The 114,328-nt window shown below is 48.9% G+C and overlaps 7 protein-coding genes and 1 long non-coding RNA gene across 11 annotated transcripts; 5 read left to right on the top strand and 3 right to left on the bottom strand.

The window, feature by feature from the left end:
* Positions 1-13,249: 13,249 nt before the first annotated feature.
* Positions 13,250-25,983, bottom strand: LOC124515909 (uncharacterized). The gene is made up of 3 exons (XR_006962923.1): positions 25,832-25,983; positions 20,379-20,429; positions 13,250-13,486 (listed from the first exon to the last, which is right to left on the bottom strand). It is a non-coding gene; the product is annotated as an uncharacterized LOC124515909 (long non-coding RNA).
* Positions 25,126-38,536, top strand: PDIK1L (PDLIM1 interacting kinase 1 like). Of its 4 annotated transcripts, none has more exons than XM_047084986.1 (3): positions 25,126-25,241; positions 27,955-28,256; positions 34,429-38,536. In XM_047084986.1, exons 2-3 carry the CDS (start codon positions 27,972-27,974, stop codon positions 35,167-35,169), a joined length of 1,026 nt encoding a protein of 341 aa, XP_046940942.1. In that variant the 5' UTR covers positions 25,126-25,241; positions 27,955-27,971; the 3' UTR covers positions 35,170-38,536. The 4 variants fall into 4 exon arrangements, with proteins under 4 accessions (XP_046940942.1, XP_046940939.1, XP_046940940.1 ...); XM_047084983.1 differs by lacking the exon at positions 25,126-25,241 and adding an exon at positions 25,657-25,739; XM_047084984.1 differs by lacking the exon at positions 25,126-25,241 and adding an exon at positions 26,477-26,733.
* Positions 38,537-57,449: 18,913 nt separating this feature from the next.
* Positions 57,450-60,415, top strand: FAM110D (family with sequence similarity 110 member D). Its single transcript, XM_047083335.1, has 2 exons — positions 57,450-57,508; positions 59,494-60,415. The coding sequence occupies exons 1-2, from the start codon at positions 57,450-57,452 to the stop codon at positions 60,413-60,415; spliced, it is 981 nt and encodes a 326-aa protein (XP_046939291.1).
* A 1,535-nt stretch (positions 60,416-61,950) lies between these two features.
* Positions 61,951-65,193, bottom strand: CUNH1orf232 (chromosome unknown C1orf232 homolog). Its single transcript, XM_047083517.1, has 4 exons — positions 65,110-65,193; positions 63,910-63,993; positions 63,702-63,799; positions 61,951-62,251 (listed from the first exon to the last, which is right to left on the bottom strand). Exons 1-4 carry the CDS (start codon positions 65,191-65,193, stop codon positions 61,951-61,953), a joined length of 567 nt encoding a protein of 188 aa, XP_046939473.1.
* A 1,418-nt stretch (positions 65,194-66,611) lies between these two features.
* On the top strand, positions 66,612-67,529 carry ZNF593 (zinc finger protein 593). Its single transcript, XM_047084279.1, has 3 exons — positions 66,612-66,882; positions 67,078-67,140; positions 67,235-67,529. Exons 1-3 carry the CDS (start codon positions 66,683-66,685, stop codon positions 67,374-67,376), a joined length of 405 nt encoding a protein of 134 aa, XP_046940235.1. The 5' UTR covers positions 66,612-66,682; the 3' UTR covers positions 67,377-67,529.
* A 265-nt stretch (positions 67,530-67,794) lies between these two features.
* ZNF593OS (ZNF593 opposite strand) lies at positions 67,795-68,310 on the bottom strand. The gene is made up of 2 exons (XM_047082376.1): positions 68,266-68,310; positions 67,795-67,985 (listed from the first exon to the last, which is right to left on the bottom strand). Exons 1-2 carry the CDS (start codon positions 68,308-68,310, stop codon positions 67,842-67,844), a joined length of 189 nt encoding a protein of 62 aa, XP_046938332.1. The 3' UTR covers positions 67,795-67,841.
* A 4,157-nt stretch (positions 68,311-72,467) lies between these two features.
* CNKSR1 (connector enhancer of kinase suppressor of Ras 1) lies at positions 72,468-82,617 on the top strand. The gene is made up of 21 exons (XM_047082375.1): positions 72,468-72,693; positions 75,054-75,211; positions 75,318-75,499; positions 76,053-76,137; positions 76,553-76,594; positions 76,675-76,779; positions 77,316-77,375; positions 77,477-77,545; positions 77,845-77,946; positions 78,031-78,101; positions 78,181-78,254; positions 78,404-78,510; positions 78,588-78,618; positions 79,211-79,383; positions 80,280-80,353; positions 80,496-80,567; positions 80,997-81,070; positions 81,217-81,278; positions 81,361-81,460; positions 81,555-81,736; positions 81,994-82,617. Exons 1-21 carry the CDS (start codon positions 72,468-72,470, stop codon positions 82,261-82,263), a joined length of 2,319 nt encoding a protein of 772 aa, XP_046938331.1. The 3' UTR covers positions 82,264-82,617.
* Positions 82,618-83,401: 784 nt separating this feature from the next.
* Positions 83,402-97,881, top strand: CATSPER4 (cation channel sperm associated 4). The gene is made up of 11 exons (XM_047082874.1): positions 83,402-83,470; positions 83,594-83,668; positions 84,146-84,289; positions 88,233-88,334; positions 92,985-93,082; positions 93,237-93,357; positions 93,568-93,701; positions 94,968-95,142; positions 96,132-96,343; positions 96,659-96,824; positions 97,756-97,881. Exons 1-11 carry the CDS (start codon positions 83,402-83,404, stop codon positions 97,807-97,809), a joined length of 1,350 nt encoding a protein of 449 aa, XP_046938830.1. The 3' UTR covers positions 97,810-97,881.
* The last annotated feature ends 16,447 nt before the right edge of the window (positions 97,882-114,328 follow it).

Raw genomic sequence — 114,328 nt, 5'->3', positions numbered from 1 at the left:
GCATTTCTAACCGATAAGGATTTTCTTGGTACATAATCACAATGCCATCATCACATCTAACAAAAATAACAAGAATTTCTTAATATTATCTAGTTTCCAAACCATCTTCCGAGGATGCTGATTGTCACAAATGTCTTTTTACAGTTAGTTTTACAAATGAGATCCAAATAAGGTCTTCCACATGATAATTCACTGTTTTCATCTCATCAATGGCTTTTAATCTATAGCAATTGCCTTCTCCGCCATTCTTCTGTGCCATTGATTTGTCAGAGAATGATTCAGGGTATTATGATCCTCATTTTGACATATCAGAAACTAAGGTTCAGAGAAGTTAAGTAACTTGCAGAACATCACCCAGCTAAGAGACAGACTTCATCTGGGACTGCCCCCAAAGTCTGTTACTAGTGGGAGGAGCTTAGTACCCAAGGGGGTCCCAGCTGGGTAGGGGTTGGCAAAGCAGCAGGGGCAATGGTCTGGACCTGACAATAAAAAGAGGTGATGGGAAGTAATAATAATTATTACACTATATTTTAAATTTTATTTTTAATTTTTTTAAATTTACATCCAACGTAGCATACAGTGCAACAATGATCTCAGGAGCAGATTCCTTAATGCCCCTTCCCCATTTAGCCCATCCCCCCTCCCACAACCCCTCCAGTAACCCTCAGTTTGTTCTCCATATTTATGAGTCTCTTGTATTTGGTCCCCCTCCCTGTTTTTATATTATTTTTGTTTTCCTTCCCTTATGTTCATCTGTTTTGTCTCTTAAAGTCCTGAGATGAGTGAAGTCCTATGGTTTTTGTCTTTCTCTGACTGACTAATTTCACTTAGCATAATACCCTCCAGTTCCATCCACGTAGTTGCAAATGGCAAGATTTCATTCTTTTTGATTGCCAAGTAATACTCCATTGTATATATATACCACATCTTCTTTATCCATTCATCCATTGATGGACATTTGGGCTCTTTCCATACTTTGGCTATTATTGATAGTGCGGGTATAAACATGGGGGTGCATGTGTCCCTTCAAAACAGCGCACCTGTATCCCTTGGATAAATGCCTAGTAGTGCAATTGCTGGGTCATAGGGTAGTTCTCTTTTCAGTTTTTTGAGTAACCTCCATACTGTTTTCCAGAGTGGCTGCACCAGCTTGTGTTCTCAATTATTACACTATTTTTGATTGATATACTGCTTGCAAGAGTCTGGGCATCTACTAAAAGCTTCATGGTACTATTTCATTCAGTCCTCACAACAACCATGAGTAGGTCATACTTATCCCCATTTTACAGATGAGGAAACTGAGGCACAGATTGATTATGGAGTTTCCCTAAGTCCCACAGTTAGTGTACGCAGAGCTGAAAGGACGATTTAACCCCAAAGTCTGTGCTGTTTTTGACTGTCACTAGAGAGGGAACTTTCTGGAAACCTGAGATTTTGAGACCTCTTGGTTGGAGGAGAAAACTGCCAGAGACCAGCAATGTGATGCCCGGCCAGCCACACCCACCTTCAGTTTCTTGTTTGCCAAATCGATCAACCATTAAGAAATGATCCCCGAGGGTCCCCATGTCCTCAGTGGCCTGGTTCTCAGAGGAAGACTTCCAGGGGTGGGTGACTGGTGGACACAGGCCTGGGGGTGGCGATGCTGGAGAGGAAGCAATCCTCCGTTTCCCCTTTCATTTCTGCATAGCTTGGGCTTGCTTAAACGTTTCCTTGGTACACCATGGATCCCTTCCATGCATGTACTGTTCTTGCCCTGGCCCCTATGACTGTCCCAGAGGGTGGGTCTGCCCTGCCTCTTCCTCTGGATTTCCCCGGGAGCCTCTGTGGTGCCTGAACACCCTCAGAAGTCGGGGGTGGGGGTGGGGGTGGGGGATGAAGACTGTTTTTCTTACAGCTTGAGCTCTCTGTCACATGCTTCAGTGTCATCCTCAACAAAGAGTCATCCCAAATCACAGGATCAAACTTATAGGTCCTTTATCCAGAAGCTAAAGACCAAACAGTTGGCAGAGGCAGATCAGTGGGATCTGGGGTTGTGATGCAACGAACCAGGTGCCAGGGTAAAGCCCACATGCCATGGAAGAAGAGCAGAGTGTTTTCAGGATCTCACCACTCAGGGGCGGGAGCCCCACAGGCCTCTTCCTGTTGTTTCCAGGTCCAGATAGCCATTGTGGGCAGCTATAAGGGCTCTGGGGAGTGGGTGGCCTTTAGAGAAATAGACTGCCCTCGGGATATGGATACCAATAGGGTCTGGAGGGGGCTCTGCATTGATGATCCCAAAATAAAATACTGAAAGGGCTTTATAAACTGTAAGATGCAATGGCCCCTTATTAGAAGGCAGAGCAACAACAAAGGGGCTGCCCAGGCACCAGTGGATCTGGGTTCTGGTTCAGGCTCTTCTATATCAGCTCCGATACCTACGGTGGGTTATACGACCTCTGTGTCTCAGTTTGCTCATGTTGAAAATGAAAGTTGGGTTGAGTAACGATAGCTCTGGGTCTTTCAACCCCAAGAGTCTAGGATTTGGGGTGACTGTCTGCCCCCAACACTCTAGGCCTTGCTGAAAATTGATGGCACAGAGATAGGAGTCCCTATGCCCAGCATATGGCACATACTTGGCACGTGACAGACACTTGAAAAACACCGTGGCTAAGATTTTCACAGTCAAGGGAATAACACTGGCTGGCATTTACTGAACAGTTACTATGAATAACCCCATGGTCTGTGTATTCTTTATGGCTACACAACAGGTTTTCCCAAAACTTAGCAGCTTAAAACAATAGTAAACATTGATTATCTCATATAGTTTTCTGTGGGTCAGGAATTCAGGAGCAGCTAAGCAGAGTGGTTCCAGCTCAGTGCCTCTAAGGAGGTTGCAGTAAAGATGTTGGCTGGGGCTGCAGTGCAGCTTATATCTTAAGACTTGACTGGAGCTGGAGGATCCACTTCCAAGATGGCCGACCCACATGGTCGGCAAGTTGGTGGGCAGCCTCAGTTCCTTAGCACGTGTACCTCTCCACAGGGTTGCTTGAGTATCCTCAGAGCATGGTGGCTGATTTCCCCCAGATGGAGTGATCCAACAGAGTGAAGGTTCTCTAATGACCTAGCCTCAGACACGACACAATATTATTTCCACCATACTCTATTGGTCACACAGACCAACCATGATATAGTGTGGGAGGGGACCACAGATGGGCATGAATACCAGGAGGCAAGAAACTTTGACAGCTATCTTGAACAGCTATCACGGTCTGTTCTAAGTGTTTTATAGCTATTAATTTCTTTATTAATTCATGAGGTTGACACTCCTATCATCCCCATTTTATAGATAAGGAAATTGGGTCCCACAGAGATTAGGTAACTTGCCTAAGGTTACACCTCTAGGAAATGGCTTGGGGCATTGTTTGTGTCTCTCCAAAATCATATATCAAAGTACTAAACACCAGTGTGATCATATTTGGTGATGGGGCCTTTGGGAGGTAAGGACTAGTGGCCTTAGAGACACAAAAGAGCCTGCTCTCGCTCTCTCTCTCTTCTCACACACATGCACTGAGGGAAGGCCATGTGAACATACAGCGAGATGGCAGCCATCTACAAGCCAAGAGAAGAGGCCTCAGAATGGAGCCCACCTTGCCTGTGCCTTCGTCTAGGTTTCCCAGCCTCCAGAGCCGTGAGAAATAAATTTCTGGTGTTTAAGCCACCCAGCCTGTGGTATTTTGTTATGGCAGCCTGAGCAGAGGAAGACAGGACTTGAACTCAGAGAGGCGGGCTGCTTACCCTTGCTCTCAAACTTGCCCTCCCTCTACGGCCCAGTTAACACTGGCCCTGGGCTGTGCAGAGAGACTCCCCTGACAGTGGGGTCCAGATGGCATTTGGAAGGCTTGCAGCAAACTCAAGGTTCCCGGGGGCTCAGTGCTGACCCGAATGTTCAGGTACTTGTACTCCAGAGAGACGGTCTTGGGGGCCACCTGCCCACCCCACCTGGCCTGCTGCTCTCCCCCCACCAGCCTGAACCTGGGGTTTGCCACACACACCCTCAGGACGATCCACATCATAAACAGTAAGCAGGAGGAAAACAAACTATATTTAAACTGGCAGTTGCTCCATAAACAAAGCTAAAAGACAAGTGACCGTTGGGAACAGTAGAAACACACGTAAAGACCAAGTGTCAATACCCATAATACGTTAAAGTTTTAAAAATAAGCAAAGGATACAAAAAGGCAATGCATAAGAGTATAAATGACAATGCCCCCTCGCCCGAAACAAAAACAAGCAAGAGGCTTCTCCTCACTAATTTTCAAAATCTCATTAAAACCACAATAACATCTAACTTTCCCCCTACCAGATTGGCAAAACTATTAAAAATTAATAATATACAACTTTGGTGAAAGTGTAGGGCAATAGACACTGCCACTACCCTTGACCTTGGGGCGGGGGTACGATTTTACAAAATCAAACTGTAAAGTATTTATACATGTGACTCAGCAGTTCTATTCTGAGGCATCTATCTTATCAAAATCCTAGAAAGATAATGACAGAAAGATATATTTAGCCAACTAGAGACAGTTAAATAGATAATCAGATCCATAGATCCATTTAAATACAAGGATGTTTTTTGCAGTATTGTTTGTAGTGGCAAAACTTTGGAAACGACTCCAATGTCCACCAATGGAACGAACAAATAAATCGTTGTGTGGTCACACCGTGAATGCTATACAGCAGTGAGAATGAACAAATATTGCCACGGGCAACAACATAGATGAATCTCAAAGAATGTTGAACAAAAGAGTACGTACATGATTCTGTCTTTATAAAGTTCAAAAAAGCCCTAACTAATCTGAGCTGTTAGAAATCAAGAGAGTGCTGCCCTTGGTGCAGGGGCCGGAAGGGGTCACAAGCCAGACTCTGGAGCACTGGTCATGATCTGGCTCTTGATCTCAGTTTGAGCTATTCAGGTACACTCCCTTTGTGAGGGTGCTTTGAACTGTATCCTTGTGAATTGTGCACTTTTCTGAATGTATGTTATACTTCAAGGAAAAGTTTACTTAAAAATAAAACAAAGCATACCCCAATAAGAATTCTGACTGCCCATGCATAAAGTACATATATACATAAGTATTTCTCTAATTTTAAAAAATGACCTTGAGCTTTCTATATTGAATACCAGTATCAAAAGATGTCGGCAATATATTGTTAGCCACAAGCAGAAAGACAGACGTCGTTTGTATGTAATCTGATTCTTTTCTGTTAAGATTATATCTATGTTTATGTAAAGAAGCGTAGAAATCAGAAATGTTGCACAGGCATAGAAAATGGCTGGAAAGAAATCCCACTTTTTAAAAAGTCACTGTTCCTATGGATTAAGTCTCAAAGAGCTGGGGCTTCTTGCTGAGGTCCAGCAGGAAACCTGAGCTGCAACTGAGGAAGCTGGGCCGTCACCTCTGTCAGAGCTGGGCCCTGGCCAACAGGCCAGAGGGGACTTAGGAGTAGGGTTTCTGGAAGCACTGTGAGAGGTGAGCAGCCTAGGACCCCTGGAACACCCAGGTCAAGGCCTTAGGGAGTACATTTAGAGGTCATGGGCCCTAGTGGTAGCGGGGGAGGGGAAGAAAGAAGGGGACCTGATTTAATCATCACTGCCCTATGAAGCATGTGTGATGATCTCCATTTCTAGATCAGGACGCCAAGGTTAAGTACCTTGCCTAAGGTCATACAGGTCGTAAGTGGAAGAGCCAGGCCTTGAACCCAAATCTGTCTGAACCTTGAGTTGGGTGCCCTGCACTGGGCTGGGGAGGGAGGGGCCCAAGACAGCAGAGAGGAGCGGGTTGCCTTCAGACTCAGACTCAGAAAGCCAGCCCACCGGTTTTTTGCAGGGGCCACCTATTAGGGGTTATAAATGCAGGTTCTGCCTAGTGCCTGCAGCCAAGCCACCCAACTGGGGTCAGCACTCAACCACTAAATATGGCCCCAGGGGCTGCTCTGTTAACTCAGCACTGAGACCTCCAGCTCTGGCTGCCAGCAGCCTGGAGCCCGGCACCATCCAAAACAGATCCCAAGAGTGAGAGCATGGTCTGTCCTCTGTGCCTCTGAGCACAGCCACCCCTTAACCTCCCAACGCCCCTTCTACTCCCTCATTCCTCTGCTCCTACTCTTGGGAAGGAACAAAGGGTGGGCAGTGGTGACTGGAAGAGTCTGGGTCCTGGATTCAAGTCCCTGAAGTTTGAGTCCAGTGTGACCTGCTTAATTGCCCTAAGTGGCTTAGAACAAGCCAAATTACTGATTGTTGAGGCTGGGGGCTAGGGTCCACAATCAGTGGTTGGGAGCCTACGACATACCAGTTTTATTCAGTCCTTATGACTATGAGAGGTAGGTATTAGTACTCCATTTTACAGATAAAGAAACAGAGGCTCAGAGGGGAAGTAATTGGCCTAAGGTCACCCACAGCTTTGGCTCTGGAACCAAGGAAGACCTAGATTTTTGAGGCTCGCCCCAATGATTGGCGGTCTTGGTCAAGTTACTTGACCTCTCTGAGCCTCAGTTGCCTCATCTATAAAGGTGATATTAAATTAACATCCAACCTGTAACGTTATTCTGAGGCTTTTTCAAAGTAATGTTAAAACTCTTAGCATGGTATCGGGTACGGAGAAGGTCCTTAGTTAACATTATTATGACAAATTCAATTATCTGACCAATGTGAGGCTTCACTTCCCAAGAGCAGTGGGGCTAGGGAAAATTTTTAACCTTTCCAGAGTAATCCAAGATGTCTTCCCGAGAGAAGTAACATTTCTGTCCCATTTTACCCTGAGACCGTAAGTTCACTGGGTGTGGGTGTGGTTGTGGGAGGGCTGGGTGTAGGGGTATTTGGGAGAAGGTGGAACAGCTGATGTTGCCTCAGTCTGATGTATGGGGGTCAGGTCAGGTCTAAACATGGGCAGGCCACCAGACCTCGTTCTCGGAGAATGTCCCAACAGCCCGCTTGGGCACCTTGGATGATAAACAAGTTGTCACCCTCCGAGCCCCAAGTGAACCTGATAAATCCTGGCAGAGCTGAGGGAAGAGTAGAGGCCCATCTATAAATACTCCATGACTCAGGCTCAGCGTCCTGTTGAAAGAGCTGCTTGTGTTTATGGCTCTGTTGCCGTGGGGAGGTCCTCCAGCACTAGGGATGAAGGTCTAGGCCACCCTGAGGTCTTAGACCACCGATTTTGCTCTGCTGGGGCAGTTGTGGGTCTGCAGCTTAGTGTCCGGTCCATTATGGGATTCAGGAAATCTCTCACCTCTGGGCCTTCTGCACTCAAGAAATGAAACATGTTGGTTCTCCCTGCTTTAGCCGGATGGGCTATGAGGCAGGATTGCCTGGTGGTTGGGCACACGGGTTTTTATGGTGCCAGAAAAATGTGGGCTCAAGTCCCAATTTCATCCCTGAACTTTGTGACTTTAGACCAGTCGCTTTACTTTTCTGAATCTGTTTCCTGAGCTATAAAATGGGGATAGCAATGGAAATACCTTCACAGGACTGTCATGAGGACAAGAAAAGAGTGTATGTAAGGCACTTAGCACGGTAACCAGCACGTAGTAAACCTTCAGTTAATAGTAGGTATTGTACTTACAAATTAAGCTATCTGTTTAAAATTCTTGGAAAAGGGGATACTTGGGGATTTGATTCCCCCAAAGAGATATTTAGGGAGTTGGTGGTTACCCCGACCTTTACCATCTCTCTGCTTCCCAAATATGAAGAGTCAAGGTATGAAGAAAACAAGATGGTTCCCAAGATTGGTAGGGAAAGGGCAAGGCACTGTCATTTATCAAATACCTACTGTGTGCCAGCTGCTGTCACTTACGTCATCATCTCATTTGACTCCCTAGCCACCATAAAACTAACTCCCTGTAAACCAAGCCCCAATGAGATATACTGAATGGCAGAGCTGAGATTTGAACCCATGTCTGCATGCCTCCAAAGTGCTTGTTGTGTGTGTGGCCCCCGGCATGAGACTACCTGGCTGCTTCCCTGGTCTAGGAAGGTGGCCAAAGCAGGGATAGAAGTGAGGGAATGAGGAAGGAAGAATCAAGGAGCTTGGCAACAGTCTGGGAGAGTGTAGAGAACTAGAAGGACAACTGGAGATAGAAAGCTGGTTGGGGAAGATGTGTAACTTTGAGGTGACTGCTTTGTGGGGTCAACCAGTAGACAAAATGAAACTGAACCTAGAAGAAAGATCAGACTGGGATGGAGACAAGAGTCCTTTCCTCGAGACTGTCTGAAATGACTTCTGAACTTACAACTCCTCCAGACCCTCTCGTGTCTGGCTTTGAATGTCCTCTCTGTAGCACCCACCTCAGGGCCTTTGCATGTGCTGGGTGCCCTGCGTGGAATAGTCTTCCCCTTCTCAACTAAGATGTTACCTCTCCAAAGAGGCCTTCCGTAGCACTCTATTTAAATAGGTCCCCATCGCATTGTTCCTGGACTCAGCACCTACTTCGTCCAACTATTTTTCAAAATCTATAATTGTTTTACTCAATTTCCTTGTCAATTGTCGTCCCCACCCCCAACCAATAAAGTACCTGTTCCATGAGTACCAGGATTGGATGGGCTTGTTCACTGCTGTATCCACAGCTCCCAACATACAGTAGGAGCCTAGCAAATATTTAGGGAATGAATGAATGACCCAGCCCTACCTACCTCCTCATATCCCCCTTTTTCTGATTCTCTGCTCCTTTGAAACTGGTTTCCCCATCACGCTCTCCTCATTCTCTTCTCCTATGTGCCCCTACTTGCAATGCCCTTTTACCTCTGCCCCTTCAAACATTGCCAAAGGCTCAGCTCCTACTGGACCTCCTCTGGGAAGCCCACTTACCCCTGGATCAATCGCCCTTGTGAAGTGAACAACCTGTACAACTATGCATGATGGCCCTACTCCAAGCACCACTACTTATATGTGACCTTGAGCAAAGTCACTTCAGCTCTCTAGGCATTTCCTGCCGTTAATTCTATCCTTGGGGTTTTATCTAAGGGAAATAATTCAAAAGCAGAGAAAAGCCAAAAATGCCCAAAGATGTACTCTGAAGCATTATTTAAAATAGAAGAAAAAAAATGTAGGGGTGCCTGGGTGGCTCAGTCGGTTGAGCATCCGACTCTTGATATCAGCTCGGGTCGTGGTTGGGCCCCACGTTGGGCTCCACACTGAGCATGGGGTTTGCTTGAGATTCTCTCTCCCTCTCTCTCTCTCCTCCTCCCCTGCTCTCTCTCTCAAAACAAATAAATAAATTAACTTAAAAAAAATAAAAGAAAATAGAAGAAAATTTTTCAACAACAAAAATGTTGCATGTTAACCACAATAAAAGCTACTGTTTGTTTACTGAGTGTTTGAACAGGCCAGGCAGCACGTGGGGGCATGAAGAGCTGTTGTTAAAAGCACGGGTCGCAGAGCTTCAGCTCTCTTGTGATCTTGAGCCAATGACTTACCTCTTTGACCCTCAGTTTCCCAATCTGTAAAATGGGGATGATGACGGCTCCTACCTCATTGGCTTTTTGCTGTTGTTAGGCAAACTTTCTATCGACTACAATCCAAATACAGAAAGGTATACAAATAAATGTGCAACTCAGTGGATTTTCACAGACACACACAAATATGGTCCTGTAATCTGGGCAGTTTTGAGGATCACATGAGACAACACCTGGGGAGTACTTAGGGTGCCAGTGATGAACGGCTAATGTCACTCATGCTGTATTTCATATGCATTGTGCTAAGCACTTGCCACGTATTATTTTTATTAAATCCTCACGGTAACTACCTTGTAGTGGCTACAAGGCAGGCACTGATATTACCCTCATTTCAAATAAGGAAACCTAGATTCGGAGAAGCTAAATATACTGGCCAACGTCACAAAGTTAATAAATGACAAAGGGGAGAGAGGAATCCAAAACCCTCCTCCCCAACCACTTGATTCCCCTGAAATAAACTAACAAGTCGACTAGTCAGTAAAAAAAAAAAAAAATTGGGTAGTCAATGACCAACTCAGAAAACTGTGGTCTTCTGAATTCTTGAGTCAATTAAATATTTATTGATAGGCTATGTGCCAGGCACTGTTGTAATCACTGGAGACACAGAGCAAGTGAGATCGAAAAGTCCCCTGGCCTCACAGAGCTTACATTCTCTGTTAGGAGAAGACAGACATGAAAATAAATAAAGATAATTTCTGAGAGTAATAAATACTATCAAGAGAAGAAAACAGGACAGTGGGATGGAGTGAGACTTACAGTCAGGGGGGCTGTTTCAAATAAGATATAAGCCCTGGTGGCTCAGTCGGTTAAGCATCCGACTTCAGCTCAGGTCATGATCTTGCGGTCCGTGGGTTCGAGCCCTGCATCGGGCTCTGTGCTGACCGCTCAGAGCCTGGAGCCTGCTTTGGATTCTGTGTCTCCCTCTCTGCCCCTCCCCTGCTCATGCTCCGTCTCTCTCTCTCAAAAATAAATATTAAGGGGCGCCTGGGTGGCGCAGTCGGTTAAGCGTCCGACTTCAGCCAGGTCACGATCTCACGGTCGGTGAGTTCGAGCCCCGCGTCGGGCTCTGGGCTGATGGCTCAGAGCCTGGAGCCTGTTTCCGATTCTGTGTCTCCCTCTCTCTCTGTCCCTCCCCCGTTCATGCTCTGTCTCTCTCTGTCCCCAAAATAAATAAACGTGGGGAAAAAAAAAATTAAAAAAAAAAAATAAAATAAATATTAAAAAAATTAAAAAATATATTAAGCAGCCATTCTCAAATATCATTTTGCAAACTAAAACCTGGGAAAGGGTAACATAAAAAAGAAGAAACCACGATGATCACTATGACAGTTTTGTGCACACCTCATCCCAGCCTTTGCTAGACGGACGGACAAAACTGTCAGAAAAGTGAAAAAGATTTATTGAGGTGGCATGATGATGAGGCCTTTTTAATTTCTTTTTTCCTTTATGAAAAATACCTGCTTTTGTCACCTGATGGTCTACCTAATTCGTTTAAAGTTAAGAAAAAAGAAGCAGCATTCCAGGAGTCTCACACAGACCAAAGAAGACAGTTCTCTGGTTACTGGGAAGGCTAAGCACATGAGAGGGATATATCATCTTAGCAAACATGCTGTGCGATCTCAAGCAAGTTACGCTCCTTCTCTGGGCCACAATACTGAACATGCGGACTGCCTGGTACATCTGACAAAAGTGGGGTCCCTCATAGATGAAGGAAGGCACTGGCAAAACCAAGCTACATGCTATTCATGTAACACATACTTATAAGAATACTTTTTTTTCAATCGCAAGGAAAAAAAAATGGAATCAGTAATAAAAATCAATCCAGAGAATGAGAAAACAAGCCATGGATGGGAGGAAATATTTGCAAAAGACATGTTTGATAAAGAACCGTGACCCAACGTCTGCAAAGAACGCTTAAAAGTCAACAATAAGAAAATGAACAACTCAATTACAACACGGACAGAAGATCTGAAGAGCTCACCAAAGAAGATATACGGATGGCAAATAAGCATATGAAAAGATGCTCAACATCATATGTCATTAGGGAATTGAAAATTAAAACAAAAATGAGATACCATGACACATCCATTAGAATGACCCAAATTCAAAACACTGACATCACCAAATGCTGGCAAGGATGTGGAGAAACAGGAACTCTCATTCATTCTGGGGGGAGGTAAAATGGCACAGCCACTTTGGAACCCAGTTTGGCAATTTCTTATAAAACTCAACATACTCTTACCAGAAGATACAGGAATCAGGTTCCTCAGTATGTGCCCAAATGAGTTGAAAACTTATGCCCACACAAAAACCTGCATGTAAATATTTATAGAGGCTTTACTCATAATTGCCAAAACTTGAAAGCAACCAAATGTCCTCCAGCAAGTGAATGGATAAATAAACTATGGTACAACCATACAGTGGAATATTATTCAGCACAAAGAGAGAGAGAGAGTGAGAGAGAGAGAGCAAGCTATCAAGCCACTCATAAAGACATGGAAGAAATTTAAAGGCATATTATATTACTAAGTGAAAGAAACCAATCTGAAAAGGCTATATATTATGTGATTCCAACCTTATGACATCCTGAAGAAGGCAATATGGAGACAGTAAAAAGTTCAGTGGTTTCCAGGGGTTTGGGGAAAGGGAGAGATGAATAAGTGAAGCATATGGAATTTTTAGGGCAGTAAAAATATTCTGTGTAATACTATAATGGTAGATACATGTCATATACATTTATAGAAACTCTTACATGCTAAGAGCGAACTGTAATGTGAGCTAAGGACTTTGGGTAATAATGACATGTCAAAGTGGGTTCATTGATTGTAAAAACGTGCCACACTGGTGCATCATGTTGATGGTGGCGGATATTGATGGGGGAGACAGGGGATATATGGGGACTGTCTGCACCTTCTGCTCAATTTTTCTGTGAATGTAAAACTGCTCTAAAAAAATAGGTTATTGGGGTGCCTGGGTGGCTCAGTCAGTTAAGCATCTGACTTCGGCTCAGGTCATGATATCACGGTTCATGAGTTCCAGCCCTGCGTCTTCAGGTTCTGTGCTGACAGCTCGGAGTCTGGAGCCTGCTTCAGATGCTGTGTCTCCCTCCCTCTCTATAATCCTCCCCCGTTCGCATTCTGTCTCTCTCTCTCTCTTTGTCTCTCTCTCTCTCTCTCACTTGAAATTAAATAATAAATATTGAAAACAATTTTAATAAATAAATAATTGTTTTTAAATAGGTTATTAGGGGTGCCTGGGTGGCTCAGTCATTTAAGCATCTGGCTCTCGATTTCGGCTCAGGTCATGATCTCACCATTAGTGGGACCAAGCCCCGCATCGGGCTCTGCTGACAGTGTGGCGCCTGTTTGGGATTCTCTCTCCCTCTCTCTGCCTCTACCCTGCTCACACTCTCTCTCTCTCTCTCTCTCTCTCTCTCTCTCTCTGTCTCTCTCTCTCAAAATAAATAAACATTAAAAAATTAAAAATAGGTTATTCATTTTTCAAAAATCAGTATAAGAGGGGTGCGTGGGTGGCTCAGTCGGTTGAGCGTCCGACTTCGGCTCAGGTCATGATCTCATGGTTCATGAGTTCGAGTCCTGCGTCGGGCTCTGTGCTGACGGCTCAGAGCCTGGAGCCTGCTTCGGATTCTGTGTCTCCCTCTCTCTGTGCCCCGTCCCCGCTCATACTCTGTCTCTCTCTCCCTCAAGAATAAATAAAACATTAAAAAAAATTTTTTTTTAAATCAGTATAAGAAAACAAAGAAACATTCATGGATAGAATTCTTAGCTCCGGTGGGGGACTGGGAAATTCCCGGAAGATCTTTGCTCCTTGAGGTCTGCCGCCGCTCATGCAGGAAGGAACAAGAAGTCACGTATAAGATGAAGAAACTGGGCTCCCAACAGCCTCTCTTCACCGCACACTTACTGCGCACTGAGCCCCGTGCTCCGCGTGAATCATTCCATTTGTTCTTTCCACAGCCGAGTGAAAATGTTTCTATGGTGCAAAAGGGTTGAAAATGATTATTCCCAGGGAACGGGAGGAAACTGAGGCTGGGGCGCGTCCATCTGCCCTGTCACCCAGCTGTGTATGGGAGGCTGTGCTCTAAGTCAGGAGGAGAGATTGGGAGCTCCGGGGGCTCTCTCCGCCCTCACTCCGTTCCACACTGCCATGAGCTGGTTTGTCTTTTCTGGAGGCCCAAGTGGGGGGCCCTGCTCACTCGGGACATTGGATTCCTGGAAGGACAGTGCTGTGCCCTCAGGGGACTGAGAGTCTGACTGCCTGCAGCGCAGCTCCAGGCAGGAATTTCACACCTTCCCAGACCCTAGACCACAGGTGGAGGGTGTCTGGGGGACAGGCCAAATCGGCCTGCGAGGCTGGGAAGGGTTGTTCCCACAGAGAAAGGGCTCCTTCTCCAGTCCTCAGCCACCTGTTCCCCAGACCCGCCCTCTCCACCTCTGTACCTCCTCTTTGGAACGCTAAATCTACGGACTGGTGGGGCTGGCTGGGTATTAATAGCTGGAGTCTGACGTTGGTGCTGATTAGAAAGGCATCCTGGCAGCCAAGCCCTCTGAATGCCTTTCAGCCCATCTCTCCAAGCCTCCCATGACCCTGAAGAGGATGAGGGTGGCAGGATGATGATGATGATGATGATGATGATGATGATGATGATAATGACATAGCAGTTACCCTGCTTTGAGGGCCACAGTGCCAAATGCATCACCCACACTGTTGTGTTCAATCCCTACCTGTACTGTTTAGTACCTCCACTTAATATACAGAGAAATTGAGGCTGGTGAGAGGTCAAGTAAGTTGCCCCAGGCCTCACAGCAGGGAGCAGCCGGGCAGGGACTCAAAACCGTCTGCCAACAGCAGCAAGCGCTCCTGTGGGTGACGGAGCCAAAGACGTGTGTCCTGCTCGAGTCCCGGTAAACACGGTGGCCCAGTCCCCTTAACCTCCAGGAGCAGAGCTGACTCGTACCGGGGATGGGAGGGGATGAGCTTCCAGGCAGGACAGGGCCTGTTCGTCCGAGGGGCAGGGCCAGAGCCAGCCTGGGAGAGGAGGTGCTCTCCCCGGGCTTCTGGTGTGGGGAGGCGGGTGACAGGGAAACCAGGCCTGTGATTACCCCTCTGCTCACCTCTTCTCTTGCGGTTCTGGTTCTCCCTCCCTCACACATCTCTTCACTCCTTTGAGGTGTCTGACTATTTGGGAGAGACAGTCAATCACAGGGACAGGAAAGCAAAGAGGCCCATTTGTCCCTGGGCTCGTAGTCACAAAGGCCTCAAATCTAGGCTCCTGGCATTAGCTTTCGAGGGGCGGCGTGGCACAGTGGTCGCTTAACCACTTACCGCCAGACTGCTGGGCCTCCCTTCCAGATCTGCCATTTAGGGTTGTGTAGCTTTGGTAAGGTTCTTGAACTGCTCTGTGCCTCTGTCCCCCTGTCTGTAAAACAGGGAGAAACTCCCACGTCCATAGGGTTGTTGTGAAAATCAACCGAGTTAATAAAAGTAAAGGGTACATTTCTGCAAGCTTAAAAAGCCTGGCACAGGGGCGCCTGGGTGGCTCAGTCGGTTAAGCGGCCGACTTCGGCTCAGGTCATGATCTCGCGGTCCATGAGTTCGAGCCCCGCGTCGGGCTCTGTGCTGACAGCTCGGAGCCTGGAGCCTGTTTCAGATTCTGTGTCTCCCTCTCTCTGACCCTCCCCTGTTCATGCTCTGTCTCTCCCTCTCTCAAAAATAAATAAAACGTTAAAAAAAAAAAAAAAAAAGCCTGGCACAGAATAAGCGCTCAATCAGTGTTACACTCCATCATCAGCTATTTCCAAGCGATGTTCCATGCAGAATAACAGAAGGGAAAGGAGACGTTCATCAAGGAAACTTTAAAAACTCCTCTCCCATACTGCACCATTCAACACAACCACATTTACTCCATTTCCTTCCGATTATTCTCCTGTCCATCATTTTTACAACTCGACAGTCACAGCGTACTGAAAAGCCGTGCAGCCTTGGGACTTGTTTTTCATTTAACGTGTTATCCCAAACGTTTTCTATAATCGTCGAATAGGATGGAACTGAGGGCCTGGTCCGTGCTGAGCGTGGCTCTGGGCTCTGGGCACACGGCCACCAGCGGGAACAGACAAAGCCATCCCCTCTAGGAGCTTACGTTCTAGTGGGCATTGCCTTCAGAACTCATTCTTTTCCATCGGGGTCTCATCACACAAACAGAGAACACAAACAGGAAGTGCCGAGTTCAAGGAATTTTTACATATGTACTCATCCACGTCACCATCACCCAGGTTAAGATCCAGAACATTTCCATCACCCCAGAAGACTCCTTCACCTTCCCCATCAATAACCACCCCACTTCCACAAAGATTAGTCTCACCTGTTTAAGAAGAGGACCTACTCTTTTGGGAATGCCTACTTTCTAATGGCTGCAGAATATCCCATCCTATCCATGTATCGTTGGACACATTTTTTGCTTTCAGTTTCTCACTGTTATCAATAATGCTACAGGGACTGTCGCATTTTCAATTACCTCCTTAGCCTAGACTCTCAGAAATGGGATTGATTTTTGAAAGGGTACTTAGTAAACATTGACAGGTTGCTTCCCTAGAATGTTGTAGGGTCCCACCAGCAGTGGGAGGAGCAAGCTACAACCACACAGCATAACCAGAGTGCAGCTCAGGCACCTGCCTTCTTGGCTAGAATCGCCTAGAATTTTAAGAATTCCCGGCATATAATATAGTGCGACAGAGGTCTGACGGGCATGAGAAAGGCTCACTAGGCAGCATCTCTCTTGGTCCTGAGTTTGGGGCTGAGCTTTACCACATCAGAACCATGACTTCTCGAAGCACACTGAAAGGGAATTCATCTTTCACCGATGGATTAACAAAAACCAAGCGGCAGAGGCAGATTCAATCACTAAAGCAGATATCAATCTAGGAATTTACCAAGATACATTGAACAGTCAGGGAAACAAGAATGTGCATACCGGCGTGCCCTCTCTCTGTTAGAAGGCCACAGGGAAAGCCAGCTTACGAGAAAGTTTCTCGGTGGCTCAGTCTGTGATCCCCAGAAGGTAGGGCTGGTGAGAAGGAGGCTCTGACATGTGAGGAGAGGACATCTTATCCTCAGCTCAGCGGACTCCCTCAGATCTGGGTCCTTAAGGAAAACTGAGGTCAGCCCCACACTCTTTGACAATTCCTCCTTCTCATGCCAAATTTCCAAACCCCAGACCCTGTACAATCTCCCACCTGCCCTTCAGTCTAATTGTCCCCTCTTTCCTGGTCACAGCCTCATCTACGCCACCACCCATCGCCTCTGGCCTAGACCTTTGCAGCCAACTTCTCTCTGTTCCTCCCGCCACCCTTGGTCCAACCTCCACCTGGCAGCTAAGTGATCTTTTGAACTGCAAATCTGATCATGTTTAAAATCTCTACTTAAACCCCGTCGGTGATGGAAGGATGAATGGGTAAGCAAAATGTGGTGTGTACATACAATGGAAGATTATTCAGCCTTAACACGAAGAAATGCTGACGTTTGATGCATGAATTGAAGGCATTATGCTAAGTGAAAGAAGGCAGACACAAAAGGACAAATACTCTTAAATATCATACAGTGCTTTTATGAGTTACCTGGAATAGGCAAGTTCATAGAGACAGAAAGTAGGATGGCAGTTGCCAGAGGCTGAGAAGGAGAGGGGATGGGGAGTTAGTGCTTAACGGGGACAGAGGTTCAGTTTCGGAAGAGTTCTGGAGATGGATGGTGATGGCTGTGCCACACTGTGAATGTACTTAACACTGAACTGTACCCTTAAAAATGATCAACTTTGGGGCACCTGGCTGGCTCATTCGGTGGAGCATGTGACTCTTGATCTCAGGGTCGTCAGTTCAAGCCCCATGCTGGATGTGGAGACTTACTTAAGGTTAAAAAAAAAAAAAAGTCAGCTTTATGTTATATATATTTTACCACAATTTTAAAAAACAACTTCGATGGGGGCGCCTGGGTGGCGCAGTCGGTTAAGCGTCCGACTTCAGCCAGGTCACGATCTCGCGGTCCGTGAGTTCGAGCCCCGCGTCGGGCTCTGGGCCGATGGCTCAGAGCCTGGAGCCTGTTTCCGATTCTGTGTCTCCCTCTCTCTCTGCCCCTCCCCCGTTCATGCTCTGTCTCTCTCTGTCCCAAAAATAAATAAAAACATTGAAAAAAAATTAAAAAAAAAACAAAAAAAAACCCAACTTCGATGACTCACTTTTATCTCAAGATCCATAACAGGGTCTACCGGACCCTGCAGGATCTGGCTCCTGCCTCATGTTGGACGTTTAGGGCTGATCAGCACACCTCTGCCCCCTTCAACTGGGATTGGGCCCTATTAAGAAACAGGAACAGGAACCCACAAACGTATGGCCAACTAATCTTCGACAAAGCAGGAAAGAATATCAGTGGAATAAAGACAGTCTCTTCAGCAAGTGGTGCTGGGAAAACTGGACAGCGACACACAGAAAAATGAACCTGGACCACTCTCTTACACCATACACAAAAAGAAACTCAAAATGGATGAAAGACCTAAACGTAAGACAGGAAGCCATCAAAATCCCAGAGGAGAAAGCAGGCAAAAACCTCTTTGACCTCAGCCACAGCAACTTCTTACTCCACACGTCTCCAGAGGCAAGGGAAACAAAAGCAAAAATGAACTATTGGGACTTCATCAAAATAAAAAGCTTCTGCACAGTGAAGGAAGCAATCAACAAAACCAAAAGGCAACCAATGGAATGGGAGAAGATATTTGCAAATGACATCTCAGATAAAGGGTTAGTATCCAAAATCTATAAAGAACTTAGCAAACGAGAGGCTTGAACTCACCAACCATGAGATCATAACTTGAGCTGAAGTCAGATGCTTAACCGACTAAGCCACCCAGGTGCCCCCTTGAATCTCAATTTAAATGTCGCTTCTTGTTTAAAGCTTTCCCTGACCTTGTATCCCTTTCACGTAAGAACAATTTCGGATCTCTCCTCTGGGCTCATGTAATCTCCTGTGGCACTAAATGACATTGTACTGTCTTTGGTTGTTTAGGCATCTGTCACCCCGGGTAGGCTATGAGGGCAGGGACCTTGTCTTCTTGTTCACTGCCTTTTCACCAGCATCTAGCATAATTTCTTGCACATAGTAGTTGCTCAGTAAATAGCTGTTGACTTATGGATGAATAAAGAGCCCACCATGTGCCAGGCACAGACTAACTCTTTGGGAGGAGTTTGTGAAGTGATATTTGCTAACTGCCCCCACCAGTAAATAAGCCCTATTCTCCAGGACACAGAGCTTGATCAAGGAAGGCCCACAATCCTTAGTGAGCCAATCAGATCCAAAGACTCAGGACTCAATCTCAGGACTGTTGTTGAGGAATGGAGTGGCTGACTTTCTCTTTCCTGCAGGGGCAAACTCCTGAGGCTGAACCCCTGGGACTGCTGCCTACCACCTGGGCCCATCAGAGAAGCCGGCCTTAAGATGTAGTCGGCAAAGTGGGAGGCAGCATACAGAAAGCTGAGTCTTTGGTGATATGTGAGCTGCTGGATCAAAGCTTTCCTGCAACTGGTATTCCCATCTCAGTTCCTCTCAGGCACACCTGCCAACTATTCCTTTTCAGTCAGTTTGATTGGGTTTCTGCCCTTGTAACATACAACTTCCAGAAAGGCCAGGGGCAGCCAAAGCTCCAACATCTTAGTATCCGCTGAGGAGCTGAATGAATCCTCAGTTTGAGATGCTCTTGGGACCTTGTCTTGTGGCCCTCCTCAACCATATTGGCTATCAGATGGGGACACCGCCTAGCAGCAGCTCTTGGCACCAAGGACAGGGGATGGGGAGGTTGGTCTTAACTACTAGCTGCTCCACTGTTCTCAGTCCTCACTGAAGAGACAACTAGGACCCATCCAAAGACAAAACAGCTGAAGTTGTGCCTGGCCCACGACCTTCTTGGTACCCTAAATCACTTGTTTGGGGGCTGGATCAGAAATAAGCATTTCAATCTGCTTGGTGGAGGTGTAGAACTAAAGAATCAGATGTCAGAGCTGGAAAGATCTGTAGAGATGAGCTGGTCCCCTCATTATGTATAATGAAGAAACTGAGGCACGGAACAGGGAGACTTGTTCAAGGTCACAAAGCATGTTAGTGCCAGAGCTGGCACTCTCCTTAAAGGAGTTTCTCCATCAGCCTCCCCCTGCAGAGATGTGGCTGGGAAGGAGAGGGGAGAGAACATAGATGGGGATTCTCCCTGCTATGGGGAGATAGGAGCTGTTCCCCAAACAGTCACTAGTAGGCCTGGTTAGTCGTCCTTAATAATTTAGTAGTATGTTGATAACACCTTGTGACTAGCCTAGGGTGAGATGAGTTCAGAGGGTACCATGTCTCTGATAAAGCATCAGTCATGCCTCCAGAATTTCTGCAGAGGAGGAATTTAGGGCCAGCAGCCTGGTGGGAAAGGAGACTGAGACTTGCCCTGAAGCTGCATTTGCATAGTTGGTCTACTGCTGTTACTGATTTCCACACTATTGACATTTTAAGCAGGATCATTCTTTGCAGTGGGTGACTCTCTTGTGCATTGTAGCAGCATCCTCGGTCTCTACCTACTGGATGTCAGCAGCACCCACCCTCCCAGTGTGATAACCAAAATGTCTCCAGACATTCTGCCAAATGGCCCTGAAAGGGCCACCTGACCCATTTGAGATCCATTGTATGATCTTAATTGTATGTTTAACTGGCTGAGAGGGCATGAGGAGATTCTTCTAAAAGAAGACAGGAGATAAAAATAGGAGCCACCCTCTCCTATAAGGAAAAAAAAAAAGTTATCAGAGGGCTGGTCAGCTCTAGGCAGAACTGTGAACTTTGACCTTACCATGCAAGCTTCCTTTCTTGACCATTTTCTTCTCTGTCATGGCTCCCATTCCTACGTAGAAAAAAAAAACAAAAACTATCCATGAAAAAATTAATATTTCTATCCATGCTAAAAGTGAGACAAGCAGGATACTATAGTTAAAATAGTTGAACTTCAAAACACAATCGTTATACTCTTAAGATGTGAGCGTTCCACTGTATGCAAACTATATCTCAAAAAATTAATTAAAAAACACATGGGCATTGTAGTCAGACCAGCGTTCAAGTCCCAGTTCAGATATTTCCTAGCTGTGTGATTCTGTCTTCTTAGAACCACTGCTTCCTCGGTTGTAAAAGTGTACTGTTTGCACAGTGCTGGCACAGGGAGGAATATGAATATTACCTATTTTATTTGCATTTATAGTACCTATTTATATTTATCTGTATTTTACAGGCAAAATTGCTCCCCAGTGATTTGCTTCCTATGGACCTATCGTAATTAGGGGCATCTCCACCTGCCTCTTTGCATGGGACCCCTTTGTTCAGATAGGAAAAATAAAGTCTGAAAACACAGCAATTTATAGGACTTGGACCTGGAGTCTTGGGTCCACCAATGACTTCCTAGGAACTTAAGTTACTGAGTTCCTCTGAGTCTCCCTTTTCTCAGCTTAGAAATGGTGTACTAATACTACTCATTTCCCAGGGTTCTTGTGAGATTTTACAACGTGGCTCTACACCCGTCTGGGAATTCAGACCTGCCTTAAAGGCTGGGGCACCAGCTGTACTAATAGAACCTGCCACAAGGGGGCAGGATTGCTACATCCAAGTTCCCACCTGTCTAAAACCGTCATTTAATTTTTTGAGCATAGTTGTCTAACTTGTTATAATGGGAAAATTCAGACATATACCAAAGTAGAATAGTGGACCCCATGTACCCAGCACCAGGTTTCAACAACTATCAACATTTTACCAATCTTCCTCCCTCTTTTTGTTTGCTATACTGCTTGTGGGGTTGTAAAGCATAGCCCAGACCTCATTACACTTTATCTGTAACACATCCATGTCCTATTCTAATTGAAAAAGGCTTTTATTTTCACAGGCACTATGCCATTATTGCACCTAACGAAAAAGGACAATAATTCCTTAATTTAATCTATCAGTCTATGTTCAAATTTCCCTGATTGTACCAAACATGTCTTTTGACAGTGGCTCGCTTGAATCAGGATCCAAATGAGGTTATTGCATTTGGCAAGTGTCTTGATTTTTATGCTTTAACGTTCTGTCTTCCTTTTGAAATTTCACACCATGAATTTGTTGCAAAAACCAGGTCACTTGTGTAGTAGAATGTCCCACATTTTGCGTTTGGGTGATTACGGCTGATTTGTCTATCTCCCTTATTTCTGGTAAACTGGTAATTAGATCTTGGCTTGATTAGACTTAGCTTCTTTTTTGCTTTTTAAGGCAACAATATTTCTTGGAGAGCGCTGAATCCCCCTCCTGGTGATGTTAAGTTTGATCACTGGGTTCAGGCACTGTCAGCCTAAGTTTTCCATTACAAAATTCCCCAACACCTTTTATCCAATTGTTTTAGCATCATTTCATGATCTTCACCCAGACTCATTACTTCACTAAGGTTTGCAAAATCATGATTTTCTAATCCTATCGTTTCTTTTGCATTTATTAGTCGGAATTCTTCTACCAAAAAAATAACTTTTACCTATTTGCCTACCTACAATATAACTGATCGAGGAATGACCAGAAAAAAAATGTTTGATTATTTCCCTTTATCAATGTTCACAGTAATTAGTTGACTCCCTATAAAACTCCATGGGTAACAAACATGCTGTTTTCCTTAAGTATCATTATTATTAACTAATGGATTTTTATATATTTTATGTGTTCTAACCTACTGAAGTCATTATTGTTCTTTTAATGCCGAAATTGTTCCATCTTTGGCCAGTGGGACCCCTTCATATCGGTTCCTCAGTCATCCTTACGTGACCCCAATAGTCTTTGATGGCTTCCTGGCTTCCAGGCATGAGATGATCCAGATCTGGAACCAGCCATTTATCTAAGGAGCCTTGATTCTCTTTGCTTACTTTTTAATTTTTTTGAAACTGGAAAATGGTATGTGGAGATCAAATCTGTGCATTAGGGGTGTTTGTTACTACTGGGTTCGTGATTGTTTCTAGGCCTTTTCAGCAGAGAGCTAGAAAAGACATTTTTTAAGAGGACAATATGTACTTTGTTCATTCTGCTATCTAACTCAGATCTAAAATTATCCTAGGCTTGTTTAATATTTTTAACTTTTTCTCATATGTTGAAATTCTTGATGCCTAATGACATTAACATGCTATTGGCTTTATCTTTAAATATCTATCATAGTTTCAAAATAGCAGTGTCAATATTACTACTAACAACCAGACTAGTAAGTGAAATTTAATATTTGTATGCAGTTCTAGTTGTCCTTCGACTATATCCCATTAGAGAAGTACAGTCAAAATACGTATAAAGCCACTTGAAATTATTTTCTCCATGTAGTTTTGCCACCAATCTGACATGTAATGGCTCATTTGCTCCCATCTGTTTTTTATTTTTGTGGAGTGTTTTATTCTCTTTACTTAACTTTGTTTTATAAATATGCAAAACATTTACAAGTTTCCCAAACAGTCACTGTATCATAAAGTACATTCACAGAAGTCTCATTTCCATCCCTGCCCTCTCCATCTCACAAAGGCAACCATTTTTAGAAGACTGGGGTTTATTCTTCCATTGTCTAACTTGTAAATATAAGCAATTAATGCATATATCACTCCATTACTTATACAGAAGATAGCATCTAAACACTATTATGCATTTTATTTCACTAACAATATATATCGACATCACTCCAGGTTAGTATGTTTATTGGTATATGTAAGAAGTCTTTCATGTATCTTTTTACAGCTGCCTAGCACTTTATCCTGTGCATGTACTATAATTTATTCAGCCAGTTCTTTATCGACATGTGAGCAGTTTCCAGTGTTTTGCTGTAAAAAATGCCATAATGAGTAATAGCCTTGTGCACACAGCTTTTTGTATTTTTGCCAATGTATCACTAGGACTGATTCTAAGAAGTTTAGGATTTGGCTTAGGATTGCTGGGTGAAATAGTAAATATATACGGAGAGTGGCTATGTGTTGCCAGATTTTCTTAATGAGTTACATTGTTTTGTCTCCTCACAAGCAATGTAGTACTATCCTCAGGTGTGTTTTGGTCCCATATCAGATAGAGGAGGCTTCAGAGACGAATCATAGATAGATAAGATTCCTGTCCCCAGGAACTCTCAGTCTAGTGAAAGTCCTATGGGCAAACAAATAATGTTGTAACTTAATAAGCCAGGCAGATCTACCCTGAAGCTAATGAAGCTTAAGCTTGAGTCCCCTATAGAGACACTTTCCAAGGTCTCAGCAGTGTGTTCATGGAGCCATTCTGTAATGTTTTTCCTGAAGAGATACCCCAAATTATTTAAACTTCAGCCTCCGTAACACGTTGATTTCACCTCACTGCCTATCTTTGGGGGTTCTGGGGATGGATTTCAAGTCTCAGTTCTGCAGTCAGCGTCAGATGAGGGATTCCTGTATTTACTGACACAACAAAAGGAAAAAGGCTCTTCTGACCAGAAGAGATACCCCTCTCCTGATTCTGATCAGTTACCCACACAGGTAATAAGGCCTTCCATAGTTTCCCTCTACTTTCAAGGGCAGAAACAGCCTTGGCTAGCGTCAGCATTCCCAGCAGACAGCTAAAGAATGGTAGATGGTACTTAAAACAAAAGTCTGAACCGATTACAGAGCCGGGTATTGTTGGGTTTGGGGCAGGGTTGGGGGGGGGGAGCGGGAGGCAGTTACACCAGGAGAGTGGGTATTCAAAGCAGGCACACACACCCCACAAAAACACACCATTTGGTCAAATAAGGCACAGGTCTGTTTCCTCACCTGTAAAAACAGGATGAGTAAGCCTGCCCTTGTGAGGTTTGGTCAGGATTAGTAAAGCCAATTTAAAGACCTAACCCAGTCCCAGACTCTCGGGAGAAGGTCCATAAATAGAAGACAGAAAATAAAATGGGTAAGTGGTTGATCCTTGAGATTGGTGACAGGGATGCTTTGCACATCGTGCCAATGCACCACTGGGAGGAGGAACAGCCACTTTATTGACAAATAGTAGATGCAGAATAAATTGGCAAAGAAGGAACGGACGTTTCTGGCGGATGCTTACTGATCTGTGTAACTAACTGAATAATGGATTGGTCCGAGCCTCTGAGTCGCTGACAGTCCCGGGCTGGCTGTCAGGCGACTGAGGGCCGGGATCTGACGGACCGCTGTCAGTCTGGCCGCGAGAGTACAGCCGTCTTCGCGGTCCATCCCGGCCCCGGCTGCCTCGGACCGCCGCCCGTCGCCGCTCGCGGGTTGGATCCGGACTCCACGCGGGGGCAGCCGCCGGGCAGGGCGCCAGGGGCCGGCACCGCCTCCCCTTCCTCTCGGCGCCGGGCAGGGCGCCCCCGACTCCCGGCGGCCGGGGCCCGGGAACAATGAGGCGCCGGGTTCTTTAAGGGAGATACCACCGCGCCGGCGGGGCAGGGGACGGCGTCCTCCCAGATGATCGCACCCAGTCCCGCGCCGCCGCCGCCTGGGCAACTGCACCGTCCGCAAACATGGCTCAGTGACTCTGACAAAAGGTGCAGCCTCCCTCCCGGCGGGGCGGACGCCAGGCCTCCCAGCTCGGGCCGCGCCTCCCCGCGGGCCCGCCGAAGAGCTCCGCGTCCCGCAGGCACCCCAGGCCCGAGCCGAAGAAGATGCACCAGGCGTTCCGCCCCAGCGACCCCCGCACACCTGCCCGCAGCTCGGTAGGTGGGAAGGGGGGCGGGGAGGGAGCGGGGAGGCCGCGCCGGGCGCGCGCACCCCCAGGCCCGGACCTGCTGCCGCAGACCATCCCAGGGGCCGCGGGCCGTGCGCGCCCGCTGCGGCTTTACAGATACCGAGTCCCGGCGTGCAGCGGCCTCCGCGTTCCCGGACCCGGCCACCCCTGCGGGGAGGGGCACTAGTGGTGCGTTCCGGGGCGCGCACACCTTCGGCGACTCCCGGCTCCTGAAAGCCTCGGGAGAGGGAGGAGGACGGCAGAGCGCGGGGCGCGCGCCCAATAAGGATGGCGCTCGGCGTCCCGGCTCGCGCTACGGAAAGCCGGAGGGGGGCGGGGCCGCACGGCGTAAGGGGGTGTGTCCGCGCGCACCACGGGGGCGCGCGCCGGTCTCTGACTGGAGGCCGCCGCGGCTGAGGCGCGAGCTGCCCGATAATGGCGGCCTGCAGAGCCCGTGAGAGGGAGAAGCGGCGGCGGCTACCCTGAGGTAATTCTGGCCCTTAAGGCCTGGCAGAGAGGCCCTGCTGCAGAGCCGAGAGCCCTGCATGCGCCTCCCTCCCCGGGAGGCCTGTCACAGACCTGTCAGCGGAGTCCTCCTAGGGAAGGCCTCCGGCCCGCACTCCTCAGGCCACCGGCCCCGGCTGCGGCCTCCCTTTCTGCCCCTGGCCTCCTGCCCAGGCTCTGGGCCTCAGCCGCCAGCCCCAGGAGTCAGGGCAGCTGCAGGACTGGCTCCTCGGGGTGAAGGGCCTCGGGAGGATCCCCTCCGGGTTTGGTCAGGACGCCGCCGAGGAGGGGGAGGGCCTGATCCTCGGCCAATGAGCGGGGCGCTGAGCCGCCGCGTCGGGCAACACCTCTGCCCAGGGCTGGCCCTTCCCGGGCCCGGCAGGTGTGGGGCCGGGCCGGCCGGCGGCCCGGCGCTGGGCTAGCAGGGCCGGCGCGAGGGTCCGGGAAGGGCCGGCCGGCCGCTCAGGTTCGCATCCAGGGATTTCATACACGCCCTCCCTCCCGCCTATTGGGGTGCCCTTTCGTGTGGGGGTACGGGCCAGCCTGCAGGCCACGAGCCACTTTGACACGGATAGTAATGGGCGATCCACGGAGAGCGGGAAAGAAAGGCTGCTGTGGACCTGGGGCACGGATTCCGTGGCAGGAAATCAGACACTAGGAAATGCAATAGGAATTTGAACGGGGGGGGGGGTTCCAGTTAGAGGAAGTGGGACGAAGAAGTAATCTCAGAAGCTTTCATTTTCTTTATTAAATCTTCCCTATGGACTTAGAGTAGCTGGACCCAGTTTTTCAGGGTCAAGAGTCAGTAGCTTCTTGTACCCCCCAAACTGTCCGCTATGAAGATTGCACGATCTCTTGCGCATCGTGGCCAGCTGCAAATGAGATTTGTTCCCGAAGCTCATGAGAATCTCAACATTTTTTGGAGAATGAGGTGGCATGCTTTTGACTTTCTTGATACAACTCACGAGCATTTCTGGGTAGGGCCTTTGCTTCTGCCTTTAAATGATTTTTCAAGTTGAAAGATCTCTGCCAGAGAGCCCCTTCATATGGAGGAGAAGGTTTTGGTGGCAAAAATGGTCTAGATCTAAATAGCTGTTGTCAAACTCAACAACAGAAAGGTAACCATATTCTAAGTAGCTTGTTTTATTTTATTTTATTAAGTTTATTTATTTTGAGAGAGTGCGAGCTTGAGTGGGAAAGGGACAGAGGGAGGGAGGGAGGGGGAGAGAGAGAGAGAAAGAGAAAGAGAATCTTTAGTAGGCTGCATATTCAGCACAGAGCCAGATGCAGGGCTCAATCCCAGGATTCTGGGATCATGACCTGAGCCAAAGTCAAGAATCTGTTGCTCAACCTATTCAGCCACCCAGGCGCTTGCTTTATTTTTAAAAGACCATTTTTCTCCACAAACTTTCTTTTCATTTATTTTGCAAGAAATGAGGAAATAACATAAAATTAAATTAAGGACATACACAGTTTGACAGTTTACTAAAAAAAAAAAAAAAAAAAAAAAAAAAAGAACAACTACATATTTTCAGTTCTATATGTAATGTGGTTCACTTTCAGTCCTGAAGCCCAAGCCAGGTGTTTGTATTTCTAACTGTGGGGGTTTTTTGTTTGTTTTGACATTTTTATGAACTTGTGTGTGTGTGTCAGCATTAAGGAGAAGCTGGAATTTTGTTTATCATTTTTACTTACTGATCAAGAAAAAACAAAATTTTTGGTTTGTTTTTAACAGTAATATTTTGAAGCAGTTTGTGTAAGAGGCAGTATAACGTAGTGGTTACAGTTATGAGGGTCAGAGCCAGATGACCTGGTTTCAAATCCCAGGTCCACCAGTTGGTAGCTGTTTGACCTTAGACATGTTGCTTAAACTGTGCTTTAGTTTTCTCATCTATAAAATGACCATAATAGTGTCTGCTTCAAAATATTGTTGTGAGGATTAAATGAATTTAATATTATAAAGTGCTTGGAACAGTTCCTGATACATGGTAAGTACTACCTAAGTGTTAGCTGATTTATTATTATTATTATTATTATTATTATTATTATTATTAAAATATTTAGATTTGCCTAAGTTATAACAGTTACCCTTCAAGCAGTACAAACAGTGAAACAGGTAACTAAATCATACATAAGAAGGTGTATAAGCCAGTAAGTATACTTAATTTCAACAGAGCAAACTTTGTTGATTTTTCCAGAAACTTTGACCTTGAAGATGGTGAGTAGCCAGCCAAAGTACGATCTAATACGGGAGGTAGGCCGAGGCAGTTACGGTGTTGTGTATGAAGCAGTCATCAGAAAGACCTCTGCACGGGTGGCAGTGAAGAAGATTCGATGCCATGCACCTGAAAATGTTGAATTAGCCCTGCGTGAGTTCTGGGCCCTAAGCAGTATCAAGAGCCAACATCCAAATGTGATTCACTTGGAGGAATGCATCTTACAAAAAGATGGGATGGTGCAAAAAATGTCCCATGGCTCTAATTCTTCCCTTTATTTACAGGTATGTGTGGTTGAATGGGAAATAGAAGTGACTTGAACATAGCATTGGTCAGCAAAAAGAGAAATAAAAGCGTCAGATAAACTTGTACTTTTAAATGCAGGTGTTTATATAGTGAGGAGTAGATAGGGGTCTGCCAAGAACTGAGTAGATGTTTGCTTTAAAACAAGGTTTTATTTAAACCTATGATGCAAATACCTAAAAATAACATAAGCCACCTGTTATGCCATGATACTTGCCAATCTGCATGGGAATGGGGCAATGTAGGAACTAGAGAAGTGATTGAGATCAGAGTCTAATAAATTCATTTATTTGAAATCAATCTTTTGGGGAACTGAAGACAGAAGAAATGAAAACTCCACAATCAATAGCAGTACCCATATAGATAATTGGGCATTTCTTTCTTTTTTTTTTTTTTTTTTCAACGTTTATTTATTTTTGGGACAGAGAGAGACAGAGCATGAACGGGGGAGGGGCAGAGAGAGAGGGAGACACAGAATCTGAAACAGGCTCCAGGCTCTGAGCCATCAGCCCAGGGCCCCACGCGGGGCTCGAACTCATGGACCGCGAGATCGTGACCTGAGCTGAAGTCGGACGCTTAACCGACTGCGCCACCCAGGCGCCCCGGGCATTTCTTTATAAATCAGTAGTTTGAACAAAAGCCTCTGCTGTTTTAGAGGGTTACGTGGTTTCTTAACCATGCAACTCCAGTTAATTTTCATGAGGTATGTGGCATAGTACTTGAATGTTATTAATAGTGCTAATAGCTAACGTTTGGGTTCCTACTCAGTTCTGTGCTCTGTGCTAAGTGCTTTAAAGGCAGTTGCTCAGAACAGTCTTGTGAAGGTGGTATTATTATTATCATTACAAATGAAGAAACTGAGGCTTAGAATAAATAATGAATTTATTAAAGTCACCTATCTAGCAAGTGACAGAATTGGAAGCTGAATATAGGAGACTATCTGACTGCTAAAACTTGTGTTCCCTTAACTTCCAAATTACTCTTGCCTCCAAATTACTTTTTTTGTAGACCTGGAGAAAGCATTAACATAGAAAAATAGAAAAGATTTGCTAGATTTTTTTTAGGTTGGCTTCTGACATAGATCAAAATCTCTAGGAGGCCCGTACTTGCTGCATAGAAAAGGTATTTAAAACATAGGTAGTTAAAGGCCAGACGAAAATTTCTTAAGTCTAGTCATTCTTGGAAAAAGAAATAACTTTCTATGAGTTATGTCTAAATTCAGAATTTACCATCAGGGTACAGAAGTATGATTTTAAAATAACAAAAGCTTTTGGACTAGGAACAACAAGGAAGACAAACACATTAATCTGTGTAATTAGAAACCTGCAGGTTTTGGGGCGCCTGGGTGGCGCAGTCGGTTAAGCGTCCGACTTCAGCCAGGCCACGATCTCGCGGTCCGTGAGTTCGAGCCCTGCGTCAGGCTCTGGGCTGATGGCTCGGAGCCTGGAGCCTGTTTCCGATTCTGTGTCTCCCTCTCTCTCTGCCCCTCCCCCGTTCATGCTCTGTCTCTCTCTGTCCCAAAAATAAATAAAAACGTTGAAAAAAAAAATTAAAAAAAAAAAAAAAAAGAAACCTACAGGTTTCATCATATGGTAAACAAATATCAATCTTGAGAACCTAATTTATATCGTAGTTTAGCATGCTCTGCCATGAAACCTCTTAAGGCAGTGACTATAAAGCCCAACTATTTAGCCTCTATTTGATTTATTATTTACATTTCTAAAAGTGCTTATTATGTCCATTGCACTGATAGGAAATATTAGAAACAGTCTTACCACATTCCCTCTTAAAAGTGAATAGGACCTTGCTGAACTTTGCGTTGAATTTTGGAGACCAAGATATATAATCTCTCTTGGACTACAGATACAAAGACGTTTAAATAAATGACTTATTGCTGATGGTATCCTTGATCCAGATCAAGCAACCTTCATAGTAACTAGGCATTAGGTGGTCTTTCAAGGCTTTAAGATGTAAAGTACTTCCAGACTTGATTCAGTGATTTTTTTTTTTTTTTAATCTAAAGCACCTTTTTATTTGTACTCTTACATCTTTGAAAGCTTGGTAGACCTGTGTTCGACTTGTAGCACTTTTGCTAGCTGTATGACCTTGGCTAAATAGCTCATGTCTTCCTAGCATCTGTATCTTCAGACATAAAATAGAAATAATAATTTTTACCTTCCATGGGAGTTGTCAAAATTAGAGATGATGCAGGTATAATATTTGGCACATAGGAAGTACTCAATAGTAGGTTATTGTTAAAATTGTCTTTTCTATGGATTTATTTAGTTCACCAGACATTGATCAACACATTTAGCAAATACCTTCTCTAAATTCACGTCTGATAAAAACAATTAAATCTATAATGTGACCACAGAGTCCCTATCCCTGGCTTTCTCCATTCTTTACACGAATTTTTGTTTTTTTCTGTGTTTTTCTAAGTATTTTCCTTGTTCTAAAAGATTAAACCAGTTCCTAGTAGCTAAAAACCTTACCTAGAAGAAAATGTAAAACAAATAATTAACAGAGGATGTAGTCTCACCGTAGGAACTTAGTGGCCAGTCTGTATAATTTATAATAAGTGTCATGAATGAGAGGTACAGGATGATATAGGAGCATATGATAGAGAAGCTGACATAATTCTGGGGTTCAGGAATTATGAACTTTCAACTAAGGGATACCTGGGTGGTTCAGTTGGTTAAGCCTCCGACTTCAGCTCGGGTCTTATCTCATGGTTTGTGGGTTCGAGTCACATGTCAGGCTTTACACTGACAGTGTGGAGCCTGCTTGGGATTCTCTCTCTCTCCTTCTCTCTCTGCCCCTCCCCCACTGTCTCTCAAATATATATACATACATACACACACACAGGAACTGTTTCAACTGAAACAGTGGAAACATGAAAGATAAAGAGGAGTTAGCCAGATGAGTGAGTGAGAAAACTTCACAGCCAGAAAGAACTGTATGTACAAATATCTTAAAGCAAAAAGTAAGTACAAAACATTCTAAGGAGTGAAAGAAGATAATAAGGCTATACTATACTGGGAGAGTTGTTTTAGATGAGACTGGAAATATCAGCAAGGTTAGAGGATCCCATAGCCCATGTTAAAGAGCTTAGATTGTATCCTAAGAGATCAGGGAAGCTATTGAAGGACTTGAGCCAAGAGACCCTATGGCTGATGACATCCTCTACACGTGGAAATAAGCAGATTGGGCACTGTACTTCTATAGCTCTCAACCAGTGACCCTCAAACTATAGCCCTCAGCTAGTTTTTATATGGCCCAGATGCTAAAAATAGTTTTTACTTTTTTTTTTTTAAGTTTGTTTATTCATTTTGAGAGAGAGAAAGAATGTGAGCGGGGGAGGTGCAGAGAGCTAGGGAGACAGAATCCCAAGCAGGCTCCGCTCTGCCAGCGCGGAGCCTCGCGTGGGTCTCAGTCCCACGAACTGTGAGATCATGATCTGAGCCGAAATCAAGTCAGGCACTGAATGGACGGAGCCACCAGGCACACCTAATTTTTCGTGGTTTTTTTTTTTTAAATGTTTATTTATTTTTGAAAGAAAGAGTGTGGGGAGGAGGGGCAGAGTGAGAGGGGGACAAAGAAGCTCCTCGCTGTCAGCAGAGAGCCCAGAGAGCCTGGTGCAAGGCTTGAACTCACAAACCATGAGATCATGACCTGAGCCAAAGTCAGACACTTAACTGACTGAGCCACCCAGGTGCCCCCAGTTTTTATATTTTTAAAGAGTTTTTAAGAAAAAGAAAAAAATGAAAATATGAAACAGAGACCTTATGTGGCTTATCAAGCCTAAAATATTTACTTATCTGGCCTTATTCTAAACCATTCTTTGAATGGACTTTGACCATTACTTATCTGGCCTTATTCTAAACCATTCTTTGAATGGTTTAGGACTCTGCATTGCTCAAAGCTATTTAGGAAGTTTGATTTTGAGAGTAAAGACAGAAGAGAGGAAATGAAGGAGTGATGATGCTGGTCTTTAATCTCAGCATATTTAGTAATAGTGCACTTGGTAAATAATTGTGTGATCTGTACCTTTCTAGACTGTTCTGGCTCACTGGCAAACACATACAACAAAGAAAATGCATGCCAAAGACATCTGCAGACAGTTGCAATTACAGCTGTTTGCCATTGGGGGAGATGGCATGAAAAGGTGCTCTTTGCTTCTGCCCTCCAAAATGACAAGAGGACGTACTAGTGGACTTAAACGTAAAATTAGCAGTTCATTCATTCTTTTAAATTTTTTTTTTAATATTTACTTATTTTTGAGAGAGAGACCGAATGCAAGTGGGTTAGGGGCAGAGAGAGAGGGAGACAGAATCTGAAGCAGGCTCCAGGCTCTGAGCTGTCAGCACAGAGCCCAACGTGGGGCTCGAACTCACAGGCCATGAGATAGTGACCTGAGCCAAAGTCGGAGGCTCAACCGACTGAGCCACCCAGGTGCCCCACCAGTTCATTCATTCTTTAACAACTCTTCATCTTCCCTATTGAGCTTCTATTCAGTGGGTTTGAAAAGGACACTATGGGACAAATGCTTTCAAAGCACTGTATCTATATTTTAGAATGACAATTCATATTCAGTGAAGTAATTAATATTCTTGAATTTAAGGTAATAGAGTTATAGTTAGATAATCATAACAAATGAAATAGCAATTTGTTCTAGGTTTTCAGCTTGTATAAAAGAAATCTACAAACTCAGATTTGAATTTTTATTTCAAAATGTAAATTTTTTTTATAAATTGGTTTTAGAAGCCTCCAGTGATTGCCAATGTATTTGGCGTTCTGCCTGTAGAAGTTCATGAAGCAATAATGTCAGTCTTTATTTTTATCAGTGGCTACAGGAAGGCTTTATTTCTGTAACAACTAGTGTTCCTTGATCATTTTTCTCTTAATATCACAGATTATTTGATAGTGTATGTCCAGTGAACATGAAAGTTATTTCAGGCCATTTAATTGAATAGAAATTCCTAATGGATGTTTATATCCCAGCTGGCAGTCTCCCAGATCTGGCTGCTGAAACTTTGACTTTTTTTTTAATGTTTATTTATTTCTGAGACAGAGCATGAGTGGGGGAGGGGCAGAGAGAGAGGGAGACACAGAATCCGATGCAGGCTCCAGGCTCTGAGCTGTCAGCACAGAGCCCGACACGGGGCTCAAACTCATGAACCATGAGATCATGGCCAGAGCCAAAGTCGGTTGCTCAACCAGCTGAGCCACCCAGGCGCCCCAAAAACTTTTGACTTTTTCATGAAGCTATTAGCTAGGTGGGTAGAGTTCAGCTCTATTAACACACACACAAAATGTATAGCCAGTTGGACACTTTTCAAAATAAAGCTATTGATTGAGTGATTGATTGATTGTAAGTTCTATACTCAATGTGGGGCTTGAACTCATGACCCTGAGATAAGGAGTCCTATGTTCTACCAACTAAGCCAGCTAGGCACCCCTAAAGCTATTTAATTAAAAAAAAATTTTTTTTTAATGTTTATTTTTTTGAGAGAGAGCATGAGCAGGGAAGGGGCAGAGAGAGAGGGAGACACAGAATCTGGAAGCAGGCTCCAGGCTCTGAACTGTCAGAACAGGGTCTGATGCGGAGCTCCAACTCACCCACCATGAGATCATGACCTGAGCCGAAGTCAGATGCTTAACCGACTGAGCCACCCAGGCACCCCAAGCCATTTTATTTTTAAATAAATTTTTATGTCTTGACTTAGAGATTTGGTGGTATTCATTAGGAGCAAAATGACAGTTTGAAGTACTGAAGTTTAAAATAAAATGCACATATAAAAGCACTGACCAAATAAAACATTCATGGAATTTCCACTTAAAATTGGGAGTCTCACTTAACCAGTCACTTATTTTCTATAGCTGAATTTTAATTTTTTTAATGTTTTTTATTTATTTTTGAGAGAGAGCGTGAGCAGGGAGAACAGAGGGAGAGGGGACACAGAATCCAAAGCAGGCTCCAGGCTCTGAGTTGTCAGCAAAGAGCCCGACGCAGGGCCCGAACCCACAAACTGTGAGATCATGACCTGAGTTGAAGTTGGACCCTTAACCGACTGAGCCACCCAGGTGCCCCTATAGCTGAATTTTATAAACTGTACAGATGATTGTAATCCATTTATTTTTTCCCTCTTATAGCTTGTAGAGACTTCATTAAAAGGAGAAATTGCCTTTGATCCCAGAAGCGCCTATTACTTGTGGTTTGTGATGGATTTTTGCGACGGCGGAGATATGAATGAGTATCTGTTGTCCAGGAAACCCAATCGTAAAACTAACACCAGCTTTATGCTTCAGCTGAGCAGTGCTCTGGCTTTCTTGCATAAAAACCAGATCATCCACCGAGATCTTAAGCCTGATAACATCCTGATTTCTCAAAGCAGGTTGGATACCAGTGACTTGGAACCCACACTGAAAGTGGCCGATTTTGGTCTCAGTAAAGTTTGTTCAGCCTCTGGGCAGAACCCAGAAGAACCTGTCAGTGTAAACAAGTGTTTCCTTTCCACAGCGTGTGGAACAGATTTCTACATGGCACCTGAAGTGTGGGAGGGACATTACACAGCAAAAGCTGACATCTTTGCTCTGGGGATTATCATCTGGGCAATGCTGGAAAGGATCACATTCATAGACACAGAGACAAAGAAGGAACTCTTAGGGAGTTATGTAAAACAAGGAACTGAGATTGTGCCCGTTGGAGAGGCGCTTCTGGAAAATCCCAAAATGGAACTTCTCATTCCTGTGAAGAAAAAGTCTATGAATGGGCGAATGAAACAACTGATTAAGGAAATGCTGGCTGCAAACCCTCAGGATCGCCCAGATGCTTTTGAACTAGAACTCAGATTAGTACAAATTGCATTTAAAGATAGCAGCTGGGAAACGTGACACATACATTGTTTGCAAATATCTCGGATGGTATGCTGCTTATGTTTTCACAGTGATGCAACAACATAATGTGGCTGAAAAAGAATATAAAAAGCTAAACTCCACCTTCTAAGGGTTTAGATTTTATTGTGGGGTGTTTTTTTTTCATTTTTCTTAAGTCCAAGCTGGCCATTTTGTTAGTATGTTTTAAGTGTGTATTACCAATGTGGGTGTACATTTTTTAAAATGATCATTGGAAGTTTGGCAGGAAAATTCTCTAAGAGCCAAGAGGAGAAGAAAGTCCAGTTTTCTGGAAATAAGTCTCTAAGTATTTTAGACATTCCTTGTCAGTATTAGGAATTTCCATGGAAGAAGAGGTTTGCATGCTGGTAATGCAACCTTTGAAGCTTTGTAAAGGAAACATATATGTATATATTTATGTATATGTAAGTATGTGAATGTGTGCATTTTGCATTCCATATGAAGAAAATGCCACTTCTGTTTAAATTATTTGATGTAGGTTTGGGTTTTGAGATTTGCTGGTGAAATCAGTGATGAAAAATAAAAGAACCTTCCCTCATCTTCCTACCCTGTCCTTCCCTCTAATGAAATCATACCACATTTTTTTATTTTTGTAATATTATACAGCTTTTTTTTAAGGCATCATTTTGGAGGGTCTAAAATTATCTAACTAAACATAAAATTAAGTGATCCAAAGCTGCTGAAGTATGTTTGAGCTCTCCAGTGCCCTATAGCTGCAGGAGTTGAATTAGCCATGCAATCATGTGGTGCCAGGTTGGCAAGGACCTTGATTCAATCACCTTCTTTAAGTAACCAAGCATTCAATTAACCAATTAAACCACTGCACTGGAACATGTCTGCACTTGAGCATCTGCAATCTGATATAAATCTGAACACAGGATTCCTCTGTTTCTGAAAACTTTGCTATATATGAACTGCCCTACTTGATATATTAATTTTTGATTTCAAGACTTTGTCTAAGCCTCAGCATAAAGTTGAAGAAATCAAAAGAAATCTACCCTCACATCGCCTGCCCTGATATGGTCTCTTGTGTAATCACTGGAATTCCTTTCATTTTAGCACTAATGCTATTTTCTCTTGTCTAATTTGACACAGTAATGATAGTGATATGGTTGTGTTAAATGTTGATCACCTTTTTCTAAAGTGGGAGATGATACCTATACAGTGTGACAAATGGATAAAATATTGTGGCATCAATTATATCTTTCAAGTAGAAACATTATTGATTTTATACAATCACACTTGGTATGGTCTATGTAAAAAACCAATAGACTGTTACTCTTCTTGAAGTTAGTTTGATTTTTAACCCTGTATGGTTGTCTCCAGTTTGTTTTCCTATATACATGCAGATAATTAAAATCTAAGGAAAGTTTTCCTAAAACAGAATATTAGCCTTTAAGGTTAGATAGACTTTAAGACCATTGTATCTAGGTTAGTCTTTATAAAGCACTAGAATCTTTGGTCAAAGTAAAAAAAAAGTATTAGAATACTGAAATTGTTAATAGTTTGCATAGTCTCCTCACTTTTTTTTTCTTGAGTTTTTTTTTTTAATTGAAGCATAGTTGGCACCCAATGTGTCTCCTCAGTTTTTTTGAACTTCTACAACTTTTGGAATTTTGCTAACATAATTTTTTCCTTAAAGTGTATTTGGGGACTAGAGAAGGTGAAAAAGCACAAAAAATTAGAGTATATAAAATTTCTGAACTATGTGTTACTTGATCTGGAAGTTTGAAATTTGGACTGAAAGGCTTTATTGAACTAAAGCCTTTTATTATTTTTTTTAATAAACCTTTTAAAATAAAAAAATATACTTTTAACATCACTTTCAAGCCAATAAATACAAGAAGCTTTTTGGAAATTAGAGGTGGAAATACACTGGAACCTCATGACCATTGACCCTCTGGATCACCAAATTACTGTAACACAGATCTGGCCAAGGGGATTGAGTTATTGGAAGTGAAAAGTATTCTAGTGTCACACCAGTAAGGTGGCACTTCAGCAGAGATTCATGATGATTCAGGTGATAGCATGCCGGTGCTTCATTTGCTCTTCAAATATCTATGTGCTTAGAGTCATGGTTCCCTAAGTACATAGTTTTGGTCTTGCTTCATTTAAAATAGCTAACAATTACCTATTTTGAAAGATTTCACCTGTGAAGTGGAAATCTTTCTTTCATTGGCAGCAAAGGTATGAGGTGATCAGGAGGTTTCTTCTGGAGTTTTCTCAGTCCTTGTATTCTAAAATAGCCTATGATACCAAGCAAAATGATAGTAAATTCTTTGTCTATTTGTTCTTTTGGTCAGGAGGTATTTATTAAGTACCTACTGTGAGCTCAGCACTAAAGGTCAGTTGATAAAATGACAGTTTAAAAATGGTATATAACCCTACAAGCCTTTTCCAGCCAGGAGTAAGAAATAAAAGGTTAGCGATACTTGGAAATTCCTGGATATTTGCTAGAGGAAAAACGAAAGCGAGAATTTGTGCACAGTGCCTTGCCCATAATAGGTACTCAATAAACAATTATTATTCCTCAGAGTCTCTTGCCATGGTTTATAGTGTTTTATGAAATTTGTCTTAATTGAAAAAAGACCAAATATTTCAAATAAGCTCATAGGCAGCTGTGGCCAGTTAAAATATGGGGTTGTACAGTTAGTTCCTAGAATGTTATTTTGCACTAGATGTCACTTAGAAAGATGGGGTTCCTGTAGATTTTTGGTGCTAAGGGATACTTTGTCATTATGATGAAGTAAGTGTTAAGTGTCAGATAAATAGCACACTGAATAGTTCTTTCTGCTGGTCTGTTTTTTCCTCTTTGTTGTTGTTGTTGTTTTTAATTGTAAAATGTTTATCAATCAAACTATTGTAGCAGCTACAAAATAATTCACCAGCATGACAAAATGGTCAAAAAATAAGTCATCAGCACTTCAAAAATGAAAGCAACTTTTGAAATTTTCTTTTAAAATTGTCAAATATATTTTATGAAGAATTTATAAAAGGGGGAAATGATTGTAATTTATTGTTCATGACTGTTTTTTTTTAAATAAAGTGAGTTTCAACAACAAAAAAAAACCCTGAAATTCTATATTGCTGATTTGGTGGCTCTGTATAGTTCTGTAGTGCTTTACTTCATGAACATAAAATAGAGGGTATAAAATTTGAAACAATGTCATTTTCAGCCTTATCTATTAAGTGAAACTTTCTGTAATAGAAGCTATTACTGAGGAAAAGATGATTGGATTATAGGAATTTCAGCATTTCAAGTTCTCTAAAATTTTAATGCTTACTATCTTGCTGTATTTGTCAGAAGAACTTATATTGCCTGAAATAAATGTTTTTTTTCCATTAATCTTTCTATCTCCTTAAGCTGAGGATGCATCCCAGACTCAGAATGAAGTACAGTAAATGTACCAAGAGGAAGTCATTTTTCAATCCATAACTTGAAACCATGGTTTCCTTTCTGTAAAGTCATCTGGCCCGCTTTTTTTCTTTTATAGGTTTTATTGTGTATGTCTTCTCCAGAATAAACAAAGTACTGAGGATACAGTGCACTTAGTGGCCCAATAGACCAGCAGAGGGAAAAACTGGAGGCAGAAAACATTAACGCTACATGTGATCCAGCGGCAAGTAGGAACTTAGGCATCAGGACTTGTGGCTGCTTCTGACTCTGCCACCTTCTCCTGGCATAACCTTTGTACACAGGCAAATTTTGCTTTCTGTTTTGAGACTAATTTTTTAATTAAATCTTAAGCTATAAATATTTGTATTTACTAGCTTGTTTGTAATCCCTTGCAGTTTACAAAGAGCCTTCACATGGTTTTTAACATATCTTTGCAGTGGGTTTTACTTAAAATAGGGGCTGGTTTCTTGATGAAGAAATTAATAGTAGTACACCAGTTAGTGAGGTAATGGTAAGGGTTTTAATGCCTAATCTCAGACTCCAGCTGGAGTTTTCTCTAATAACAAAGCTTTATCTTTCTCACTGAAAATGACCCCTGGTTGTTTTGGTCTTTAAATTTAAATGTTGCTCTCTTAGCCAACCAATCATAGATGTCCTCTAAAATGCAGTGTAATGATAGACAGTTGGTTTGTGGTTAGATAACAACTTGAGAAAACCTACCACACCTCTTGAGGGCACAGTGCTGTCTTGCGTCTTTTAAAGGCAGTACTTTCTCTTTTGTAATGATTTCTCATTGGTTAGAAGAGAATTGTAAAAAAAAAAAAAAAAAAAAAAAAGATGTCTTTGACTTCACTCTTTCGGTTCCTGTTCAGCCCTGGTATTTCAAGCTTAACTTGTTCTGAGCAGAATTAGGTAACTTGGTATTACTAAAGGCATCATGGCGTAGAGGCTGAAGCACAGGTTCACTGTAGCAGATCTCCTACCGAACACTTGCTTTTGCAAATACCTACATAATATGTGGCATTGGGCAAGTCACTTCATTCTGAGCCTTAGTTCCCTTATCTGTAAAACTGACATGATGTATTTACATTTCAGAATTTTTGTATGGGTCAGAGATAATACACATAAAGTGGCTGGCATAGTATCTGGTACATTAACTTCTCAAATCGTTGCCATTATTGTTAACTGGGTTCTGATTTTGACAATATGTTGAATGAATGAATGGGTTCCTGATAAGCCAGTCTTCAGCTGTGGCTTTGATTCTTCTCCCCTTTGGGATAACGTGATGAAGGCATTACTTTCCTCAGGAAAATGTTTGCCTGTAATTTCAGGGAAAACTTTGGGGATGATGGATACGTTCATGGGTTTCATACATAGAATTCACCAAACTATATACTTAAATTTATGCATTTTATTTTACATCAATTATACTTCAATAAAGCCATTTAAATTTTTAAAACACTGATGCCTAGGATCCATTTCATATTAATAAAATGAGAATTTCAGTGAGCAGGGCATGCACGTTAATATTTTTTAAGTATTAGTAATTCTAATGTGAAAACAGGTTAAAATAGTGCAATTGAAACAATACTGCTCAGACTGGGATAGGCAGAATAAGTCCTAGTGTTTTTTATTTATTTATTTTTTCAACGTTTATTTATTTTTTGGGGGACAGAGAGAGAGCATGAACGGGGGAGGGGCAGAGAGAGAGGGAGACACAGAATCGGAAACAGGCTCCAGGCTCTGAGCCATCAGCCCAGAGCCTGACGCGGGGCTCGAACCCACGGACTGCGAGATCGTGACCTGGCTGAAGTCGGACGCTTAACCGACTGCGCCACCCAGGCGCCCCAAGTCCTAGTGTTTTTTAGATTCGCTTACCTCCTCTACCAACCAACAGCACAGACCCGTTTCCGCACCCCATCCCAAACTCAAGTCCCTATCCTCACTCTCAGACTGTCTACCTCATAGTAGAACAGCAGCTGTGTTTCTGAGAAACAGAAGAGGTAATGCATTAAATCACTATCAGGTACGTTACTCAAGGGTGGGTATTCTTAAGCAGGAATCCAACAAAGGAATCCAGGATTGTCAGTGGACCCACTAGAATTGTAAGCAAAATTTTATGTGAATAAGCATTTTTTCATAAGAACAGTTCATAGCATAGCAAATTCTTCTTTTTATGTTTGTGTATTTTTGAGAGAGAAGAGGGGAGAGAGAGAACCAGAGAGGGGCAGAGAGAGACAGGGGGAGAGAGAAATCCCAAGCAGGCTCCACGCTGTCAGCACAGAGCCCAACGTGGGGCTCGAACTCATGAACCATGAGATCATGACCTGAGCCGAAATCAAGAGTCGGACACTTAACTGACTTGAGCCACCCAGGGCGCCCCTTAACAAAGGGGCACATAAGGAACTATTGCATGAGAACTTTGGGTGCAGGGAAAATGGAGTGGATATTGAAAGGAAAAGAATGGACACCAAAGAGATTGGAAAGCTGAGTCACAGATGAGCCCAGGGCAGGCTGGAGTTGACTGGTTGACAACCATTCTTGTCTAGGTCTACATGTCAGAACACTACTCTGTCTGCAGAGGCTCTGGTCCTTCTCCAGCTGGCTAACTAATGGGCCTGCTCCAGAGACCTGTCTTGGGCCATGCCTTTTCCAGTCTAGCAGGCAGGACTTCCGGAAGCTGGTGCAATCTGGTGGACCCTCAACCCCTCTGCTGTAATCATATCAAAAGCAGTGGTTCTCCTAGTCTTTCCCAAAAGAACGTCAGTGCCCGTGGGCTACAATGGGCTGTAGAGAAGAAAATGTTCTTTGAAGATAAATTACATGTTTACCTGGGCCCACCTTTCAGCCTAAGCCCAGTCCTTAGAGAAGAAACTTCCTGACTTCAGGATTTCTTTTAGACACATAGGACAAAAAGAATCAAATAGGATGGTATCATTGGCCTTCAGAATAATTCATTACTGTCAGTACTCGGGATAATTTCTACGAGCCCTTCCAGTTCTAAAATTTAATGATTCAATTCAACATGGAAAAGTACTAATGAAAGGGTTGTGAGATTTACAGAGGAAGGTCATGCACATCCCTGCCCTCCATTGAGAAAATAAAACATACAATGTATCACTATAAATTTCCTCCAAGACACCAAGAGATAGGAAGCATCATATTTCTTCATCCTCCTCAAACAGCCAAGATTAGAGGGAACTTCTCCAGAATTATCCCTAAGACTTGGAGAAAGGCCTCTGATCCTCATGCTGTCCACTAAGATGCTTATGGACCAAATCCCCACAGTCCAGCCCTATTTAAACACCGGAGCCGGAGTCACATTCCATCCAGTCAGAAATCTTGCTACCATGGGTCAGTTGGAGCTCAATTCTCACAGAATCAGCCACTGGTCCATCCCCTCGGTCTCAGGAGCTAGTTACTACCTTTGCTGAGGTGGGTAGGGTTGCTCATTGCTCTGTCTTTCAACGTCTTGAGCCATTTCGTTGCCCTTGAGACTTGAAACGCAAAGCACTTGTCTCTCCACTGGGACAAACGAAGCCCTAGATCTCAGTAGAGAGGGCGCTATCGCCCTCTTAAAATGGCAGCAGGAAAACTGCCGTTCCAGAAAATTAGCCCTACTATGTGCCAGGCAGTGTGTTAGGTACTTGTTTTTTTTTAAGCTTATTTATTTATCCTGAGAGAGACAGAGGGAGAGAGCGTGAAGTGGGGGAGGGGCACAGAGAGAGGGAGGCAGAGAATCCCAAGCAGACTCCAAGCTGTCAGCTCAGAGCCTGCCCCGGGGTCTGGAGCCCACCAACTGCGAGATTATGACCTGAGCCAAAATCAAGAGTCGGGCGTCCAACCGACGGAGCCACCCAGGCAACCCCGTTAGGTACTTTTTAAAACTATTTTATTTATGTACGTTAACTAACTGGAATTTAAATAAAAACTTGAAATTACAAAACAAACAAACAAACAAACAAAGTGACAATATTTGGTTTAAAAAACTAGGGGCGCCTGAGTGGCTCAGTTGGGCACCCAACTCTTGATTTTGGCTCAGGTCAGGATCTCTCAGTCTGTGGGTTCGAGCCCCACGTCAGGCTCTCGCTGACAGCGCGGAGCCTGCTTGGGATTGTCTCTCCCTCTGTCTCTGCCCCTTCCCCTGCTTGTGTTCTCCGTGTCTCTCTCTCTCTCAAAATAAATAATCAAATAACATTTTTAAAAATAAATAAAAAATTTTAAAGTGATAATAAAACTATTTTATTCACAAGAATCCTCTCCCAGTTTACAGATGAGCTATAGGGAACTAATAACAACCCACTACATAGGGGAGATTAGTAGTAACAGCTAAAACACACCTGCAGTTTAAAAAAATGTTTTTAAAAGTCTATTCACTTTTGAAAGAGAGAGAGAGAGACAGAGTGCAAGTGGAGGAGGGGGCAGAGAGAAAGAGAGACACAGAATCGGAAGCAGGCTCTAGGCTCTGAGCTGTCAGCACAGGGCCCAACGTGGGGCTCGAACTCATGAACCATGAGATCATGATCCGAGCTGAAGTCAGACACTCAACTGACCGAGCCACCCAGACGCCCCAACACCTGCAATTTTATGTGCCAGGCCCTACTTCACCTGTTCTACCTGCATTGACTCATAGAATCCCCCAACCCTGCAAAGTGCCTACTGTTCTTTGCCAGTTTACAGGTAAAGAAACAGAAGCCCAGAGAGGGTGGGTAACCTGCCGGAGGTCTACAGTTCTCTCAGGATCTGAGCCTAGGCTCTGAGGGCCCACAACGGTGGTCACTGCTTCTTCACTGCGCTGCGGCAAGTCACAAACTAAAGAGATCATGAAGATGCCAAGAAGGACTATTTCGGGGCACGTATGTCAGGAAAAAGAGAGTGGGTGAATACAATGTGATCAGATTATGAAAGGTCCTCAAAGACAAGCAGAGGAATACAAATTTGTGATCAGAGCTAAAAAAAAAAACAAAACTATTGTGTCTTTTTGTTCTAGCATTTGCTCTCATGCACAGGTTCAGAGCGCCTGGGTAGCTCAGTCGGTTAAGCATCAGACTTTGGCCCAGGTCACGATCTCAGGGCTTGAGAGTTTGAGCCCCTTGTAGGGTTCTGTGCCTACAGCTCAGAGCCTGGAGCCTGCTTCGGATTCTGTGTCTCCCTCTCTGCTCCTCCCCCACTCATGCTCTGTCTTTCTCTATCTCTCAAAAATAAATAAACGTTTAAAGAATTTTTTTTAATTCATAATTTTCAGGGCGCCTGGGTGGCTCAGTTGGTTAAGCATCCAACTTGATTTCAGCTCAGGTTATGATCTCACGGTCATGGGATCAAGTCCTGTGTTGGGCTCTGCACTGGGCATGGAGCTTGCTTAAGGTTCTCTCTTTCTCTGCCCCTCCTGCACACAAGCACTCTCTCTCTCTCTCTCTCTCAAAAAAAAAAAAAAAATTCACAATCTGCAAGCCAGCCCCTTTCTGAAATCCGAAGTCAAATCACATTACTTATGTAATCCTAAAATCCTTAAACAAAGAATTTAAAGTGGTGTGGGGGGGTAGTACCAGCACATTATTGACAGAAATAAATGCATATTGTCAATGTCAACACAGGCTTCAAATAATTCCTACAAATTTCTAGGGAAATGCAAGCTGCTCACAGTGAAAAATAACCAAACACACAAGGTAACAAGGCACCACGAGGGAGAACACACAGAACTGAGAGACGGTAGAAACAGACCTTCAAAGATATTGGGATCATCAGACACACAACATAAAATAACCTTGATATATTCAAAAACTAAAAGAGAAACTTGATATTATGTGGGAACTAGTAAACCTGAAAAAGAACCAAATACAATTTCTGAAAATGAAAAATATGCTAATTGAAACCGAGAACTCAGACAAATTATTAGGTTAGAATGGCCAACGTAACAATTGAAAAAATATTCAAAGGCATAGAACCTATAATTTCCAAATGAACAGAGGCAGGCAGTTGAGGGTCGATCCCAAAGATGTTTAAAAAAAAAAAAAAAGAGGGGGGGAGTACAAAAAATACAATGCCCATTAGAAGATGAGAAAAGTAAATAAAGATACATTAATCTCAATGAATGAGTTTAGAGATAAAGGATGTCAGACCAAATAAAAAAGCAAAATCCAATGATGTTCTGTTTACAAAAGGCAGATCTAAGCCCTCTTAGAAACTGATAGATCAAGGAAACAAATACCCAGTAAGAACATAGGAGATTTTAACCATTTAATTAATAAGTTCTGTAAGTTCCAGTCATCTATTTGTCTATCCCTGCTGTCAATACTCCACGGTACCCATTACTGCAGAATTAAGTAAATTACAAGCCAGCTTGTATACCATTCTTGGCACATAGCAAATGCTTAACAGATGTCAATTATAGTAGCACCAGAAACTCACTACGTGACTTTACAAAGTGTAGCCACTTCACCTCTGTGAACCTCAGTTACCTCTTCCAAAAAGTGGCCATATACAGGAGCCCCTGGGTGGCTCAGTCACTTAAGCATCCAGCTCTTGATTTCAGCTCAGCTCAGGTCATGATCTCACGTGCAGTTGAGTCCTGCCTTGGTTCTGGGCTGACAGCATAGACCCAGCTTGGGATTCTCTCTCTCCTTCTCTCTCTGTCCCTCCCCCGCTCACTCGCTCTCTCAAACTAAATAAACATTTTTTAAGTGACCATATAATAAATTATTTTCCAAGTTGCTTTGCAAGCCAAATGAGATAATGTATGTGAAGATATTTCATAAACTACAGGAAAAAAAAAAACAGAAATGAAGGAATTACTGCTCTTACCGGTTAACTGGCATTACAAAACACCAAGCGTCCAGGTAAACAACTATCAGAGTGGTCACCAGGGGGAACAGCAGCGCTAAGGAGGTCCAGGATGTGCAGAGAGATGCCTGGCAGCCGTGTGGACCCTGGGGCGATTGGAGGTTGGAAAAGAGAGTCCCAAGGTGAAGGCGAATCAGAAAGGCTCCTTGAAGGGTGAAGCCTGCCCTCTGGTGGATGAGCCTGGGATACTTTGCTCAAAGGCAAGGTGCCCTGTGCGTGTCCCTGGGAAACCTCTCCCCAGTCTGAGCCTCTACATCTCCTTGACTCAACCGACCTGCTTCCTGTAAACATTAGAGGGTAGAGGGGGATAATTTGGAAACAAAATTATCACTGTGGCCTGTGTCTCACGGTGCCAAGCTCACCTAATCTCAGTATTGCTGGGGGCAGTCTCTAAGAAGTGACCAACCGCAGGGGCACCTGGGTGGCTCAGTCAGTCAGGCATCTGACTTCGGCTCAGGTCATGATCTCACGGTCTGTGGGTTCCGGCCCCGCGTCGGGCTCTGTGTGGACAGCTCAGAGCCTGGAGTCTGCTTCAGATTCTGTGTCTCCCTCTCTCTCTGCCCCTCTCCTGCTCACACTCTTTCTGTCTCTCAGGAAATAAATACACATTAAAAAACAAAATTTTTTTTTAAGTGACTAACCACAGATGTCATGGAAGGGACTTGGCCTAGGCTCCCGACAAGCCATCTCTTTCAGATCACTAGGGCTGGCAAGGACGGCCACTCTACCTGTGGCTGAAACCTCAGGAGGCCGAGGGGGAACCGACCACTCAGGGTCTAGGCCCTTTATGGAGAAAATATTTACTCCCAGTCTCCCTGGAAGGCACTTAAAAAATTATCAAGGCTCTGAAACTAGTGGGTGCTTAATTATTTCAAACAGAGTAGAGCTAAATTTCAAATAGAGTAGAAAGACATGTTGGGGGAGCTGCTCAGAAGCCCCCTTCAGGTGGTCTCTGAGGGGGCTGGAGACAGCAAATTGTTGCTAGAGGCTGGGTGTGTTCCAAGAATAATACATTGCTGAGTTCTCCGAAAGCAGACCTCGAGACAGAGCTCAGGCAGAAGATGTTTATTCGGCAACAACCCCTATGAAAGAAGGAGCAGAAACCAGGCTCAGGCAGGGGAAGAAGTTGAACTGCGATGCAGGCTGGCGAAACCTCGCTCTGAGGTCCTGGCACAGAGCTCTGGCGTGAGCATCGCCAGTCAGTGTCCTGCATCGGGCTGGAATGGCCAGACCTTCACACCCCATCTCTTCCGGTCACCACGCACAGGTTGCCCTGGGAAGGGTATGACCTTGTGTGAGGGAGCTCTCAGCAGGTGAAGCCCACCCTAAAGGAGGCGACAGCTTCAGGCCGACTGCACTTGCCACAGATGGGCAGCAAGCCCTTTCTTGAAAGTTACTGTCGGGGCGCCTGGGTGGTCCAGTGGGTTAAGCTTTGACTCTTGGTTTCGGCTCAGGTCGGCATCTCACGGTTTCATGAGTTCCAGCCCTGCATCGGGCTCCGTGCTGACGGTGCAGAGCCTGCTTCAGATTCTCTCTCTCACCCTGTCTCTCTGCCCTCCCCCGCTCACGCTGTCTCTGTCTCTCTCAAAATAAACTTAAAATACAAAAAGAAAGAAAGTTGGGGTCTGCCACAGACCATCGTGGAGCTGCTTGAATCCACTTCCCCATAAACATTCGAAAGGCAGCTCCTTCAGGAGTCCACTGGCCAGGGAGTCCCAGGAGGAGAAACTCGCAAGAGGAATTTTAGTGGGACGAACTAGATCCCCCACTGCTGCAGATGGTCTCAGGGCCACAATGGAGACTCCTGATGTCCCTCCTCTTCTATCCGTTCTAGATCCGCCCGCACTGCCCCCCCCCCCCAGCTGCCACTTCTGCTGGCCTCAGTGGCTCACCTGGTGGGTGGCATGATCCAGACCCTCATCCTCAAGGAGCCTGAGCCCCTGGTCACCAGGGCCTTCTCAGGCCAGGGTTGCATTACGTGGTCATTTACAGTCACAACTGGGCCAGGGACCACCAAGAAGCACCCAGGTAGGTCACCTGGAATCGACTATCCCAATTATGGAACAGCAGCTTTATTCCTATTCATAAACAGGGTCAAACACCTCTGCCACGACAGTGACCCCTTTTCTTAACCATTGGTTCCTAGATACAAGAAGCTCAGAACACCCAGGAGGCAGACGGAGCTTATAATTCAATGCAAATCCTTTTGGCAAAAGAATTGCAAATCCTTTTGAGAATGAGGACCTCTCACCCCGCAGGGCCCAGAGTGGCAGGGCTGGGACGTAAAAGGTCTTCACTGGGTTATTAGAATAATAGCAAATGGGATCGCTCCTGCTTTCACCCCTTGGTTCCTGTTTTCTTCCTATGGGGACACAGTGTCACGTAAAAGTCTTTGAGTTGGTCAATGCTTTGGAATAAAATTGCCCATCAGTGTCATTGATGTGCCACTTGGGGCCAAAAGGCCAGATCTTTATACCCTCACCTTCCTCAATCACAAGTTGGGGGGCCACCCTAGGAAGGGCTTGTCCTTGAGTAAAGGGGCTCTCAGCAGCAGAGGCAGACCCTGAAGGAGGTGACAAGCACCGACAGTTGGCTGACCGCACAGCCCACAGGTGGGGACAGTAAGCCATTCCTTGAGGGCACATTATGAGGAAAGGACCCAGATTATCCACACACACCCACTGTTTGCTTTTTCCTTAGACTTGCTCTCCTCAGGGTCCCAGACAACCAAAATAGTTATAAGAATCACATCTAGACAGCTCACCTAGAGGAGGATAGAGACCATTTCTCCCTGGGTCTCCTTGAGAGCGGGAAAAGTTCCCTAGGCTCCTGCAGCAGACTTTCCCTCGAGTCTCACTGGCCAGAAGGGGAAATTGTATGGTTTTAGAAGGCCTTCTGGGACCTGAATTTTGCATCACTCGGTCCCAAGACCTACCCTCTCAAGGGACCCTCTCGAGCCCCCTCCACAGTCTCTCCAGGGTTTCTTCAAAATCCATCCATGAAACAAGTATCTTGAGCACCCACTGAGTGCAAGGCCTGATTCGAGGTACTCAGGATATATCAGTGAATAAAACAAAGGTCCCTTCCCTCACTGAACTTACACTCTAGGTGGGGGAGATATTTATGAACGTAAATAAGTAAATTATTTCGTATGTTAGAATGTGCTAAGTTAAAAAAAATAAGTAGATGCAAAGAGAAAGAGCAGAATAATATGTGTTGCAAATACTGCAGAAAGATGCTGGGGAATTATTAAATAAAATGGTCAGGGGAGATCTCACTGGGGTGAGAGCTGAACAAAGGCTTAAAACAAGCTGAAGGAGTCAGCAAAGCAGAGATCTAAAGAGAACGCATTCCAGGTAGTGGCTCAAAACCCTAAAGTAGACAAGGTCGTGTGGTCAAAGTATCTGGGGCAGAGTGGCTGAGAGGGAGGACAGCCAGAGATAAGGTGAGCTTACGTAAACCCTTGTGAGCCTTTGAGGATGTTGGCTTTCACTCGGGGAGGAGTCCTTTTCAGGAACTTGAGCAGAGAAGCTCTAAGGTAATTAACTTCCACTCGCAAAGGACTCATCTAGCAGCTGAGTGGGATGAGGTTAGACGGGAGCCTTACAGGCCACTGCAGCGATCCAGGCAAGAGAGGACAACTGTTTGGACCGGGGTGGTAGGAGTGCAGTGGGACAGAGGTGACATAAATCCAGATGTGTTGTGAAGATAGAGCCAACAGATGTTGCTGATGGATTAAATGTGGAATGTGATGGAAAGGCATGTGTCCAAGAGGGCTCCAAGGTTTTGGCCTGAGCAATTGGAAGGATGCTGAAATGGATCTGGGGTGATAAGAGATAGATCAGGAGGTTAGTTTTAGACATGTTCAATCCTGGGTTCCCAGATGTTAGCATCAATTCAAAGTCAATGTCTAGTAATTCCTGAAAGGTCTGAGTTTTCCCTTCCCCCTTCCTTGGAGAAAGACACACACTATACACTATGGCAGTGCTACAGGGTCCTCCCTTAAGGGACCTGGCCTCCTGTTCAATCAGGACATCAGCTCTGTGAACTGGCTTGGATCTGGACATAGGACACAAGGCTGAGATGCTCCACGGTGACAATTCACCTTTGGCTTCTGACCATAAGACTTGGAGGTGTTTCTGTTATATAAGTCAGTGGTATCAATTGAATAAGCTGCTCGTCTATTTCACTGCTAGGACACTCTGATCAAAGATCCCGGCAAGTCAAAACATGCTGGTGATCACTTTACCTGCAGTGAAAGCGTCTACCTTGAGTCTGGCAATTCAGCCCTGCCACTTGGCCTCTCCTCCTCCAGGACCCCATCACCCCTAATGAAATCAGGGGAGCCCATCTCAGTGATTCCTCTCCCAATATACCCCAACTGCAGAGCACATCCACCATAAAATTTTCCAAGGATCTTGGTGTTCTCACTTATGCTTATCTCAACACGGAGGTGAAGAACTACCCTCTGAGCCCTCTTGTGGGGGGGTGGGGTGGGTAGGGGGATGTACTCAGTGGGATTAGGGAACATATACAATTTCACATGATAAATCTTCTGCAACATTCCTATCTTCTTAGACATGAGACACATTCACCAGAGATATGCCGACATCTCAACCTCCCTAAATACACCTCATGTTTCAGTCAACTGAACAAGCAATATTAGAGCTACTTTCAGTTGCAAGAGATAACACGTCACATCTAGAATCCCTAGGAAGGTACTTCATATCGATAAAATCAGTCTGAGCCACTATTACAGTCTTTCCTTCTTTTTTTTTTTAATGTTTATTTTTGAAAGACAGCGTGAGCAGGGGAGGGGCAGAGAGAGAGTGGACAGAGGATCCAAAGCAGGCTCCATGCTGACAGCAAAGAGCCCGAATGCGGGGCTTGAACCCACGAACTGTGAGATCGTGACCGGAGCCAAAGTCGGATGCTTAACTGACTGAGCCACCCAGGCGCCCCTAGTCTTTCCATCTTGACTCCCCACCAGATCTATTAAATTAGGTTCTCCAAGGACAGAGGTCTGGCATCTGTCTTGTTAGCAAGCTCCCCAGGTAAATTTTATGTAGCCGACTGGAATCCACCAAGGAATAGCACTGGGGAGCCACTGATATAATCCACTTTCCTCCTTTTAATAGATCTGAATCTGACGCTCAAGAGAGAGCAACTTGCTCCAGACCAAGAGTGAGTTCATGTCAAAGTCAGGACCAGAACTTTGGTCTCCTGACTCCTTAATGAGAACTTCTGTTCTCTTGAGTCTGCTTCACAACAAACCTGGAAGCATTTGTTCAACATTCCTGAGAAATTAGTGCGGAGATGGGTTAGAATGGTAAGCTAACGAAGGCTTCTCATGTTCAATGCTGCAGGCACTCTGATGATGACCCTGGTTTTGGAGAGAATGATGTTTCCTTCCAGTTTATTTTGGACGTAGGTGACTGAAAAATCAACCCAGCAGGGTTAAGCCAAAGGCAAAGGTATTGGCTTCCCCAACTGTGAAGACCACGTAGAGGTTTGCTTCAGACATGATTAGATACAAAGGCCCCACTCATCAAGGTCCATTTTCACTGTCTCTGACTCTCAATACTGCTTCCTCTCTGCTGACGCAGTCTTCGGGCAGGCTGGACTCTCTGGGCTCTGTCTTCCCAGGTTCTTGCACAGCAAAGAGGAGAGAGATTTGTCTCAACAGTCTTGGCAAAATTCCCCTTGGCTGTAATTGAGTTACATGCCCATCTTTAAATGAAGAACTGGGGCCAGAGAAATGTGATAGGCTTTTTGACCCAAGCCTAGGTCAAGCAACCCACCCTGAGTCAAGTTTCTCCATTCTGAGAGCACAGGTGGCCAAGGTCAGGGTAGGGTGAGGGTAATTGCTGAGTGGCCAAAACCACAGACGTTCACGGTGCTGGAAATGATGGAGAAGCTGGCAATGACTGTGAAGAAGGTGACGATTATAAACCCGTGACAATATTAAGTGTTAGTTACGATGCTGTGATGATATTAGGGATGATGGGTGTAATACTCACTTTTTTGGGTATCTGCCCAGCTCTCAACCTCCACCTTTTCCAGGAATTACCCTCCTCACATACAGAAGGGTAGGTTCCCACCATTGGGTGTGTTCAGTGTGACACAACACCTTCCTGGCCACAGCTCTGTGCCACCCTTAGAACTGACTAGAGGGATCCCTGCTCTTCAAAGGGGTCCCGATATCAAAATCACCTTGGGGCACCTGGGTGGCTCAGTGGGTTAAGCATCTGACTTCAGCTCAGCTCATGATCTCATGGTTCGTGGATTGGAGTCCCCCATCAAGCTCTGTGCTGACAGCGCAGAGCCTGCTAGAGATTCTCTCTCTCCCTCTCTCTCTGCCCCTCCCCTGCTTGCTCACTCTCGAAAATAAATAAATAAACATTCTTAAAAATAAATGCAATAGTTCATCTCTAAATTTAAGTGTTGCTTTAAGATTTTTATGTTGGGGGCACCTGAGTTCAAGCCCCACATTGGATGTAGAGATTGCTTAAAATAAATAAAGTTGAGGGGCGCCTGGGTGGCTCAGTCGGTTAAGCGTCCGACTTCGGCTCAGGTCATGATCTCCCGGTCCGTGAGTTTGAGCCCCGCATCGGGCTCTGTGCTGACCTCTCAGAGCCTGGAGCCTGTTTCAGATTCTGTGTCTCCCTCTCTCTCTGACCCTCCCCCGTTCATGCTCTGTCTCTCTCTGTCTCAAAAATAAATAAACGTTAAAAAGAAAAATTAAAAAAAATAAATAAAGTTGAAAAAAATAAAAAAATAAATAAATGCTTGAGGGGCGCCTGGGTGGCTCAGTGGGTTAAGTGTCTGACTTTGGCTCAGGTCATGATTTCACAGTTCCTGAGTTCGAGCCCTGCGTTGTGCTCTGTGCTGACAGCTCAGAGCCTAGAGCCTGCTTTGGATTCTGTGTCTCCCTCTCTCTGTCTCTGTCCCTCCCCCGCTCATGCTCTCTCTCTCTCTCTCTCTCTCTCTCATGCGCAGTCTCGCTCTGTCTCTCTCTCTCTCTCTGCTCCTCACCCCCCCACCCTCTGTCTCTCTCAAAAAGAAATAAACATTAAAAATGTTTTTAAATAAATAAACATTAAAAACACTAAAATTTTTATGTTCAATTCTATTTCCTACTATATCAACAGATCAAACTTTCACCAAATAGTAATGTTAAAAAAACTAACAAGAAAACAACTGCAGAGAGGCTAGCAGGGCATTACTGCCAGTAGAACGCGAGTGATATGAAACTTTTTTTTTTTTTTTTTTTAGCAATCTCTACACCCAACCTGGGTCTAGAACTCATGACCCTGAGATTAAGAGTCACATGCTCTAATGACTGAACCAGCCAGGCACCCCTGAAGCTTTTCACTATAATAACATATTTAGTAACTTTGCTTAAATCAAGACAAGAAAAATAGATTTTACGGAATAAGGCTAGAAAAATTTGTGAATTACTCACATGTTTATTTTCTTACTCATACAGTATTGTTGGCCCTTGACCAAAATACCCATACGTGTGCAATAATAATTAAATTCAGTCATGTTTGATATTTTCATGGCTTTCTCTGTGTTAAAAAGAAACACCAAAACATATTTTTCAACTTGTCATTATGAATGCATATTTGTCAATGTTTGCAGGAGGATACATTTCTTGCCGCCGCGTTCCACGCGAACCCTGCCCCCGACTGCTCTCCCATGTGTGTGTTCCCTACTCGGCTAAGCGGAGACTGGATGGTTTGGGTTCTGTGCACTGGATCAAGAGGCGCCCTCGCTGAGGCCAGCGGAGGAAAGTGAGGGTGACCAGAGAAAGGCGTGGGGGCGGAGGAGGTGCCAGCAGGTGGGGAAGCGCTGCCACCCGGGGCTGCCCTCGTGCCCGCCCGAGCGTGCGTCCGGAAGACTCCGGGCTCCACCTCGAGGGAGAGCAGATCTGCCCAAGAGCCCGGGCCGCGGGTGCTGCCCTGTGGGTGCGAGTCCGCTCTGCAGGCCCGGCTCTGCCGCCTCCAAGCCGTGTGACCCTGGCCGAGTCACTTCTCCGCCTCTGCCCGCTCCCTCGCCGCACCCCCTAGGGTTTGGGAAGAAGCAGGTGTCGCAAGGAGCGCAGCGCCTCGCGCACAGCGGACAGTAAATGGAGTTGGTTTCCTTATTCTAATCCTGGGCTGGAAGCGCTGTGCGAGCGGACAGCCTCTCTTACTCACTGTGTTCACTGGCAACGCGAAGGGGCTCCACAAACAGCGTGTCATGACACCTTCCTCTCCGCGACCCCGCTGCCCTTCCCTCCCCCGGTGGGTGCTGGGCAACGGCTCTGCCCAGAGGCCGCACCCCTCGGAGGCAGAGTGGGAGCCAGGCTATTGTTGTGGCTGAGATTCTTTCCTAAACGGAAGGTCCCGAATTACAGGATAGCTGCTCTGATCTCCGTGGGGGCGCACATGGCGCAGGGGGCCCCTCCTGTGGTGCTGGGGCCTCACCGGCGCCTGCGCCGTGGGCCCCTCCTGCTGGCAGCTCCTGACCCCTCCCGGAGCCCTCTCCTCTGAGCCGCCTTTTCTCAGGACCCCCCACCACCTCACGCATCTCCTCCCTTCTCGGCACCTCATCTTGTCTCTCAGCCCTCCTGAGCCTCTCCCTCCGTCTGTCCCTCTCTCCCCCTCCTCCCTCTCTCTCCCTCTCCTCCCCTCCCCTCTCCACACCCCCTGCAGTCCCCTCCCTGACACCCTGGCTCCTGCTGTTTTGGGGTCTGTAGCTTTCACCATCCCTCCCCCAACACCCCCCTCCTCCAGACCCCACCAGACATCCCACCCCTGCCAGAAATCCCTTCCAGGCCCAGATACCCCCTCTTTGAAAAACGTACCCCTCCCCTCTTCTCTGGCAGAACACACGTCCTCCCCTCTCCCCTGCTTTGTTCATCTCGGTCACAGAAAGAAGCACTGCTCTGGCTGAAGTTGTGATCAGTCTGTCATGCCCCTGCCCCCAATCCACCCCTAAGCAGGCTGAGCTCCCTGAGGGCAGAAACCGGTCTGACCCTGCTGCTGACCCCACAGCGCAGAGCAGAGTTCAGAGTGATTTGTTGACAGCAGCTGAGACTGTGGGGTTAGAAACCATTTAGGCCGGAGGTGTCATTGCAGGGCAGGGGCTAAGAGGCAGATCCATCTAACATTTATGCGCACCTTGAGGCACCAGGGGCTTTCTCAGCTGCCACTTCTTTGTGCCACTCAAGACCTGGGTCTTCTCATTCCGATTTTACACAGAAGGAAACTCAGAGAGGTTGAGTTCTTGCTCCAGGCCACACAGCCAGTGAGCGGTTACACCAGGGTTAGAATCAAAGGCAGGGGCTGAGCTGTGTGTGGCTGTGGTGAGGGGCCTGTAGCTGGCTGCTAAGGGAGGTGACAGTGTGGGTCGGGGGCCTGAGGCTGGATCTGAAGGCCTCCCAGAGCCTTCTCATTATTCCCGACACTGACCAGAGCTGCTCCCCCAGCCTCCCCCCCCTCCCACTCTCTTCTCCGGAAGGAGCCAGTTCTGACTCAGCCCATTTCCAACTGATCATCAAGGTGATCCGGGAATGAGCTTGGAAATAGGAAGGAAATATCTCTCAGATTTGGCCTCCCACAGGCCCAGGGTCCTGCCTCTAGCACCGGAAGGAGCCACTTTAAGGATGTCCCTAGGGATCCATTACCAGAAAGACAGATGATCCGTTCATGGCAAGTGTGACCCAGAGACGGGGCGGGGGCAGGCAGCTGGAGCTCCACCTCATGATCTCCCCCTCCTCAGTCTCTCGCTGACTTGCAGGGCTCTCTTACCCAGAAGGCCAATCCAGTTTGACCTCTCCTCCATGAGCCTGCTCCGCCAGCACAGTAGAGGGTCTGTTTCCATTGGCATCCTGGGACAGGGTACTGTCACCCCTCAGACTGTGCGCTGGTGAGAGCAAGGCTACTTGACCATCCCCCACCTCGGACTCCAGAGCTGTGTCTCCCCCCTCTGACTGGGCGCTCCGAGGGCTGGGGCTGCCTCCTCCATCTGATGGAGTGCTCCCACAAGCAGAGTCCCTTCTAGTCACCCTCATCAGACCAGGGGCTGCCCCAGGGCAGCCCCTGCGTTCCACTCTGAATCCCTCATTCTGCAGTCCAGCATCTGTCCTAGAAAAGAGCTGAGAAGCCCACTCCCCACCCCACCCCACCTGCCCTTCCCAACCCGGATGCTCCTTTAAGACCAAAGGGATGGGGGTTGTCAGACACAACAGCCCCATCCTCCCCCTCCTTCACAGGCCAGGTTTCCTGCCATTGACAGCATCCCAGCTGGGCCCTGCCCAGCCTCCACGCTTAACCCCTTCACGACCAGATCTCAGCGCTATGGGCCAAGAACTCCAAACTGCATCTATAAAATTAGGAGAAAGAAAGTACCCATTTCACTGGGTTGTTTGGAGAATTAAACTTATTAGTCATGGCATGAAGCACACACAGAACAGTGTCCAGCATATATTAATCTCCCAGTAAAAGTTCTTTGCCTTGTGTGAGCTTGGATCAGTCATTTCACATCTCTGAGTCTCGGTATTCTCAACTGTCAAATGGGGGAACTAAAACCTACTACTCCCCAAAGATTGTCCGAGGGATGAACTGTGATCATGTAGATGAAAGCACTTCTCAAAGAGCCGTAATAATACAATATGGAACTATTGTGGACCAAAAAAACCCCAAAAAACAAAAAACTTCCTTTAACTAGGTGATAAAAATCTCTTACCAGCAAATGGGCCTCTGATTTTTTTCAGTCTCATTACCTTACTTTACAGACAGAGGGTACAGTGGAGAGTGGTTTTGGAGTTGGGTTTTGGCAAGATCCTGTTTCTTCATCCATCAAGTGGGATGGTCACGTCTGCTGGGGGGGGGGCACCCCCTAGGGTTTTTAGGATAGACAAAGGAGATCCAAGAGCACAGGTGTGAATGTGCTTTGCAGACACTGAAAGTTCTACAAGAGAGGGAAAGGGATTTGTGGAAAGTGGTCAGTTGAAGGAGGGCAGGGGCCCCTTGGCAGGGACATTGACTTTTTTGCTCTGGGTGCTGCAGTTTACTGGGGAGAAGGAAAGAGGTCTCCCGGCACCAAGCACTGCGGGGACAGGGCTCCCCCTTGAGACATGAGATGTCAGCTCTAGAAGTCCCTGGTGGGGCAAGGGAGAAAGGAGACCAAAGGACCCAGGCTTGGCCCCAGAATCCTTCCTTCACCACCTCTTCCCAGCCAATCTCATTGGCCATAAGAGGACCATGGGCAGAGGCACCTCCAATGGGCTCCAAGGTGGCTGTCTTCCCAAGACTTGCTGGGACAGGCTCACCCCGCACATCTGCGGCACCCATGCCCCCACCCTTAGGCTGCAGATTCCTGGCCTCACCCCTAGGGAGAGCAGGCTTGACACCATCCACACACCCCAATCAGGACAGGCCTAAACCTGCTACAGAGGAAACAGCACAGTCAGTTAGGACCCTGCTCTGCCTTCCCATTTAACCAAGAGGTTCTGCAAACGCCTAGCAGGGGGACTGGCCCCATATGAATAGAATGTCCCTACCCCAGGCCTCTGGAGGAAGCTAGGGAATCAGGAGACCTTATCTAGGGTCCTGGCAGTGTCCCAAGCTCACTGTGCTTCCATACAAATCACTTAACCTGTCAGGGCCTGTGTGGCCAGCTGTAAAATAAAGGAGCTGGACCTGGTCCAAGGGTCCTCTCCAGCACTGAGACTGTGACCAGGAAGGAGTTAACTGGAGACCAGGCTCCTGGTCAGGAAGGCAAGGGTTAATCTGGGGGGGGGGGTGGAGACTCTCTGGCCTTTTCCTGTGGAGAGTGAGGTTTGGCTGCTACCAAAGTTACTTCCAGTCCTTGCTGTCCCTCCTGGCCTCCTGTGGTCCTTCCCAGGGACCCCTGCATTCAGCCTCCATACTCAGAGGTGAGTGCATCCTGAGCCCAGGCTGGGGTGGGCAGGCACTCAGGGACCCTAGAGCTGGGAGGTTGACACGAAGCCAGCGAACAAATCCCCCAGCCCATGTCCAGAGCTGAAGCCACGAGCAAAGTTCAGACCACTAACCACAGGACTGGGAGAAGGTGGGCAAACGGACGGAGGGCACCCTAATGTCTGCCAGGCTTCTAGGGTGGAACATCTGTGGTCGAGCATCAGGGCCAACCCAGGAGGCAGGGAAGAGACGGCGGACGGCAGATTATTTTGGTCCCTGTGTTTAAGGACTTTTTATAGCCTTGCTCCTCTGGGCTGGGAAGAGGAGAAGGGGATGGGAGGATAACCATGAGGTCAGACAAGCACAGTGCCCTCCTGGGACCTTGGAATCTGACCCATTGCCTGGTGTTATTTCTTGAGAGCTGGGAGGGAGGACACTTCCAGGCTCTCCTTGCTGCCTGAGTTCCCAGCCACCAGCTACCTATGGACTGACTTACTAAACACTAGATAGGTGTGTGTGTGTGTGTGTGTGTGTGTGTGTGTGTGTGTGTGTGTATGAGAAAGAGAGAGAGAGAGAGACAGAGACAGAGAGACAGAGAGAGACAGAGACAGAGGCAGAGAGACACAGAGAGAGACAGAGACAGAGCCAGTAAAGCTGAACTGGCTATGCTGGGCTGGGGGGGTTTGGCAGGGTCTCTGTTCCAAGGCCTCTGGGGGCGGGGACCCTCCCTCTATCCCTGGCAAGTTCTGTTCTTTTGTTGCCTCTAGACTGGAGGTCAGGTCCCCTCAGCCCCCAGAACTTATGTCTCCCTTTCAACTGAATGGAGGATTCAGGGAGCAGGGGTGGCATGGGGTTTGCTGAGCCATGTGGGTGGCCCCCTCTGTTACTGCCAGCGGAACTGTCAGCTCTTGATTTACAACCGCTCCAGGTCCTCTTCCCCAGTGGCCGAGGGGAGGTGGCGGACAAGGGTCACAGGGTCTCAGGATGAGAAGAGGGCAGGGACCCCGAGGGCAGATTTCCGGGAATGCTGGCCGGTTATGGGGAAGAATTTGTGGAGGGAACTTTTGAGTGAGGCAAAGGGCCCACATCTCATGGAAACTGCTTGGTTTTATAGCAGCAGGAATAGAAGCAAAACACAAGAGGGAAGTTCTGATAGGCAAGGAGAGGCGCCAGCTGGACTAGTTCTGCAGTGCGAGGTTAGAGACCCGTCTCCTAACTCTCAGTAAGACCTGATTAAGCCCCTTGCTCTCTATCAGTTTCCTTCTCCGTGAAATGGAAACGCAGAGGTGATGTTTACAGTTGGGCACTGGGGAATTTCCTTGGCAGAGGTACAGAGGTGGCAGGTAGCTGGCTGATCTGACCTCGTGACCAGCTCTCTCTCCTTCCCCATGGCCCTGCTGGGACTGGGCAGGGCAGTTGGCTGCAATTACTGGAGGTTCCTACCCTGTAGTTATATCCCTGACCCCCAGTGCTTCAGGGAGGGAAGGGTGGGCCCCGCCAGAGCCAGCCTGTGGCTGGGGAGCCTTCTTGTCTAGGATTCAAAGTTGCTGGGTTGGGAAGAGGTATTTTTTCCGGTTGAGGCCACTTGCGGGAATTGAGCTGGGACCAGCCCCACTTCCTTTTCCAAGTGTCCTGCTTGCTGATGCTTGCTTGGCATGGCTCCGTGGCCAGATTAGGGCACCCTCAAAGGGGCATTAAAAAAAATTTTTTAATGTTTTTATTTATTATTTTTGAGACAGACAGACAGAGCATGAGCAGGGGAGGGGCAGAGAGAGAGGGAGACACAGAATCCAAAGCAGGCTCCAGGCTCTGAGCTGTTAGCACAGAGCCTGACGCGGGGCTCGAACGCACGGACTGTGAGATCACGACCCGAGCTGAAGTCAGCGCTTAACCGACTGAGCCACCCAGGTGCCCCAAAGGGGCATTTTTTCCTGGGCGGCCAGGGAGCCCCTGCTCAACCTCTTTGAGGGATAGGAGAGCAGGGGAAGAGGTGGCCTGAGCTTCTGCCCCCTGGACCCGGCACTGGTTGATTTGGATGGGGGAGGGGTGGCTGGCTGATCCTATTCCCAGGAATGCCTACAGGAGAGGTGCAGGGCCATCTACTCTTTCCCACTGACCATTCCTCCTTCCCTGTAGGTACCAGGGAGTCCCGACCAATTGCTCTTGGCTCCTCAACTGGCTTCCTCCCTCCAGTGGCTTATGGGGTACTATCCTGCCCAGCTCCGCTAAGATGATCCTGGCCTCTCCCTCCACCCCGTCCAGGGGACGGACCCCCAGCGCCGTGGAGAGGTTGGAGGCCGACAAAGCCAAGTATGTCAAGACACACCAAGTGATAGCACGACGTCAGGAGCCAGCCCTGCGTGGGGGTCCCGGACCGCTCTCCCCGCACCCCTACAATGAGTTGGGACCCCCTGGATCGCCCAGGACGCCCAGGCCCGCCCGCCGGAGCAGCGGCAGGCGGCTGCCAAGGCCTGACTCCCTCATCTTCTACCGCCAGAAGCGGGACTGCAAGGCTTCGGTGAACAAAGAGAACGCCAAGGGCCAGGGGCTGGTGCGGCGCCTCTTCCTGGGGGCCCCCCGCGACGCCACCTCGAGCAGTCCCGGCCCAACCGAGCGACCAGCGGCTCCTGGGGCTTGGGCCGCTCCCCAAGATGCCCCGGAAGCGTCAGGAAAGCGGGCGCTGTGCCCCACATGCTCACTGCCCTTGTCGGAGAAGGAGCGCTTCTTCAACTACTGCGGCCTGGAGCGCGCGCTGGTGGAGGTGCTGGGCGCTGAGCGCTTCTCTCCGCAGAGCTGGGGCGCCGACGCCAGCCCCCAGCCCGGGGCGCCGCCGCCGCCCGGCTCCGGGGACACCAGCGACTGGACGTCCAGCGACACGGATCGTCCGGACGGTGCTGGCGGCGGCGGGGGCGGCGGCGGCGGCGGCGGCTCGGAGGCCGCGGGCTCGGCGCGGGACGGGCGCCCCCCGGTGTCCGTGGTGGAGCGCAACGCGCGCGTCATCCAGTGGCTGTACGGCTGCCAGCGCGCCCGCGACCCGCCGCGCGAGTCCGAGGTGTGATTGCGGCCGCTCGGGAGCGGGCTTCCGGGAAGTCCGGGGTCCGGGCAGGGTTAAGGGGTGGGCGCGGGGCTGGACCCGGGCACCGGAAGGGACGCCCTGCCTCTGACGCGCCGGGTGCCGTGGGGCGAGACCTTCCCTCTGGATCTGGGCTTCCCCTTGTGAACCTTGTGAGGCTGGGACAAAATGATTCCCAAAGGCCCTTCCCAGCGCAGACGGCGGAGGGGGAGGGGGCAGCTATGTGGCCCCTGTGGAGGCCGGGTCTGGGGAGAGAGGTCTAGGGTGGGAGATCAGAGAATCTGCTGAATAAAACCACAATGTTATTTAAAGGAGTCGTGATGTTGGATTAGAGAGTCCATATTGAGGAAAGAGGCGGGGCGGACTTGCGTGGTTAGGTGCGTGGGTTTGGAGTGTGGGTTCCAGGCTCACTGCGTGACCCTAGGCAGACACTTAACCTCTCCGAATCACAGTTGCACCCCTCGGTGATCAAAGTATTTTTGAAAGGGTCCTCAAGCTCATGGCCAAGTGACTGGCGTATAGGAAATGTTCAATAAACGACAGCCGCTAAGACCGCTACTGAATTGGTAGTAACTCTATTATGATCATCTTCCCCACTGATCCTGACCTGAGTGAGGTCGGTCCAAACTAAAGCTGGGAGCCTGGAATAGCGCGTTTGGGGAGTTCTGGCGAGGGGTCTGCCCCAAAAACCTGGGATCCGCCGGCCAGGAAAGGCCGCCCGCATTCCTGGAGATTTGCTGCCCCCTTTTGGTTACTAGCTATGAATGGGCTGAGATGTGAAGAATCCAGAATTGAGGGCAGTAAAGGAAGGGACTCTTCAAATGAGGATTTTGCCAACCAGGAGCCTCACATCCTGCCACTGTCTTCCTTTCCGTCAGAGACACACAGGGTCCCCTGTTTGCCTCACACACGTCCACACGTCCAAGTCTTTGTTTACGGTCCATCCTCCCTTTGCCTGAGTTACCTTCCCCTTTTTTTCCACTCATCCTTCTAAGATTACATATATTCATTCTCCCTCAGAAATTCCTGAATTTCCCAATCGGCCTCATCTCCTCCGAGCTCCCAAGTACAGCCTTATTTTTATGCCTCAACTTGTCACTTTGTGTGGGACCCGCTGGTAGTTTGAGTTCTTTCCTTTGTCTCTGACCTTCCTTACCCGAGTACAGGGACTGTGCACATAAAAGGGCCACAGGCAACGTTTGTCGAATGAAAAGAGGCTGAACAGGGCGACGGGCCCTGTCCTCTGGGGCTCCAAAGCTTCCTGGAAAGTTGTAGTCTAAATGGGACACAACCTTTCCTGAAACCAGGACTGGCTGGTCATTTTCTCCCTGTACGTTTTTGGGGGGAGAGGGGGAGGACGCTTTGAGCTGGACCCCGCCTTGAGGTTGCCCACCCAGAAGCAGTCATCCCTGAGGTCCGGACAAAAGCACGCGGTCACACAGGGTGTCGGGTCAGGGTCAGGGCTTTTATGGGGGGGGAGGGGGCGAGGGGAAGAGCGGGCGCCTTGTTGGACCGGCCGGCTAGTCACCCTTGGGCGCAGCCTTCACCCTCATCTCGGCCAGTTTGTGGGTGAGGAAGCCCCATTTGAAGCCGGCCACGGTGTCGGCCTCCCCAGGCTCCGGGCGCTCGGCGGCCTCCTCCGCGGCCTCGTCCCCGGCTTCGGGGTCCCGCTCCCGGGTGGGTTCGGCGCCGCGCAGTATTGACGCCGCGGCCGCCTGCTGCTGCTGCCACCTGCTGGCGAACGTGTCCCAGAATCCGGACCCTCGCGGCTCCGCCTCCGCCGCGGCCACCGCCTGCGAGGGGGACTTCGCCGCCAGCGGGCTGCGGGAGAGGGACGGGTCAGGGGCCAGCCGAGAGGCGGGAGGAGAGGACGAAGAGGGGAGACGGGGTGCAGACGCTAAGAGTGGGGCCGGGGAAGCCAGGGTGAGGTCAGATGACGGGGGGGGGGGGGGGGACGTGCCGGGAGACTGGACGCAGGTCAGGACCTGGAGGCCAGGGGAGGGTTCAGAGGCACTGGGAAAGGAGGCCGGAGTGGGACAGGGTCAGGGGATTAGGGGAGGGGTCTGAGAAGAGGGGGCCGAGACCAAGATCCCTGGGGAGAGAGTAGGGGTCGGGGGTTTAGGGAAGGAACTCGGGGGAGAGGGGCAAGGCCGGAGAAGGGAAGCCTGAGGCGCCGGGTCCGGAAAGCTGTGGGAGGGGACCGGAGAGAGTGGCGGGGCCCAGCGGTGCTAGCGGGAGGAGTGAGACCCCCGCGCAGGTCCCCATCCGGGGGAAGGGGCGAGGTCAGACTCTTCGAGAAAGGGTCTTTGAAGCCGGGGTTGCAGCGCTGGGGAAAGAGGCAGGGCGGGGGCGGGGGCAGGGGCAATGTTCTGGGGTGGAGGGAAAGGGGGACTAGGAAAATGAGGGAACCCTGGAGAGAAGGACAGGTGAGGAGACCCAGAGGAATGAGAAACGCCTAGATCAGAGGCTTAGCCGGGAGGAGGACTGGGGAGGTGGCATGGAGGGGAAGGGCAGTCAAGGAACGGTGATGAGGCTTGAGGTGGGAGCCTCAGGGCTAAGGAAGGGTCCTTGGAGCTCTGGGAGGGACAAGAGATGAGCGCCAGGGGACAGAAAGGAAACCCCGGAGCTGGAGAGATGGGTGGGTCAGGGGGACTGGAAGGGAGAAAGGAATAAGAGAATGTCAGAGGAAGGAGGCAGGACTGGGCTGAAGGAAAGGGCAGGGAGGCAGTGTGTGCCAAAATAGAGCTAGGAGAAAGGAGCTGGCCCGGGTACCATCCCCTAATCCCCAGCAAGACAGCGGTCCCTAGACTAGCCTGCCTCAGGTCTTCAGGAGCCTGGCTGCAAATATAGACCCCAGGCCTCATCCTGCATCTGCTGAATCAGAATCTTTGAAGGAGGGTCTGGCAGAAATTCCCTAGGAGGATGAGGGTATTGGGAACCACTGATCTGGACCACCCTCAGTTCCAAGCGCCTAAAGTTTCTGTCTTCTGTTCCCTGATTGTAGGGAGATGACCCCTCCCATGTGGATGGGGAAAAAGAGCCTAAAATACCTCCTAGCACCTTAATCCCAACAGCCCTTAAAGTCCTCCTGAGATCTAACCTAATCTCCAGATATGATGATTTGGCCTCTTTCCTGCTGAGAGAAACTGAAACAGCCCGTGGCTGCCTCTCCCCCTCCCTCCTTGGTCAGAAAGACAAATAGACCAGAAGGAAAGGACGTGGGAGAAGGGAGACCCCAGGCCCATCCCAGCCCCCACCAACACACACGTACTGGTCGGCACAGGGCTCCGGTGGCAGCAGCTTGTCCTCATCTTCTTTGTTAAACAGAGACGACATTGTCAGCCAACCTTTCACCCCGACCCCCTGAACCTAGGAGGAAGGGGCTGGGAGTCAGGGAAGGGTCATAGCACCACCTCCCAGGATTCCACAGCAGCCTCCTCCAGACTCCCCCGGGCTGGGGTAAAGAAGGAAGAACTCACCCGGCGGGCCAACTGGGACATGGGATGGAAAGCCTCTTCGGTAGGTTCTGCCGGCTCAGAGTCCACTAACGCTGGGTTCCCTCTCTGGGACACAAGACCCCTCCCAGCATGAGAGAGGTCCCAGAGGAATGGGACTTCCCTCCCCCGCTGCTAGCCTGGTACGCACACCCCGGCACCCCAAACCCCACAACTAAACACCCATCTGGTCCCCTCACGCCCTCCATAAATACATACAAGTGTACCTCTACACAAAGTCACCAGCCACACACCTTACCTGTATAGGAAATCCCTGCAGACACCCTCGAGCCCACATACCTGCCCACCCATGGACGTATCCACACACACCCAAAAATGTGTGGACAACGGCATGCATGCTGATGTAGACACACACCTGTACATGAGCATGCCTCCACAGGGCTATGCCTCTTCGCCTGTACATAGCTGTACGTGCTGTGAGGCACCTATACAAGGACACGTACACTGTTATACCATTCACACCTGTGAACTTACAGAAATGCAGGCAGCGGCACAGAGGCCCATCTACAGCACACTAAACCTCTCCACCCATCCACAGACACAAAGATGGAGATGCACACACACACACACACACACACACACACACACACCCTATAGAACTAGTTCCTGCCCCTGCCACATCTGTTTGCACGAACTGCTACTTATTACAGCCTCTAGATGTAAGACCGTTCCCAGTGTCAGAGCCTTTTTGATTTTTTTTAAATGTCAGAATAAACATGCTCCAAGTCTGGCTCTGATCTGATGCTGCAACAGTGACCCTCTAAGGGCAAGCACGACTTCTAGGACCATATTCTCACTTCCTCTCCAGGCAAGCCATCCCAATTCTGCTTAGCTCTGCCCATTAGGAAGTTGTGTCAAGCTGCATGTGCCCCATGTGGCTACTGCCCCCTGGTCTCTTCCATGTGGCAGCCCTTGGCTGCCATCTTTGGAGATGGAGTCCATCGTGGGAGACAATGACCATTTTTCCCGTGGCCCCCCAATCTTCTTCCTCAGTTTCCTGAAATATCCTGGCTTTCGGCACCAGGCCATTTGTCATCCTTGAGTGTGCCAATTGTTTCTGCACAAATGTGCCTCCCCTCACAGAGCCTGTCCCTTGCTCTTCATTGTATCTCACTCCTGCTCTCTCTGCCCATGACCCACCCAGCAAACATGGATGGTACCCACCTCCTCTGCCAGGTCTTCCTCAGATTCCCCACTGAGGGTCTGTAACACTTTGGACTTGTAGGTTTTCCAGAAGGCCTGGTTCATGGCTGCAGGGAAAACAGGCCTGGCACCCAAGCTCAGGAAGGCAGTGACTCAGTGGGCACCCAGCGGGTCTGGCTCCAGGAACTTGGTGAGGCCAAGAGCCTGTCCCAGGGATCAGGTGACTTCATTAAAGATGCACCAGCCTCCCCAGCTGGCACACTGTCAGGCAGGTGAGCTGATCCAGAGGAGTCTGGGGTGGAGACAGGACAGAGCTGGCTTCTGTGGCCTCAGCCCCTCGTCTTGACCCATATTGGCCAAGAATAATGGAGACATCTCTCTCCACGGAGGCCCGCTTCCTGGCCCTACGGGTACTTGAATTTGATCTCTTGGAATGGCTCCAAAAAAAATCTGCTTGCATTCACAAAGTCCATTTATAAAGTCCTTGGGCCCAAGACCCACACTGGTGCCCCTGTGACTGTAGCCATACCAGTTGTGCCTTCAGCAGGGCCTGCCCTATGTCCCCACTCAACTGTGAACTGGAGTGGGGAGGTCTCAAAGCCCCTGGCTGGCACCCTGGGCTTACATTTCTCTGCTTTGTCTGGGCTGGAAACCGATTCCTCTCCCCAGGGATGCACGTGCATGTCTCCCTGTTTCCTGGCAACAGGTTCCAAAGAGCTGGAGCCCCTGAATTATTGCTGAGCTCCTCTGGTCAGCCAGGAAGGCACCAGGCTCCAATGAACGGAGAAAGGCTCTCTGGCCTTCTCCCCACTCTGAGCACAAAATACCTAGGCTGTTATCTCTGCCTTTGCTGCCAGCCCACACCAGGGAGTCCAGGGCTCAGAGAAAGGGGGCAAAGATGAGAGGTGCTTCTGCCAGCCCTTCCACTTCTTGTGAGAGTTGCTGACCCCGTGCAGTCTGAGGAGATGCCTGAGCAGAACCCTCCTTGCTCACGGATTTGACAGGGGGTGCACGAAGGACGGAGACCCAAGGGAATAACTGGGGAACGGTGAGAAGTGGTGAGCGCTTTGTCAGGAACTGGAGGTATCTCAGGAGTCCCTGTGGGGGCCAGATCCCAAACTTACTCACTCGCACTCATTAATTCATTTATTCACATCACAGACATTTTTCAGTGCCTCCCAGAGATGCTCAAGGCATATTTCCTCCCCCCGCTGACCGTGGAGTCTAAGATCTGGGAATAAGCATGGGGTGGGGTGATAGTGCCAAGGGATGGAGTAGAGACAGGTCGGGCCAGAAGGGACCGGAGGTCAGGGGGCGGAATCCCCCGGGGGCCCGCACCACCCAGCCGCTCCCCGGCCAAAGCCTCGCCCTGGGCGGAAGCCGCAGCTTTGAGCCCCGCCCGGCGCTCCGTCTCTGACGTCGACCGCCGCCTGGGGGCGCTCAAGGAGCGGCCTGCGCGAGTGACGTCATCTGAGGCAGTCTGGACGAACCTGCTCCGCCCCCGGGCGTCCTTGACGTCATCCAGCAATCCGGAAGCGCCCGCACATGTGCCCCTGACCCGGCTCTGGGCCCCCTGGCCCCGCCGTCACTGGCCATGGGTCGCTCCCGTCGGACGGGTGCTCACCGAGCCCACTCCCTGGCCCGCCAGATGAAGGCGAAGCGGCGGCAGCCGGACCTGGACGAAATTCACCGCGAGCTGCGGCCCCAGGTTCCCGCACGGTCTCGTCCAGACCTGGGCTCCGAGCCCGACCCCGACCTGCCAGGGGGCGGCCTGCATCGCTGTCTGGCCTGCGCGTGAGTCCCGGCCGGGCCTGGCCTGGGGAGGAGAAGGGTACGCGGGACGGGACGGGGGCGTGAGGTCCGGGTCCCAGGACGCGCGGGTTCTGCTGACCTCCCATCACTTCAGGCTCAGAGCCCCGCGTCAGGGAGATAGGCATACCTGAGATCCATCACCTCACTCTCTTCCTTACCCACCTCCCATCCCTACAGGAGGTACTTCGTCGATTCCACCACCCTGAAGACCCACTTCCGATCCAAAGACCACAAGAAGAGGTATGAAGGAGTAAGGAGAGGACTGGTGGTCGGGTGCTGGGCAGACAGGGCTTGCATCTGGTCAGCTCCCAACTCTCTCTCTTCTTTCAACCAGGCTAAAGCAGCTGAGCGTGGAGCCCTACAGTCAGGAGGAGGCCGAAAGGGCAGCGGGTATGGGCTCTTATGTGCCCCCCCAGCGCCTGGCCGTGCCCACTGAAATATCCACTGAGGCCCCCGAGATGGACACATCTCCCTGACATGGCCTGAGGATGTAGGGCAGGGGAACTGCCCATGGACAGTGGTGCAAGGGCTAGGCTGGCAAAGACTGTGCCAACCTATTTTGGCCCTGGGTTTGGGGAGTGGACGGCCTCTTCTGGGTGCCCTCACCCCCAATAAAGGAACTGGATGAAGAGGACTTGTCTCTGACTCTCTAACCTCCAGGCCACTCCTCCAAACTCCTGCCCTGTAGGGGTTTCTCTGTTACTCTTGTTTACAGGGCCGAGGGTGTCCATTCCCCACCTGGTCCGGCTTTGGAACCTACAGCCTTGCTTTCCCTCAGGGGTCCTGGCATCTGAGCTGGAGCCCCAAGATGGAGCCCAGGTCAGTGAAGGGGAGAGGGAAGATCAGGGACTGACCCTCAGAAAAGAAGTGGGCTCCCGAGATTGCAGCCCCCACTGAGTCACCTCCCCCAGGACCCGGGCGTGAGGCTGCCTACTTTATCATCAGGCCTGTGGTGGCCGCCGCTGCCCCACCATCTTCCAGACAGCATAGCAGGAGCCACCCAGTCCAAGGACAGCCAGCAGTGTAGCCACTACCCCGGCCAGTGGACTCCGGGGCTCTGCTTTGAGCTCCCCAGCTATCTGCATCTGGAGGTACACAGAGGGTCCATCTGAGGGGTCAGTTGAGACTTCTGGGAAGGTGGGGGGGTGGGAAGGAGCTGAGAGGGTACAGCTGGGTGAAGGAGATATGGATGCCATTGCTGCCCCAGGGAGATTCCACCCCAATCCCTCTCGCTTCACTGCCCATCTGGGCCCTGGCCGCTCAGGCGGCAGGAAACGTGACAGCCTGGATGCTGGGGGTGTTAGCCCAGCTATGGTAGGGGAAAGAGGGGGTCCGTGGCTGAAGCCGTAGGTTAGAGGTACTTACCTGTAGCACCCGGAAGTAGCCAGGGGTCAGGCGTCGAAATCTCATGGTGGGTGCCACTAGTCTTCCTTGGCGGCCTGTGGGGTGGAAGCAGGAATGAGGATTAGTGGTGTTCATAATACCAAGGAGTGGAAATCAGGGCATAGAGGTGTCTGACCTCTCATATCCATGGGAGCCATACCTCAGAGGATGCTCACCAGCGTCTGCCCTCCCAGGTCTGGCAGGGGGCGGGGCAGCTGAACCTTTAAATCTGGTCCCTTCCCCCGCCTGCCCATCCTGCCAGCTTCAGGAGCAGCTGTCAAGAGAGATCAGCATCAGGCCTGAGCAGCACCTCCCCCACTCACCAGGGAGGCCAGGCTGGGTAGGGCAGGAAAGGCCTTGCCTGGCAGCGCTCAGGAGTCTTAGACCTGGACCAGGTACTGGGAGGGTCTCCCCAGCCTGGGTCCTGGCTCTATCCCTACTCCTCAGATGGTCGGATATCACGAGTCAGCCCTCAGCATAGGAGGGGCAGGGTGCCTTATTAGCCCTCCCTGGTCGCCCTGAACATTGGTGAGCCTTTTCACTTGGTTTCTGTTACATCAACGCCCATTACCTTGGTGGGGGGGAGGGCACATATCACTTCTTTCTGCAAGATGAAGTTCCCGCAGGGACTTTCCTATTCTTGGCTTGGGGACAATAATAAAAGGAGATTAGCATATACTGATTAAGAGAGCTGTCCATGGCATGTTAAAAAACAGCTGACTGTGCCAGGCAGTATTATAAGCACTTAACATGTATTAATTCATTTGGTATTGGTTATCTTACAATATGAACAACAACAACATGTTTTCAGAATAGTATACAGAGTACCTGCATATGCAGAGAATGGAAACTTTACAGTGGTCCCCACTTGGGCCTAGAATAGAGATATAATGACCTACTGCTAACCTTTGAATATTTTACAACAAAGATGCAGAAGGAACTTTTATAAACTCAGAAAACTACCTTTAAAATAGAAGCTACCTTGGGGCGCCTGGGTGGCTCAGTCGGTTAAGCCTCCGACTTCAGCTCAGGTCACGATCTCCCGGTCCGTGAGTTCGAGCCCCGCGTCGGGCTCTGGGCTGATGGCTCAGAGCCTGGAGCCTGCTTCCGATTCTGTGTCTCCCTCTCTCTCTCTGCCCCTCCCCCGTTCATGCTCTGTCTCTGTCTGTCTCAAAAATAAATAAACGTTAAAATAGAAGCTACCGTTTACTCTGCCCTTAGCTGCCTAGCCCTGCCAGGTGCTAGGAGCAGAAAATAAAGGCAAGGTTATGTGGGGCGCCTGGCTGCCTCGGTCGGAAGAGCATGCGACTCTTGATCTTGGGGTTGTGAGCTCAAGTCCCACGTCGGGTGTAGACATGACCTCTTAAATAAATAAATATTTTTTAAAAATAAAGGCAATGTTGTGGACGTCAGGCCCCCGATCCTTTTAGGGGTGCATGTGAGTGGTGAGTTCCTGTCTGTTTCTCCCCTACAGGACTGTGTGTTCAGGCTGGCTCAGGGTAGGTGTTTGATGAAATCAGGGTGGTGGAGACAGGTATGTGTTTACTGGGCTTCCCCAGAGCGCCGCAGGGAGGCTGTTGAAGGAAGAGGGCAAAACGGAGGAGTGATGAAAGGACACATGCAGCTCAGGGTATGAGGATGCATGAATGGGGCCAAGGACAAAGCCAGAGAGGGGAGGGCTGTGTTGCACAGTGGAGCCTGCTGGTTCACCAGCGAGGGAGTCAAGCCTGCAGGTACCTGCGAGGACCCTGAAAGATGCAGATAACAATCTGCATTCTTGTTTGATGCCACATGTAATGGTAGGAGGGAGCCAGGGGAGCGGGCCAAGTTCCAGAGAACTCAATTTGTATGTGAAATTATTAAATGATGGCAACTAACACACCCATTATATGGGCCATCCGTAGGCCAAGTGCAGAATTTGGATTTGGGGGCAAGATCATATCAGGCTTTGAAGGCTGGGTACTGGGGCACTGGTAGGGATTCCAAAGTGACACAGTCAGAGGGCCAGGCCCTGGGAAGCCTTCCCAGGCCCCTCTCCATAGAACTAAAGCAATAATAATAGCTCAGATCCATCCCATTTGACAGATTTCAAAACACTTCAAGGAAATCTTCACAGCACTAAGGTCTAAGTGTCTCTGTTTTAGACAGGAAGGAACAGTTCAGAGAGGTGTTGAAATTGGGCACAGTCACACAGCAAATGGAAGTGATTCTGTCTGATTCCAAAGTCCTGGGAGTCTCCTGGCCTGGGATGGTGGTGGTGGTGGTGATAGCTACAAATCGTATGTCACAGATTGTTGTTCTAAGAGAAAAGCTCTTAACTGGGATTCAGAATACAGAGGGCCGATAAACTTGGATGGGAAAAAAAGTGATATATTTTCACTAAACTGTAACCAAAATTTGCCACTTCCTTCTATATGGATTGAAGTATTAGCAGTATCTGTGGCTTTGTCACCAATTGAAATCACAGATTTTTAAAAAAATTTATTTATTTAAAAAAAAAATTTTTTTTTTTAACGTTTATTTATTTTTGAGACAGAGAGAGACAGAGCATGAATGGGGGAAGGTCAGAGAGAGGGAGACACAGAATCTGAAACAGGCTCCAGGCTCTGAGCTGTCAGCACAGAGCCCGACGCGGGGCTTGAACTCACGGACCGCGAGATCATGACCTGAGCCGAAGTCGGCCGCTTAACCGACTGAGCCACCCAGGCGCCCCCCCAAAAAATTTTTTAATATTTATTTATTTTTTTAATGTTTATTTTTGAGAGAGGGAGGGGCAGAGAGAGAGGGAGACACAGAATCCAAAGCAGGCTCCAGGCCCTGAGCTGTCAGCACAGAGCCCGATGTGGGGCTTGAACTCATGAGCCATAAGGTCATGACCTGAGCCAAAGTCAGACGCTCAGCTGACTGAGCCACCCAGGCGCCTCTAAATCACAGATTTTTTTCATTCAAATTATAGTTATTGCAAGTGTCTCAACATTATATATGCTCATAACTGTTTCAGAATTGTGTTAGTTATTAGCCCACCATTAAGTCACACTCCTTCAGACACTCCTGCGACATAGCTGCCATTGATTGGGCACCTCTGAGCCCAGTAGAAGGTCAGTGACCAAATGGTAAATCCACTTGTTCTCACACCAGTAACCCAGGCTTCTCCATTATTCTTCTGATTCCTTATATTTAGTGGTTAACTGATAAATACATGTGAAAAGGTGAGTCAAAGACCACCCCACAGTTTAGCTGATATCATTAGAAAAGGAAAATTTAGGGGCACCTGGGTCGCTCAATCAGTTGAGTGTCCAACTTCGACTCAGGACATGAATTCATGGTTCGTGAGTTAGAGCCCCACAGCAGGCTTGCTGCTGTCAGCAGAGAGCTTGTTTTGGATCCTTTGTCCCCCCTCTCTCTGCCCCTCCCTCCCTCTCTCTCTCAAAAATAAAAATAAGCATGAAAGAAAAGGAAAATTTAACTTTAACTTCCAGTCTTGTTATTTCATGCTAATAAACCCATTACTATATCATGAATGTTGGGGGGGGCGGTTAAGATTTTATTTTTTCAAGTAATTTCTACACCCAACAAGGGACTCAAACTCACAGCCTGGAGATCAAGAGTTGCATGTTTTACCGACTGAGCCAGCCGGGCGCCCCAATCATAAATTTGTGTCTTTAAGTATATTTTGGTTATAATTCTCTTCCTTGTAATCTCCAGCATTTTTTAATGCTTCCAAAAGCACTATTCTGAGAAAGGGTCCATAGCCAAAAGCGTCTGTGTGCAGAAACGGGGGGTGCTAAAAATCCCTGTTCGAGAAATTTGAGAGCTAATAACGCAGGTACTCTGCACCGCAACCCATTTAACAGAGAAACTGACATGGTAGATAGGGGCACATAGCTAACTAGCCGCACAGCTGGCATTTGCAGCCAGAGCTCTGGCTCTCGAAGTTGTGTACTTTGCTGCTGAGCTCCTGCTCACCTTTATGCGGTTTTGTGTTTGTTTGGTTTTGTTTTGTTTTGTTTTGTTCCTGCGGAACCTAAAGGACAATCCAGCTTGGGGCGGGATCCCAGGCGCGCTCTAAAGTCGCCTGAGTCACCAGTGACACCGCCTCCGGGTCCGGCGGCCCCGCTGCCTAAGGACGCCTGAAGGGCGGGGCAGGAGGCGGACAGGCCGGGGGGGGGGGGGGGGGGGGGCCAATGGCTGTTGCCGCGCCTCACCTGGCCGTCCACGTGGGCCCAGGTAAGCTGGTGGCTCCGCCCAGAGCCCCGCCCCGGCCGGCCCCCGCCTCTCCCCAGGCCAGACTCCGGGAGCGGAAATTCCTGCGCGGGCGGGACCGGGCGGGAGCGGATCCCAGCGGGCCGGTCTCGGCCATGGAGCCAGTGGCGACCTGGACCCCCGCGAAGGTGGCAGCTTGGCTGAGAGGTGGGTGGGGCCTGGGCAGAGTTGGGCTTGAGGGGCCCGGGGACGGGGAGAGGAAAGGGGAAAAGGACATTCCAGGTCTGTCGGTTAGTCAACAATTTTTTATAGAGTGTCTGCCTTTTACCCACCCGGGACTGTGCTAGGCAGGATAGGCGAGATGACCCCGGGGGTTCCGAGAACTCAGAAGGGGGTCACTCATCGCCCCAGCATCGCAAGGGGCTGCCAAGGTGGCCGTGGGGAGGCGGTGGTTGTGTAATGAAAACAGGGGGGTGGCCCACGCCCACTCAATCTCCTTCATCTCCCCTCCGCCCCAGGGCTCAGTGGGCTGTTATTAAACCCATTTTCCAGAAGCGGAAACTGACGCACTGAGCCAGGAAGTGACTTGCTCGGACTTTGGAATATGGCCGGCCCTCCTGTCCTTTCCCTTCTCACCTTGAGGCGCCCAGGGAGAGAAGCAGAAGCCCCAGTCACACTGAAGGGGTTGGCACAACCCCAGCCTGGGAGCCTCAGGGGAGGAGATGCTGGCCAGAGGCAGTGAGCCCCGGTGGGTGGGAAACGGGCCAGGAGTGCAGCTGGGAGAGGGGAGGGGAGTCCCCCTCCTGATGGGAGCAGAGTGCGCTGCTGGCAGGCTGCTGGCAGGCTCCGGGCCACCAGCCCCTAAAAAGCGGGATTCGGGGCTGGAGTCAGACTCCCAGGCTGGGTTCCAGGCCGCGCCCCTCCACTCACCAGCTCTGTGACCAGAGGTCTCAGTTTCTCTATCCACATGATGAGAAAGTCAACAATGATCTCATGAAGTAGACAAAACGAGACATTCATGGCAGGTGCCTCGTATGTGTGGCTCAATGTAGGAGCCTTTTGGGAGGAAGGCAGCACAACAGGGTCACTGTACGTGGCAAAGAGCTGCTCATGGAGTAACAGGTCCATGAACTCTTAGTCCAGTGTTCTTAATGTCACACAAGGGGATGAAGGAGAGCTGTCAGTGACACTCACATTCCCCAATGATGGAGCCTGACTTGGAATGGAAGGAATTCCTTCAAAGAGTGAGCAAGCTACTTAATCTCTATTTTTATCAATTTTCCCACCTATAAAATGGGGATAACAATAATCTTTAACTCCTATGTTCAGTGAGAACCGATTGTGTTAATATGTGTAAAGCCCTTAACATTTCGCTCAGCACATAATAAGCCTTCAATAGACGTTTTCCCTATTTTAGGCCCGCGTTGTGCCAGACATGGGCTGGAGTTAGAGATGAACAGTTAGTTATGGCCCAGAGCCTGAGGGGGTGACCAAGTGGGAGAGGTCGATGCTCCAGTGCAGGTGTTAGTGGAGGCACAGGGGCAGAGGGAGCAGGAGAGCCCTCCGACTTACCCTGGGAAGTCATGGAAGGCTTCCTGGAGGCAGTTGAATTAAAAAGGGGAGTGAGGGAGCTAGAACAGTCTGGGCAGAAGAAATAAGACATGCGAGGACCCTGAGGCAGAAGAGCATCTCAGGAGTTACACTACAGGGACTTAGTGCCCGGATCATACAGGACCTTGCAGACCAGGCTAAAGAGTCTGGTGATAATACTGTGGTGGCTGTTACTGTCTACCATGAACCTGGGAATAGGCCAAGTGTTTGACATATCTCAGTCATGTCACTTAATACCCACAGGATTAGAAGGTAGGTGCTTTTATTATTGCCATTTCACAGGTGAGGAAACTGAGGCATAGAGCAGTTAAGTTACTTGCTCATGTACTAGCCCTCAGGTCTCCCTGACTCCAAGGTCTTGTGCTCTTATCACCATCCCCATGGTTCTCAGACTTGAGTAAAGCACCTGGAGATTTGGTTAAAATGCAAAATGCTGGGCCTACTCGGAGTTCTGATTCAGGGGGTGGGGCTGAGAATTTGGGGTTTTTTTTTAAGTTCATTTATTTATTTTTGAGAGAAACAGGGACACTGCAGGTGGAGGAGGGGCAGAGAGAGAGGGGAAAGGGGATCCCAAGCAGGCTCCGCGCTGCCAGCGCCGAGCCCCATGCGGGGCTTGAATTCACAAACCGCAAGATCCTGACCTGAGCCAAAACCGAAAGTTGGACACTTAACCCACTGAGCCACCCAGGCGCCCCGAGAATTTGTGTATTTCTAACAAGTTCTCCAGTGAGGCTGTCACTGGAGGTGCTCTGGAGACCCTTTGAGAGCCATTATCCTCTACTCTTCTACTCAACTCAGTAGCTGAGGGCAACTCAGAGTTTCCCTCTGTGAAATGGGTCCCCAGATTGATGCTAGGAACAGATGGGAGGGAAAGGGGCTTTGTGGGGGTGAAAAAGTGGCCTGAAAGGCCCTGGCACTCCCGGCTCCCTCCATGCTGGCCCCTGTTCTCCCTCCAGGCCTCGATGACTCCCTGCAGGACTATTGCTTTGAGGACTGGGAGCTGCCTGGCAAGTACCTGCTCCAGCTCTGTCCCCAAAGCCTTGAGGCTCTGACCGTATGGCCTCTGGGCCACCAGGAGCTCATCCTGGAGGGGGTGGAACAGCTCCGGGCCTTGGTGAGTGAATGGTGGCCACACTGGCTGCAGCTTCCATCCACCTGGGGGGTTGCTGATGGGGGGGCTGGCCACTGTCAGGAGATAATCTGCCTTTACTCTGGCGCAGAGCTCTGGGCGACAGACAGAGAATCTGCAGAGCCTGACGGAGGGATTGCTGGAGGTGACCCAGGCCTTCCAGAGCTTAGTCGGAGGCCACCTGGAAGGCTGTGCTGAGCCCCCTGCTGATGTCCTTAGCGCGGCTGTGGAACTGGTGCATGAGGCCCGTGCCCTCCTCTTCTGGCTCAACAGGTACCTCGGGCTCCTCCCAGGACCCTGGTTGGGCTGACGGTGAAGGGACCCTTCTCATCCCTGGCCTCCTCCGGGGCGTGGGAGAGAACAGAGCTTGGCTCTTGTTCAGATATTGTGGAGCAGGGCAAAGAGGTTATTTGGTCAGTGCAGGGGCACCGGGATGCCTGGGTTCCCACTCAGTCATAGCACTGCATAGAGAGCTTCTCCAGTCTTCAATGCTGCTGCTTGTCCCACAGGTCCCAGTTCAAATGTCACCTCCTCTGGGAAGCCTTCCCTGTTGGGTGTTCTTAGAGCTCCAGACACCTCACAGCAGCTGAAGTGATATCATTATTGCTGTAATCATGTTCCTAGAACAGGGCTTGGGACATATCAGGCACTTGACAAATAAGTCTGGTGCTAAGCTCTTTAGATTTATCCATCATCTTCTTTGCCCCCATCAAAACCGTCAGAGTAAGCGTTATCTATCCCCAAATGAGTCGTTGGCTCTGAGCGGTTCCATGACTTGACCGGTCAGCACAGCCTCCTAACCACTGCTCCATACTTCCCCCGTCAGGTACCTCTTCTCTCGCTTAAACGACTTCTCGGCCTGTCAGAAGATTGGGGAGTTGTGCGCGGAGCTGGGCCAGGCCTTGCAGGAGGTAGAAGAACCAGGGGCCAGGCTTGGCCCAGTTTGTAGGGACCAAGTCAGGCTAGAGCTTTTTATAACCTGTGAATCAGCACAGGATCGGCTGTGGGGGTTGGGAAGAGGCAGAGGCAGGAAGAAGAGAGGCCTGGCCGCTGGGTAGGGGGCAATGGGGGCCTGGGGTCTCCTAGCTGGCAGGGGCAGCTCAGAAAGTTTGACTCTCAGGAGAGGGTGGGGTGGGGGAGGGCATGTATGGTGACTTCTGGGGCCTGGCATCAGGGGACAAGACCTTGGAGCCAAAGCTCTGAGGCCCCGTAGTTCTGGGAGGAGACCAGCATGCAGGACGCAGGGAGGGACTTTGGGGAAGCCCACCCTGTCCTCTGAGAAGGCAGTGCCCCCGACTCAGAGAAAACTGTCCTCTCTGCTTCCAGAACAGTCCGGCAGCTGAGAAGGAGAGCAAAGTCCTGAGCATTGTGAGTGTGGGGTTGAGTGGGGAGTAGGGGTGGCGGTGGGATGGGGGCTCAAGCTAGACATCCTGCTCCCCCTCCCCCAGTGCAGCCATGTGGTAGAGATCTGCCATGCCATCCTGAGCTGCAGCCCCCAGGAGCTTCTAGAGCAGACGGCTGTGCTGGAGCGCGTGCAGCTGGATGATCCTTTGGTGAGCACAGCCCCCTTGGATTTGGCTATAGCATCCCACAGAACCTGTACTGTTATGGCTGGAAGGCCTTTTCTGTACAGCTGTTAAAAAAGACCCAGAGAACTTTCCTGGGGACACACTGTCATTCAGCACTCTCTCCAGTCCTGAGGGGCTTTAGGTATGGTCTCAGGTGACACATTCCAGTCCTGGACACAGACCTGGCAGGTTAGGGGACTGGGGAAAGGACATGGACTTTTCTGCCTTAATCTTTGACTAGTTAGGAAAACAGGAGCCTCCAGCCCTGCCCTGTCCCTGCCCCATCCCTGCTTGTCCCTTCAGGAGGGCTGCTGAGAATCTCCTACTTCGTTAGTCAGGGGACCAGCTTCCCTCTGGCCCTTACTGGAGGAGGAGGCAGGGGCCCAGAGAGGAGTGGCAGGCCCTAGGTCACACAGCGAGGTGGGCAGTGCCAACCTGGGGCCAGCTCTCTCCCCCCTTCCCCCGACCCAGGAATCCCAGTTCCCTCATACTCTCAATGACTGCAGCCTCTGCTTTGGCAGGGTCTGGAAATCCACACCACCAGTAACTGCCTGCACTTCGTGTCCCGCGTGGCCACTCAGGTGAGAATCCCATGCTCTTCTCAGCTGCCGTCTTACCCTCCGGCTGAGCCGGCTTCAGGCCCATGGAAAGCACACCCTATGAGCCCCACCCCCCATACCAGGTCCCTGCGGACTCCCGGCTGCAGATCCTGCCTGGAGACGAGATTGTCCAGGTCAACGAGCAGGTGGTGGTGAGTGAGGAAGAGAGGCACACGGCGGGAGGTGAAGGGGCTACTGAGTAGAGCCCAGGGCTGGTGGGTGGGGAGGGTCCCTTGGGGAGACCAGGGCTGTGGGAGCTGCCTCCCGTGAAGTGAGCCAGCTCCCACAGGTCAGAGTGGCCTTGGCAGAGGCAAGGTATAGGGGCTGATGGAGGCCTCCTGGAGGAGGAGTGGCAGGAGGCCAAGGGCGAGGGCTGTTGGCTTACTCCAGAGCTTCCTGGCCAGCTCCATCATCCCAGAGTCCCTGTCCTTCCCCCTGCCCTGTCCCCCAGGTGGGCTGGCCCCATAAGAACGTGGTGAGGGAGCTGCTTCGAGAGCCAGCTGGGGTCAGCTTAGTGCTGAAGAAGGTCCCAGTACCAAAGACCCCCCCACAGGTAACTGTCCCTCAGCCCTGCCCACAGACTGCTTTCAGACCCCCATCGTCATCAGCTCTGTCACCATTTCTGGTTGTTCCCCAGACCCCTCCTCGGGCCCTGGGCTCCCCACAGCTGACGATCTCCTCGCTGGCTCTCACCCCACAGTCTCCCAGGTAATGGCTCTGCTGCGGGTGCAAGGGGAGGAGGGGGAGCCACGGGCTCACTCCTTTCATCTCCCGTTGCTCTCCCCAGGGCCCCACCCGAAGACGTCTTTGCCTTCGACCTGACTTCAAACCCAAGTCCTGGACCCAGCGCTGCCTGGACAGGTAGTTTCAAACTCCCACCAGGTGGTAGATGCCCCAGGCAAGGCATGTGGGATGCCTGGCTCTGATCCCCAGACTCCAACACCCTCACCCTACTGCCCAGCCTGGGGCTAGGCTCACGGGCCCTCCTCTCTCTCCTTCCTCCCTGACAGACTCTACCTCCCTTGACCCTGAATCCCTACCCATTTTCCCTGCACCCCCAGCCACACTCCCAGCAGGGGTAGCAATGACTCGGGAACCCCAGGAGCACCCTGACAAGGTAAGCTGAGGGCTCAGCGAGGAGGGGTGTGTGGCTCTGGCCCCAGATCCTTCTCTAACCCCTTATGGTCTTTTCAGAGTCCTGTCCCTCGTCAGAAGAAGTCAAAAGGTAAAAGATGTACCTGACTGGGTGGAGGTCCCCTGATATGAGCTCTTAGAAGTGTTTACAGTGCTTGGCAAGACCACCCCTCACATTTCACACACAGCTTCTCTTGAACAGCTGTTTCTGGGGTCAGACAGACCTGTGCTCCCAGCCTGGCCCTCTCACCTGCTCCGTGACTTTGGGCCAATGGCTTGTCCTCTGATTTTTCATCTCCTCGTCTCTAAAATGGGAAGGGTCGGGGGCACCTTGGTGGCTCGGTCGGTTGAGTGGCCGACTTCGGCTCAGGTCATGATCTCGTGGTTTGTGAGTTCGAGCCCCGCATTGGGCTCACTGCTGTCAGCGCACAGCCCGCCTCAGATCCTCTGTCCCTTCCCTCTCTGCCCCTCCCCCACTTGCACTCTCTCAAAAATAAATAAATACATAAATAAATAAAACAGGAAGAGTCAGCCCTACCTCAGGGAGACACCTGTAACATTTCAGGCGTAGAGTCTGGGTTCAGCAATACCACCGGGGAACGCTGGTGGGGGAGTGGGGAGCAGGTTTGGGGGTCCAGGATGCCTTGCGGGTCCCTGATCACCCAGGCCGTGCTGTGCTGCAGGTGTGGCAACGCGGCTGAGTCGCCGGCGGGTGTCATGCCGGGAGCTGGGCCAGCCAGACTGTGACGGCTGGCTCCTGCTGCGCAAGGTGGCTGGTGGCTTCATGGGTCCGCGCTGGCGCCGCTGCTGGTTCGTGCTCAAGAGACACACGCTCTACTGGTACCGCCAGCCCCAGGTGAGCGCCACCCCCCACCCCAACACAGGTCAGCAAGTGAGTCAGAGCCGTGGTTCTTGTCCTTATTCCACCATCCACTCCATCTGTGGTCACAGGCAGGCCGCAGACCCCCCTGCCCCCCGAGCCCTATCTGTAAAACGAGGATGCTTTTTGGAGAGAAATGAGTGAATATGTATGGAAAAGCAGTCTGGGAAAGGTATCGCGGGCAGTGCAGAAAGAATCACGTTTATTCTGCCCACCTCTCCTTCCTCTTCTGTTACTCTGTCTGTCCTAGTGATGGGCCATTTGTTCAACTGTTTATTCATTCAACAAACATTCAGGTGCCTACGGTGCACCCAGCTCTTAGCCGGCTACTAGGGACGCAGGGAAGTCTTGGGCAGTTCCTGCTCCTCTAGGCTGGTGGGGGGAGGATGTACACACACTCAAGGACAGTTCAGGGGACACAGGCCGTGATGAAGGAAAAGCCCAGGGATGGGGAGCAGCCCAGCAGAGGTAGACAGTCCAGCCTAAAGAGTGGAGAAGGCCCCCTGAGAAATCAACGCCTGGGGGTTAGTTGGATGGAAAGGAGAAAAAAACCAGGAACGGAGAGCAGCATTTGCAAAGCTCAGGGGTATGAAGCAGCTTTGTGTGTGTCTAATGACAGAACAAATGTATAAGCAGTCTTTTCTCTCTGGCTGTTTGCCTGGATATCTTTGGTTCCCCTTTGCTGTCTCAAAGGTGCCCCTTGGTCATAACCCTGCCCCCACCCCAAATTCCTGCCCTGAGCTCTAGGCAAGGGGAGATTTGTGGTTGGAGAGCCCAGAACACGCCCTCTCCCCTCCCCCGCTCCAAGAACCTGACTGGGCCTCGAGGGTGTTGGGCCTTCGAGCTGACCCTCACGCTATGATCCCCCCCAGGATGAGAAGGCTGAGGGCCTCATCAATGTTTCCAACTACAGTCTGGAAAGTGGACAGGATCAGAAGAAAAAGTAGTTAAGTCCTGGACTGTGATAAGCTGGGGGGGTCGGGCAAGAAAGGGAGGGCGGGGAAGCGGGGGCAGCAGGTAGCTGGGATTCCCAGTCCAGTTCTGGATGGGCACAGCCAGGCTGACCCAGGCCCTGTGCTCCCTGGCAGTGTGTTCCAGCTCACCCATGACGTGTACAAACCCTTCATTTTTGCTGCTGATACCCTGGAGGATCTGAGCATGTGAGTGCCACCCCCCTGACCTCCCAGCTTCCACATGAGTGCTTGGGTGCTTGGAAACCTGGATTCAAATCCCAGCTCTCAGATAGGAGCTAGTCAAGGCATTCACTTCTCTGAGCCTCAGTTTCATCATCTATAAAATGGGTTAATAAAAGTTCCTGCGTGGCTGGACTGGGTGACTGCGTGGCTCAGTTGGCTAAGTGTCTGCCTTTTGATCTCAGCTCAGGTCTTGATCTCAGGATCGTGAGTTCAAGCCCCGTGTTGGGCTCCACACTGGGCATGGAGCCTGCTTAAAATAAAATAAAATAAAATGAAACAAAGGGTTCCTACCTCTCAGAAGTGCTCTGGAGATTAAATCAGAAGACGATATAGGTGAAAAACCCAGACATATAGTAAATGGCAGCTCCCTGAGACCCATTTGCCCCTCCACAGGTGGGTGCGCCATCTCATCACCTGCATTTCCAAGTACCAGTCTCCAGGCCGGGCCTCCCTGCCCCGCGAGGAAGGTGGGTGTCTCACCAGGTCTCAGCTGAGCCTCTGTCTTTCCTGGAATGGGGGCTGGGAACTCTAATGCTCTAGCCCACTCCCTGGCCTCCCGAAACCCTGTGATGCTGAGTGGGCTCCCCAACTGCTCCTGTCCCCCCACCCCCAGACTGCTACAGTGAGACAGAAGCAGAAGATCCTGACGATGAGGCTGGGTCCCGCTCGGGCTCGGTGAGTAGGAGACTGGTAGGGGGCAAATGGCAGACCATGGGGGTCGGAATGCCACCCTTCTCTCCTTCTACCCTGCCCACAGCCCAGCCAAGCCCGAGCTTGGAGTCCACTCCATGGAGACACATTACCTGCAGCCACCCCCATGCAGGGTGGCCCACGGACTTCCTTTGGCCCACCAACAGGTGCTGTGCTGGGGCTGGGAACTGGGATGGATGGTGGGGTGGGGGTGGTGGGGGCTGGGATGGGCACATCCTCATCTGCTCCCCCCTCCCACAGACAACAGTGAAGGGGCACTGGAAGGAATGGTGTGGGGGCTGAGGCAGGGTGGCGTGTCCCTCCTGGGCCAGCCCCAGCCTCTCACTCATGAACAATGGCGGAGCTCTTTTATGCGGCGCAACCGAGACCCCCAGCTCAATGAACGAGTGCACCGTGTGCGCGCGCTACAGAGCACACTCAAGGTCAGCTGGAGGGCACTGGGCGTGGTGAAGGACTGGGCTCTGGGCTTTCGGCTCTGGTTCCTGGCCTTGAGCTCTGGGCTCAGCTGTGGGCTGGGCCAAGTTCTAGGTTCCCGGAGCCAGACTCTGAATTTAAGGATCAGTGCTAGACCGGGCCAGGTGCTGGGTTCTAAGCACCAGACTCCAGAGTTAGCTCTGGGCTTGGGCTCTGCCCTTCTCCCTGGGTGATCATGACCCCTTAGCCCCCACCCTCTTCACAGGCAAAGCTGCAGGAGCTGCAGGCCTTGGAGGAAGTGCTAGGCGACCCTGAGCTGACTGGAGAGAAGTTCCGGCGGTGGAAGGAGCGGAACCAGGAGCTCTACTCAGAGAGCCTGGGAGCCTGGGGCTTGGTGCAGGCTGAAGGCCACTCCCAAGTCCTGATCTCTGACTCCAGAGAACAGTCTTCCCACCCCCTGCCCTCTGAACCCGAGGAACAGTCCCATCTCTGCCCCCTGACCCCAGAGAGCAACCGCAGACCTCCTGACCTCTGACCCTGGCTAGTACCCTGGCTCCTGACCTGTGGCCTTGAGGACCACCTCAGCCTGCAGCCTCTGACATGCCCAGGACAGAGCATCCCCGGGTTCTATTCAAAGTTGAAGGTAGCGCTAGTCCATGTATCACCCCAAGGTGCCCCCCTTTGCCTCAGCGTCCACCATTTCTGTTCCTCTGTCCCTCAGAGTGGGCTAAGGTGAAGTGAGCTCTGTGCCATCCTCTCTTGCCAATTAAGGAGTGAGAAGCGGGGCTAAGGAATTCTCTCTCCCCCTCTGACCTACAGGGGCGTAAGACTGTGCACTTCTCCCTCCCCCAAGCCAGCCTGTGTAGGTGTTCATTTCACACAAGAGACACTTTCAACAGAATAAAATCAGTTTATCTAAAATGAACCCACATGTGCCTTTGACGTCCATATTAGAACCAGGAATCTGTCCCCAGAGGGGACAGGGCTGGAAAGATGTCAGAAGGGCACGAATGCTCTTGGTAACTAGTCTGCCATGCGTTCACACTGGCCTGGGCCCTATTCCCGGAGCTCCATGCCTGCCAGGATGATGGGCTGCTGATCCGTGCTAGTGAGGGCTTCCACTCATGCCCATCTCTCCCCAGCCCTTTGGAGACCAGAGGGTGCTCTCCTGCCTCATCCCCGGGGGCTCAAAGAGAAACAGAAACCAGCCTTTTACTCTAGATAGAGAAACCATCTTGCATGGAAGGGCAGGGTGGGCGGGCCTGGAGACTGGGGCAGTGGATGGTTTAGCCCACAGGGAGGAGCACAGGTTGAGGTTTGCTGGGAGGAGGGCCTCTGGGCCAAACACTGCTCTTCACTCCTCCAAGTCTTACGTCTAGCTCCTGGACCCAGAGCAGGGACATGCCCCTGTATCTCTCCATCCAGGCCGCACAAGAGACCTGACCTGTTCCCATCAGCCTCTGACCGCTGACCGCAGCCCAGCCCCTTAGTATCCCTGGCTTCCTCCCTGGGGACCAAGGGGAGTCAGTGGGAGGAGCTTCTCTTACAGTCAGAATTCCTTGGTGGAATGCAGACAGCTGGAGGTCACAGAGTCCTCTATGATCTCACCACGAGGGGGAGCAAGGCCACTTGGAATGAAGTTTCTTTGATAAGTGGGAGGAGACGGAGCAGCTATGATGGATAACCGAAGGACTTGGTGGCAGCAGTGGACCGACATCAATATCAAACCTTTGAACGTCATGGTAGGTGGCCCCTGCCTCGGCCCACCCAAGCTGGGCATACCAGCGTAGGGTGGGGCACAGGACACCGCACTGGGTCCCCAGGGGCAGTGGCCGCACTGATGGGCCCTCTCCTCACCCTCACAGAGGGCCACTCACGAGCCCTACGCCCGGCCTGAGGAGCAAGTACTGATCAACCGCAGAGACATCACTAGCACGAGGGTAAGGAGGAGGCCTGGGCTGCAGCCGGCAGCGACCCCCACCCCACAATCACCCTTCTGCAGCTGTGCCCAGGGGGCAACAGGCCATCAGAATAACTCTGCCCCTTCTATTTTCTAAACAACCCCCGAGGACCCTCCCCAGCAGTGATCCCTGTGTTGGCCCCCTCCTGTCATGTTAGTAACCTCCAGGCAGTGCTCCCTACGGGAACCCTTATATAATGACAGTCACCAGCAGAGACCCCAGAAGTCTCCCTTCCAATGATCCCCACAAAGATCCCCCAACAGTCACCCACTTTTAGTGGCCGTATAGGTAGTGACCCCTACACTGATGCCCCCATTTCATGACCCCTCTCAGGCAACTTCTCCCCTTAGAGTGGCCCCCATTCACTGAGGGACCCCATTCACTGAGAACAAACGTCCAGGCAGAGGCCTCCCACCGTGACACCTGCCTGAAGGAAGGTCCCCTGCCCTCTCCCAGGATACCTGGGACATGCAGGAGTTCATCACTCGCATGTACATCAAGCAGCTGCTTCGTCACCCAGCCTTCCAGCTGCTGCTGGCCTTGCTGCTGGTGGTCAACGCCATCACCATTGCTCTGCGCACCAACTCCTTCCTTGGCCAGGTGGGACTCCAGCCTGACCTCTGCCCCCACTGATCTAATGGGGCAAGGGCTGGGTGAGGCACTTTTCTCTCGGGGCCCCAGACTCCTCATCTGTTCATGGTGATTGGATTGAATGTTCTTCAAGGGCCTGTCAATTCTGACGTTCCAGGGAACTAGAGATCAAGGAAGACCTCGTGGTGGAGGGGGCCCAGATTTGAGGAAGGCATTGGATTTGTAGAGAGGAAGGGCAGGAGAAAAATGGTGTGAGCAGAGGCAGACAAATGGGTGCCTGGTTGGGAAGGGTATCCCATTATATGTGTGTATGTGTGTGTGTGTGTGTGTGTGTGTGTGTGTATGTGTGTGTGTGTGTGTATACACACACACACATATATATGTACATACACACATTTTTAAGTTTATTTATTTTTGAGAGAGAGAGAGAGAAAACACAAGTGAGGGAGAGGCATAGAGGGCGAGGGAGAGAGAGAGAATCCCAAGCAGGCTCTGCACCGACAGCCCAATGTGGGACTCGAATCCATGAACCGTGAGATCATGACCTGAGCCCAAGTTGGAGGCTTAACCGACTGAGCCACCCAGGCACACCAAGGGTATCCCATTTTAACAAATAGTCACAAAGTGAGGATCACTCTGTGCTGGGGTTCCGGGCATGATCACAGCAGACCCAATCCTGTCTCTGACTCGTGCACGTCATTACAAATGCCTGAGTGTCAGAGTACATGGGAGCTCAGAGTAAGCATCCCGGTAGGGTCAGGGAAGCCTTCCTGGAGAAAAGGATGCTTCCGCTGAGAACAAAGAGTAAGTAGGAGTTGGCCAGGCAAAAGTGTTTTGTTTCCCAAAAACACTTGGGAAAGAGTGTTTAGGGTGGGCAAAACAGCTTGCGAGCGAGTTCTGTGTGTCGGTCTGGAAGTCCAGTATGACTTTGGTCTTATCAATGTTTTAATTTCTTTACAAGGCGTATACTACATACGTGAATTATGCTATTTGAAGTCAGTGTTTTAAAAATGTCCAATGTGGTGGCTGATGATTTCAGAGAGATGGTCAGCAGCTAGATGGTGCGGGGTTTTTAAGTTATCTTAAGGAGGATGGCCTCTATCCTATGTCGTTGGAAAGTCAGGGAAGGGTTTAAAGCACGAAAGTGACATAACCAGACGTGTGTTTCAGAAAACTTACACTGGCTGCTACAGTGTGGACCACGGAAAGGAGGGTGCCAAGAATGGGAAAAGATGGTCTGGCAAGACCGTGTTGTGGTGTTTAGTGAAAGATGGTGGGTCTTGGACCAGGGCCATGGCCGTTGGTAAAAGAGGTCACATGCATTTGAAACTCTCTAGGAGTTGAATCCATGGGCCTCCCGACTGCTTTTCTTTATAGCAAACACTTCATAAGCACTTCCTATGTGCCACCTTTTTTAACATACATCACCATCTCACACGTGTAGGGAAGGGGAGAGCAAGAAGTTACACTTCTGGCTTGAGTAACTGTGTGGGGACGGTGCTGTTTGTTGGGACGTGGGGACATAGGACAATGAGTGGGTTTGGGGAGAATGCCGAGGCCACTTTGAATTGAGTAGCATTTGAGGCGCCCATGCAATATCCACATAGAGATGTCTAGTGAGAGGTTAGAGCTCAACTCTGAGATCCTGCTGAGAGCTCGGGGGTGGAGATTCCAACGTGAGGGCTGCCAGCGTCTGGGTGGATGGTTGCCAGAAGCTAAAGGAGTAGACGAGGTCACGTGGGAAGAGCATATCCAGTGAGAAGGGAAGAACGCCAGGACGGAGCTCTGAGGAGAGTCTCCAACTGAAGGACAGAGAATGGAGGAGGTGCATGAAAGGAGACTGAGGAGGAGTGACCAGTAGAGTGGGGAGGACCCAGGAGAGTGTGCTGTCTGGTCTGGGGCCAGAAATGGCAAGAGAGGAGGCCAGAGAAGGATCATGGAGCATCCCTTGGATTTAGTTCCTGTGGCCTTGACAGGAGCTGCCTCCCATGCTGTGGAGGCAGACACCCAACAGCCACGATTGCAGCACGAGTGGAACTACAAGGCAGCTTCAACCCCTCAACGGATTGTGAAATCAGTTCAGACTGCAGATACCAGCATTCTGATACAGAATGAAGTAGAATAAAAAAGAATGAAATAGAAATTGTACGTGTGTGCACGCGAGAGAGAGTGAGGGAGGGGGAAAGAGGGAGGATGTGAAATACAAAATTCACCTCGTACTATAGGTCCCAGTCAAAAAATGCTAAAAGCTCTGGTGTAGGATATGTGTCCATGAAGGTCATGGCCTGTGAATACCAGACTGGTTTTGAACCTTGTCCCTATGCCATTGGGAGCCATAGCAGGCTTGTGGGTGGAGGAAGCAACTCTGATTTAGCCATGGATGCTCATGACTTGGAGAAGGCGGATGGAGTATTTAGGAAGCTCTTGCAGCAAATAGTGCAGAGAGTTTATTGCCCCCGGGAGTCGGCGGGGTGGAGCTGAGGGGACAGAAAGCTCTTCCTTGTTATAGACCGACATCCCTGGCCCATGACACCCTTAGGGAATTTGGAACAGGCAGGGAGCCCAAAACCTTAATCTCCCATCTGGGTTTAAGAAACTCTGCCCAGCCTCTCATTGGCCAGTGGATATGGGTGAGGGCAAGGTTGTGGGTACCAGGAGGCCTCTGCGTGTGGTAGTGAACCTTGAGGCACTGAGTCTGTTGGCCATGGAAGTGGAGAAAGAGAGGAGTCCAAGGGACTTTGGTAACTGCCAGGGTGGAGTTGGAGGCTGGGAGCTGTTAACAGGGTCACAAACTATAGTAGGGTTACAGCTTCATGGGAGATTGGGGGAAAGTGAGTTGGATTTTTTTTTTTTAATGTTTATTTCTTTATGTTGAGAGAGACTGAGAGAGAGCTGGAGTGGGGCAGGGAGAGTGGGAGAGAGAGATTCCCAAGCAGGCTCCATGCTATCAGTGCCAAGCCCAATGTGGGGTTCAGTCCCACGAACTGGGAGGTCATGACCCGAGCCGAAATCAAGAGTTGGATGCTTAACCGACTGAGCCACCCAGGCGCCCCAGTGAGTTGGATTTTAAACAGAATTCAAGGTCATGGTCATCCATCCATGAGTCCATCCACCCAGGGAACTGGACCCGTGAGTAGGCCGGTGGCGGGGTGGGGGTGGGGGGGGGTGGCATATGAAGGAAGTCGGTCAGGCCTTGTCTGGGAGATTTGGGAGACAAAGCAGCAGGAGTGGCTGGGACAACCAGAGAAGGAAGGATGAGGCTTGGTGCCCTCTGTCTCAGCGGCCAGGGCCTTTCCTTCCAATCCTGGAGCCTGTTCTGCCTCTCAGCCACCTCCCTTTTTCAAGTATCCCTGCTCCAGAGGTTAGGAGCAAAGGTTTATAGTCAGACAACAGTCTTTTTTTTTTTTTCTTAATTCTTTTTTTAATGTTTACTTATGTTTGAGAGAGAGAGTGAGACAGAGTGTGAGTGGGGGAGGGCCAGAGAGAGGGAGACACAGAATCGGAAGCAGGCTCCAGGCTCTGAGCTGTCCGCACGGGAGCTGTCCCGACGCGGGGCTCGAACTCACGGACCACGAGATCATGACCTGAGCTGAAGTCGGACGCCCAGCCGACTGAGCCACCCCGGCGCCCCTATAGTCAGACAACAACAGTCTTTATTGCTAACTCTGTGGCCTCAGGCACCTCTCTGATTCCTCATCTGTGAGACGGGAATAAAGCCCACTTTGGAGGACGATGGTGATGCTGACACGAATGACACATGTGGGGCCTTAGCACGGTGCCTGGCATGTACATGGACAATGTGGACTAAAGGCAGCTGCCAAGTTGCTGAGGATGAAGAGCAGCAGGATTACGGGCCTGCCCCTCCCCCCACAGATGCCCCCCTGCCCAGCCCTGCCCAGGCTCTGTTCCACTGACCTCTCTGCCCCTCTCTTTTTCTCTGTCTTTCATATAGAAACACTATGAGTTGTTCTCTACCATAGATGACATTGTGCTGACCATCCTTATCTGTGAGGTCCTCCTCGGCTGGTTAAATGGCTTCTGGATTTTCTGGAAGGTGAGATCCTGGGTCCTTTCGGCCATCACCCCAACTCCTTAGGGACTGCACCCCACCCCTGGGCTTCGGGTCCTATGAGCCGAGGGTCTGTGTGTGTGTGTGTGTGTGTGTGTGTGTGTGTGTGTGTGTGTATGTGTGTGTGTTGTGTGGAGAGAGAGACCAACTACTTCTGAGATGTCTGTGATGCAGTAGAAAGTAATTTGTACTGGGGCACCTGGGTGGCTCAGTCAGTTAAGTGTCTGACTCTTGATTTTGGCTCAGGTCATGATCTCATAGTTCGTGAGTTTGAGCCCCAGGTCGAACCCCTCATTGGGCTTTAAGCTGACCACATGGAGCCTGCTTGGGATTTTCTTTCTACCCCTCTCTCTTTGCCCCTCACAAGTGAGCACTTGGGCAAACCCCTATAGTCAAGTCATTTCTGAAGTCAAGGGATTTATTTTGCCTTTGGCCATGTTTGAGAAGAGATTTTAAGAAAACCTACTAGGGGCGCCTGGCTGGCTCACTCAGTGGAGCATGCAACCCTTGATCTCAGGGTTGTGAGTTCAAGCCCATGTTGGGTATAGAGACTACTTAAAATAAAATATTTTTTTTCAAGCATATAAAACAGTTTTTTTTTTTAATTTTTTTTAACGTTTATTTATTTTTGAGACAGAGACAGACAGAGCATGAATGGGGGAGGGTCAGAGAGAGGGAGACACAGAACCAGAAGCAGGCTCCAGGCTCTGAGCCGTCAGCACAGAGCCCAACGCGGGGCTCGAACTCACGGACCGCGAGATCATGACCTGAGCCGAAGTCGGCCGCTTAACCGACTGAGCCACCCAGGCGCCCCTAAAACAGTTTTTTTAATGTTTATTTCTGAGAGAGAGAGAGAGAGACAGAGACAGAGCATGAGCAGGGGAGGGGCAGAGAGAGAGGGCGACACAAAATCCAAAGCAGGCTCCTGCGATCAGCACAGAGCCCAACATGGGGCTCGAGTCATGAACCACGAGATCATGACCTGAGCCAAAGTCAGCTGCTTAACCAACTGAGCCACCCAGGCACCCCTAAAATAAAATATTAAAAAAACAACAACAAGACTATCAAGTCTTTATACCTTTCAAAAAAAAGAAGTATCATTTAAATACAGTTACCAGGGGGCGCCTGGGTGACTGTCATTTGAGCGGCCGACTTCGGCTCAGGTCATGATCTCACGGTTTGTGGGTTTGAGCCCGGTTTCGGGCTCTGTGCTGCCAGCTCAGAGCCTGGATGGAGCCTGCTTCGGATTCTGTGTCTCCCTCTCTCTCTGTACCTCCCCCGCTCACAGTCTGTCTCTCTCTTTCTCTCTCTCTCAAAATAAACATTAAAAAAAATTTTTTTAATACCATTACCGGGATAACCAGTTAGAATTCTAAGCTTTCCAGGGGTCAGAGGTTCACAGAACACGGTGTAGTTGAACCCAGAACAACATTGCTGAAGTCTGGGCGTCTTAAAGACTGCTTTGTGCAAATAACATTTGCAAGGATGTTCATTACCAGAACATCGAAGGGATGATGCACACCCTTAGTGTTTCCTCACTCGAGGGGAGGGGAGTAGGTACCCTGCTTTGTGTGAACATTTCAATGGTCCACTTTATCAGAATTAGCCCTGGAGGCAGGCAGACATCTGTTCCATAAGAGAAAACATTTCCTCCTTTGTATCTTCTTGAGATTTTTTTTTTTTCAGCAGCAGTAGGGGGTCTGCACTTTCTTAGCAATGCTTCTTTAATTTTTTTAATTTTTATTTAAGTAAGCTCCACGCCCAGTGTGGGGCTTGAACTCAACAAAGTACCCTGAGATGGCAAGTCACACCCTCTGTGGGCTGAGCAACCAGGCACCCCAGGGGGCCTGCACTTTCAAGGTTAACCCCCAGGCTTTCATTAGGACAAGGGAATTGAAGCAAGCCTGAGAATCTTGTGCTCCTCCCAGCCACTCTGCTTGTCCCTTAAACCCAGGGTTCTCAACCTCAGCACTATAGACCTTTGGCCTGGATGATCCTTTGTTGTGGGGGCTGTCCTGTGCACTGGAGGGTGTTCTGAAGCATTCCTGGCCTCTCCCCACTAGATGCCCCTTAGCACCTTCCTAGTTGTGATAACCAAGAATGTCCCCAGACATTACCAAATGTCCCTTGGAGGGCAAAATCATCTCTGGCTGAGAACTCATGTCCTAAACCCTAACCTTCATCAGGGGCCAGGGTTTGTTAGAGATTGTTTCTGCCTCCTCCCTCACCCCCCTGGCTGTTGTGGAGGGGGGAGGCTGGGGGAGGGAAAGAGGAAATGCAGGAAAGTGGAAAGCCTGTAAATTAATATCTCAAAATATGACCCCACCATGTAGGAATCCCCAAAGTTTTGTCCCCAGCTCTTCCTTTTCTTCTACTCTTGTGGATTCCTTTTTCCTCCTGACCCCCACAGCCTATTAATCAGTTTCACCGCCTAACGATTTCTCAAATGTCTTGTCGCCTCTGCATCTTTGCTACCCCTCTCTAGCTCTTGCCTGGTCTTCTCCCACTAGGATGTTGCTTTAGCCTCCAGGATACCCCCCCTCCCCCCATCAAAGTAATCTCCCCAAGGCACAGGCCAAAGTATCCTTAAAATCCTGCCCTGGCTCCCTGTTGTTTATAGGATCAGGTCAAAAGGCTTTATAGTGCTTAAGGCCTTCCACGATGTGGCCCTTGCTTATTTTCTGCAGCCTCATCTTTCCCTGCCTTGCCCTTGAAGTTCCGGCTACCAGACTGCTTGCAGCTGCACTCCCCAGCGCATACCCGCACGCACCCGCACACGCACGCGCACGCACCCTCACGCATCCGCACACACCGCTGCTTCTCGCCTCCATGCCTTTGTGCAAGCTGACCTCTCGTCTATGAAAGCTCCCTGCCACTTTATTCATTTGCTCTACTCCTGCTTACAGCTTCAGACTCGTTCAGAGATCTTCTCTTCCAGGAAGTCATCCCGCCTCTCCTAGGCCAGGTTAGGTGTTACTGTGTCTCCCTGACAATCTCTCTCACATGGAGTTTCAATTTACTGTCAATCTGTCTTCCTGGAAATTGTGTGCCCTGCAGGGCAGAAGTCCTCTTGTATCCTCAGGATCCGGTGCAGGGTCTGGCATATAGTAGGAGCTTAATACTGGCTGGTTAGAGTGCCGGATCTGTGGCCAGGCTGACTTGTGTCTCCTGATGTACGTGTAGGCACAGGCACGCCGAATGTGGGATTCCAGGAGGGCTTGTGTTCACTGTTCTACCTGATACGTTTAAGAACTTTTTTTTTCCATTAGAAAAAGTTTTCTTGGGGCGCCTGGGTGGCTCAGTCGGTTGGGCGGCCGACTTCAGCTCAGGTCATGATCTCGCGGTCCGTGAGTTCGAGCCCCGCGTCGGGCTCTGTGCTGAGAGCTCAGAGCCTGGAACCTGTTTCAGATTCTGTGTCTCCCTCTCTCTGACCCTCCCCTGTTCATGATCTGTCTCTCCCTGTCTCAAAAATAAATAAAACGTTAAAAAAAAAGTTTTCTTTTTGAATATTTAATGCAGATATGGATTGGTCGAAAACTATATTGAAAGGTATACAGAGAATTCTTCCTTCCACTCCCTCCCTTCATCTCTTCCCCTCCACCCCAGGTAATCTTTTTAGATTTATAGCCTATCAGTGTGTACTTTGCGATCATAAGCTAATGTGTGTATACTTTGGTTTTCTTTTGCCTTTGTCCTCCATCCCTCCTCTCCCTCCCTTCCTTTGTTTGCCTTTGCCTTCCTCCTCCCTCCCCTCGCACTTTGCTTTTGTCACTTAGTGGATCCTGGCAACCTTTCTGTATCAGTACATGGAGATATTTCCCATTTGTCTTTTTTGCTCCACAGCGCTCCATTGAATAAATGTTCCGTGGTTTATTCAATCGGTGTCTCATTGTGGGACACTTTAGTTGTTTTCAACCTTACACAGGTGTCATTTTGTACTTGAACCAGAGTTTCCGTGGGTCAGATTTTAGTAGTGGGATCACTGGCTAAAACATAAATGTATCCACTGTTTGTTAGATAAATTCCCCCTTTCGTGGCTGTGCTTGAACTTTTCATACATGAGGTTCCTTCCTCAGTCCCCACCCCTATGTAACGTTGTGCCTTACTGGACAGAGGGCTTGTAAAAATTTCCTGTCTCTGTCTCTGTCTCTGTCTCTCTCTCGTACAGTGAGGGCCAGTGTACTTCTGAACTGGCTACCGAAGTAGTGTTCTTTAATGTTTTTATTAGTATTTACTTTTATTGTATTATTAATTATAGTGTGAGCCACACAAAGCCTGGAGCATCCGAACGCTCTCCTGTCACCTAACCGTAGGGCAAGGCCATTTTCAGCAGTGCGCTAGCCCAGGTGGCTGCTCAGCTTAGGAACTAGCTGTGTATACGTGAGAGTCTCCACTGTGTCTCTCTGAGACTGCACTTGGCTGTGGACACACGGACGAGACAGGGAGTGCATGTGTGTTTTGTGGCACGTTTGGGGAATGCAGATAAGTAACAGCAGTGGATGGCAGATGACTGGCCCTGCTCTGAGAGGAACACTGAGCCTCCCAACCTTGGGGCAGTGGGAGGGCAGACCCAGGATGTCCCCACAGGCTGGGCCTGATAGACCCCACTGGGGCTGGCCCCCCCAACCCCCCCAGGACGGCTGGAACATCCTCAACTTCCTTATCATCTTTATCTTGCTCCTGGGGTTCTTCATTAATGAACTCAGTGCCATCTCTATCACCTATACCCTCAGGTGAGCTGGGAACTCGGGAGAAGAAGGGGAACTGTCTGGACCCCGGGAAGGAGATGAGGTGGGGATCGGTTCTGCCTGGCTGGGCAGGTCAGGGGGCGGGGGGAGGAGGGGCCTGGGAGGGGCCAGGGGGCACCCCTGAGAGGCTGTGCCACAGGGCGCTTCGTCTGGTGCACGTGTGCATGGCGGTGGAGCCTCTGGCCCGGATCATCCGTGTCATCCTGCAGTCGGTGCCTGACATGGCCAATATCATGACCCTCATCCTCTTCTTCATGCTGGTCAGTGCCCTCCCTTGCCCTCAATCCTCCCCTTCCCTGAGCAGGGCCCCTGGGTCATTGGGGATACAGGGGTGTCTGGAAGAAGAGGAGAGGCCTATGGGCCTGAATCCCTGTCATTCCCTTGGCGGTGTTCATTTGCGTGGCATGTGCATGTCCTGTCCCCAAGGTCCCTGGGTGAAGTCCAGGCATCTTCTCTGGTTTCTCTGGCAGGTGTTCTCCGTGTTCGGGGTCACTCTCTTTGGTGCGTTTGTGCCCATGCATTTCCAGAACATGCAGGTTGCCCTGTACACCCTTTTCATCTGCATCACCCAAGATGGCTGGGTGGACATCTACAGGGACTTTCAGTGAGTGTCTGTGGGGCTTCCGGGCCCCCAACCCAGTGGGGCGAGGCAGTGGGAGTGGGTGGTCCAGAGCTTGGGATGAGGGTGTGCCCAGCAGGAGGGGGGGTGCCTGGAACTTCAAACTGGGGAAAGGGAGACCCCTGAGACTGGGGCCTCTGGGTTTGTGGCCTGCTTGAAGCCTTGTTCCCCTTGAAATTCCACCAGTTCAAAGTCCTACTGCAGGCCTGTTCATCATTTCTCCTGTCATGCTAAACAACTGGGTAGGTCTTGAGCAAGAGAGCAGCTCTGTGGTTTCAGGACAGCCTCCCAGCCCACATCTGAGCCCACCAAGCTGCCTGGATTCCTGGGAACTCAGAGCCTCATTTCATTCTTACACCTGCTGCCCAAGGCCATTTGGGGCCATAGATGGCCACCAGGTTCTGTTCTTTTCCATTACCCTATTTGTTTCCAGTGCACTCTAGGAAGTGGGTCCTCCTGACTGGTTTCTTTTTATCTCTTGTGAGACTAGAAGCACAGCTGATAAAGGGTTTCTGTGGGTACCACCCATTATGATGTAGGTAGTGGGAAAATCATAGAGTGTACAATAAAGGTATACTGGAGGCTGGGCTTTTGAGTCTTTGCTCCATCACACTAGCCATGCAACCTTGGACAAATTCCTTCATCTCTCTTCTGAGCCTCAGCTTCCTCACCTGCTGATTGGGGATTATTGTAATTAACTGTGTCTGAATTGCTGTAAGGATCAACAGAGAAAATCTATTTAAATCTCCTAGCATAGAGCCTGGCACAGAGTATCTCTATATGCGTGCATGTGCGAGTGTGTGTGTGTGTGTGTGTGTGTGTGTGTGTGTGTGTGTGTATGGAAAGAGAGAAAGAAAGACCTATTCTTTAGGAAAATATTTTATAGGAGATTCATAACAAGGTATTAATAGTAGATGGGGTTTTTTTCCTATATATCTTCCTTCTAATTCTCCTATTATGAGCTTGAGTTATTTTTTAAAATAAGAAAATCGTGAATAAAGAGTGTAGCCAATAGATTAAACTTGATAATGCCGATGGACACATCCCCACCTTAGAGGGCTGACTTGAGGCCCTGTGTGCTCAACAAAGAGCAGCTGCTATGACAGTCAGGAACAGGCATTCGATCAGCACAACAGCAGTGAGGTAGCAGAAGACCCAGTGGGCCTTGAGGTAGTGTCCCCGTTTCCTAGATGGGGAAATCGAGACTCAAAGGGCCAGGGAGGTGATGGGGCCCCTGTCTGCCATCTCCAGGATGGAGACAAGAGAGTATGCAATGGAGATTGGGGGTGCTGTCTACTTCGCCATCTTCATCACCATCGGTGCCTTCATTGGCATCAACCTGTTGGTCGTTGTGGTGACCACCAATCTGGAGCAAATGATGAAGGCAGGCGAGCATGGACAACTGCATCAGACAACCTTCCGTGAGGTGAGTGGGATGGGAGGGCAGAAGGGAGGAGGGCGCAGAATGTACTGACTTGACTGTGTATATGTGCACATATGTGTGTGTATGTGTGTATGTGAGCGCACATGCACATGCTTCCACACTCGAGGGCCTGGGGAAAGTCAAGCCTGAGACCTGGGGGCAGCATCCCCTACCTTGAGTGACATCTGAGGGGTATGGATTTCCTAGATTTTTAAAGTTTTTTTATTTTGAGAGAGAGAGAGAGAGAGAGCATGCGCGTGCACAAGGGGGGAGGGGCAGAGAGAGAGAGAGAGAGAGAGCTAGAGAGAGAGGATCCCAAGCAGGCTCCACACTGCCAGCACAGAGCTCAATGTGGGACCTGAACCCATGAACCATGAGATCATGACCAGAGCTGACACTTAACTGACTGAGCCACTCAGGCGCTCCCTAGATGCCTTATTTCTATGGCAACTCAAAACTGAGTGGCTGGGTGACCTTTGGGCAGATAACCAATTTAAGCCTCAATTTCTTCTGCAAAATGGGAATAATAATAGTTATTTTCTCATAGGACTATCATGAGAATTATGGACATAAATGAACAGTAGTTGGCACACACATACAACTCATTAAATGTTAGCTGCAGTGCTACTCATTCAGGGGTAGAGCTTCCAAAAGGTCGGTGGGGGTGGAGGGTGGAGTACTTCCAAAATGTTGACGGCTGTGGGCTATGACTTCAGAGTAGACAGGGCTTTAGAAGTTGGCTGGGTAGGATTTATCAGGAGGGAAACTGGGTGCTAAATTTTGAAAAGGGGCTAAGAATTTTCAAAGAGGTCGGGAAAGGGCTTATGCATCTGAAGCCTCCCACCAACAGCGTAGGGAGGCTAAGATCTGTTGGAGCTCAATGAGGGGCATTAGAACCCTGGTATCCTAGGAGACTCATCCTCCCCGAAGCCAAGCAGGAAGGGACTGGGGGAGGGGTGCCGGCTGAGCTCTGTCCCTTTCCCTCTTCCCAGACAGGCAAGGAGGAGGAGGATGGAAGTAACTACCTGCCACTGGTGCACTGTGCGGTCGCCCGTTTGGAGATGTCTGGCCTCCCCCAGGAGCCACTTACGGGGGGCAACCTGTCTAACCTCTCGGAAAACACCTGTGACAACTTTTGCCTGGTGCTCGAGGCAATACAGGAGAACTTGATGCAGTACAAGGAGATCCGAGATGAGCTTAACATGTAGGCCGGGTATTGGGGGTACCCCGAGTCCCATAAGTCTGGGCTGAGCGCAGACCTCGGGGCCATCACCATTCTATAACACGGACCCTGGGGCCCTACTTGACCGGGGTCTGTGGGTGCGGGAGCTAGAATCCCAGACCTCCCTGTTCTTCCATCCCAAGTGAGCGCACAGCTTTGGCTGGATCTCCATAGGAGTGAGGGGGGAGGGCAAAGCGGGGTGGATGCCAGGGAAGAGATGTGGGGTCTGCCCCCCTTTTTCTCCTTCCCCTCCAAACTCCCTCAGCCCTCGGAAAGTACTCACCCCTCTGCCCCCAGGATAGTAGAGGAGGTGCGCTCCATCCGCTTCAACCAGGAGCAGGAGGAGGAGCTGATGCACAAGCATGTGTCCCTGAGCCTGTCGGTGGCGAGTGGGTCCTCCCTGGACATCCACGACATGACTTGCCAGCAAGACTTGATCACTGCGCTCATCAACAGGGATAAGGTTCATGCAGCTTCCCTTTCCTACCCAATAAGTGCTCGTCCAGCCACCCCACCCAGCTCAGCCTCTGCCCCATTAGTCAGACTTTCTGTCGATTTCAAGACTGGTCTACCTTCTAGACTTCTGTGCACGGACTGCGCTCCCTCAGCCACAGCTGATCGGTTAGGTTCCACCCTTTCCTCCTCAGAGAGCCTCTGCCGGCTCCCTTCAGGCTCCTCCCATGGAGCCACTTATGTTTCTAATGCCTTCAAACCTACCCCTTCCTAGGGTGGCTTGAGCCAGCTCAGTTTCTGCTTAGTGGCAGATACCTAGGCCCACTGGGGGCAGAGGGCCCCTGGGTTCTCTCCAGGGTGCATAAGAATGGCCTCCTCTTGGGGCACCTGGGTGGCTCAGTCAATTGAGGGTCTGACTCTTGATTTGGGCTCAGGTCATGATCCCAGGGCTATGGGATTGAGCCCTGTGTTGTGCTCTGGGATAAGCATGGAGCCTGCTTAAGATTCTCTCTCTCCCTCTGCCCCACTACCCCTGCTTGTGCTCCCTTTCTCTCTCTCTTAAAAAAAAAAAAAAAAAAAAAATATATATATATATATATATATATATATATATATATATATATATATTTACACACACACACACACACACAGCCTCCTCCTGAGGGAGGAAGCTTTTAGGGAGAAAAAGGCACACACCCACATAACTTAATTTCCTTTCTCCACTTCCCAAACCACCTGACTGGGCTAGAATGGCCTGGAGCCTTGTGAATGTCCACAGCCTGGGCTCCCAGGCTCAGAGTGGATACTAAGGCAGCTAGAGTCAGACATATGAAGGACTTCCCTGGGAGGCCTGGCAGGGTAGCTGCCAGGAGGGGAGGGGAGCAAGGCAGTGTTTGCCATGTGAAGGTGAGGGATCGACAAGAAAACCCCTTGGTTTGCAGGTTCAGGAATCCAACACAAACCTGCTCCTTAACAAACACAAGGCCAGCCGCTGAGAGGCAGGACGGGAGCCAAGGGACCTGCGCACACACACCCAGCTGCTGCATCTTCCTGCACCTCTAGTGTGACTTGGCACAGCCTGGTCTGAGCCCATCCTCTCCCTTACACCTCGGCAGATGCCTGGGGCTGAGAAGGGGGTGGCATGTCCAGGGCTTGTACCTGTGAACCCCAGGTTCAGAGGAATTCAGATGGACAAGGATGCTGGATGAGAGAGGGAGCCCCACAGCAAGGATGAGCACCTAGCGGGGGTGCTGGCTAAGGCAGCCAGGGTTTGTCCTAAGGATGGGCATCCCTGGTCCTCTGCATTAGGCCAGAGCTAGATGGGGCCTAAGTGGGCTTAAGCACCAAGAGGAGAAAGGTGAGGCCAGTGGGGCCAGGCATCTGTGTATTGACAATAAAATTTTGCGTTGGGATCAATATGTCTGAATGGTGGCTCTACAAACCCCTTGGGGCAATTCTTGCCAAAAGCCTGTTTGTCTGGTGGAAGAGTTACTGACAGCCCTCTAGAGCTTCTAATCTAATGGGAGAGAGAATCTGCACCCTGAAAATTTGTGACTTAATGGTAGGGCTATAATCTCTGCCCTTAGTGTTCTAATTTTTTTTTTTTTTGGTTGGGGGGGTGGCAGTGGGTGGGAATTTGGTCCTCATGGTTAGGAGCCTGGTCTGATGGAGACAGCCCTACCCTCCCTCTCTGAAGGTAGAGAAGACTGGTCCTTATTCTGGGGAGCCCTAGTCTGTTGAGGTCACCATTGATCAAGTCATGCAAATACAAGCAGTTTTATCCTGGGACAATGGAGAGTGACTGGCAAAGCATGGGTCCTGGTAGGCTTTTTGGAGGAAAGGGGCACTGGAACTTGCTGGAAGATAGCAGGAGGAGTCTGTGGGTCCAGTGAATGAGGTCTAGTGGGGAACCTAGGACCTGTGAGGTCTTGGGACCTTCACACTAAAGACCATTGAGAGCCACAGCAAATTCCTGAGCTGGGTAATGCAGAGAGTCTGAGAGAGCTGCGGAAGTCATGGGCAATAGGAAGAACTGCCTTGGAGGACTGGATTCTCATCCTTGGGTAAGTCACTGGGCCTTATTTTTCCCACCTGTGCAGTGGGGCGAGGGTGAGATTGCTCTCCAGCTCTAAAATCCAATGGCCAACTTTTAGCTCAAGAGTTGGGAGACCAGTAAGATCACCCACGTCCCTGAGACTCAGATTCCCTTGGGTTGGGTTGGGGAGAAGCCTAGAAGGCCAAGAGTTCTGCCCAGCTGTTCAACAAAGGCTAACAGTTAGGGGCCTTAGGGACATTCACCAGTTGGAATGGGAGTCCCCAGAGGCCCACTGATTGCAACTAATGAGAAAATCCACCCTCCATCCCCCTCTGGTCTGCGTTGGTTCCAGCCCCGTAAAGCACCCCCTGGGGCCAGCCGGGAAGGAGTCTGGACAGCTGGGGGTGGGGTGGTAACTCAGCAGGCAGATGAGAGATGGCACCAGTGCCAGCAGTGCCTCACTGTCTTGGAGCTGCTGTCTGTTCCCCTGTTCAAGCTGAGACTCCTTATCCGTGCTTTCCAGGACCATCAACATGGGCAGAGCCATGGGCATCCAGTGGCTTTTACTGCTAACTGCTATTTACTGGGGATGGAGCCTTCAGTTTTCCTGGTGAGTACCCCCATATACCCTTTCTATCTATCCTCTTCTGGGGGGCTCTCATAGCCCCTCTTCTGGCTGGCCAGAGAAGGGAAGAAGGTGACAAGAGAAGAAGAGATAGAAGGTAGTGTACCCAGGAAAATCTTGCAATGTGAGCACAGCCATCACTAGCCCCAATCCTAAATTGTCTGAAAGGCTTGAGGCACCGATGAGTTTGGAGGCAGGAGCATGACAGGATAACCTTCAAGGGACTTCTGGCTTTGCCCCTCTATCCTCTTCCAGGATGTTGTCTTTGTCTACTCCATCTTGTCTGTCATCCCAGCTGTGTCTCCCTTGCTGTCTATCCTTCCCATCTGGGCCTGGCCAAGAGCTTGGGGTTCCAGCAAACTAGTTCCCTCCAAGATGGCCCAGAACTGGGGACCCAAGATCTTGGACCCCTGCTGCCATCCCCTGCCCTCCTCCAACAAAGAACAACTGCCACCTCCAATGCCTCACCGAGCCTGAAGAAGGAGTACAGCCCTGGACACTGAGCTCCTAGGACAGTATGAAGGTAGATATTGGGAAGGGGCAGGACATTGCACATCTCACCACTCCCACAAGTCCATAGCTTTTTCAAGGGAGAAGTATCCTTGGCAAAGCACTCAGGAAGCAGATACCAATCTTGGCGAAAGGAGAAGGGGACAGTCATTACCAACAACAGGTTCTATTCATTGAGCACCTACTATATGCTAAGAACCGTGCTAAGTGCTTTACAGGTGTTATCTCATTTAACCCCCATGACCATCAGTGACCATTATCATCCCTGTTGTAGAGTTGAGAATACTGAGACTCATGGACGTGAAGTGATTTGTCCCCTATCACAGAGCTGGGATCCTATGCCAGGTCTAACTTCAGAGGCCAGTCTACACTCCACTGCTTCTCAAAAAAAAATGCTGTGGTCAGGAAACCTCAGTATCATGAAATTGTCAGCTCTTACTAAGTATCACACTTCCAAACAAGATCCCAACAGGGTTTGTGTAGAACTTGATAAGGAGATTCTAAAATATATGGAAGAACCAAAGTCAAACAAAAGCCAAGATAATTTTGAAGAGCAAGATGGGAGACTCACTCTACCAGATCCTGAGATTTACATGAAAGTAACATGGTGCCAGTACAATGATAGACAAGCAGACCAATGGGATGAAAGAGCATGGAAGTTGGTCTGGATACATAATGACAGTGTGACAAATCACCGGGGAAAGGATGGACTTTTCCATAAGGCAGCAGGAACAACTGGTTAACCACATGCGGGAAAAACAAAATCAGATCCGATGGAAACATCTCTCCCTGCAAATAAAACCTTGAGATGCCTGTGGCAAGACATCTCTTCATTACAGCCAGGATTTATGTTGCAAGCCCACAGATCACTAGACTTTAAAGGACTTCTCTGTTCCTCTCCGTTTTGAGGGGACATGGAAGTACCAAGAGGTTTGGGTCTTCCTCAAGATGACACAGCAAGTCAGTAACAGAGCCAGGTCTAGAGCCTTGGTCTACTCTTTCATGCATTCTGGCCAGCTCTCCTGCCCTACTGTGACCCCTCAGCTCTGCACAGAGCTAGAATAAAGTGGAGTGTGGAAGGAGCAGGTGCTGTGTGGGGGCAGAATTGAACACAAGGGTCAGTGCCTCTTCAGACCTAGATTGTGGGAAGGACGAGCCTGCTACCTGTGCTGAGTCAACTTCTAGTTTTCTGAATTAGCCCTTTGGCTACTGTGCCAAGGATGCAATGACAGAGCATCAGGTCAAGGACCTATTTCTGCCCTTCGCGCAGGGGAAAGAGGAAGATTTCCAAGGGATCCAGCTCAGGATAGCTGATTTGGGCCTTTCTAGAGAGAGTGGTTTGGCTCAACCGTGAGAAGGAAGCTGTGTTTTTGCAAGTTGGTACAGTGTGTTAGGGGAGACACCGGGCTCCCGAATCTGATGGACCTTGTTTCAAATGCAGCGTCACCACTTCCTGGCTGTGTGACCTTGCACAAACCTCTTCACTTGTCTGAGCCTCAGTTCCTTCATCTGATAAATAGAAATAATAACCCTTGGGGCGCCTAGGTGGCTCAGTTGGTTAAGCATCCAACTCCTGATTTTGGCTTAGGTCATGATCTCATAGTTTGTGAGTTCAAGCCCCACATCAGGCTCTGCGCTAACAGTGCCCAGCCTGCTTGGGATTCTCTGTCTCCCTCTCTCTCACCATCCCCCGCTTGCTCTCTCTCTCTCTCTCTCAAAGTAAATAGACATTAAAAAAAATTTTTTTTAAGAAATAATAATCCTTACCTCAGGTTCTTTGTCAGGATTCACCATACCAATGCTCGTGCATTGAAGCAGGGCCTTACTTGGACAAGGTGAAATTGAATGATGTCAAAAACTATCCTGGACTGCTATTGCACTAAATAAAGCACTTGCTTTGCAATTAGGGTTCACATTATACCAAAATATTGTTGGGGTGCCTGGTTGGCTCAGTTGGTTAAGCATCTGACTCTTGATCTCAGGGTCATGAGTTCAAGCCCTGTGTTGGGCTCTGCACTGGGTGTTGGAGCCTTCTTAAAAAATAACATATATCTTTCAATATTAGAACCATATTCAATGCAGTAGGAAACTCACACCAAAAAAGGCAGCCAGATACCAAAGACCAAATGCTATGGCAGATTTCTGCCTTTTGCTATCTCTGGAGGAGTCACTGAGGGGCGCCTGGGTGGCTCAGTCGGTTGAGAGTCTGACTTTGGCTCAGGTCATGATCTCATGGTTGTGAGTTTGAGCCCTGCGTCAAGCTCTGTGTGTACAGCTCAGAGCCTGGAGCCTGCTCCCGATTCTATGTCCTCCTCTCTCTCTGCCCCTCTCCCACTCATGCTCTGTCTTTGTCTCTCAAAAAGAAATGTTAAAAAAAAAAAAATTAGAGTGGTTATTGAGCAGAAGACATAGTTGCCAGCACTAGTTAAATTCATGAGTTAAGACGGGGTGCCTGGGTGCTCAGTCAGTTAAGTATCCGACTTTGGCTAAGGTCATGATTTCACGGTTCGTGAGTTTGAGCCCTGCGTCAGGCTCTATGTTGTCAACTCAGAGCCTGGAGCCTGCTTTGGATTCTGTGTCTCCCTCTTCTCTCTGCCCCTCCCCCACTTGCATGCGCTCTCTCTCTCTCTCTCTCAAAAATAAAAATAAAACATCTAAAAAATAAGATGAATTAAGATCATGCATCAGTTACTATGTGTTAGCACAGAGCTGGCACATAAATGAATGTGAGGCAGTAATAATGTAGTTGGTGCTGATATTATTTTTATTGAATCTTCTTTTTTTAATTTTTTTTATGTTATATCTGAGAGAGAGAGACAGACAGAGAGATCAGGGGAGGTGCGGAGAGACGGAGACAGAATCTGAAACAGGCTCTAGGCTCTGAGCTGTTAGCACAGAGCCTGATGTGGGGCTTGAACTCACGAGCAGTGACATCATGACCTGAGCCAAAGTCAGATGCTTAACCGACTAAGCCACCTAGGCGCTGCTTTATTGAATCTTCTAATAAAGATACTTGGTTAAGAGGCACCTGGGTGGCTCAGTTGGTTAAGCGTCCGACTTTGGCTCAGGTCAGATCTCATGATTCATGAGTTTGAGCCCCACATCGGGCTGTGTGCTGACAGCTTGGAGCCTGGAGCCTGCTTCAGATTCTGTCTCCCTCTCCTCCCCTGCTCATGCACGCCCTCTCTCTCTCTCTCTCTGTCTCTCAAAAATAAACATTAACAATTTTTTTTTAAAAAGATACTTGGTCAAGTGAGAACATTTGAAAAGAACTCTGGATTGGTGGAGAGAACAGGTGCATTGGATTCTTTTTGTTTGTTTCTTTGTTTACAGGCATTATTACAACCCAGGGGGTTGAATCAAATACAGCAGACTCCACAAAAGTCTCTCTGCCTAAGGGACCTGTAGGTTGTCAATGACAACCTCAGCTCTATCCAGCAATGGGAGAGACAACATGTCTGCAGTTCCGATTAACGCATCACCAACAATCAGGAGGACAGCAACGTCAGAGTACCGGAAGAATACAACACCAGCTACTCCTCCCACTTTACCACAAGCCAACCGCTCTGCTGGGCCCACTGAACAGACAACCCCCGTACATGAGACCCAGGAGGAGAGATCCAGAAGCGCGGCCTTGTCCAGCATGGCCACTTCGGCTAAGACCCTAAAACAGAATCAGAGAGTTCCAACCACACCCCGTTTAGCATCAAGCTCCATACTCAATGGATTGGAATCATCATTGTCCACTGACTCTCAGATGTCAGCCAAGATCACTGCTCCAGCAGCGTTAAACATACCAGGCGATGACATTACATCATCAAGGTCCATGACAGCCACCGTCTCTGAGAAGTCAGCTACAATGAAATCCTCAACAGCACTGAACAAGACCACTGATGTGAAAGAATCTCTATATCCAGGACAACGAGTGCAGTTATCCACACTGACCCTGACCACCCTAAGGACAGCTGCTTCTAGAACAACCATATCTGGGACTCAGGAAGGAGAAACTATAGGCGCACCCCCACCCCAGCATGGTGAGCACGCTGTCTGAAACACATCACAGCTCTGCCACACGGACACCTTCTGGGCCCGTGGAATCAGCCCCTGGTGCCCTCACTGCAGCAGCCCAGTCACCTGAGACAGCAGCTGCTCATTTGATAGCCCTTATCCCCAGCTCCTCAGGGACAACACAGCCCTCTGATAGGACTGGGTCCAGTCAAGCTTCGCCTAAACCCACCCAGAGCAGTAGTCCTGGAGCACGAGCCTGTGCTCCGGACAAGTACCCAGCTGAAGGGGGAGTAGCTGATAACAGCTACTATGCCTACTCGGGTGAGTCTGAACAACTCGTGTCTGTACAGCAAAGAAGAGGTGGGGGCCAGAGTGGACATCAGAACTCTGTGAAGGCCCAGACAAATGAGTGTCCAAAGGCCATGGGAGGGCCAGTGAGATTTGGTCAGACATTGGCCTCTAAAGAGTCCACTGGGGTAGAGGTGATTTCTAGTAAGAGGCTAGGTAACTGAGCACATGAGGTTGTTGTAGTAAGTTCAGGCTGCTGTAACAAAATACCAGACCCGGTGGCTTATAAACAACAGAATTTTACTTCTCACAGTTCTGGAGGCTCACAGTCCAAGGTCAAGGCACGGGCAGATTAAGTATCTGATAAGAGCCCACTTCCTGGTTCACAGACAGCTATCTTCTCTATAGTGCAAGGGACAAGGGAGTTCTGTGAGGTCTCTTTTCTGGGTTGGGCGGGGAGGGTAGAGAGAAAGGGAGAGAGAAAATATTTTCTTTAATATTTTTTATTTATTTTGAGAGAGAGAGAGAGAGAGAGGGAGAGAGAGAATGTGTGGGGAGGGGCAGAGAGAGAGAGAGAGAGAGAAGGAGAATCCCAAACAGGCTTTCTGATGTCAGGGTGGAGCCTGATGTGGGGCTCGATTTCACAAATCATGAGATCATGACCTGCATGTAAATCAAGAGTCAGCTGCTTAAACTGACTGAGCCACCCAGGTGCCCCCTGGGGTCTCTTTTATAGGGGTACTAATCCCATCCATGAAGGCTCCATCTGCATGATATAATCACCCCCAAAGCCTCCCCTCCTAATACCGTTGTATTAGGTGTTAGGATTTAACATATGGATTGCTGGGGGGGGGGGGAGCATAAAAATTCACTCCGTATCAGAGATAGAATGGATAATTCATCAGCTCCCAGGACCCCAATACTGTCCAGAGAATGAATCTTCCCAGAGGAAGGAACTGATGATCCATGAAAGACAAAGGCTGTAGCCCCCAGAAGAGGCCAGGAGGGGCTAGATAGTTGATGGGACAAGACCAGTGTGACAGATACTACAGAGAGTCTGAGTTCACAGGGCCTCCCTCACGTGGCACAACTAACTCCCAGACTCACCCTCTGGCAGGGCAGAAGCTGGGTCCTGGGAATCAAAAAGATGATGGTATCCCCCAAATCTATGTCCCCCATAGCCAAAATAATCCTAACTCCCAAACCTTTCAATTTTATAAAATTCTTATTTTCCTAAAATGACTACTCTGCTTTTTAAAATCTCAAACTCAGGGGCACCTGGGTGGCTTAGTCCGTTAAAGGTCCAACTTTGACTCAGGTCATGATCTCACGGCTCGTGAGTTCAAGCCCGGCGTCAGGCTCTGTGCTGACAGCTGGGAGCCTGGAGCCTGCTTGGGATTCTGTGTTTCCCTCTCTCTGCCCCTCCCCACTCATTCTCTCTTTCTCTCTCTCGCTCTCTCTCTCTCTCTTTCAAAAATAAATTAACATTAAAAAATTCCAAATATCAAATTCCTTCAAAAAATACTTCTTTAGCATTCCTCTTCTGCTCTCTGGATAATCTAGCTTTGGGATGAAGTTTCCATTACATTCACAGCTAGGCAGTGTTTAACTTACAGGCCAGTATTTCTCAGACTGTGTTTTGTGGGACACCAGTGCTTTGGGATTTCGATAGACGTTACACACAAAAAAGGGTGGTGTTCTGTTGTTAAATATATTGGAGGAAATACTGGATTAAACAAAATGGTTTCTTGACTCGGGACTTTTTAGAGGCTTTAATATTCCACCATCTACCATGACTCCCTTAAAAATCAGATTTTGAAAGCAGATTATAGTATGCATTTCCCAAGATTATCTGTCCCCAGAATCCTCATTCTGAGGAACATTTATGCAGCACCTTGGAATACACCTGGCTACAGAGGAGAGGAATTCAGATGAGAGTAGGGCAGTGCTGGGCAGGCAGAAGTGACTGGGGTGACAAGTCCAACCCAGGGGGTTTTAGCCAAGCCCCGAGTAGGTGCTGGCTCATTAGAAGGTTGTCCCCATGTCAACAAATTGTCTTGGTGAGACCAGGATAGTGTGCTCACTTGTGAAATACTGTGTGTATCCCTCCACAGAAGTTATGAAGCATATTATTGTGTTTTCATGCACTAAGGGTGAGACAGCTTTTCTTTTTCTGTGTTAATTTTTTTCCAGGTTATTAAGAACATAAAGTCTGCAAGATAGACTGTCTGGGTTTGAACTGTGCCTCGTTTTCTTCTGCCGGGGTTAAGAGCACATTTACTGCATAGCATTCATGTTTGAGGGTTAGCTGTTATCAATATTATTATTTGGCATTCTGTATCACAATATACTATTGATTGCAATAGCAGAAAGTTATGTGGCTGACTTAACCCCCACCTTGCCCCGTCTCACACACCTGCCCTTAAATTGTAACCCATCCCTCTGACCAAATATGCCTGCCAAAACAGAAACAGTGAACTTATTTCAAAAGGAAAGGGGGTGGGGCGCCTGGGTGGCTCAGTCGGTTGGGCGGCCGACTGCGGCTCAGGTCACGACCTCTCAGTTTGTGAGTTCAAGCCCCACGTCGGGCTCTGTGCTGACAGCTCGGAGCCTGGAGCCTGCTTCCGATTCTGTGTCTACCCCTCCCCTGCTCACGCTCTGTGTCTCTCCATCTCTCAATAATAAATAAATGTTAAAAAAAAAAAAAAAAAGGAAAGGGGGTAAAGTCTTTAAATTCAAAATAATAAAACAAGTCCAGAAATATTTTACACTGATATCTCCGTTACATTTTGCTTTTTAATGACTTTTAAACAGGTCATCTCAAATTCAGTACAAACTGTGGAAAGAGCAGGTACAGAAAGGAGGGAAGGGTTGAATATCAGCTTCTCATTCATCACCCAAAAAAAGGTATCAGGACACAGTGTGTTGCAAGTGGCAGAAAACCTATTCCCAATTGGCTTGAGCAAAATAAATAATAAATAAAATTGAAACCATGAAATAAAACAGAATTTGTTGGCTCATGAGACTAAAAAGTCCTGAAGAGGGCTTGAAAACACCCCAGCCTCCTGCTCCTGGCTCGCTCCCTCCCCTCCCTCAGGGTTGTCTCTTCATTTTTTTTTTTTTAAGATTTTATTTTCGGGAAGGCACCTGGGAGGCTCAGTCAGTTGAGTATCTGACTCTTGAATTCAGCTCAGGTCATGATCCCAGGGTCATGGGATCAAGCCCTATGTCGTCTCTGTGCTGAGCACAGAGCCTGCTTGAGATTCTCTCTCTCTCTCTCTCTCTCTCTCTCTCTCCCCCTCCCTCTGCCCCTTCCCCAGCTCTGTTTCTCTCTAAAATAAGAAAAAAAGTTTTTTTTTTTAAGGTTAATTTGTTTTGAGAGAGAGTGAGAGAGCAGGCTCACAAGCAGGGGAGGGGCAGAGAAAGAGGGAGAGAGATATACCCCAGGCAGCTTCCGCCCTGTCAGTGTGGAGCCTGACCTGGGGCTCGAGCTCAGGAACCGTGAGATCACAACCTAAGCTGAAATCAACCGTCAGACGCTTAACCAACTGAGCCACCCAGGCATCCAAAAAGATTTCATTTTTAATTAATCTCTACACTCAACGTGGGGCTCGAACTCACAACTCCGAGATCAAGTCACATGTTCCACCGACTGAGCCAGCCAAGCACCCCAGTGTTGTCTCTTCAGATTCGACCTTTATAAAACAGGAGCCTTGATTCAAGCAGTGTAAACCCTTCAAAATCCCCAAGGCCCAGGCTACCTGTTGGAATGTGAGGGAAATCAAAGAACAAAACAAATTAGCATCTCTAAAAATAATCTTGCAAGGCAAGTGACAGAAACCAACTGTTTGGTTGGGCTGCTCAGGGAAGACAGGAGAATTTATTATAAGGTGTCTCCTGGAGGCCACGGATAGGCTCCAAGCAGGTTCTCCAGGGTCTAGGACTTGGGACTGTCAAAGTGGCAGGAACCAGGGAGTTGCCTCCCGTCTCATTCTGCACCTATACCTACTTTGTTCCTTTCTCCACACACTGGCTCCCCTGCCTCTTAGCACACATGACCGAGAACTGCGGTCTCAGAATCTCAAGCTTTATATCACCTTCTTTTAGGCTCAGTTCCTGGGAAAGAGACTGTGAGTGGATCAGTTGAGGCCAGGGATCAGGGTCCCCCAGGGCCATCATGGTATAAGGGTCTCACCTCCCGTGAGGGGAGTCTTTGTTTAAGGGAGTCATTGTGGGTTAGGCTAATACACCCACAATGTCTCTTCTACCCAGATTAGAACTAGTACCCTTTCCTATGGCATCATCCCAGGAGCCCTTGCATTGGCTCTTGTCCTCCTGCAGAACTGTCCCTAGTGTTGGTGGCCCTGCACTGCCAGCCACAGACAATTGAGGTGGTTCTGAGCAGCTGCTTCCTGAAGACTTACCGCTGGATCCTTAGGGAAGGCACCTTCTCAGGATGTCCCAGTGTCAGCAAGATAGAGGAGGATCACCGTGTGCAGGTCTTCGTGCTGGAGAAGAAGGAGGGTACTTGTGGACTCTGCCTCTCTGTAAGCAAGCTGGGACGGGCTGCCTGTTAAGAATGGGGGAGTGTCTAGGGGAGGAGTGGGGTGCAGGCAGGACTGAGAAATGGGTGACTGGGCACCAGTTGTGACTTTATATCCATCTGACTGAGGAATAATTCTCTGGAATGGAGTCAAGTCTTAGCTATCAGACCAGTCTTTTTTGGGGAAAAGACCATGTTGTCCCCCATCAGACTGGGAATGTCCTTATAAATGACGCCATGTTCGATGGATTGAGATATTGGTTTCCAAACTTGACAGCCACAAAAACCCTTTAAAACAAGAGCAACTGCAATCACAACCAATATTTATTGGTTTCTTGCCATGCGCTGTGGGTCAAAATCTTTTTTTATGCCCTATCCTTAAAGCTTCACGATAATCCTGTGAAGTTCCCATTTTACGGATGAACAATCTAAGGCTCCGAGAAGTAGAGGGATTTTTCCCAAGTCACACAATTAGTTACTAACAGGGCTGGTTTTTGCTCCTAACTGCTCACTGATGCTGTCACCTCCTTTCTTTGGAAGAGATCTTACATAAAAGCCAAATATAAAAACAGGAGAGCTCTGATTGAATAGGGGAGGAGGAAGGGTGACCTCTGCTAAACCAGCTCCCCAGTGTGTAGATGGGCTTCCTGTCCCTTCAAGGGAGATTCTGGGGCTCCTGGAATCAGTTTGAAAACCAGAGTTTGTCCTAAAGGGATCATTTAGTTCTTCTCAGTGTCTACCATTATGTCTAGTTCTGCCACTCAGAGAGTCATGGGGTGTCTTGCTTAAGGTCATGGACAGAATTGGCAGTTTCAGTGTACGATAACGTAAGTCTACTGCTCTGCCCCCAGAACGCTCTATCAGTGTTCTTTTTAATAAACTGCCTTGTTCATAGCAACAAAAAACATCATTTTGATTTTCTCAGAGAAAACAATAAAATACCAAAAAGATACCCAAATCTTGGGATAGGGACCAGGAGTTGGCAATTTTAACCACGGACTCCAGTGATTCCTTACCTATTTTCCAAGAGAAAATGCACACTGAAATTTAAGAACCACTGGCACAGAGGTTAAGAACATGGGCTCTGGGATCAGAGAGATGTTACATTCTGGCTCAACTTTCTAATCCTCGGTTTCTCTTCTGTAAAATAGGAACTAATAACTAATAACCCTCCTCAGAGAGTTGTGGTCAGGTCCCAGTGCCTGACGTACAGCTCATGCTCAGTAAACTTAGCCCATTACTTTTAGTTCAATAAACAACTTGCAGCCAATGAAGATGGGAGGTGTTTCCCCTGGAGATCTGAAGGTAATGGGCGCCTCCCTGTTTCTTCCTAGACCAACCTTTATTCTCTGGAGATGCCTCTTCTGCAGGTTCACCCTGCCTTCATCAATACTGCCTCTACAATGCTCAGCTTCAGTCCAACCCTGAGGTCTTCCCATGAGTTCTTTTCTGTCAACTGCCTCTTGGGCTGGGCTCTGCAAAGCTTCCTGAGTTCTCATTGCTACCTCTAATCCAGGCAAAAGGAGTCAATACTCTGAAGATGTTGGCCCCCTATGCCCAACCACCAATCATAGGCACCTCTTAGATTGGAACTCAAAGCATTTGTGGAAGAAAGAAAATGCTCCAATGATGAGCACTGGGTGTGGTATGCAAGCGATGAACCATGGGAATCTACCCCAAAAACCAAGAGCACACTTTACACACTGTATATTAGCCAATTTGACAATAAATTATATTTTAATTAATTAAATGAAAGTACGTAATATAACAATATAAAGTCTAGGTTGAAATGTATTAGATCACAAAACAAAAAAAAAAAGAAAGAAAATGCTCCCATGAAGTAATGCATTATGGGTCCTTTATGTAAATTACCATGAGGTAGGTTGGCTTGGATGGCTTCAATGGTCCTAGGCGGCCCCTCATTTTTCAGAAAGTCCAGGAGGAACGTTAGCAGATTTGCTCCTCCTGTCCCTTTATTTACTATGGCTACCAGTGTTCAGTGACCTTGGGTGCAAGGCAGAAGGTGAGTGACTGTCCCTCCCTCTGCAGTTTCATGGTGAGAGTCTCACTCTGGTCACTCTCCAGATATGCCACCATCCCTGTTCTGTGCACTGGGGATGTCATCATCATTCTGGGCATCTTCATGGACCCTCAGCTCTCATCTGTACTTGAGAACAGACCATTTCCTCTTGGCAAACCTCTCTATATGGTTTTCGGAGTCATAAGCATTGATCCAGACAGATTTGCCCTGGTGGCCAATGAGGCCTTTGCCAGATGATGATCTCCAGGACTGGTACCATTAAGTCCATCTACCACTTTGTGAAGGAGCGGTGTCTGTCAGGCCACAGTACCTTCCTACCAATGCCAAACTAGCTCTTGGTCTGTGGCTTGTGCTGAGTGCGTTTGTTCCCATGAGCACAGATCCTGTCTCTTTCGTCTGTATCCTGGGTACATAAACACTGGGAGGAAGTAAAGTACTGGGTGAATGTTTGTTGAATGAATGCAAGTATTGTCATTCCCATTTTGCAGATGAGTAAACTAGGGCACAAGGAGATTAAAGCCTGTCCAAGATTACAGCCAATAAATAACATTCATTCCTTTTACTTTTTCTTCAAGTATTAAGGGCCTACAATGATAAATGTAGAAAAACAAAACCAAAACTGACATTTCAAAGTGCTACACACTATGCAATATACCTGACATGCATTACATTTAATAGCTAATACTGACACAGCATTTACCCCATGCCAGGCATGTTCAAATTACTTCACATATATTAATTCCTTTAAGCCTCACAACACACTGTATGAGATAGTTGCATTTTTATTCCCATTTTATAGATGGAGAAACTGAGGCTCAGTTCACACAACTGGTAGACCTTTCTCGGTGCTGGGAAGGCCAGGTCTTTACCTTTAACAGCTTGTGGTCAGAAGAACAAGCTGGGTCTCCTGACTTCTAGGTTGTATTTCATTAATATTAACAGATCTTCACAGAGCACAGTGAATCATTCATTACCTCACTGATTCCTGAAAATAGACCTAGGAAGTATTATTTCCCCCCGCTTTACAGATGAGGGGATTAGAGTGGGTTCAGAGAGTTGAAATTACCTGACCAAGGGCACACCGTTGGTCTATTCACACTTTAGAGTCTGAGTTCTGAAACACCACCAAATCTGTCCTAGCATGTAATTCTTCCTTTGTCAGGAGGAAATAGAACCTAGTGATTAAAGGTATGGGGGGGGGGGGGGCACAGCAGCCAGGCTGCTCCCTGAAGAAACTTGAGCAACCTAATTAACCTTTCTGAACCTCAGTTTCCTTATCTCCTTAAAAAGGAAAGGGTCTGTCAAGGTGGTACCTAGAATGGACTTATTGATGGTGAGCTGGAGCCCCAGAATAAAGACCATGGAGTAAAAAGACTAAATGGGCTTTGAGGAGCACAAGAGACAGAGATCAGACAGGTGACTCCCTAATGCCCAAAGGAGGTGGCATCTGTGTGGACAGGTAACTCAGTGGGTAAGTAATTTTCTGTCCCTTAGGCTTTTGCATTGGCTGGTTTCTCTTCCTAGAAACCCTCAACTCAGATACCCATAGGGAAAACTGTCATCTCCTTCAAGTCTTTGGTAAAACGTTACCATTTCAAGGAAGCCTACTGGCCCATGTTATTTAAAATTGCAACTACTCTCCCCTCATCCATTCTAGATCAGTTTCTTTCTTCTGTGTATCACCTCCTAACTATATGCCATATTACATGAGATAATTTACTTTTTAAAAAATTAAATTATTTACTGTGTCTTCCCTTAACCACAAGAGAATAGGAGGTTTTGGTCTGTTTTGTTCACTCATGTTCCCTAATTCTCCCAAGGACCTAGGACCTAGAACAGAACCTGTATATAGTAAGAATTTCCTTCCACCATGGAGTCTATAGCACAGGCCGATCCAAATATTACTAGTTATAGTGAAGCGTTTACATTTAGGTTATTGTCACCTCAAAAAAGTCACCATGACAATAGCATGGACAGTTCAGACCATTGGCTCCTAATCCCTTAGCTCAGAATTTTCTATGTCTATCAGAGGTTGCCACTAATCCCTACATTGCCATCAATAACTGAAGTTTCTTTTTTCAACTTGGAACAATTATTGCTAAATAAGTGATCACTGATAAACTATGCCCAGTCAAGCAAAAAATTATCGAAAGGAGAGAGCCTTAGAAAAACAAAACTAAGACAAAGAAAACTAAAAGATCATCTTTCCATGAATTACCCCTACCACACCATCAAAATAATAATAGTGAAGAGAAGGGAAGGAGAAGAAATAAAAACATAGTAGGAATGAAAAGATGGAAAGAAAGAAAGAAAGAAAGAAAGAAAGAAAGAAAGAAAGAAAAGAAAGAAAAGAAAGAAAGAAAAGAAAGGGAAGAAAGAAATGGAGGGAAGAAAGGAGTCGGAGGAGAGAAAGGGGAAGAGGCAAAAGTATATAGAGTATGTAGGATTTTTGTGAGGATGAAATCAAATAATGCACGTAAAGTTCTCAGTACGACACGCAGGGTTCACAAACAGCACAAGCGAAAAGGGGGAAATCAGTATTTGTCCGTCCACACCGCTGGCCCAAGCCAGGACTCCTAACAGTCAATGACTGCAGCCTCTTTCCACAGCTGCCCAGTCAGCAACCGGCTGCTAGGAGGCCTGCGGGCCAACGGGGCCTCTGCAGGTGACGCTGGCCTTCAACCTGTTCCACTTCGTGACCAGCGACACGTTCTACTTACGCAGCGAGTGACCCTGTGTGACAAGCGGGAGGGACACCCCTGCCAGCCGGTGAGCTGGCAGCCCTGGGGGATCCTGGCAGTTTCCTTAGCCTACGCCTGGCGCCGGTGGAGGCGGCCCACTGGAGCCAGACACGTAGCAATACACCAATGCTGCCATCCTGGGGCGGGACTAAGGCGGGGCCTGGAGGATGGCGGTGTTGGGGATTGGCCTATCCTGCCGGGGGCAGGAACCGGAGGCGGGGCTTGTGTTGCAAGGGACCAGTGGTTGACCTAAGGGGCGGTATTTGGGGGAACACACCTGGCTCCCCGGAGTCTCGCGCAAATGCCCGCCCTTGCTGGGGCGGGGAGGGACCTCGCTACCCTGAGGCTTGCTTGTCCCCCGCCGACCTGTAGGCAGAAGAGTTCGCCTGGGAGAAATCGAGCCTGGGAGATTCCGATGCAAGGGCGCCTGAAGACCGGCGCTGGCTGGGTGGTGTTCGGAGCCCATCCGGATTAGCGGTAACTGAGTCATTTAGGGGCCTCTCTGACTCCTCTTGCAAAGCATCCCACTGACCTGCTCTGAGACCCCTCCTACCTTCATGTCCTCACACTCCTCTCTTAATCCAGGTCCATATCCTCCCCAAACCTATATCCTCTTCAGCTTCTCCTCTGCTCAGGAAGGGTCCCCTCTCCTCACGGATCATGTTCTCATTCAGTTTCTACTCCTCTCCTCCCACTCCCACCTTTCCCACCACACCAGCTCAC

The sequence above is a fragment of the Lynx rufus genome, unplaced genomic scaffold (genome assembly GCF_022079265.1).
Source record: "Lynx rufus isolate CCGP_SWC_20201006 ecotype Redwood Valley unplaced genomic scaffold, mLynRuf1.p SCAF_2, whole genome shotgun sequence".
Classification (NCBI taxonomy): Eukaryota; Metazoa; Chordata; class Mammalia; order Carnivora; family Felidae; genus Lynx; species Lynx rufus.
This window is presented reverse-complemented; position numbering and strand designations above follow the sequence as displayed.

Excerpts from the sequence above, each read along its gene's own strand:
- PDIK1L (XM_047084986.1), top strand. The coding sequence starts at position 27,972 with ATGGTGAGTAGCCAGCCAAAGTACGATCTAATACGGGAGGTAGGCCGA. Across the intron at positions 28,257-34,428 it reads ATTCTTCCCTTTATTTACAG|CTTGTAGAGACTTCATTAAA; the intron begins GTATGTGTGGTT and ends TCCCTCTTATAG.
- FAM110D (XM_047083335.1), top strand. The coding sequence starts at position 57,450 with ATGTCCAGAGCTGAAGCCACGAGCAAAGTTCAGACCACTAACCACAGG. Across the intron at positions 57,509-59,493 it reads AACCACAGGACTGGGAGAAG|GTACCAGGGAGTCCCGACCA; the intron begins GTGGGCAAACGG and ends CCTTCCCTGTAG.
- CUNH1orf232 (XM_047083517.1), bottom strand. The coding sequence starts at position 65,193 with ATGAACCAGGCCTTCTGGAAAACCTACAAGTCCAAAGTGTTACAGACC. Across the intron at positions 63,994-65,109 it reads AGGAAGACCTGGCAGAGGAG|AGAGGGAACCCAGCGTTAGT; the intron begins GTGGGTACCATC and ends CTTGTGTCCCAG. Across the intron at positions 63,800-63,909 it reads TGTCCCAGTTGGCCCGCCGG|GTTCAGGGGGTCGGGGTGAA; the intron begins GTGAGTTCTTCC and ends CCTTCCTCCTAG.
- ZNF593 (XM_047084279.1), top strand. The coding sequence starts at position 66,683 with ATGGGTCGCTCCCGTCGGACGGGTGCTCACCGAGCCCACTCCCTGGCC. Across the intron at positions 66,883-67,077 it reads CATCGCTGTCTGGCCTGCGC|GAGGTACTTCGTCGATTCCA; the intron begins GTGAGTCCCGGC and ends CCATCCCTACAG. Across the intron at positions 67,141-67,234 it reads TCCAAAGACCACAAGAAGAG|GCTAAAGCAGCTGAGCGTGG; the intron begins GTATGAAGGAGT and ends TCTTTCAACCAG.
- ZNF593OS (XM_047082376.1), bottom strand. The coding sequence starts at position 68,310 with ATGAGATTTCGACGCCTGACCCCTGGCTACTTCCGGGTGCTACAG. Across the intron at positions 67,986-68,265 it reads GCTACTTCCGGGTGCTACAG|ATGCAGATAGCTGGGGAGCT; the intron begins GTAAGTACCTCT and ends GTGTACCTCCAG.
- CNKSR1 (XM_047082375.1), top strand. The coding sequence starts at position 72,468 with ATGGCTGTTGCCGCGCCTCACCTGGCCGTCCACGTGGGCCCAGGTAAG. Across the intron at positions 72,694-75,053 it reads GGTGGCAGCTTGGCTGAGAG|GCCTCGATGACTCCCTGCAG; the intron begins GTGGGTGGGGCC and ends TTCTCCCTCCAG. Across the intron at positions 75,212-75,317 it reads TGGAACAGCTCCGGGCCTTG|AGCTCTGGGCGACAGACAGA; the intron begins GTGAGTGAATGG and ends ACTCTGGCGCAG.
- CATSPER4 (XM_047082874.1), top strand. The coding sequence starts at position 83,402 with ATGATGGATAACCGAAGGACTTGGTGGCAGCAGTGGACCGACATCAAT. Across the intron at positions 88,335-92,984 it reads GCTTCTGGATTTTCTGGAAG|GACGGCTGGAACATCCTCAA; the intron begins GTGAGATCCTGG and ends CAACCCCCCCAG. Across the intron at positions 96,825-97,755 it reads CGCTCATCAACAGGGATAAG|GTTCAGGAATCCAACACAAA; the intron begins GTTCATGCAGCT and ends CTTGGTTTGCAG.